Raw genomic sequence first — 110,259 nt, 5'->3', positions numbered from 1 at the left:
GATAATCAGTATAACAATCCAACAGTTTTTCCATGCATAGTAAAATAAGTAATTGTATGCCAAATGTGTGCCATATTTAGAGCATGATATGATAAAAATTGTCCAACAGATAAAAATGGAAGAGCAGTATTTTTCTGCATCAAATATGTCCTCCGAATATTAAATGGCCATTGTGTGAGACAGGGCAAATGAAATCCCTCTTTATTTATTTTATTATATAAACATATCATGCACCACAGCCTTTATTGTCCTGTATATGCACCAACCATCTCTCTCTCTCTCTCTCTCTCTCTCTCTCTCTCTCTCTCTCTCTCTCACTACAGGACAGCCTTCGCTCCAACAGCGTGTTCATTAGGAGAGATGTGACGAAAGCTATTTCCATAGAGACAGACCTACTTGCTTGCGAAGCTAGCCATGTCTCTACAAGGTAAAGTACAGCATATCTAGCATCAGTAAATGTGACAGAAACTAAATACCCTAAATCCCCCCTCCAACAATGAGCACAGCAAACAAATTAACTACAGTACAGTACATGATATAGATAGAATACATAGCTACACACACAATATTTCCTTTTCATGAAATCACAAAACAAATCTCAATCATCAGTGAATATTAATATATTAGCTTTTCCTGGAAAAGATTAAACAAGTTGCAAAAAAGATAGCACATACATGATGAATTACATGTTAACAATCTATCCACATTTCAGATGTTTCACATGTGGTATCTGTGTTATTATTTAAACTGAGGTTTGGCTGGATAAGAGAGGAAAAGGTCAAAAATATATGGCCACAGTTGTTGTCAGCTTTTCTCTCCGTGTCAATATTGCCACCAAGTGTCATAGTGTTATAGCCCCTCAAACCACTGTCATAACAGCCAGAGACAAAAAATCTTAATTATTTCTCCAGGGTGATCTATATTTATGAGTCACAAACATCCTGTTTAAACATTTAAAAAAATCTGTACATTTGCAAAACTCTTAACAAGGAATATAAAATGCATGATTATCTTCCACTATTTGTAAACAGAATAAATATTAGAACACCAAAACTTAAGCAATAATTTTTGTTAATAGTTTTTAAATATTCAAATCTATGTCTGATTTGGTCAAAAGTACAGTAAATGCACTGTCTGCCCCCTTATAAAGAATGACTCTTTCCACTTTCTGACAGATCATAAATTGTGATAATGTGATAAAGTGGCAGACCCAGGGGTGCCCCTCTGCTTTTTGTTCTGCATGAGTCACACACAGCTCCACAGGAAAGCTAAGATTGACACTAAACCATCCCCTCGCTATATTCCTGCAACAGCCACAGTGGGAAACACTAGTCGTCAGAAAGTACAAGCTATACAGTGCATAAGAGCAGAGAAAAATCAACCACTTGTTGACACAGAATTGCTCATTTGCCTAGCTTGCCATAATGGGCTGTACCATGCAGTCTATATTATTGCAACAATATTTTGAGTGGAAAAAAGTAAACAATTATACAACACAAAGATAAGGCATATGAACAACAGTAATCAGGACATACAAAGAACCAGAATGAAGGCAATACAACATCTGGCATCACCTGAAGCAACATCCACTTACCTTTCATTTGTGTGAACTGGAAGAAAGATGATGCTTTTTGTCTTGCGAAATCCCACTTCTTGTTTAAAAAAGGTTTTACCTTTCTCCCCGTCCCTGCTTTCCACAGCTTGTCTATGACGTAGAGAAAAAGCCAGCTGCCACAGGTGGCAGAAACTCTTAATGAAATGGCTGTGGCTTAAAGAGGAGCAAAGCAAAAAGGGAAGGAGAGGCAGCACTGGAGCAAATCAGTCAGAATAGCAACGTGTGGTCTAAAAAGTATCTCTCTCAGTCTGTCGCTTCCCTGTGGCTGGAGTTGGAGAAGCTCGCTGGCAGAAAGACAGTCCTGTGCAACAGATTAGCAACCCCCTTCTCACTGCATTGATATGATCAGCACCACCCACTCTCTCCCTCCCTGCAATCAATGACGAGGGACACCATTCATGTGTCCTTTTTGATAGCTAGGGGAGAGACTGAATGAAATGCAACACCAGGCAAGGAGAGAAAAAAGGGTGGAGGGAGGAAGGTGGGTGGGTGGAGGAACATAAAGCATGTCTCCTATATCATCAAATCTTCCCCCTCAACATCTTTATATGTCTGTCCCTGTGTCTATCGCATAGTCTCTGGCTGAATGGATGATCCTTAATGTTTTGATTCTAATGTGGGAGTTTGGCGGTATGTGTATTTTGTATCCACAATTACTCTGATCCATCTGTTTTCTTTGGAGGTTACCATGACAATCAATAACAGCTAGTGAGCTCCTTTCAGACATTTGGTTGACAAGCAGGGAAACCTGGTGTGGGAGGGGCAGTAGCTGAAATTCAGCATCCACCTCATAAAATTAACCTAGTGCCGATAAACCCTTGTCCCCCGCCTTCTCTTATCTTGCACACAAACCCACGGACTATTTACTCTTTTCTTCCATCTCTCTCTCTCTCTCTCTCTCTCTCTCTCTCTCTCTCTCTCTCTCTCTCTCTCTCTCTCTCTCTCTCTCTCTCTCTCTCTCTCTCTCTCTCTGTCTCTTTCTCTGTGTGTGTCTCAGATTCATTATTGTTGTCCAGTGCATAATTATTTTAAAAGAACTATAGCCTGTATGCGTGAGTTTTCAAACCATGTTGAATCGGGTGTGCAAAATGATTAAAATATATATATTTAAACAATATGACCAAGCATAACATTAAACATATATTTGAAAACATGCCGCACTGGCTATTTCGTTTAATCGAGCGTTGCAGTCAATAAAAGTTTGGTTGGAAACTTACTACCGACTTGCGGGCATTTATCAGCGATACTGGAATCAGCTGATGCGCATGAGCGCACGAGAGAGCGGCGCGCATCAATCCTGTTCAGGCGTCTGGCATCTGTGGCGTTGAGTAGTCTATTTAGCTAACTAAAAGTTGTGTAACTTGCCTGTGTCTATTTAACAACATTAGAATAACACATACACGATGGCTTCTGATTCTTGGGCGTTGGCAGTCGATGTTCAAGAATCTACGTCTAAGTCGGTGAGTTTTTTCGCTACGTTTGTTTGACCTGGTCAGTCCCCGGGGTCGATTGACGTGCATGGCGTAGAGGGGCATCAAATTAGCTGGTTAGCGAACGTTAGCCATGCTGGCCTGAAGAGGCGGAGGCTGGTCAGAAAGTTAGCTTAGCTAGCTAGCCAGTAAACTTCTAAACGGTCACCTCATGTCATTCAACTACCTTTGTGAATGATGTCATGCAGCTGGTCTACCTCAGCTCATAAAGTCATGTCAATCTCCGTGTTTCATGCTCGTCTTTCAAATAATTAAATGGTTGTCATTTCAATTCATTAGTCAATAATTTTTAATTGGCTGTTTTGTAGTTTAACTTTTCACACGCATTTAAAGGGAAAGAATGCTGATGAAGTATAATGGGTTGTATTTTTTACGGGGCCTACTGTAACCTTATTTCTCCATCAGTTCCGATTTGCAGATCGCATACTAACAGTGGACAGGGGTGATTCTGCATGTATCCATAGAAAAGAAATCAATGGTAACAGATTGTCACTACATTTCAAAACGCCTACAGCATGAATTGGTTCCGTGTTATTCGTTTTTAATGGCATGCTTCATTTTACTCAAGGTAGTCCTCAGAAAATTGAAAATGGTATCAAGGAACCAAAAGAAGAGGAAATGGGTGATTCTAAGACTAGACTAGAAAATAAAATACTACTTATGTAAACATATCAGGTGAAGTAAGCTTGCTATTTGGCTACTCAAGGTTTTCATCTTTATTCAACAGAGGATGACAAGGCAACTCAGTCTCTGTTGAACAAGCTTATCCACAGCAGTCTTGTGAACACCACCAATCAAGTGGAAGTTCTGCAGAGGGATCCAAACTCTCCTCTCTACTCTGTCAAGACCTTTGAAGAGCTGAGACTGTAAGTTCTGACATGGTGAATGTCCTGCTTCTGTACACTTGTCTTGTAAGCAAACACGAATCTGCAGTGATGTTTGTTGTATTGTATGCACATGGTACAGGAAACCAGAACTACTCAGGGGAATCTATGCCATGGGCTTTAACAGACCTTCCAGGATTCAGGAGAATGCGTTGCCTATGATGTTGGCTGAGCCGTAAGTTCTCCCTTCACTCAGCTCTGTATTAGAACCTTCATCTTGAAATGTAGGCTTCTTCCAGACCTGGCTTGCCCAATTCCATTAAGTGTTCCCTTAGTATTGAACACCACAGTGTAAAAATGCTGAATCACCTATATAGTTTAGGCACCACACAGCCCCCCCATGCTTCTCTATTCAGAGTGTATGTTCCTTGTGGTTCCAGACCTCAGAACCTGATCGCCCAGTCCCAGTCTGGCACAGGTAAAACGGCTGCCTTTGCTCTGGCCATGCTCAGCCGTGTCGACACAGCTCAGAAAGTGACTCAGGTGAGTAAACACCTTGTACCATGGCGTGGTGTGCACAGGCAACTTGTAGAGCTGCAATCCACTCATGCTGACTAGCTGTTTGTCGTCTGTATGTTGTATTATTGTTTGGAGCACCTGTAGTATATTATTTATATATATATATATATATATATATATATATATATATATATATATATATATATATATATATATATATATATATATATATATATATATATATATATATATATATATATATATATGGAGCCTGTACTTTCAATGAATACTGAAATACATTATTTGGTAAAAATAGCTTCATTTCTGCTTCTGTAGTGCCTTTGCATCTCTCCGACGTTTGAGCTTGCTGTGCAGACCGGTAAAGTGATAGAGCAAATGGGGAAATACTATCCTGAAGTGAAATTGGCGTATGCCATTCGAGGCAACCGAGGTAATTATATTTTGATTATAGCACTGGTCCCTGCTTCAAACACTCTCCTTCAAAGTTGAGGTATGAGGTGTCATGGTTAAGGGTGGTTATCTCAAATCATCAAGTGCTAGAAACGTAAGAACACTGGTACTTATTACAATAGGATCTATATTTTAACGTATATGCTCCATAATGCATAATTGGATCAATATGGTATCACAACATCCTTCTGATATGTTGTGGTTTCTACTTAGTGGAGCGGGGAACCAAGATCCAGGACCATATAGTCATCGGGACACCTGGCACCGTCCTGGACTGGTGCTCCAAGCTCAGGTTCATCGACCCCAAGAAGATCAAGATCCTTGTCCTGGACGAGGCCGATGTCATGATTGCCACTCAAGGCCACCAGGACCAGAGCATCCGGATCCAAAGGTGTCGTGTTTTCTGTCTTCTTTACCTTAGATGGCACTCAAGTGTGGTTGGCAGACATCTGCAGAAAGTTCTACAATTTGTTTTTTCTCTTCCTTGCCATCATTCTCAACAGTCTGCTGAGTACATAAGTGCTGTCTGTTTTCCCAAATGTGTTCTTTTCCCCTCCCATTTTAATCCACACTCAGAATGCTGCCAACGGATTGTCAGATGCTGCTGTTCTCGGCCACGTTCGAGGAGTCTGTTTGGAAGTTCTCTGAGAGGGTTATTCCTGACCCCAACATCATCAAGCTGAAGCGAGAGGAGGAGACCCTGGACACCATCAAGCAGTACTACATGGTCTGCAAGAGGAATCAAGACAAGTTCACTGCCATCTGCAATGTGTATGGAGCCATCACCATTGCCCAGGCCATGATCTTCTGCCATGTGAGTCCTCCAACACCTCCCAATGGATAAGCCTGCTTTCCTGAACTTGACTACAGCCTTGCAAGTCCTTGCCTGATGGTCATAGTTTGTTGACGTAGTTAATATTAGATATGGCTGTGTCAGATAGCGGCTTAAGCCTGATTTGGAATATCTAACTGATGTTTCTTCCTTGTCTCCAGACTCGCAAGACAGCTGCCTGGCTGGCTTCACAGCTGTGTAGAGAGGGCCACCAGGTGGCCCTGCTGAGTGGGGAGATGACTGTGGAACAGAGAGCAGATGTCATTCAGCGCTTCAGGGATGGGAAGGAGAAAGTCTTGGTGACCACTAATGTGTGTGCCAGAGGTAATTACTATACTTACAGTAGGCATTGGTAAAATGGGAGTTAGTTGTTGCATTTGATAACATAGCAGTAGTTAAGTTTCAAGGCCTTTCCTTTGTGTTGATAATGCAGGGATTGATGTTGAGCAAGTGTCCATCGTGATCAACTTTGACCTCCCTGTGGACAAAGACGGGAAAACCGACAACGAGACTTACCTTCACCGGATTGGTCGTACTGGGCGATTTGGCAAGAAGGGTCTTGCAGTCAACATGGTTGACAGTCAGTACAGCATGGAGGTTCTCAGAGAGATTGAGGAGCACTTCAGTAAGTAGTAATATTCTTACCATTCAGACAAGACACGTCTTAAAAAAATAAATTAAAAAAAGGCGCAAATGTTTTAATGTAAAACATTATTTTTTCACAGATAAGAAAATACTTAAACTTAATCCAGATGACCCTGATGACCTTATAAAACTGGAGGAAATCCATAACTGAAGAAGCTCCAAACATCATTCAATGCGTCTCTGCTGAAGTTGCCTCAAATGTGTGCTTTTGGACTTGAGTCACTTTAAGTAGTTGATAACTTAAATGTTATATCAGATTACTAAATATGTTAGTCAACCATGAGTCAGTTAAGCTTTCAGGGCAGTGGTTTCTACCAAATAGATTACACTCTTAGGATTTCAGTTGGAATGTTCTGTTTTCAATTAAGCGGTTGTACTTAACTTGACCGTAAGCCTTTGGAACATGCAATTGCCATTAAGTTGTCGGCAACAATTGAATCCAAGAGAGGACAGTTTAATTATTTGGGGAGTTTGCTTTGTGGATTTGCCTTAACACCCCTTTCCTATATATGATGGGTATAAAGTTTGGAAGGCATTGGTTTCCCCAGTATAAGTGTTATCTTCACTGGCAATTGCTCAATATCTTGTCACAAGAATGAATCAGTCAAGTTCTTAGACTGGAATCTCTGAAGTTGCTTAAATTGAGGCATTTCACGATCGCTCACAAAGATATCTAAATAGCCACCTTTCTTGGTGACTGTTTTTGTTTGATAAAAATCAGAACGTTTCCATCCCATGAATACTGTGAAGATAGAGCTGTTTCTCCATGTTTTGTAATTTATTTTACAGTTTAGGAGTTTCAATTCACACAAGTTTTATCAGCTTTGATTTATAAAGTCAAAGTGGAAATGTTATTGACATTTGTTAATTATCTTTATTTAACTAATAACTAGCACATATTTTACACTTTTACCAAGTACAATGTTAAAATTGACCTAAATTGTTTTGGAAATAACTATTACAGAATATTGAAATTTACCAAAATATCCAGAATTGTGTGATCTTGTGTACTTCAGTGAAGATATATTTAAGACTGTGCTTGTCATTAACTACTTAAAGATGGCTATGACAGGTTATTGACAGTAGCCCTTGATCTAAGTTGTTTTACTTTTGGCATTTTGCAGTTGTATGGTACCAGAAAGTACTTGTTACATAGTAATAAACATTACTAACATTGATTCACCTTGTCAGGTTTGGTTTATTATACAAACACCCTTGGTAGTAGATGACAGTTCAAGATTCATGGACTTGTTTTTTTACCTGTTCAATGAAAACAACTTGAGCCGATGTCTTCAGTAAAATCACAAGGCTTTAAAATATATATATACTGTATATATGATACATTTCAGAAAAACCTATAGTTCATATATGGGCATTACTTTGTAATCCATTAAGGTTCTGCATCTTGAGTGATGTACAACACAGACCTGTTCACTATGCCACACTGAGACAAAGTCAATTTCAGATCTGTGAAGGTCCGTCTGGGAACATCCATGGTCTCAATGAAACCATGCTCAAATCTCATCCCATATCTCGCCTCGGCACACGCTATCACTGTGAGCAGGGAGTCTGTGTGTAGAAAGTGGTGCTCAAACCTTTTTCCAAATGGTTCACGAATGGCAAGGAGCAAACTGGCAGGGGGGATACCTGAAGGGCTCTGTGTGTCAGTGGTCATGGTGTCCAGGCCTGGAGGCTTGGGCCAGACCTTGCATTGCACCTCTGCCACGTTCTTCATCTCTGGGTTGCTGCGGATCATGGTGTGGGTCCTCACAGACGGCCGTCCCTGAAGGATAAGGTTGTCAGACAGACTAAGTTTGGAGGTTTTTTCCTCCATGCCACGCTCTGACATGTCCTCTTTTGGCTTCTTCTCAATTGAGGGGAGGACTTTGTATTTGTTTAGAGAAAGAGAAGGAGCAGCAGGTACGTTTTGTAGAAGTTCTGCCACTTTTTCTGTACTCAACTGGCTTGTCTGCTTGTTGAATGAGTGAGGGAAGGAGCGGAGGACGCGCTCTGATCTATCATATTCCGTTGCAGGTGGCTTTGGCGTCACCGGTGGGTTTTGGAAGGTATCCATGTTTGGGTTGTGACTTATGGTTGGTCTACTACGTCCCTTAGAAGATTTTGGACGGGTCAAGTGCATTTTCCCCTCATAAATTAGCTACCAGTTATGTAGCTATGACTGTGGTTACTGTAGGTACTTGCTTGGTGTTATATCATCCCTTTAAATCCAAGAAAAAAATATTTGTGGCATATATGGTGATCTATATGGTGATGTGGTGGTCATGATCAGTCTCTTATTTCTGATCAAATACAATTAGCTAGCTAGACCTCTTCACACTCAGGGACCATGTTTCCTCTCACAAGATCAGCTCTAGTCTTGAGCTAACGTTACTGGTACTACTAGTACTCTACAGTACTGTAGGCACAGTACAATACTATTGTACAGTACAGTACAGTAGCTAGCTTAGCTAAACTAGCTTTTTACAATAGCCCATTGCGGATAAAGCGATTTAGGCAGCATTACTTACTTGACAAGTCTCTAAAATATAAAATCCAGCATGCATACAGTCTTGCATACCTTTCATATTTGTTGTTTTAAAAATACTTCTCCATTTCTCAAATCAGCTCCTATGCTCCATATGTATTTCAGCGTCTGTGAAGTTACAAACATAGACCCGTTACCGTGACAACCCAGACGATTGGGCCTCAAGCAGAAAGAGAGCCCCCTGGTGTACATGGAGCGAGGTGCATCAGGTTCATTCCCTAGAGCCTTTAACATTGTGAATTACTTTAAAATCCCGTTCTTTTATAATAAAACGTACATTATGACACCTAACAATAACTTAGAGTGAAAAAACACACACAATACTGTATACAAAGTTCACTTTATTAGACATACTGTCAACAGGACAGTGTCAATTACAGAATGTGATCATCATTAGACAGTTTCTCAGAATATACACTGGACATTAGACCATCTGTATGATTGAAATTATAAATAATATTGTAGTGTAGAACAGACAAACTGTAAATACATACTGGCAATACAATCTTTTGTGCCATTTTATGTTATTCTATAATCAGTGAAAAACATTTTTTTGACTAAGTTTGCCTAATAGTAAGGCTCATAATTAGTTACATAGTGTATTTACAGTCACACTTTATGGCATGACTTAATGTCTTATGCTTTGCCTAGGCTTGATTGTAGAGTCTAAAAATCAACACAAATCAAACTAATAGAAAGGGAGCAGTGGAATGTAGTTTGTCAGTCTATGGGGGCAATTTAGACCAATACAGCAGTATGATACGGTACAACTCTAGGGCAGGTCCAGCAAGTTTTGCTCGGTATAGAGCTCCTCTGTCACCAGATATACCTCAGAGATAAGTGGCAAGGCCTCCCCCAGCATGGCTACCACCTGCTCTGGGGTGCCAACATTCATCACTTCAAAGAAGGTGGGACGTCCAGGGAGTGCGCAAAATGCCATGCCGGCAGCCTTTCGTATGATCCAGGCATGATGCTGGGATAGAGACTCATTATAGGCCTCTGAGCACATGATGGAGGTCTTACTGTCATCTGTGCTGGTGCGTAGCCTCTCCAGGAAGAGCTCCAGCCAGCGCAGAGCACGGTGAAGCCTCAGCAAGGTTCGGCAGCCAGACTCGGGAAAGCTACTTCTCTTTGTCAAGTCCACAAGTTCATTCTCCACCTCATACTTCACCATGGACTGGATCGTGACATAATGTGCACCATGCTCACCGTTGAGAAGACTGACTAGGATTTCGATTTTGTTGACAGCATCCTTGGAGATGAACGTGAAGACACTCCCTAAACTGTTCATGAATCTGTGGATGAAAGACAAATTAATTGAATTGCTTTTGCAGGGACTATGACTCATGACAATGCACGATTAAATGCATCTTTAAAGATTTGACTAGCTCTGACATCCAGTAAAACGCGTTGTATCCCCATACTCGGGGCAGGTCAACCCTGTCAAAAATGTTTAGGCATAGCTAGCTGAACTGCGAATAATGGTAGGATTTGACAGCTGTCACCGTTGACACCATTTCGACAGCTTACCTTACAAGGCCACGCCACCCGGCCACATAATGTTCAAGGAAGACTTCTTTATCATCTGAAAGACATGCCGTGAACGTGTCAAGAACCTCTTTTAAACTGAATTTCTGATCTTCTTGTGTAATAGAATCTGCCATGTTTCCCGGAAGTAACGGAATTGTTGAAAAACAATGAGTTACTGCCAGATGTAGTGAATGAATGACATACGCTTGTTAATTGCTAAACGATTGTCGTGACACTCATAGTCTTTACAACGTATCTAGTCAGCTTAATATGACTACAATTAACCAAAAGTAAAAGCTTTGCAAGCTCTCCGTCCTGATACAACCGTGCATGCGCAAAACAAGTGTATGTACCATGTAGTTTCTTTATTTGGCAATGGGGGGGCAATACTGAGCGTGCTGTGGGTTTCTGAACCATTACACAGAAAGAGAAGAAGAAGTGTCTGGTTTGTTGTTGCACGATGAACATCATACGCACGGCATATAGCTAGCGAAATACTTAGCTAGACTTCTGCTTACAAAAAGTCTGCATTCATCTTCACCGCCTAGATTTGCATTTTTACCCTTGATAAGTAATAGCTCAGGATGCCTGAGATTAAAGTGACCCCTTTAGGTAAGTAACTAGGTAGATAACGTCGTTAGTTATTCCCAACGTTAGATTATCATGTAGTACATGGTATGCTAGTAGCTACAGTTGAGGACTAAAAGTTTGGATTGATGTTGGCCATTATAATTAGTCATAAAACGTTTAGACAGTGATTGAAAATAGATCAAGGGAATAACTATTAGACTGAATGTCTGTGTCCACCGGCTTGTTCATCTCTAATGCCCTGTAGGTGCTGGGCAAGATGTTGGTCGAAGCTGCATCCTTGTTTCCATTGGAGGCAAAAACATAATGCTGGACTGTGGGATGCACATGGGATTCAATGATGATGTACGTACATACATACTACGTTATTTGAGCAACTATCCATTATGGTCTGTCCTCTTATATGCACATTGGACATATACACAGTGAACAGTATGCTCATACAACACTTCTTTCCTTTAGAGGCGGTTTCCAGACTTCTCTTACATAACCCAAAACGGACGTCTGACAGAATTCCTGGACTGTGTGATCATCAGGTTTGTGATTATTGGCCATTTTTGGCCTTTCTACGGGCTATGTGATTATATATCATATATCATTATATACTTTCATTTCCTTAAGGTCAATTGTCACACTTAACAAATGAACCAAGCATTCCTCTGTTTCACTTTCCCCAGCCACTTCCACCTGGACCACTGCGGTGCTCTGCCTTACATGAGTGAGATGGTGGGCTATGATGGGCCCATCTACATGACCCACCCCACCAAGGCCATCTGCCCCATTCTGCTGGAGGACTTCAGGAAAATCACAGTGGACAAGAAGGGGGAGACCAACTTTTTCACATCTCAGATGATCAAGGACTGCATGAAGAAAGTGGTGCCTTTGAACCTTCATCAGACTGTCCAGGTCTATTATTACAATACTTTAATGTGAACACATGTCCTTCTCAAATATGGATTTAATACTATCTGCTTAACCATCTTTCTGATGTGAAAACAACACACTTACAGTGGTGTAGTAACTCACGCCAACAATGTATTTAATTCTGTTGGTTCTGTCACAGGTGGATGATGAGCTAGAGATCAAGGCCTACTATGCAGGGCATGTTCTTGGTGCTGCAATGGTGCTGATCAAAGTTGGGTCAGAGTCCGTGGTGTACACAGTAAGTATTCAACGTTGTTTAATTAAAATGCCCATTGAGATTGTTGGAATAATGGAAGATTTTTGTCATTGCAGGGTGATTATAATATGACACCTGACAGACATTTAGGGTAAGTGGAATTTATTCATTTAGTTTATACACATGGGATATAATTCTTTTTGTGAGTGGGATTCACTTTGTTCAGTTGATTTTGTTCAGCTATTCATTGTGTTGTTTGTATTCAGTATCCTGCCCTACACTAGGCCTATTCATTTTCTATGGATGCCTTTCTATGCTATGACCTAGGGCTGCCTGGATAGATAAGTGTCGTCCTGACCTGTTGATCTCGGAGTCCACCTATGCCACCACTATCCGCGACTCCAAGAGGTGCAGGGAGAGGGACTTCCTGAAGAAGGTGCATGAGACAGTAGAACGGGGAGGCAAGGTAAGGATCGCGCAGAGTTCTGTCCAGCCTGTGTGATGTTAGCCTGTTGTTTTCTTATGTTCTGATGGAGGACATATTCTCACAGGTCCTCATTCCTGTCTTTGCCCTCGGAAGAGCTCAGGAACTCTGTATCCTATTGGAGACATTCTGGTAAGGTTAAGACATAACTTAATCGCCAGACCTACATGTAAGACTATCACATAGTGGCAAGTGAAAGGAATGGCAAACTTTTCTTTTTCTTTCCAATCAGGGAGAGGATGAACCTGAAGGCCCCCATCTATTTCTCCACAGGGCTCACAGAGAAAGCCAATCACTACTACAAACTCTTCATCACCTGGACCAACCAGAAAATTCGCAAAACATTTGTTCAGAGAAACATGTTTGAGTTCAAGCACATCAAGGCCTTCGATCGCTCCTTCATTGACAACCCTGGACCTATGGTGCAAAGACACATTAGACTGATTAATAATCCATACAGGACCAATATGCAACACATTTTCACAACTGAAATATGTGCCTTTTTAGGTTGTGTTTGCCACCCCGGGAATGCTGCATGCGGGGCTGTCACTACAAATCTTCAAAAAATGGGCCAGCAATGAGAAGAATATGGTGAGTAAATGTCACACTGGCTTAGCACTTATTATTATATCTTTTTATTAAAACATGCTTTGTTAGAGTAAATACAATCCATTTTATCTTCTGCCAGGTAATCATGCCTGGGTATTGTGTGCAAGGCACAATTGGACACAAAATCTTGAATGGTCAGAGGAAACTGGAGATCGAGGGAAGAGCAATGGTAAAGCAGAAGAGACCAAAACATTCTGTCTAGCATTGATTCTGTTTTCTGTTGTAATGGCTACATGCACAGAAGCACAACTAGCCTCATACAACCTGCCTATGTGGCATATAAGACCCATATAAGGGAGCCTGTGAGGTGCGTCTGCTGACCCCTGGCCTCTCTGTGACCCCTGCAGCTGGATGTGAAGCTGCAGGTGGAGTACATGTCCTTCAGCGCCCACGCCGATGCTAAGGGTATAATGCAGCTGATCCGCATGGCGGAGCCTCGCAACATGCTGCTGGTGCACGGAGAGGCCGTCAAGATGGAGTTCCTCAAGGGCAAGATCGAGCAGGAGTTCAGTGAGTCAGACGAGCATTGTTAGCCTCGATTTCTCGATGGCTGAACGTGCCTAGCATATTAGGGGTTTGGGTGGTGCAGTACTTTAGTATAAGTCTCATCAGTCAGTGCGTGTGTGTGTATAAATGGCAGGTATTAACTGCTACATGCCAGCCAATGGAGAGACAGTCACAGTGACCACCAACCCCAGTGTGCCAGTGGACATCTCACTCAACCTGCTAAAGAGGGAAATGGCTCTTGGAGGTATGGCAGTCTATCTATCAGAGAGTGTAGGTGTGTGTGTGTACACTTGTCTATGTGTGATTTTGTCTGATTTTTTTCTCCCTTCTGAACATGTTATTTCTCATAGGGCCTTTGCCTGACCCTAAGAAGCCTCGTACTATGCATGGAACCCTAATCATGAAGGACAATGTAGGTTCTGTGTACTGTAACGCTAGTGTAACATGCATACAGAATAGGTTTTTAATATCTCGCACTGTTTACTGGAATGGATCGGAATGAACATAACTTAATAACTTGCCTCTCCTCCCTTATGCAGAGTCTGCGGCTGGTCTCTCCAGAGCAGGCTTTGAAAGAGCTGGGCCTTAATGAGCACCAGCTGCGCTTCACCTGCCGTGTTCAACTGCAGGACTCCCACAGCGACTCAGACACACTCCACAAGATCTACACACACCTCAAGAGGTCAGAAGACCCCGAATAGACCAACATACACTACCACACACCTCATGTAGAATCCATACTCTTTCAAGGGGGTTTTCCAAGACCTAGCCTGTTAAAAACCTTTAACCACAGCTATGAACCCACACTTCCCGTTCTGTATCTTTACACAGCGTTCTGAAAGGTTACACAGTCCAGCACCTTCCGGACAGTACAGTGATGGTGGAGTCTATAGTCATTAAGGTGTCATCCTCGGCTGAGGACCCCAACACCAAGGTCCTGCTGCTGTCCTGGAGCTATCAGGTGAGGCTGGGGGGAAGGGTGGGAGGTGAGGGGAAATGTGGTGTGCCTGTGTCATGTGACAAAATGTAAAGGTGGAATTTCAAATCAACCTTGGGTAAAATTACCTTGCACTGAAGCAACTAACCAACAAGGCAAAGGAGAACAATGCTAAATTGGTGCAATAATACCCCACAATTTAAACCAAGCAGCGGTGATACGCAGATTTTCTATACATGTGTGAGGTTGTTTCTTGTCGTGGTCAAGAGGTCACGGAGCAGGCCTTGGACAATACACATATAGATCAAGGAATGTGCTATGGTCAACTTAGGTTAAGTGCAAGATGCAGAGAATAGTACAAGCAATGATTGATTGCCGCATCACCTGTGTGTAGGTTCTTCTGTGCATCAAGTTGTGGAATGAGTACCGTTTAAGGAGATGTTGTGATTGTAACTATATTTGTACAGTCCAGCCATATATAAAGGACTTCTGAGAGACATGTTTTCTCACTCATGCCAACCACTCTGCCTGTTGTGGTGACGTGATCCGAGCAGCTCGACTTAATAAACAAAGTCAACTCTTTTCATTGTGGTGCTTTCCTTGGCCCCTCCTCTGACAGAAAATCATCTAACAAGCTGGTACTGATATGTCATTTCAGACAGTGGGTGTCTGCATCTGAAACCACAAGCTAAGAGTAGATAAAGCACACAGTGACATGGTTTCCTGAGATGTTTCATTTCAGAAAGTACAAATAATATTGTCCAGTTTTAGGGTGTATGAGGTTACTGGTGTATGTAAAATCTGGATCAATGAAACAAATTAATTAGGTGATGTTCAATGCAGCATGTGAAACAACCACACTTTAGTAAAGTCAACTGAATTGACTATTGAACTTTAATCAGATGCTTTTAGGTTAATATGAGTAACTTAAATAATTGCTATGTTCTCCAAATGACTCCTGTTCTGAATGTCTGTTTATAGGATGAAGATTTGGGGAGCTTCCTTTCCACTCTGTTGAAGAAAGGCCTCCCAATAGGACAGGGCTGAACCATCTGCTCACAGTCCTCAATTCAGCTCATTGTAAAGTTTTGTTTGTTGTATAAATCTGATTTCAATAAACCTTTCATAAAAAGCAGGCTGTATTTTATTCCCATCTCACTTTATTGACATTGTGTTTGTATTTATATAAAAATGCAAACACAAAAGACATGGTACAAGCAGAATTGTTCAAAATAGCTGCAGTATCAGAATCAGAAAGGGTTTTAATTGCCATCAACGTTTGCACAGACAAGGAATTTACTTTGGCAGGAAGGTGCATTCAACATATAGGAATCTTAAATCTTCAATATGTGATCTAACTCTACTAAAAGTACAAAGTCTAACTAATACTAAGGGGCTAAAGTATGTAAATATTTAGAATAAAAATATAAAATAGCCATATATACGATATAAAAATACAAATAGTACAAAATATACAAGTATATTTCAAGTACAAGTATATTTCCATTCATATGCATAAAAGGCATTCCTAAAGTATGAGGTTAGTACAGAGGTTAAGACTAGTCAAGAATTGACAGACTAGACTCACCCCACTCTCTTCTACCCTCCCACTCTAAATGTACAGACCCTGTACTTTCCCTCTAGCTTATATTGACATTGTAGAAATCCCTGTTCCTGGTCCACATCACCCTCATCTTTGGTCTCCATTTGCAGTGTCTGGTGGTGACATAGTAGAGCAGAGGATCCAGACAGGGATTGAGGCTTACCAGGGCCATGGACACCCGCCGTGCATGGTAGATGACGTTGCCGCTGGAGCAGTGCTGGATGACCCCCAGGCGGTGCAGCAGGTGCAGGAAGTGGACCACGTGATAGGGCAGGAAGCAGAGCAGGGTGATGGCCAGGATGGTATAGATGATCCTCTGGGCCTTCCGAGCCGTGTGACTCCGGATCAGGGAGATGCGCCGCACCACCAGAGGGTAGCACACCAGGATGACCACGGAGGGCAGCAGGGAGCCACAGACCAGGCAGGCGATGCTGAAGGGGCCCACTCTCCTGCCCCACTCATGCTCCGTGAAGTTCTCAAAGCAGCTACGCTGGCCAGCGTGGCCAGACTTGCTGTCCAGTGGACCATGAAAGATGAAGGCCAGTACGGCAACTCCAGACAGCACCCAGGTGACCACGCTCACGACAACTGCACAGCAGGAGTCTCGCATCCTCAGGTAGGAGTGAGGGTGGACTGTGGCTATGTAGCGGTCCACACAGATGCAGGACATGAAGAAGATGCTGATGTGTATGTTGGCGTGAAACAATATCCCCGTGACGCGACAGGCCATGTCTCCAAACTCCCAGTTGTTCTGGTGCAGGTGGTAGTGGATGCGGAACGGCAGGGTGCAAAGGATAGCGGTGTCGGCCAGAGCCAGATTGATGATGTACAAGTTGGTGGAGGTTCGAGGGGTGATCTTGAAGATGAACACATAGAGGGCCCCCAGGTTTCCTGGCAGGCCCAGAGCCACCACCAGACTGTACACCGCTGGGTAGAGGTGGGCTTGGTACTCTGATGACGGAGCACTGCAGTTGGTGGCATTAGTAATTGTTATCATCATTTTAGGATGATCCAGATGACTTAGAAGGGCCCGTCTCCTCTGTGGTTGATCCCCCCTGCTGTATGTACAAAAGTTGCTCATATTACACTCAAAATGATATTGGTTTGCCAAAGTCAAAACAATTGTAAACTATGTACCCAGTGACACTACAATTCTGCGACATTTCTGTATATCTTCCTGGAACTACGGTGTGTTAGAATCCATATTTTTTGGGACTGCCACATCTTGCCCATGTATCAAACTAAATGCAGTAAAAGCTATTTTTACAGTTTTACCTTCTACTTATTAATCAAAACCAATAAAATAATTCACTGCAACAAAGTATGACAATGCTGCTGACAATATTCACGAAAATGTACTTACAGGTTTGACTGAAAAGGTCCAATGTTATTGAAAGTACTACAAGATAGAGCTACCTCTTCACTCTGAATGTAGACTACAGTGTATGTCATGAGACATCCCAGGAAACCACATCACTGTTTGCTATCTGTACTCTTAGCTTGTGGTTTCAGATGCAGACACCCACTATCCTGTTTTTGTAGATTAAATGCCATATCAGTACCCGCTGCTTGGTTATTTTGTGGGGTATTATTGCACCCATTTAGCATTGTTCTTCTTTGCCTTGTCCTAGGTTAGCTGCATCAGGTGATGTTCAATGCAGAATGTGAAACAACAGCACTTTATGTAATCCAAACTGAAATATACAAATGATTTACTGTTCGTCATTGAGATTGTTTGGGGACAAATATTAACACTAGGGGGCGCCAAGTGCCAACTAATTTGTTCTCAGGTATTTCTCATGAACCAGGTCCACTGTAGTCAAACCACAGCCACTGGAGTTCCTGACACATTATCGTAATAAAGGCCATTTAACATAACACACCATACAACAATTTAAATCAGCTGTTCCTTTGTGAGATAATGATCTTTCATTCAGTCCTTGTAGACATGCAATCCTCTCTCTGTCTCTCTGTCTCTGTCTCTCTCTCTCTCTCTCTCTCTCTCTCTCTCTCTCTCTCTCTCTCTCTCTCTCTCTCTCTCTCTCTCTCTCTCTCTCTCTCATTACTATTCCAAAATGTTATCACACATGGAAACATCCACAGATTAATTCAAACATATTTTCTACTGTGACCTCGCAGGAACCTCAGAACATTGAACCTTCTCACCAGAGCAGATGGGAAATCCTCGCCACCAACACCCCCAGGGTGAACCCAGCCCAGCGAGGGCTTCAGCGGCCCTCACAGCCAGACCTCCTGGCTCACAACATACCTGGCCAAACAGAGAGGTGTGTGGTGCCTGAGCAGCCACAGCATCACGTCAGCTGAGGAGTCAGGAAGCTACCTCCTCCTACTCCAGAAGCCCCTCTTTCTACCCCTCCCTCTCTCTCCCTCCAGTCAGCCATTGCCTAGCAACGGCACTCACGGGTCCCCCGTTTCCAAGAGGAGCCTGCCTCCATCAGTATCAGACAAATTCACCACAGACAAAAGAGACTAGGGCCAACAGATCTTTTTGTAGCTGGTAGCTAGCATTTGATGTTAACCCCATCTGCTTTCTGTTGGTCTCAGAGCCCCATCTTTAGCTGCATTTAACATTTGAATAATTAATGACTTGTCAAGTGGTACCACACTCAATATTTACTACAAGATAAATGTAACTACCATAAGGACAATTTAAAGAAGTGAGGAGTTTTATGTTGTCTATACTGTAAAGCACACACCCGTGATTTCAACGAATTGTATTTGACATTAGAAACATATTTTTGCAATGACCTTTCCTCTCGGACTCTTTGAGATACCTTGGATTGACGTGACGGTTGAGTTCACATAATTGGTCCATGCTTGAGTTTATTGCGTGCATGCAAGTGTGTGTGTGTGTACTGTACACCACATGTTGGGATGCTGGGGGTGGGGACTTACAGTTAAGCAAGCCTCCAGCTCATCTTGCCCTACTTTTCCAAAAAACAAAGTGCACAGAACAACAGAGATGCACCTGGAAGCCACACCTCTTACATTGTTATAATGGGTCCAATGAACTATGGCATTTAAAACATACATTTAACACCTTCAATAGTCTTCACACTGAAAAACGTCTACCGTTAGTTACTTTGTTAACTCTTTCCTGAGTCATTGGCTTTATTTCTCAACCTAAATGTGCTTAACTCTTTAAGCAGTAAACATATCGATCCCATTCTCTTCATTTCTTTGTCTTTTCCTCTGTGAGCAAGAAAATATGCTTTCATTGTTGAAAGGAGATCAACTTTTGCAGTTGATTCCAGTTGACACAGTAAAATGTACTTTATTATGTATGTTTTAAGCTTCATTAAGTAAGAATTTACTTTGTAAATTATGTAAGGTTTTCATGCATTGACTAGACATAGGAATACTTCGTAATAAAAGCAACAATTGACTTTCAAAGAACTGTGTTCTAAGACCTTGTCTGAGCCCAATGGCGTTGGCTGTCAGAGTGAGTCTCCTTTAGCAATTAGGCTTACCCCAACACGATTATCACACAAATGAACCAAGTTCAGAACTTTTAATGACTCTTACTACGGCAGAGATAGAAGCCTGTCTGATGATGTTTTCCTTGAGGATTACCAAAACACTCAAATGTCTCTATGTTGAAATGTCAGAACAAATACGTATTCTTTTATGTGGAAAACCTGTATATGGAAATGTATGTTTGGAACAGATTACTTTGATATATAAAGCAGACTGTACATGTGTACTGACATTCTAAATTTGGCTTGCCAAAATGAATAACAGTGCAGCTAGCTAGGGCTTTCAAATGCCAAGGCAATTGGTCTGAAAAATTTAGAAGACTTATTTTAAAATAGCTACTGAATAACTAACCAGTGCTGTTAACATGTGTGCTGAGTGCCTTTGGCAGCTACTAAGAAAAACATCATAGGTCAAAACCATTCAGCTTGGCCTTTTTAAAACAGGGGCATTATGGCATGTATTGAGGTACATGTTGCATGTCAGCATTATTCTAGACATAGATGCAGTAGGAATTGCCAACATTCATATGGAGATACATTTGAGTTATCAGGCAATCACCTCTGGCGAGCTTTCCTAAATCATGGTGGGGAGAGAAAAACATCAACATCCATCTCTCATGTACACTTATGGATCAATGATCAATCATTTACTCCGTTTAAAATAAGAGGCCATATTCAGCATTATTTCCATCAAATCTTGCTGATTATTACATGTTACTTCCTGTAAGATCCATTGGTTAGATAGAAATAGTCTAGAATCAGAAATTAATGTTACATGTTAACTTTAACACTGACTTTTTACCATCATTCAACAGTCTAAAGCTACAGCTTCTCTAATGAACTGTGAGGGCAATAGTCATCAATGGCAAACTAATCATTTCCGTCAGTGTTTCTTAATGATCTTCCTCCATCAGACCTCAAGCATACTGTATCAGTGTTAGAAAAACGGAACCTCATTGGGACGACATGTTAGCGTAGGGAAGCAGAGGGAACACATGACATGCATAATACACAACATGCACATGTCTCTGCCTCTCTCTAGTAGTGGCTTGTCAAGCCTCGCACCTGCAGTCAGAAAGGATAATGTAACGTGCTGTGTGCTCAGCGGCATGGCTCAAGAGTGGAGCCTCCCTCGCTCCAGAAGACCACGAGGGGAAGAGAGGGATGGATAGTGGGGAGCAGAAGTAGGTCACATTCCCGGAGACCCACATCTCTCTGGATGATTCCATGCGGCAGCACTGCTTATGTCTGCCTTTAGAGGGCTTTTACCACGACCAAAATCCGAGTCGACAGCAGCACCACCCTCCTTCTCACATCGCAGAGACAGAGATTATCATCCCTACTCCCTGTGGATCCTGACATCCTGCAGATGCACTGTGTGAAACAAAAACAGCAGGGTATAAGGTCATGAGCAGTGCATTTTCACTGCAACATGACAGTTTTATAATAGAGACCTTTTACTAACCTAATGCCTCTTTGGTTACTCACATAATAAATGTTTAATTACCTGCATGGACCTTTACAGTGTGTTTATTGACAACAAGGGAATGTGAAAAGAGGAATTAGTGCATTGTAATACAGTACTGTACCTTACTTATACAGCCAGCAGTGTGGTTCTGTGTTCCCCATTATCTTCACCCACTAAGTTTCCTCAGAGTATCTTAGACATTGTCCATTTTTAGCTCAGCCTGCTGACTCAACAGCTCTCACAAGGACCAGGAAACGCTTTGATCTTAGGTGCAGAAATACAGGGAGAGGCAAGAGACTGAGAAATCTGTCTTGATTTTTGCATGTCTAATTTTAGCCCCTAAGGCAATGGAGGACATTTATGTAAGACTAGCGTTGGGAGGTGGGGGAGAGGATGCTGCTGTGAGAGAGACTAACAAACACTTGCTCCAGTCGAGAGAACCTCTCTTCCTGTCCACGAGGCGGGATTAGTATTTTGAAATGGTTTCAAAATACTAATATCTCTGCACATTGTGTTTTGCTTTTTAAATATGAAAGGGACTTGAACAGGAACATGAAACTGAAAGGGAGATGTTAACGAGGTGTGATGGAAAAGTTTAACATTTTGGAATTGTACTTTTTCTGAGCCCATAATGACCAAATTTCGACTCAGTGTATCCACAGTACATTTCAATCCCAGTTACTAGATTGGTGGTTAATAAAATAAAATGGCAGCGAGGCACTTTCACAAACACCCAGTGCCCTGTGCATCCCACACAGAAGGGGAGTTCTTCAGTGCTTCAGACTTTGTGCCCATGTGTCCACGACAAAGCTCGTCATCCACTCAAACATCTCACCCTCAGCAGAGAATGGGTGAGGTCATCCCTATTCAGGACCACAGCTCAAACCATGCAGGGATCAGAAGGAAGGAACAATGGAGTTGTTTAAAATCCTCCAGTGAAATCCCAGGCATTCTTCCTCCCTGGCTTTCACATTTCCTGTGAATTAATAATATGCTCTATTTTTGGATTCAGACCAAGGAAATATACGCATGAAAAATCTAATTTAAGATTTCGCAGCAGGAAGGGGACTTGGTGTATTTACTCATTGTTTTAATTCAATTAATCAATCCACCTGTGAATAGTTTTTTTTTTAAATAGTGGATATTTGTCCCTATGCTAAAAAATCCAATTGTATTCTATTTAGGAAGTTTATTCTGGCAGACTTCTGGAGTGTTGTTGATTTGCAGTATGTGTGAGCCACGTGAATGCAGCATAACAACTCATTTACATGTGTAAAACTGAGGAGAGATGGAAGAAATGATATAAGAGGAAATGAGTGATGATGACAAGAGGTAGAAGAGTAGAAGAGATATATTTTCTTCCAGGAAGAGCTTTGTAGTTTAACAGACCAGTTTTGAACCTTACAGATGTTTGCATATGCTGCATAAGTTAACACATTTAACTGCCAAAGCATAAATCTGTTAATATCATGTTTATCTGTGATAGTTTAGGGATTTATATTTAGCATCAAGATTTCACTTAAGATTGGCACAGAGGAGAAGAAGACTTCGCTTATGCGGTTGCAACTGTGAAGACAGAGTTGATCAAGTCAGAAAGCTACTGTAAAACATTATAAAATTAACTTTATGTAGGATAACAGCCCTACAGCCATCCCCAAACCACTCTCTGTAAAGGGTTATTGACTATTTCACCTGTCATGATGAAGCTATACTCATCTTTCATACACTAAAATAAAAAAATATTAACCAACAAAGAATGTTGATAATACTGCGACAGAAGTTGCATAGCCTGCTAAACAGCAGATGGCATTTATATATATATGAACTAAGCCAATGCAAAATGCCATGCCTTGTAAGCCTGTACTGTTCTGTGCGCACCACTACAAGTTGGTCGACACTCGCTCGCCAGCAGTCTGGCAGCTCAAGTGTTTAGTCTCTCTCATTGCTGAGTAGACTAGTGACTGCAAGGCGGGGAGAGGACCGCGGCTTATCGGAATACATATTTCCATTCTTCTATCGTTTATTTCGAGAAATGAAAGTTATACAGTAAGCTTGAAGACGTAACTAGCCCAAGATGACGGTGGATTTTGAAGAATGTGTCAAAGATTCACCCAGGTTCAGGTAAGAGAATGCTCTTTCTGTAGAGATTTTAGACTGCTGCTCATCCGCTTGTTGAACGTATGCAAATCGAACAACCTGAGAATGTTTAAATAGCCAATTGGCTTGTACAAACTGTACAAAATCGTATTTAACATGGCATTGGTATTATGTTTTGCATACGCATGTCTGTTTTGCATTTCCTACGAAAATAAGAATGTTTTCTTGCTAGGTATGCTGCTGCTATCTAAAATAGAAGACACATTTGTAATGATATTATACATAGACTTGGTTACAAAGTATTCTTTTTTTTTTGCTCATTGGGACGACCTTGGGTAGGCTCATTTAGCCTACTGATTTGGCACAGTAGTGATGATATACTGTATAGGCTGGATGAGTAACGGTTTGGCGCGAGGAAAAATATATATCCCTCTTGCTCTCACTAACACGTGTTGTTATGGAACATCATCTGAACATCATTAATCTACATTGAAAGACACATACATTGTCATCGGTGGTGTAGACACATAGTGGATGCTGATTTGACTTGTAGTGCAGACCCATGGTGTTGCATTCAGGGCACAGCAACGGGGCACTCTTTCAAGCCCCCTCATGACGTATGCATACCGTGTGTATCATGAGACCACTACAGTACCACTATCCGCAGTCTACATAAGGATGTCCTCGAGATTATCGTCTGATAGTGCAAATTGTACTGTAGGCTACTATTGACCATTTAGTGAGTGTAAAGTTGAATTGCATTCATAATGAAAATAGATAGCCTATAACCGCGTAATGGATGACTTAGGCTTGTATTGAGGAAGCTCTAGAGTCTACTCAGGACTATATTAGCCCATCGACCTGCTTCGTAGATGTCGGGTTCAAAGCAGACACTGATTGCAGGTGACAATGTGAATGTGGTGATGCATCACGTGGTCTAATGGCTAAATAGTCCTCAAGTAAGAGGTGTCACAACTGATTTGTGTTCGTATCATTATTTAATGTGCAGTTCTCAGGGAGTTTCTCCCTCACAAAGGAAGCTTCAAACAGCATCACTAAGCACCATCGAGTGGATCAGAGGGGAAATGAGTGGGTCCCACGCATGCACAGCTTCATGCTCTGGCTGTGGTGCACTCATAGCACCAGAGGTTAGATAAATAACACAGGCATTCCTCTCAAGCCACATCCCTTCCCCAGACCTGGCTCTGGCTCCCTGCCTCCCTCCATCCTCCCCCCTCTCTGCTGCCTATGTGGAACCCAGGGCCCGTCACTCTTTGTGGGGTATCCAAGCTCCCTGCCTGCCTGCTTGCATGCCTGGTTGGGTCTTTTTACATGTATGTGTGTGCACAGACGCAAAGCTCCCACAGATAGAATCTCTCCTCCAAATCAAAGACTTCCAGGCTTGGCAGCAGTACCTTAATGGGTGCCATGTGTGGCTGAGAGGCAGGTCTCAGTAAGTGCTGAGTGAAGGGTATTTACACAAACCTTCTCCCCATGTTTATGTGCTAAAGAGCAAGTCTAGTGACTAGTGGGATTGCATGGCCTGCAACGACCCACCTTCCAGGGATTTGTGGTCCTATCCCTCGATGGGTAATCCACTTCTCTGGTCTGAAGGGAACAAGAAGATGAAATTGTCTCCTCTGTCTGGCCATGGAATAAAAATAACTCTCTTCCTCACATGCAATGGTTGGCAAGAGACTTCTCATAAGCTAAAGAACATCAAACGCTCTGGTTGTTGTGTTCTCCTAAGACGGTTATTTTGAGGATTTTTCGAAAAATAATGAATGTCAGAAACTGAATTAAGACCTTATTTTCCAATGGAGACAAATGGAGTGTGATGTCATCTGAAATGACCTTACTCAGATTCCAAAAAGAGAGCGCTTAAAAGCATATTCTCTCAGCCACTCAAACCACTAACAGGGCATTGAGTCCATATTCAAATTGCTCCTTTTGTAGAGCTAAAAGCGTAGCCTAAGTGTTGCGTAAGAACCAACCCTGGAGGTGGATGATCGGAAGGAAGCAGGTCTAGAAAAGAGGGACTCGAGTCTTTTCACAGTTGATACTTTAAAAGGCTTCGCACTTCTCACACGTGTGAACACATGCAGGCCAAGATCCACAAGGTTGCACTCACACATATCACACTGCTCATTTCCAGCCAGCGCGTCAAGACACAGCACGACTCTGTGTTGCCACTAGCGTCACTACACTACATCCTCGGTTCTGCGTTAGAGCCCGACACTCCTGTTGTCCTGGAGATGCTGCTCAGGAGAAGGTGCTGGAGTGACCTCCTGACAGGCTGTAAAAAAGGCTTCAAATCTCAACTAATCTCAACTCTGTGTACCCGCTGTTTGGTCGCTATGGATACCGGTGTGCCAGCAGACAGATGTGATGTAGCGTACTGTAGCAGCCGTGGCACAGCAACACTCCACATCTGTTTCTGGGAAGAGGTCCGTAATGGTCACACAGCCACAGGAATGTGTGTGTATGTGTTTGTTGCAGCACAACATTGGGAACATGCTACGTTTGTGTTGTTTTAACTCCGCTGACATGTTAGTTTTAGGTCTCCCTCACATATGTTGTCAAGAGCCTTACTTTCACTTAGACAAACTTTAATTTCATCAGTACACAAAGTCATATGTATAGCAAGTCATTAAGAAAGCACCTAAATGAATGTATTAAGTTACTGCTGTGTTGAACAAAGATGAAAGGATAGTAATAGCATGTCTCAACATTTGAGTCTAATGAGAATGATCTGCTGACTGACTGACACTATTATTTGGTTTTATTTGGGTTGGGTGTTTGTACGCATTGACTGTTAATGAATGCTTCCTGTCTGTGTACTTGGGGCTGGGTGTTCATGAAGCTGACATCAGCCACTGGAGAGAATATCCCTGATTTTTCCTATCCTGTAGCCTCTGATGTCCTGTGGCCTGGACTGTGGTGATCCACTAGGGTCTCCCTCAACAGAATTCTAGTTTTGTCCATGAAGCACTGTGCTTCCTTCCAAATGAGGACTCTTTTCATTCAGACTGAATGGCTGGCGACAGTGAGCTGCAAGGGTCCTTCCTACCCCAAGTAAACAGGGCTGATGTGAGGCAGCCTTCATTATGGGCGACGGTCTTGTCAGTGACTCATGCCGAGTAGGCCTGGTGGAGGACAGCCTGTGACCTTTGACCCCCACGCTGTTTGTGCATCCCTGTCTTGTGTGAGGATGACTGGATGTGTGACCCAGAGTCAGATGACAGGGGAGCGTGCCACATTCCAGGATATGCCTGCTCCAGAGGAATGCTGGGTATGTGGCACAACGTCCTGCTCTGTGACAGATGACAACGCTACCCTCAGGTTACACTTTCTGCAATGTGGAAAATCCTGGAGACAATATCCTGGCTTTTCCCCATGCATTATTTTGAGTTTTGTCAAAACCTTGTGCACCCTATGTAATGCCCAAAATGGAATACATCATATTTGACCAGTAGAACAAATATGGGGGTGTTTATTTCTGTGTTTAATGTCCTCTGCTGTTTTCCAGCTGACTACTTTCATTGCTAAAAAAATATACAGTACAGTAGATACAGGAGGTAAATTCGAGTGGCAACTGCTTTTGTGTGCTTTTTTGGAATGTACAGGATGAGTAATTCCTTGTCTTCTTGTGGGTTTAGGTTGTGTCTCTGGTAATAAAGGAACTTACAGTATATTTATTCTCTGGCATTCATACTCCATGTGATCCTAGAGAGATTAGACCACTATATCAACAGAAGGACACTTGTTGACCATATAAACCCAGGATCTGGCCAATATTCCAGTCAGAATGCCAACAAGGTGTTTGTTTTAGGAGATGGATTACAGTCCAATGTGTTTTCTCACAACCGTAATCTCATTTGCAGGAATTGATAACAATCTTGATATGTCTCAGACTGGGAGATGAAACATGGAGGTACGAGAGCAGTCCCCTTTGTTCTGAGCAGGACCAAAGTTTGTCTGATCATGCGTCTGTTGTGTTATTTGTGAAGGCGCTTTTTTCCTCCTTCGCTGTCTCAGCTGCTCTGACCTGGGAGGCCTTCCTTGCTGCGTGGTCATGTTGCTTCTGCTCTAGTTCATACTGACCTCCTTCCATCTTGAATCTATGTCAGCTGCCCTTCTGTTCCGCCAACAGGGCTCCTCCCTGCGCGGTGACTTTGGCCAAGGCCGGGGGATGCCGTTATGCTAATTTAGGGAGTCATGGCTTCAACACCAAGATGGTCATCTACTGCATGACAGCACACACAGTGATGCCTGCAACTGGTAGTCATGTTCAATTGTTAGCCTAAAACCATGTTTTGGACGCTTGAAGTCTGAGACAATGAGCATGGCAGCCTATCTACGGCCTGTTTCTTGTCGCTGCCTGTGTAATCTCTGCATTAGACAGATTGCATCCTCAGCTCTGCTACCATCCCCCCCACCCTTGCACGTTGTTTCTGCTATTTTAATTTTCTTCCCTTCTGGATGTAATTGTTAATGTGAGGCTGGCCCACAGCATTTTCACCATCTTGTTTAAGGTGTCACTGAGCCTGTGCAACTCCAGGTAATGAAAGCGATAGGGATTAAGTCAGCAGTTTGACAGTGTGTCCTAATCAGGGATTAGCCCACATTTCTTGTCTTTTCAATCCCAGCATGGTGAGGTGACTCACCTGGAAACTGGTGACAACCCATCTAGTGTCACTCTTGGGGGGAAGGGTGTATCAATCTCAAATATATGTAGCAATATAGTACTGTTGGCTCCCTCACCATGTCAGAATACAAGACTGCTGGGCTCTCTTTCAGAAGGGAGTCATTGCCCGCTAAAGAAAAGTCTTTCATCTTCTTCAGAGGAGCTGAGATGAAGACCTTGTGCCAGCTGGGTGCCTCATATTTTGCTTACCAGAATCTCTGTCTCCCAAGCAATGTAGGGCAGCCTTTAGAAGATCTCTTCAGCTTGATTACTGCACTGTTTGAAGGATGTCCTTTGGAGCAGGTTTGTCTTCACAGCCGCGACAGGTCCAGGAGGAATGTGTAACGGTGGAGGGCCTTTGAAACAAGGTGTGCTTCTGTTTTTCTAGTTTAATACAGCAAAGCCTTCTGTTAGGGTTAATCATGGACATGGACAATATCATTTATAAAACCTAGGCTGAAGTTCCTCTTGGAGTCCCTACAAAAATCATAAAACGATTTTCCTATTCACTGAGGTATTGGTATCTTTTTCTATTATTTGCTGCTCATTAAATGGTGATTTTGTGCATCTTTAAGGAGGATGAGCTCTCCCTGGGTGTCTGGAGACCCAGGGATGATGTCATCTCAGGCCTTTGTGTTTCGTGAGGGGCACCGCATGAGTCCTGGCTGTCCCTCTCATTTCTGTGTGATGAATAGCAAGACGTTTCGCACACAGGGAGACAAAGGCGGTGGTGGCGAGCGCTGCATTCTGAACAGCCCGCTAATCTACCACTACAGGACATATCCTTCGAGGTGACAAAGAGACCTGGGAGTAGCGCCAGCACAAACACAGACCTGCTCGCCTCCCTCCGTTAGTCGACGCAGGAGGAGTGTGTGAACAGTGTATTAAGTTCCGGTAAATGTAATTACCTAACCGTATGACTGTCACTCTCCCTCTCTGTTCCGGACTCCCTTTTGAACTCAACCTCCCTGTGTTACCACAGGCCGCATGCAGTGTTTAAGTCTTTCAATCTGTTTCACGGATGCACACCCGGCCTTAAATGATGGATGAGAATGACAGGCATTGGTATTCTCCTCACACTACGGCCCTGTGTTCCTTGAAGCAGCGTTGACTGATGAGGAGCTGCAGGCAGCGGCAGCGCAGGACCCGCTCACAGCAGCGCAGATCAGGAGTTATTGAACAGAGGAACCTGGTTTTTCATCTCTGCTCTGTGTAGGCTCTGCTGGTTCTGCTGTACTCCTGCGCTCTTTGTCTTGCTGTCTGCTTCTTGACATTAGCTGTGAGTCAGCATTTGTTTTTCCCATCGGATTTAGTTTATCTTGCCCCAACATCTGATCTCAATTCAATGTAGATATCAGATATCTCTTACTGCTGGAGGAGAAAATCCACTTTTCTCTTCGTCTGTATCAAAAGGGCTCCAATTTCACCTTGACACGGACCCAGTCATGTGTTTCTTCATGGGAGAGCTGAGCTACAGCTAACTCATTCTTCTTAGTTCCAAACCAACTGGAGCTACATGATTGAAGTTCATACTGATGGTATGCATAACAAAATGAAATGAACGGGTGAGTTTGATAGCAAATAGATTTCCGGAGCATCAGGATTAGTGAGGAATACCTAGGAGCCCAGCCTCCACCCTTCATAACCTCTCACAGAGGGAGTTAAGCCTGCACTGCAACGTGACTGTCCAGGGACAGTCGAGCTGTTCAAATGGGCCATAATTCAGAGGTAATATAAATAGTCTGACTAATGCCCCTGGTGGATTAAGCATACTAGAGCCTAGTGATTTACTACAAGAGACTGTGATACAGGAGACTCTGTACAGGAGGCTACACTAAAGCAGAACGTCCAACAAAGAGAGATGACATCCATCCTGTGGGCCTGTGTGTCTCTGACCTTCACTGTTTCGCCTATGGTTTTCATGATGTCCTCGTCGATGAGTATTTTTCTGAGGCGTAATTACTTTAATACATTACTGTATTTTCCTCTTTACATGGTTACAGATATGATAAATGTCCATATGGTTTTCACATTAGCATCTTTGTATCATCCCTTATTTCACTGACCATATTTTACTAAAAGATAATTGGAAAAATGTCCAATTTCCTGCGGCTGACCCTCGCCTCCATGAGTCTAATATCTCCAGGGCTCATCCGTAGGGCTGTGTAGACCAGGCTGTGTGTGTGTGTGCCTGTGTGTGTGTGGCCAACAGGGTATAGAGCATGTGGGGCACAACCCTCTCCCGGGAGGGCAGGAAGAGACCAGGCGCTCTTGGCTTCTCTCTGCTTCTCTCTGGATGAGTAATGTGCCAGCTGATGTGAGGCCCACAGATAGAGGACTGCTGGAGCTGGGTGTGGTGACCTGTGCTATTAGGTCTAGTGTGTACGCCTCCAGTCTCCGCTGTGTCCTCTAGACACAAGAAACACCATTCTGTATCAGGTCACAGGGACAAGCTTGATTTACGAGACTGTACATGGGCTGGCTGGACGACTCGTGGGTGATTTCTGTAGATCTTGGCTTGATGCTTCATACATATAGCCCCTAAAGACCAGTCTGTTGGATGATTGTGTGTGACTGTGTGTGATTGTGTGTATTTGACTACATATATGCAGGTAATACATTGGGTTTAAAATAAGGGGGTTCTTTTCCAGGTGTGTCGACATGGCCCACCCACCAGCACGTCCCAATCTTCACTGCCATCCCCCTATGGAGCAGGAAAGGAGGGGCTTCCTATGGAAAGGCTCTGATTGCATGGTAGATCTATATCCCAGACTGCACAATAGGCCTGAGTGATAGGAGAATTGGGATTTGATGTGATACCTTGATATTGAATGTGAGACACAGACAGAGACAGGGAGCAGTAGAATTAGAGAGGCACTGATTCAGCTGGATCTACATTCCGGGTCCATGTACACAGGTTCTGGATCTGGTTGGGTTCTGAAATGCTGAATCACATGTGTAACCCAGACCAGCATCTGGTTGTGATTTGGCCCATCCCTCTTTCCCTCTCTCTCTCTCCCCCCTCTCTTTCTCTCTCACTCTTCTCCCTCCTTTCTGCCTTCCAGCGAGGCAAGCGGGGGCTGACTTCCCAGAGCAGTCAGGAAATGCGTCAACTCTCTGAAATATTAAAGAGGGCCCAGAGTAGAGGGCACCGGGGGAGACGGCCGGGCTGAGGCCCCAGACCTCCGACGCCTGGCCCCTCTTCTCCTTTGGGAATCACCACTCACTACAGGGTCCTCAATGTCTCCATTCTCTGTTAGCAGTTCATACATGTTCATGATACAGTGGTATGAAATGGCAGTAACATTCATTGTTACTTGACACTTGTCTGTTAAAAGCTCATGGTATTCGAGAAATACCCATAAAATATCAAAGAATTGTGGTCTTATTACTAGCCCAGCATCAGTGTACTCAATGCCTTTACATTGGTGTCCTCGTTGGTCGGTGTGGTTGTTTCCCCCCCCTGAATGAAGTCATTAACTGTTGTTTTCTAGCCTTTGTTGATGTTTGTGCTAGTAGTCTCCTGAGAGTCCTCGCTTCAGAGTGGAGGCCAATGAGCCATGACTGGAGTGGTTGTTAGTACAACATCTTTTCCTTCAGTCCTCCTCCTGGGAGCAGCTGGAATGTGTTTTAGTGTGTCATTTTTCGCTTTATTAACTGAAAAAACACCTATTCCATCCCTTATTTCATCCTAATGTAATCCACGTCAAAACAGCTGTTGTTGATTGTTGTGCTTCACTCCATTGGATCACTGCCATCCTCACGTGTGGCAGGTTTCTGACCGGTGTCTTTCAGGCATACATCCTGCAGATGTTTTGTGACGGGGGTCTGGTCACGGGAGGTTATCAGCTTCCAGGTCGTCTGGTCTGTCGGCTGACTAAGGCCAGCGGGTCACACAGGAGACGACCAGGATGAGGTCAGGGGTCAGGGTACAGAGCACAGGAAGCACCTGGTGGAAGGAGGGGAAAGGCTGACACTGCAAACCACCTCTGTTATCTCTAGGTCTCAATCTGGGAAAACATCCCCACTGACCCTATGGATCAGCGACCAGCAGAAACGGTCTGCGTGACATCTAACTGTTTATTTGACACATACAGCCCCGTTCCAATCCGAGCATTTTGACTGATTGCATTATCCGAAAGGCTCAGCAACAAATGGTTGACGGTAGCAAATGCTTTGCACTCTTCGAGTGAAGTCGGCTCTTTCTCTAAAACATAAGCTGTTTCTGAAAGCTCAACCTACAAAAAGTTCTCAGACAGGAAAGAGCTGAATGCTTCACACGTCTGGTATGTCTTTCTAGTTCAAGCCAAGCGGCATGTTTAGCCCACAAAAATGCCGGGAAGACTCCCAGCCCAGCTCTGGACAGTCATCGTGGCTGTTGAAGAGGGAATTTCACTCTGGGGAATTCAGCTTTTTCACTCAAATGTCAGAGAATGGAAGGGTGATGGAGCTGCTCTGGACTCATTCACCCAGCCCGTAAGCCATACTGCCAGCCTAATGAGCTGGTCAGAACAAGGCGGGCAGCCTGTGTCTGTGGACTTCATTGTCTCCCTCCCCACAATGGAACTCTGTTCCTATTCTCACAGCCAAGTCTTTACCGTTTGTATGCGTACGCTCATGCCTGTGTGTATGCTCCCTCATCTACCCTATGTCTTCATTGACATTTTTCCTTGTTGGAGTCATGTCAGACCACCTTGTGTTAATGTAAACCCTCTCCACCAGCCGAGACGCTTCATGTCCGGAGTCTTCTCTCCCTGCCAGATTTTCCCCTCCTTCTCACTGTACCATCAGCGTTTCTCGCTCAGCCCTCTGGAACTGGTCAATCTAACCCTCACATGCTCAGTGCTTCCGTGATCGATGGGACATCCAGTAAAAGGGCCGTGGCGTCGGAGCGGTGATGCTGGGAGAGTCTCTGGGACTGAATGTCACAGAGCATCATGAAGCAGCCCAGCGTGCTGAAAGGGTTAACCTCTGTCACACTTCCTCATACATGACAGCCTTTGTTAGGCAGCTCTGTTCCCTGTCTGAAGTGCCATTTCCCCATGGGCTCTGGTCTAATTGCCCGGCCCCTGCACAGACACAAGGGGGGTTAGGGCGCAGAGCTAGCTAGCTGCATAATACAGCCAGCTGGTTAGTCATGTCGCCTAATGACAGCCAACTACTAATAACCTCTTCTCGACGAGCATTGATTATACTTTAAAGAGGTCTTAGCTGACACATGTCTTCCACACTGGGGGTTTGAGATTACTCCAGGACAGTGGGGAGTTATTTTGGATGAAATGTAAATTCCAGTGATATTTCCATCTACTTCATGCCTAATATCCGAGACAACACACTTGTCTGTAACCATGGCAACTGGCCATGGCTAATGAGAACAGCAGGACGCCCTAATTGGTCATCTGGTTGGTAATATGCAGCAAGCTTTTCTGCCATTGGCCAAGAGGTATGGGAAGATATTCCATACACATGTTGAGGTTAGAAATTCAACCTCTACAGTATTCATTTTTCAATTACAGGCTGTTGCATCAGACACTTCCACATCTTCCTGGAGTCTCATCACATGATCTCTCTCACAGTCAGTCACGTTGGTTTCCTCCACACTGGAATATCCTTCCGAAAGTGTGAGTGAAAACAGGATAAACAAAGCCTCCAATGACCATATGACAGGTCAGTCCCACAGTCCTATGTGCTTTCCACAATGATTTCACCACTATCACACAATACAAGGTCATGGCTCCAGGGCTGGGGGCTCCTTGTGCTTGCTGGCTGGGGTCCCATTCATTGTGTGAGTCTCAGCCGTGTTCCACTCTGACTGCCAAAGAAAAACACAGTCAGCAGGAGGGTCAGGAGAGTGAGCAACACATGGCTGCTTTGGAACACAACATTATTATTGGCTAGGTTTTTATTAGTCAATGACCATTCACCATATTTCCCCCCTACTGTGATTTACATAGACGTGCCTGAGTGACGCATAGTGCGTGGGTCTCATTCTGTTCACAATGTACAGTTTCTGATCATCGACTGTACTGCATGCCTGTCCTGTATGCTGCCAAGTGCCAGGCGTAGCTTGTGAGTGTCGTGATTTATTGTCAGTTAATCTGTTAAATCCTGGATATCCCTCCACCCAAAAGCTCGTCTTGAGCCCCACAGATTCCTGGTGTCGAGTAGGAGAGAGAATGTTGACATTGACAGGTGGCTGACCGCTGAGGCTTCTGTGATTTACAACGCCTGATCCAGATCATTTACCTTCCCACAGGAAGTAACAGCATTACATGTAAACGTTGATGTTACACTGGAGGGACACGATTGATTCACCAAGCTACGCTACAAGAGATTGTCCCAATGGAGAAAATGTCAAACGTTTGTTAGACAAGCGCAAACGGAGGCAGTGAACTATCAATATGTCCTTCAGTACTATTCCTCTTTCATTTGCCTCCATGTTCTCCAAACCATGAGCTAGTTGGTGTTTTTTAGATCTTGGAGTCTGGAGGGGAGATGTTGCTCATGTGTCTGTAGAGAGCTCTCTCATGGCTCCCGTTCCTCCAGCATGCTGATGACTAACCTGCATGTGGCCCAAACAGAGATGACACACACAGGCTACCGGGCTCAAAGGATGTGAAGCTGTTGATATGATTCTGCCTACGTAGAGTCCAGGAAATAGACACACAGGCATCATGCAGTAGCCATTTCCTGCCATATTGTAATGAGGCTCAGGAAGGATGCTACAGGTCAGTGAGCCAATGGCCTGCTAGCACCCATCCCATTGACCCTTTCCCTGTCCTTCTGAGGCCTCCTTCAGAAGCTTAGCAAGAGCAGACGTCCTCCAGCCACACGGTTCCAAATATCAGCCGATTCCCAGATTAGAACTGGCCCTGTCCCGTTCTAAGGCTGAAAGCCTGCCTCTGTTAACTGTCAAATCCTCAGGGACTCTCTTCAGAATGTCCTTGCTATCAGGTTAGTAAAACAGTTTGAGAAAGAAACAAAGAGAAAACTATGATTTGTGTAGACCACCAAGGAGGGTTATGTGGTCTTTCGTAATCAATGTGACAAGAGAAAAGTTGTTTTGATATGGGTTGCCTGGGAAATTAAGTACTAAATAAAAGCAGTTGGCTATTGCATGTATTTATACATCTGTTATCTGTCATATTATTATCTATATCCTTAGAAAATATCTAGATTTTGGATTACGCTATCTCATCTTAATTTCAGTGAGACTACCTTTTCTTGGTTTTTTAAACACTGGGAAGAACAGATACTGAAAAGAGCGGGAAAACAGCCAAGCTGCAGCTTCTCTCAGCAGTTGCTGTAGTTCATGACAGTGGTCCCACTCACAAGCTCTTTTGGTATGTGGAGACTGCTGAACACACACACACACACACACATACACACAGGGTGACTGTGGCTTTTGGCAGGCTAACCCTGATCATTTTCCCAGTTTGTCCTCTGTGCAGCATGAGACTGTATGAATATGGAGAAGAGGGGCAGCTGCTCTCTCCTTGGGGGTTCGGTCACCCTAACAGGGTCACATGAGGGTCACACCCGGGTCACTGCATGGGTGACAGAGATATGGTGCATGTCACTAATTAGCCTATTAAACACTATTGATGAATTAGCTTGAGTTCCTTAGCGTTTGGTCAATAGAAGAGCAATCTGATTGACAGCTGGTTCTGGGGTTTTCTGTTATATTTTAGACATACTAGTGGTTCATTTTGTATATTGGTGTGTTTAGCACAGCCAGACCAGACCCAGGTTAAATAACTCCTACTTTAGACCTCCATAAATCTTTTGCAAAATGTGCACTGTCAACAAGTCATGTTCAAATTAGCTGCTGGACCAAACGTTCTTTTTCTGACTCTCCAGTACCGATCTTTTTGGTTTTAATGACCAGCTCTGGCAAGCGTATTAAAGGAATAGGGTTCACATGAGCCAGAGAGAAAGCTTGTTTGGTTTAAATGTCTCAGCTAAAGAATGTGTCTCTGTTCTCTTCTCCATGGGCATATTGAGAAGATGGGATGCATGTGGTCAGATTAAAGGGGAATGTTTAGCCAGGGCTGGAGTGACAGTGACTGCCTGGCTTCCCTCCCTGACTGTGAACCGTTGGCTGTTAGACACCGCCAGAACTATCGTCTCTCTCCCAGGGCAGAACTAAAACCATGTGCACGTGTTGTTCAAGGCCCAGCAAGATACTTGGCCAGTTCTAGTGATACAGTATTGCAGTTCCTTCATAACAGCAGGCAGAGCAGGCTGTTATGTTTTAAAAAAAGGAGGTGGGCCGGCGGATTCGTTTCCAACTTCTCAAAAGCAAACACCATTGGGCAAGGCTATGTCATGTGCTCTCTGATACCCAATGAATGGATAGCTTACAAGGCAGTTCAAAAGAACACAGAATAGTATTCTTTTCTCAAATAACTTGTCTTTCAGCCTCGACTCAGCACCAAGTAGTGTATTCTGTTCTTTCTAAGGAGTCCAGACACACAAAGCCTTGAGATGGCCCACTCTGATGTTGTAAGTGCTGGAGGTAGGGGATGGTAGTGAAGCATGGCAGTGCCACAGCAGGCCAGGGCAATGCAGAGGAGGGCGGGGGTGTAGTGGTGATAGGAAAGGAGTGGTGCAGAAAGCAGACAGGCTCAAGTTCAAGCCCAGCAGGCGGGCTGCCGTCGTTAGTGGAGACGGCAGCCCAGATATCTCCTGCTCCAGTAAAAAGCCAGCATGTTGATTTTGGAGAGGTCAGCGTTCAGTCAGGCGAGGAATAGACTCGATGAGCCAAAAAGAAAAAGCGAGCGAGAGACCCCCTATCTGCACTACACCCTCCTTATCCTCCTTCCACCCCTCTGAATCCAGACAGACAGAGCTCTGGATTAGGGAGGTTGTGAAGAGGACTCTTCATAAGGCTGCTACTCAGTGGACTGGGCTGGACTGATGATGTATCTGTGTTTAGAGCTCTCTGTCAGGTCAAAGTGAGCTCAGCTGGTCTCTGCATGCAAATAAGCTCCAAATCAGGTCCCACTGGGGGCCTATGGGAATTGTGTGTGGAGGAAAACACAGACACATGGTGTGTTTTCACATCTACTTACACGCGACTTTCAGTTTGGTGGAGAGACTGCTTGTTTGCTTTCGGACTGCAGGCTGTCAATCTCACAAGGTGGGCTACATCCTTCTGAGGCATCTGTCTCGATGCATGACAGTTACATAAGTCTAAATAAACGCACATACACAAACACACACACACATAGGCACTCACACATGACTATCTGGGGCATACAGGGAATGATAACTGAGGTTCTTTCCCAGTCTGGTACGGAGGCCAGGCAGACTGGTAGATGTAGGGATGGTCAAGGATGATGTCTCTGACTCCTGTCTGCCAGAAACTGAGATCATCAGGTCTGTGAAGTGACGGTGCCCTGAGGACTCCATCATGTAGGCTGCTGCATGACTACTGTTACTGAATCTGGCAGGTACACGTATGTACAATGTGGAACGGGAAAATGTGTTTGCCCCATAAGCAATATGGTAAAATATACATGTCATTTAAATGTTGACATTAAAAGGTTGCTGAACTGCCCCAGTTGTGATGTGTCTTGTAGTCTCCTTCTGCTACAGCCTGGGATGTGAATGAAGTGTGTGTGTGTGTTGAATGGATTGTGTGTTGAATGGGGTATGTGTTTGAAAAAGACGTTACAAGAGGTCATATCTCTGGACATAACTCTGAGCTCCTGTCAGAGCTGCTCATTCCTCTGCTTGTCTGGAAGGGGAGTGGAGGGAGGTAGGGAGGGAGGGAGGGAGGGAGGGAGGAGGGATGGAGGGAGGTGGAGAGGGAGGGAGGGAGGGAGGGAGGGAGGGAGGGAGGGAGGGAGGGAGGGAGGGAGGGAGGGAGGGAGGGAGGGAGGGAGGGAGGGAGGGAGGGAGGAGGGAGGGAGGGAGGGAGGTGGAGAGGGAGGGAGGGGCATCTGGCTGCCTCTTTTTTAGTACTGTTTCGGCCCCCAGCACTCAAGGCACCCATATCCCCAGGGACCCCAGTACCTCAATGTCCCAGTCCCCCAGTCCCTGTGAAGATGAGTTGGGTCTACTGGGTATACTAGAGAAGCCTGTCAATGTCACTTTAGTCTGATTTCTTTTCCGAGCCCCCCAGAGACTCTGGGGTTTAGATGGCATTCTGCATAACCACTTCAGAGTCATGGATGATAGGCAGGAAATGACTTACTAACCCAGATTTTCTTATCAAGATCCTGTTAAAATTGAAACAGTTGTTTAGATGTTAGGCTGTTGTTTTTTATCTGTCTCTCAGCATCATTGTCTGATGCCTGATTCAGACCAGATTGAATTTCTCAAACTCTGCTTGATGCAACAGGACCATGTGGCTATGGAAGGGAATAATAGGCTTGTTTTATTTTGTGCCAAATGAAAATAATTCCGATCTGAACATGGACAGAAATGTGGACCATATCAGAGCCATGCACATGGGATTGTATTGAAACTTGCAAAAAGTGTAAGACATACGTCATGCATGATATATCAGGCTACAGAATACAACTGTGGGTATTTTTTTATTTATTGTTTTTTGGGGGGGGAGGGGCTGCAGGTGTTTAATCCATCGCCTGGGAAACAGGATGAATTGAATGGTTGCCATTCAGCTGTTGGCTACTTGTGGATTTGGCTCACGAGGATAGCATGGGGGATGGTAGGGATGACATACTGTGCTAGCTGTGCAGGACTACAGGGAGACTGTAAACACATCTACAGTGATGTGACAGACCTCCTCAGTACGTGCTGTACAGCGCTACAGTGCTGACCACCTGAGACATCCTACTGATGGGATGAAAAGGGACCTTTGTCCTGACATGGCCCGAAAATGGAGCTTGTGAAAGGGGACATGTTGCATCCATGACAGTGTTCTGCTTGGCCTCCTGTGAGGCGGTAATCGAAGCATAAATGAGTCCTTATTGCCCCGGCACATGTCAGCCCTGTGAAGCCATTAGTGCAGATGTGTGTGTGGAACAACGTCTGGGGCCTGGGAGTGGAGTTTAGCGGAGCGTTAAGCCGAGCAGTGTTCACTGCGGGGCTTCATACTGGAGCTCCATGAAATAAGAAAGAGGCTGGCGAGTGATAGGACGAATGGGCTGAATGTGCTAAAGGTGACATGGTCTGGATTATTTCTATTGACACGAAACAAGATGCGAGGCCATGTAGGGGACCACTCAGCATCAAGTCCAGTCACGCACCAGTCATGGGATTATTATTTTAGACGAAGGAAGGGAATAACATTTTGTGAGCACATTAGAGCACGTTGCACCTCTTTAGAAGGAACAGTTTGAGCTGGATGTTGAGTAGATGACCTGGCATCGGTTGGGGCAGCGTGCAGTTTGCTGTGTGAGCCCAGGCAGTGGTCTACCAAGCGAGGGACTGAGCCAGATGCGATTGGGCAGGGCCGAGGCACTCAGAGGAGGGCTGCTAGGAATATCCAGGCGGGCAGGGCTGCTATCTGCTCAGTGGAGCTAGAGAGAATAGACCTTGCCTCTGGGACCCCTCCCCCACCAATAACCCATTCAGCCATGCACCACAGCCTCAATTAGGGCTCTAAAGCAATCAATATTCGAACAAAAATGCTGTCATCCTACCAGACAGACAGGAAGTGGGTTTGTCACAATGGGGTCCCTAGATGGGGCCAGCCCTTCCCCCTGCCTGGCCCCACCTTCTCTCCTCCACCCCCCCACCCCCACCCCCCCAAGCAGCCCATTCACACCACTGAATATAAGCCCACTCTTGTTGGATGACGAGTTTAGAGGAGATTAAAGATATTGAGCTGTGAAAGAGAGAAAGCCAGATTGGCATCAAACAGTGCGTTGATTACAAAGGATCATTTCAAGCCAGGAGTCAGTCACTGACCCAGCTGTTCTACCCTCTCCCATTAGTATTCTGGCTCTGTGGTAGAGCAGCGATGGCTCTCATTGGTCGACTCCCTCCCCACCGGGCCTCCATCCGTTTGGTTGTTGTGCCTCAGCTGGCGCTGGGTCTGAGGCTGACTGTCGGTTCACTGTCGGCTGTGTTTAGGGGTCACTACCTGGGTCTGGTCTGGCTGCCTCCTCAGCCCCCCACCTGCTCATCAGCCATGCAGACCACCAGCTCTGCATGGCCCCTCCCAACCCTCCGTCCTCTGGGGGCTCTCTGTTCAGCTGCCTCCTCGTCCCTCCAACACCCGGCCTGCATGCTGCCGACGGGCCAAGCTTACCAATGACATGGATGGGGGACAAGGGGAGAGCAGGCCATAGTTTGAAATGAGCCAGTGGCGTGCAAATGACGAGTTTCATCCAGAGTAAATAGGCCTGGCTTCATGGAAGCTCATCAACCTTATGTACAATGTGAAGATCTCGCATGGCCCACGGAGCAACACGCCTGCATGCACTAGAGCCCTCTACAGGAAAACCAGCCCATACAGCACTGGAACTAGTGTGTCTGCCACTGGAACTAGTCTGTTCAGTACTGCAACTAGTGCCCCTTCATGTCTACCCAGACTGCTACCATGTGAATCCAGTTAGAATTCCAAAGTGGCCAGGGTAGCGAGGAGACAGGGGTGCTGTGTGCGGAGTGGTTTGGCCCAGTAAACAGCCCCTCAGCTCCTCGGCTCTTCCTCTGGGGACGCTCAGTCAGCGTGTCAGTGGGCCAGGAGCTGCTGGAGCCAGCTGACTCAGCACGATCGGGGTGTTTATTATGTTCCTGCAGTGCTCCAGATCTGCAGTCTTCCATGACTGAAACAAACACTTCCAGACTCAAGCCTCCAGCTCGTAGCGTTACCCCTCGAATGTTCCCAAACTTGTTCGAAAGTCATGCAATGTTCATTTATTTTTTATCAGCCACCTAGATCAAGCCATTAACCCTGTAGGGCTGAGTCCCTGGAAGGGTAAGTGATGTGGATGACACTATGGGGGCGTTTGTGCGGTCGAAGGGTGTCTATTGCTGTTAGGTGACATCATCTATTTATGAGGTGTGAATGGCCGTCGCTCCATTGATTAGCCGACTCCTTACGTGGGGGTGGTTAACTATGGACTGGACAGCCTTGTTCTGGTGTTGTGTTGTTGTGGAGCGTGCCTGTGTGTGTAGGGGTTCGCGAACACAACAAGGACCATGGCCCACTTAGGGGGTTGGTTACCATGGTGACGGGCCCGGGGGCTCTGAGTGCATCCATTATGGGAGTCATGTGCAGTCAGACGGGGAGGGGGCTGGGGGCGGGTCAGGGCCCGGAGGGCGAGGCGGAAGGGGGAGCAGCTGTCCCCCAAGCCAGCCCCCATCCACTTGGAAGACACATCTGGAAGGCTCACAGCTGGAGGGCCTCCATCCATGCTAGGCGAGCTACCGCCTCTGCTGGGCTGGGTGCCTTGTGGAGGAAAGGGCTGCCACAAGTCCAACTAACTCAAACCCCCCTGGCCTATTCCAGATAACTTTTGGATGTAAATATTCTTTAGCCCAGCTTGACAATGTCTGTATAGTCACTAGATTGTTCAGATAGGGTATAGAGAGATCTTTTTTTTTACTAAGTGCTCATACTCAAGCAAGCAGCAGTCATGTGTGATTTAATTTTCAGCTGCTTTTCTGCTTTATGGTTTGATATTCTAATAGTTTAATTCAAAAGCAGACACCCTGTCAATGTGCCACAGCGTGCATTGCGTCTCAGATCTGGATTATCACATTTAAAAAGGGCCTGTTACAAAGTGACATCAGCTATGAAAACATTAGGATCTGCTTGCACAAGTAGTATCACTGGGTGTGGTTGGTGAACACGTACAAGGGAGATTACTAAGGTTAGGAAAGCACAGAGCCATGTGTCGGATGAGGTATCGATTGGCTACGAGTCCAGTCTACTTGAGTCTGAGCACTTTCAGATACTTCCTGTCCCTGGGAGCGGTTTTGCTCCGGTCGAATGGGGATATAGAGGGGGAAGGCTGAGGGGGAAGACAGGAAGAGGAGAGCAGCGGCTGTCGTTCTTCTCCCCTAGCCCGCTGGAGCACAGCCAAGCTCCCTGACCCACCCAAGGCCGGGGGATGGTGGGGAGGGAGGCAGAGTGGATGGGGAGGATGGGAGAACGAGGCAGGGAGAGGGAGGCTGGGAGGATGGGTGAAGGGGGCAGAGGGAATGAACGGCCCGGAAGGAGGTAGAGGGAAAGAGAGAGGCAGGCGTCGAGGCAGTGGGAGACCGGAAGCCAGCCTGGCAGCCACGTGTGGCCGATATATGACACCGATACTTTCATCACAGCGCGCCCCTCTGAGGCGCAATACGCTCTCATTCAGATGTCAGAACGTGTGCGTGTGCATGTATGAATGCGGCCTGCTCGTGCTAACACAGAGTTACACTGCACAGAGAGCTGGGAGGCAAGAACCAACGCCAACACAGATGCAGTGAGTCGTACAGGACCGTCCAGTCCCACAGAGCAGGATGGGGATGAGCAGCAGATAGAGGCAGTTCTCCATCTATCAGGGGGACGAGGTGTGACATCCCTCCCCCAGTCCCCCACCCACGGATTCCTACAACACCGAGGCACCACCCTGCAGCTGGATGCTGGGAGGGCCGTCTTTAGGGGTGAAGCCAGCACGGCCTGGGCAATGTAACTCGCACTCCCTCTGAGGGAGAGGCCGTGTGTGGAGGGGGGGGGGGGGCGTGTGTGGAGGGGTGGGTGGGGGGGGGGGGGGCGTGTGTGGAGGGGTGGGTGGGGGGGGGGGCGTGTGTGGAGGGGTGGGGGGGGGGGGGTGGCGTGTGTGGAGGGGTGGGGGGGAGGCTGTGTGTGGAGGGGTGGGGGGGGAGGGGGGGGGGGCGTGTGTGGAGGGGTGGGGGGGAGGCTGTGTGTGGAGGGGTGGGGGGGGGGGGGCGTGTGTGGAGGGGTGGGGGGGAGGCTGTGTGTGGAGGCGTGGGGGGGGGGGCGTGTGTGGAGGGGTGGGGGGGAGGCTGTGTGTGGAGGCGTGGGGGGGTGGGGGGGGGGGGCGTGTGTGGAGGGGTGGGGGGAGGCTGGGTGAGGATTTTGGCTGTGACTGAGCGCAACCCTCCTCACTTGCATGTCTGTCATGCAGTTTCAACTGGGCTGAGCGGCTCCTGTGAGGCGTCTGTTTGTCTGTCCGTCTCTGCTCCAACACGTCTGGGTTCACTTCCCCTCCCTGTCAGCCAGGCTGACACCGATCTGCTCTTTCCTCTCTCTAAGGGACTCGTGCAATCAGAAACATGTTGGAAGAATATACAGTGCAATCAACATCTTGAATATTGTAGCAGAAGCACGGACGTTGAAGTTATGTTACATGTTCATGAGTTGGTAGCCATTAAAGTAGAGTACATGTGATCCAATATTAACCAACATATTTAAATTTTTGTTTTCCAGGGCAAACATCGATGAAGTGGAGACCGAAGTTGTAGAAATTGAAGCAAAACTAGACAAGGTAAGATCATTCATTCAGAATGTACTACATATTTACAGAGGTCATGTGACATATGGCTTCCCATAAGAGATTAAGTACTCTTGTCATGGTGGTCCACATGACCGTAGACACTTAAAGGCTTTGTTTTGATAGAAAAAGTGTGAGGCTTCCATTAAAGTGACAGTCAGTTCATGTGGAATTCACTCTAAAGTATGTCCCATCTCCGACAACTGTACATAATGTAGATGATAAAGGTTGAGACAAGTGACCTGCAAGGTCAGATTAAAGGATCATTCTAGTTAGAGTAGACTTTACTGCCTAGAGTGCTTCCTTTATGGACAATCGGATGCTGTGCAGTCCTGGGGATTGGTCCCTGGTCACAGATTAAGCCTGGGTCTGGACTTAGAAGGACTTTCAGAGATGACTTTCAGAGCATGACCTTTAGTGAAGATCATTTGTATTCTGGGAATTTAGATAATCTGTGAGCAGGAAGGCAGCCTTAGTTGGTTCCTGCCTCCACAGTTCTACTGCTGACTTCCAACACTGCAGTGTCTAGTGTCAACACTGCCGGACCAATATGAATAAAACAGAAATGAGTGCTCTTAGAGTTTTCTTCATGTTTAGGCTTCTCAGGCTTGAGGAAATGTGACGTGGAGAGTGAGAAGGTGGGGGGGGAGGAACCGGCCTGACAACATTAGAGTAGCTTTCAGAGCATCCAGTTACCCCATAACGAGGAGGCCAGATGCCTGGCGGTAAGGCTCATGATGTCACAGGTCCATCTGTTCCCTCTGACCTTGAATTACAGGAAGTGTCAGGGAAGGTTAGGCTTCTCCTCAGATTCTGTCATCATGGCGGCCATCCTGGGTCCCTGAGCACATGAGCGGTGACCGTGAATCAGCCCTCACTACTTCTGGGATGCGTTGTCTACAGGAATGTTCATTTGAGTAAATGGAACCGCTATCGGGGTGCAGTAAATTGCCCATTGCCTGTTAAATGTATCTTTTTCCATGTGGAATAAACCAATTTGGGTTTATACGTATCCTATTTAGATATTTTGGGGAGTTTGGGACTTGTTTTCTGTTTCTTGTTTTTATATCCCCATAAGGCCATGAGGGAAGCTAATTCAGTTTCAGGGTTGGACGATTAGATTAGGAATGGAAGAGAATCAGAACAAGGAAGTGATTGAGTCACTGAGGTATCTTGTGTATTCCCTGTTGTGCTCTGATGCCTCATGCCCTCTACTTAGGTGACTCTGGGCTCTCTAACGTTAACCCTTCACCAGTACAGTAAGTGGAGCCAATTCACAGCAGCCCCACCTAAGAGCAGGAGAAGACCTAACTTCTATCTTCACAGGCTTGCAATAGCCGTTCAGTTTGAAACATACTGAAATGTCAGTTAGACATCAGTCAGACTCAACAGTACAGTAGCTCAACTCCTGGAAGCTCTCAATCTGTTTCCACTACATGAACATTACACACAGATGGGCAATATAGCAGCATGATCCCAACTGTCAGATCGCTAATCCCCTCTCCGTGTCCGGTCTGCCTGTCTTTCCTAGTGGGCAAACAGGTGGAACTCCCCTCTCAATGGCCATCTCAGCCCGCTCTCATTCCAACAGGAAGTAGACAGAAGGACAGGGTTGGTCACCAGTCAACAGCTGGGAGGAAACATAACTGCGTGCTTGAAAAATCAGTCTTTAGAAGGCTGAAAGACAGAGACAGGCTGCTCCTACAGTAGAAAACAGCAAGCGTAAACTCTTTCTCACGCACACACGGAGAAACCAAACACTGGTTAGACCTTCAGGGGGTTAAACCGTTCGACAGACATTTGTCATGTTCAAGTTGTTTCTTGTCTGTGTTTATGATTGTGGGTTTTCATTATGGTTTGTATAGTTTGGAGTCGCTCGTCTCACAGGGCATCCATGTTTTTGCAAGTCTTCATATTGAAGCCTGCACTGTCTGGGTTGAATTCCAGTTCTAGATCCCATCTGGCGTTTTGCAGTGTTGACACGTGTGTTTGCTTGCATGCTGTGTCACTAGGGAACACATGGACCCAACCTGAGAATGCACCCCGCCACACATGGGATACAAGTGGGATAATTGTAGGCTCGAAAACACACACATCTGTGTGACCGGTGCAATCAGCGTGTGGTCATTTGAAGTATGTGCAGAAATGGTGTAGGTAATGGTTTTAGTTGTCTCTGCAGTGAGGAAGCTGGATTGTGGGAGATTGAGAAGGAGAGGGGGAGACACGTGTTTCGACATCTGACATAGAACAGACTGCTGTTCTCCAGACTTGCATGGTTGCCGTAAAGAGAGAAAGTCACATGGATTGCATTGACGCTTATGTATGAACGTTTCATTTCAACCTTGTCCAATCTGAGGCGAGAAAAATAATTTCTTTCAACCGCTGTATTCAAGAGCAGAATCCATTTCTATGGTGACAGAGATGGAATTAGTTACACTCTAAATGTGTGTCTTATTTCCTGTTCCTACGCCCTACACACACATTTTCTTTCTGTACTCTTTCCCTCTATCTCCATCTTTCTCTCCCTTCCGTCTCTCTCTCTCTCTCTCTCTCTCTCTCTCTCTTTATATATATATATATATATATATATATATATATATATATATATATGTATATATCTCTGTCTTCCAGTTGGTGAAGCTATGCAGTGGGATGATCGAGGCAGGGAAGGCGTATGTCAGCGCCAACAAGCTCTTTGTGAACGGGATCCGGGACCTGTCCCAACAGTGCAAGAAGGATGAGATGATCTCGGTGAGGCTCAGCCCTTTCTGGGAACTGCTCCAAGTCCTCCTGGCTGGACGCTGTTCTTTTACACCCTCACAATCATCTCATTGATTTCCCATATATCTAGGTTCATCATCTATACAGTACATACCCTACTACTACAAGTACTAAACACGCAAATGTACTGTACCTGTAGGATTACTGTACCTACATATAAACGACAAACTTTTATATTCTTTGGTACTGTTCTGCTCTCTGACGGTAAGCCCTTGTGAGTTGTATAGGATAAGTAATATGTTTAGTCAGCTAGGACCAGGCCACCTCTCTCCTGGAGCCTGCAAGTCTTCTTCCCAGGGTCTGCCAGTAGAAGCAGAAGTAGACTCAATGCCGCCAATGTTCATTTCTATTAAAGATCCTCTTGGATGCAGTCACAAGGATAATTCAGAGAATCTTATTAAACTGGTGTTAGTATTTGTATTTTCCATTGTAAAAACTCTGAACCAAGCAATTCAGTTTCCCTCTCCCTTGGAGTACTGCATGGGAGTAACGCTTGAGTGAAATGAACCTAACAAAACGTCATGTTTACAGTATGAACTATACTTGCTTTCAATATTCATGTTGTAGCCCAGGCTGCCTTGGCAGCCACGGTAAAATAATCTCTCTATATCTGAGGTATAATCGGGTTAAGAACACTTTGAGGTAACACAATATGCTGAAGCTATTGTCTGTTGTTTTCTTTGCAGGAGTGCCTGGAAAAGTGTGGGGAGAGCCTCCAGGAAATTGTGAACTACCACATGGTAAGTCTGTCTGCTCCCCAGACTGTCCCCACGTGCTCCGCGTATAGCAGCAAACCCCTCAGAGGCCAGCACAATGAAAATCTGCCCATCTTGAAACCCTGACAGGGCCGGGCAGTTAGGCCTCGTCAGGGTCCTGTATTCTCTTTAACACAATGCGGAGGGTCACGCTGACCTGGCCTTAAATGATTCAGCATGCTGCAGAGTCTCCTCCACGAGACATTAGATCTGTCTGTCACAGTCAGGGTCTTCCCTGTGTCTGGGGTCTGCATGTGGCCACGTATCCCCAGCGAGAGCCTCAGAGTGAGCTTCTGCCAGTCAGAGCTGTGTGTTACTGGACGTCTGAGAGGAGATGAGGCTGCTTCGAGGGCCGGAGGAGGTTTCCACACTGTGCGGCAGCTGCTCCAGCCTCCCCCTGCCTTTCCACCAGCGTCTGCACACTGACCAGTCAACACGCAGGAATGTAGGCCTTCTGTGTTCGCACATTGTCATTATTATTCTGTTTTGGTCAGAGATGTCTGATTGTGTTCATTGAGTGGTGGTCATTTCATTCGACAAAGATGGAGCTGTCTGGTAGAGAATGCTATTTTACGGACCGTTTTTCCCCCCATTTTTTGTTCACGGATCTAACTCCAGCGAAACAAGTATAAATAGAATCCTTCGTTCCTAAATAAATAGATTTCTCTGTCCCTGCTGGCAAGGCTGTGATGCATCTGTCGTTAACCAGAAGCTGTGTCAGTTACTGCAGCGTGGTTTCCCTCTTCCCTGTCCAAGTCCAGACCCCCTGCCCTGGCCAGGCCCTTTCAAGTCTATTACTATGAACCCATTACATGTTTAATGGTGTTCCGGGCTCACATTCCTTCAGAGGCCTGAGACAAGACAGGGAGAGCAAATCACCGGCCTCTATTCTGCTGGGAAGAGAGGGCAGCGTTGCAAATGGAAGGTTAATGGCTGAGGTCACTTGGGCCACAGTGGATTAGAATAGATGAGTAGAAGAATGGCCTGGTTTGACCCTGGATAATTCAAGCATGCCTGGAAGTAGTGTTGCTACGGTGCAATGGTAGAAGTTAAAAGGTTGAGCCTAGCGTCACGTCAAAGTATTTCAGTAATGGCATGGATAGACCTGCAGATAATTGGACTATTTTGCCTGCAAAACTTTACATTCAAAGGGCAGGGAATCAGTACCTCTGTGGTCAGTACCCCTAGCCTGAGTCCCCCCCCACACACACACACACAACCCGAGCCCCCAGCCATCACCACCCCAGTGGTTCACTGGAGGAAAATGTCTGTGTGACCGGATGGTGATTACCATGGTTGAGTCTCAGTGATGTTCTTTGTTCTTCATGTGATGGAGAGATAGGGGAATCCCTCTTTTTTTCTGATCAGATCAGAGAAAAACGTTGCAATATCTGGCTCCCTTGTGAGAGTAATGTAGAAGTATGTGAGGCTTAAACATGATTAAGTCAACATCTTCTAAATCTTCAGCTTCTTCTCAGCAAAGATAGCTTTTTGAGTTGACCATGAGTCTCCATCCTTCAGTTCAGGACTCGATTGCTGCAAGAGATGACTGAATACACGTGGTTACAGCTGCAGCTTGGGGCAGAACCCACTGTATGTGTGCGTGTGTGTGTGTTTGAGGCCCCACAGCTGCCACAGCACACCACAGGCACCCCTCCAAACAACCAAAGAGCGGGACCGTGGACTGCCAGCTGCCCCTCTCACAGCCAGGCCTTGGTGCCCTCATAATGCATATCCACCACGCCAGGCAGAACAGGCTCCACACACACGGGCTGTTATGCCCACCCAAGCAAGCTCTAGAGTCTGAAGTCAGAGCCCTTGCCCTTACCTGTTATTAACTTGGATCCCTCCAAAATACATAGACTATGTTTGCCTATGTGTTTAAGATGCAAGCTGTAGATACCAGGCTAACCTCAGTGATGTTTTATTCTGAGCATGGAACATCTATCACATTTGATTTCCTTTCCTTTTTATATGAACAAAACAGCAGAACAAGGTCCTCTGTTGAACAGGCACTGTATTATTCAAGCGTGAAAGTCCATTTGAGTTCCAGATGAATAATGGATACATTTCTGTCTCTTTTCACATCCATTATTTTAGAAAAGAAAGAAGCAAAGTGAGTTGATTGGTTAAGGGGGGGGGGGGGTGTCTGGGTGCTTACAATGCATTTGCCAGTTCTTAATGTAATAAAATTTAATAAAACGTATAAAAAATATGATGTGGCCATGGTCATGCAGAGTAGTTGGGGGTGGGGGTGATGGTGGGGATCAGATTCTCTAGACCATGCTATCTAAGGTAATAGGATTTATTTACTTTTAGTTTCGACTCTGCCATTATAAAATTCCAGTTTGGAGTGCCAATTCCCAGTCTGCTGGCTGTAAAAGCTGTTAAAGCCTGAGGAAACTGTCAGGGAAAATGGCATTTACCATACTGGACAGTAGTGTTCCATGTGTAGAATATGGAATATTCTTAATGATAGCTGTAACACCATTTTAAGCATAGGAAGTAAAGTTTCATTGCTTATTTGATATACAAAACTCAAATCAGTATTGTTCCCAGCATATCTGAACCAAAGTTGCAAGAGACAGTGTAGTAAAGTTGCAGAGAAGTCAGTAACCCCATTTTGATACTGTTTCTTTTAGTCCCATTCCTATGGTCTGATATCAGACCAGATTTCCTCTGCTCCTTTCTGGGCCTCTTCCTTGTCCTCCACCATAGCTGTAGTCAAGGGAGGGGCAGTGCTCTCCCTGGTGTGCAGCCTGTCTCTGTACACAGGGAGCACCTGTGAGATCTTGGCCTAATGCAGACAGTTCATCTGCAGCCTCTGGGCTCTGCTTCTCCACAGTCACCACAGAACAGCTCAGGAATGCCACAGGCTGCAGTACCCTGGGGCCAGGAAACCCCTCACCACATTTCTGTCTCTACAAACACACACACACACACACACACTGAGAAACAAGAGGGTGTGTTTACTACAAATCTTTTAAGACTTAGTGGGTGACGCAAAGAGGCCAGTCACCTCAGACCTCCACCACAGCTCTCCAACTACACGTCAGCCTGCCTCCAGACGGTGTCCAGTCAGGACGGTCCTCTCACACCTCAGTGTTTATGACCAGAACCCTCAGGGCCTGTTGACCTCAGGGTTGTTCATTGTCTGCATGTGGGCGAGATTTCCTAAGTGGCACGTGTCTACAATTATCACTTCCTGTTTAGTAGCTTATTAAACTTCACCAAAACAACAATTCGACCACACACAGACGAACACGCAGCCAGACCTGGACGTTTTCCCGCTCCCGGCAGATTTACATTGACAAAGAGTGGTCTGCGTCGCCTCCCCACACGCTGCTCCAATGGAGACCAATCCCAGATGCCTTTTGGAGGCGGTTCACATCTAAAGCATTATACTCACTTGAAATACTGTTGTGTCTGTTCTTCCATTAGCATATTAATGGTTGGTTGGACCAGGCAGACTCTAGAGAGGAAAAGGAATGTCTTTGTTTGTTAATAAGGAGGAGTGGTGGGTCCTGACATGATGGGAGAAACACAAAGCCTCCAACAGGAAGTTCCTGCTCTATCTACCCTGTAGACACTCACTGCTTCGTTTGAACCCATAGAGCCATTTTATAATGCAATAAATTCACACAGCTTTCAGCTTTGGTATAACATTAGCGTACATTTGAGTTATTTTTGCTTTGTGGTGTTGCCATGTAGTTGTTTGTTGTTTTACTGTATTTACATTAGATTAAACGTGCACTGATATAATTTATATCTGTTTTTGTATTTCATTTGCCTTAATGATATGAGACAAGAAGGCCTATATCAGATGTACTTATATAGATTGACCCCCTATCCTCCACAAGCTTTAAGCCCATCTACTAGATCCTTAATGACACCCAGGGAATCATTAGATTCTTCATGAACAGGCCTTTTTGTAATCCCTGGGTATTACAAAATATCAAATGAGTTGCTTCGGTCACCCAACTTTAAAACATTGTCTCCCAAAATCAAATATGTCTTCTAATCTAAGCAGAATTCCATCCATCCCCCATCAATCAAGCCCCGACCAGAATAAAAATATGACATCCCAGCCCTGAACCTTCTACCTGCTCTTAGCTGATGGACACAGCTTTAAGAGTAAAGCCAGTGTAGGACTATTTGCCTGATTGCTGGGTCTGTGGTGTGTACTAGATGCAGGGGCTGCAGTATTGTGTCGTCACATTGTACCCAAAGCCTCCCTACCCCACCCTCCCCTCTCCCTTTCTCTAGCTCCCTCCCATCCTCCCTCTGAATCTCTCTCTCTTTCCCGCTTCCTACCTCCCTCCCTTGCTGCCCGAGTGACCTATTTAGCTACAGCCGCAGCGTGGCAGAAGCAATCAGAACTTGAACGAGAAAAAGAATGGTGGGGAGGGGGTGGGAGAATTTTGAATGACGTTGCGACAGCCTGGTGTTGTATGAGTATGTGTGCACACTTGTGGGTGTATTTGCTGATGTGTCTTTCATCTTGATATTCATCTTCCAGCATTTCAATGCGTGAAGGGATGATTTATATTTTTGGCATCCAATTCTCAAGACCATGAAACGATTGAGGTGCTTTATTGCCCTCTGTTGGTTGAACATGGACTCCACTACACTGTCTAGTGTTTTGGCAGTCTGGGGAAGTAAACCACATGACAATAAACCTCTCAGTGGACTTATATAGAAAGAATCAAACTTCCTCCATGAACAGGTATTCATTTCCTCTTTTAAAACTTTGCAGATACTATTCGATCAAGCTCAAAGGTCTGTCAAGCAACAGTTGCACAACTTTGTCAAAGAGTAAGTAGAAGCTTTCTCTCTGTGCTGCTATCAGTCATGAACATCTAACCATCCATTCCAACTTCCCAAAATATGTTCAATTCAATAAGCATTGTCATCATGAATTCCTGATGTTTCTCCAAATTCTCAGGGACGTGCGTAAATTCAAGGAGACCAAGAAGCACTTTGACCGTGTGCGTGAAGACATGGAGATCGCCCAGGTGAAGAACGCCCAGGCGCCCAGGAACAAGCCCCACGAGGTGGAGGAGGCCACCAGCACCCTCAGCATCACCCGCAAGTGCTTCCGTCACCTCGCCCTGGACTACGTCCTTCAGGTCAGCACACCCAAGCACGACATCACACATGATGTCAATATATACAAATGAGTAGTCCACACTTTGTCACAAGATACTGTCGTCAAGCCAAAATGAAAGATCTGTGGTGATGTAAACAGTGTATCTTTGCTGTGGTGCTCATGAAGGCAGGCCTTGAGGGCAGGCCCTGGCAGGCTGAGAGGGGTTGGCAGTCAGCCCTGTGCCTGTCACTGCATGGGCAGGGCCAGCATGGTCCTGTTTGGCCCACACAAGTCATGTTCTCTGCACAACAGATGACGATAAGTGCCTGTGGGAACATGGAGAGTGATTCAGTGTGCATCATGGCTGCCGGCACTCCTCCCTGCTCTAATTGCGGTCTGGTGCTCTTGGTTTTGGTAGAATATGGCTGAAGGCAGAATAGGTTGGTCTGGTCCAGAGAGCCATGTTTTGGGCAAATCCATCTGAAGATTTCAATTAGTTTTTGTTTAGGATGAACTTGGATTGGACCATCACGTGGATTTGAATATTTTCCTTCATTGCAGATGTCCTAATTTGTTTTGTAGATAAATAAAATAAATGCCGCTTATGCCAGACGTTTATTCCCAGACAACTGCTGAGATGCAGAAGTTGTATTGTATTTAGAGAATGCTTATCATGTAACAATACAGTGCTATCCAGTATCCACAAGAGGGAGAGCTATCCATGACTCATGGTATGAATTGCTGGTGTTTCTGTAACTGTAATCGTTAGAAGTGGAATTCTAATCGCAACTCTCTTTCCCTCCACTAGATCAATGTCCTGCAAGCCAAGAAGAAATTTGAAATCCTAGATGCTGTAAGTATCTTCCACTTCGTACCGATCACCCCAGAATGCAGCCGAGAGCAAGCGCCTTAGCGGCCCACATGACATGTGGCTCCATGTAAAGGCAGATCTAAATACTGCTCTCATCTATTATTAACGAGCAGGTGAGGAGAGTAAAAACACACGTGTCTGTTGCTCTTCCAGATGCTGTCTTTCATGCACGCCCAGCACTCCCTCTTTCAGCAGGGCTACAACCTACTGGATGAGATCGACCCCTACATGAAGAAGCTGGCTGCCGAGGTGAGACAGTGTACCAACCACATCGTCTCCCTTGTACTCTACATACAACCTGGACTGGTCTGGTCTGGTCTGGTCTGGTCTGGTCTGGCCTGTTCTGGCCTGTCCTGTTCTGGTCTAGTCTGGCCCTGCCTGGCCTGGTCTTGTCCTGCCTGGCCTGGATTGGCTCCAGGCGCCGATCCTGGCTTCTCCCTGGGTCTAGATTCTGATTGGAATTGAATGGGTTCTGATGAGAAATATTGATGCATGCAGTAGCATCACTAATGCTATTAATGTGTTTATGGAATATTTTGAACTCAGCCTTTTGGTCTGTCATTTGGTTTGAACCAGCAGTCTAAAGCCACTTGAATCCCATATGTACAGGCAGACAGATACTGAAACAGGGCTGGGCTCAATGCCTCATTATAAAACATTGACCCAAATAATGACGTACTCAGCCTATGCTAGTATGTGGTGCTGTCAGATAACCAACACAATCGTTCTGCCTATCAGGTGGTCTCCGCAATGGAATTATTTCGCTTCACAACCAATGTCCATGCATGTTCCCGGACTTGTACCTGATTGCCACTCCTTCTCCTTGGACTTATTGTGCTTGTAACCTGCTGTAACTCTAGTACTGCGTGTGTTTTCAGTTGGATCAGCTGGTGATTGATTCAGCCATGGAGAAGAGGGACATGGAGCACAAGCATGCTACCATACAGCAGAGGGTGAGTGGCCGCTGTGATTCAGCACACACACTCACTGATGACTCATTTGTGTGGTGCACCAGCACTATATGTGTGTGTGTGCGTGCATGTATGTGTGTGTGCATGCACATGTGTGTTTGTGCATGTGTGTGTGTGTGTGTGAGTTCAGCGTCAGTCTGCCACCTGGCCCAGTGTTCTGTTATGACTCGGATTAGAGGTTGACTGGGGAGCGTTTGATTAATCTCCCTCAGAAAGGCCACCCATTCATTTAAACTGTTAAATCAGGTGGAATTAAGTGTTTGGAGACATGATAATCCCAGTGTTGTCTACTGTAAATAACAATACCTAGCACTTTTTGCATCCATGCTGGCCAATCAGATCATCCAGTAAACTCTGATTGGAGTTTAGTAAAATGCTGACTATGGGCTATAGGATTAAGACCTCCCATTTGTATTGTAACAATCTTAATGAAATCAGTATGAAGTAATTAAAATGTGTATTAAAAGGCACATACAGTAAGATTCAGGCTTTGGAAACTAATTTGGGAAGTAAATTAGTGAATACACCAATGGTTGCTTATTGTAAAAGAATGATGTTATGTGGACCTCCTTATGGTCCTGCTGTCATATGAGACTGCAGGGTCCAGTGACCCGGTGAAGGGGTCCCCCGGCCCAGGATCAATGACCATCTGTTAGCCTGCAGACAGCCCGGCAGCCCAGGGTGTTGCTGGACAGCCCGGTCTCTGGTGAGGGACTGGAGTCTGGAGACAGACACAAGGAGGGGAGGGCTTGGACCGGGTCCTGACAGTTATTGATCTGTTTCTGCTGTGTGCACCAGATCTGTTTGATTCAAACACATTAAACAACCACGGTGTCAGTATGTCTGTCTCAAAAACCCTTCCAATGTGATGTATATATACAGTATATATATGGCTAATTGATCATAAAGGGGGCAAACAATCAAAAGGACGACCTACTTACGTCCCTGCTTATCCTAATGATCTGATTAGGATAATCAGAGGTGCAACGAGGCATAACGATGGTTGTATCATCCCTTCCTACTGAACAGTCGTGCATTTTGACCATGCGTCTCACATGTAGTAATAATGCTGTCTCCTCTGGTCCACTGTGTGTCTCCTCCTGTCCTCCCCGCTGTGCCCCTGGGCCGCTCGCCCTGCTGTGACCGCCTCTCTCAGACCCTCATGCAGGTGAGTACCTTCTCCGTTCCCCATGAAGAGCGTGTCGTGGTCTGCCTCTTTGGAAGGCAGCAGTGGAGATGCAGTATAGCTGTGCACAGTAGACTAGTACAACTGGAGCACATTAGAGAACCCCTTTGAAGTTTTCTCAAGCTGTAAAGAGCCAAACCCTGCAGGCCACACTACAGCACATACTCAATAATTTACACTCGGCAATCAGGACTTCAGAACTTGGTTTAAATGGCCAGGTAAAACCTCTTCTTTTTTTCTGCTGTGGGAGAGTTTTTATAGCTGTGATATAGGCGCTATTAGATAAGGATCTTCTTGATTCTCTCCCTGTACAGTTATTATCCAAAAGCTGCTTCAGCTTCCTGTGTCTGGATATTGTTGTCTTTATCTATTCCCATTGCATGTGGGTGGTTACGCTATCTTATTTTTTCTTCAGACTTGTCTGTTTTGACTGGGCTGAATGTTTTTGACTTGTTCTCAATAGTTTTTCCTGGATTATAAAAGTAACCGGGCCATTTTGCCTAAGGCTGAGAAATATGTAATCTTATTAGAAGAGTTGATATTACATTTTGTCTGAACGTCAGATCAGACTTGAGATTTGCTCTTGTTCAACAAAAAATACGAATGTATCCAAATAAATGATCGTTTTGACTAACATTGAACTAAACCCTTGGAGGCCACAGTATAAATGCCCTGAAGGTACGCTGTCCCTCCTCTCTGAGAATGTGGGTTACAGAGGTGTTTGTTTTTCCTCGTCACATTTGAACATGGGCAATAACCCTCGTGTAAACCTCACCGGGACAGCGGGAGAGGCACCCAGACGCAGCGCAGGCAGCGCTGGGAGGAAGGCTCTCCCAGAGACTGCTGGCTGGTGCACTGAGCAGAAAACTGCGACACGTCAAGCCTGAGAGAGCTCTTATGCATTTTTAGCTTTAATGGATAACTTCTGTCCTAGGCAGGTTTTCCTGTGTTTCCACCATCTCTCTGACTCGACATCACATTCACACTCTTCTGCTTTGCCAGCTACATTTTGTTTTTGAATTCCTTTCCTGGGGTGTAAGATTCAGATGTCTGAAGCGGCTACGTACGCTATGATATATTTAGGTTAGGGGTATGCTTATATATTCTTCAAAGCATAATCTTCCTGAATCTTCTATTTTTTTCCACCTTTTTAAGGAACAGAGGTTGAGTCTTCAAATGAGTATTATTGTAATTCAACCAAACACATCAGCAGCTGGTTGCAGAACTGCCATACAAAAGACGGCTCTAGTTTGTCACTTTGAGATGACGACGCAATTATATGAATGGCAGTGTTGGAGTGTTCTCTTACACCAGTGCTGCCAGGGACTAATGGTGGACACGGTTGCATGGTAACCGATTCTCATGGCGACAGAGCAGGCAACTGCTAAGTGGATCAAGTGGGCAGAGGATTAGAGTAGGCAGAGCGGCTGGAGGGGGGGTAGGGGAGGTTTGGTTTTGACAAGGCTCCAGGCTTTTCGGTGAAACAGACGACACCTCAGGCCCGGTGAGGGACAGGAGAGTCCTGCTCACAATAGCAGCGTGTGTCACAGCAGACCGGCTCATCAGAGCCACCAACTGCCCTGGAGGGGAGACAGAAGGCTGCCATATTCTGTCCCCTGTCTGCAGGTGAACACGTTCCATCTGCTCTGATCTCCTCAGTTCACTGAGACATCAGACACCTTAAGTGGAACTTTGGATGTAGCCGGTCAAAGACTTCATCTTTGTAACTCCAAAATACTCTGCTACCTTTTGTGCGTATGCTGTACATGAACTGCTCTGTTGAATGGTTCCATAAACATAAAAAGTAACTTTGATAGAACAAAGAAACATTCTTTTAAAATTAAAGTTTGGAGAAAATACTGACAGTGTATTCATTTTCCATGGTACATTCAGGTACATAGCGAGGCCACCGGTTATATTGGAAAGTAGAAATAAAGATGTCACCTTGTTTGCTCATGGTCCATCTACTTAGATCTAAGCAGGTCTGTCTGTTACACTGCACACTGAATAATTCACTCCCAGTCATTTTCCATCTGTATGATGCAGAACCCTAAATAATGGATGCCCTTTTGTTGTTGGGTTGAGAGATTGCTTGGTAGGCTATCACAGCTGAGCTCTCCTGGAGCTATGTGCAGCCACTCCACAGACAGCAGGCGTTAGACCTGTCCAGGTGAGACTTCCCCACCGCTTCGTAATCACAACTGCATGCGATGGGTTAAGTGTCTGCCAGTGCAGTTGAGGCATTCCTGTAGCATGGCTGCTGGGGTTGTTAATTGCCTCTCTTTGTCAGAGTGGAGAGCTAGTAAGTGTTCATCAGCACTTTGGTGACGTCTGATTGATGAACTGGGCTGCCTGCCTGATAGACTGTGGTGTCAACAGGAGCGCGAAGCCCCCCCTCTTCTGAAAGGGGTGTGTGGTTGGGGAGGCGCGTCAGGAGGCGTGGAGCCGTGGTGGACTGTGGAGCCGCTAGCCAGCCTCAGTGTGAGTCTCTCAGGGTCAAGAGCAGCTACTGTAGAGGCCGCTCTCCCTCAGCAAGCAGCCTCCGATACATTGGCAGCTGTATGGTAATTAGCTCTAATCTAAAGCTGCGGAGGGCAGGAAGGAAGCAGGCAGGTGGCTATTGTGGACGAGCCACATGTCTGCTTAGGAATTACACCCGGCTCCGCGGTGACACTGAGCGCGCAGGCTGCTGCCCCCGACAGCGATCAGAGATCACACAGGACTGGCTCAACTCTCCCACGGCTGCTCTCCAGAGCTCTTTCTTCTGGGAATCGTGTTTCCTTTTTTTGAAAGTACAAATTAGCTGGTGGTGTTTGGTTTGGTTTGTGTTCCTCCATGCTGTTGGAATACACCAAGCGCTTGAAAATGAAGATTTTTGGGAGGCTGGACCGTACTCTGGTGGGTTGAGCTGGGTTTCTGAATACTTTCATGTTTGGTTTGCAGTTCCTAGTTTGTTAGCTTATCAATTGTAGTTATAAACTGTCTTGATGTCTAGTGCTGTTGTCTTAAGTGAAAGGAGTATTTGGGTATAAGATAGGAAGCCTTTCAAGGCACCGATAAAATCACAACTTGTGTTAAGTCGATGAAAAAGTATACAACCAAAATTTATAAGCAACCAATCGGCACCTCATATTTGTCTGACAAATACAAACAGACTTGTGCAGTTTCCATAGAGTGTACAGAGTGTACAGAGTGTATGAATGCATGTCAAAAGGAGAGAGCAGGAGAAGAGAGGGTTATTCTATTATCCAAACCTGGAGAGAATAGTGGATCTGTTCTCTGGGCTGCTTCTATACATGTACTGAATCCTGCTGTGAAAATCAGAGATCAGAGATTGGCCTACCTGATAAGATGGAACCGTGCAAAACTGCTCTAATATATTTAAAAGGTCACTTTTGTTTGATGCTGAAACTCAGTTTACGCTAAATCAATGTTCTGTACCCGATGGTACTGTACACTAGTTCATATTAAGCTCCCCTAACGGAATGTTTTTCCACAAGATCTGTGAGAAATCTAATTCATTGTTCCAAAGCATTATTTTCCTAAACAGTTGCATTAACCCTGTATCTTATAACAACTGACTGTCATTATCCATTTGTCATGACAAAGTGTTGGACATAATATATTGAAAATAAACTGTAAAAAAAACTGAATGGGTAATTTAACTTGAGTCAGGTGCTTATATAATCATTTGCGTCACTGTCAGCGTATCTTACTGAACTTCCAGAAGGGCGACATGAATCACCAAGTATCTGTAGGGCAGCTTCCCTGTCACACATGCGTGTGCCGTTGTGCCATGTGAACTTATTTACATGAACGCACTCTTCATGATTGTTTATGTAACACTACCAGTCTTCAGAGAGTACTCCAGTCCCAGCTCTGTGAGATGTGTGCCCCGGCTGACTGGGAGACACACGCGCTGCCCCTCGTCTCACTCTGCCAGGCAAACACGGAAACACGGAGCAACAACAGGGTTTGACGTGTGTCTCGTTCCTTCCTCCTCTTCCTCTCTCTGTCTCCCTCCATCTCTCTCCTCCTCCTCCTCTCTCTGTCTCCCTCCATCTCTGTCCTCTTCTTCCTCTCTCTGTCTCCCTCCATCTCTCTCCTCCTCCTCTTCCTCTCTCTGTCTCCCTCCATCTCTCTCCTCTCTCCTCCTCCTCCTCTCTCTGTCTCCCTCCATCTCTCCTCCTCCTCCTCCTCTCTCTGTCTCCCTCCATCTCTCTCCTCCTCCTCTCTCTGTCTCCCTCCATCTCTCTCCTCCTTCTCTCTCTGTCGCCCTCTATCTCTCTCCTCTTCCTCTCTGGCTGACAGGACTTCTCCTACGACGACTCCAAGGTGGAGTTCAACGTGGACGCGCCCAATGGTGTGGTGATGGAGGGTTACCTGTTCAAGAGGGCCAGCAATGCCTTCAAGACCTGGAACAGGTACAGCATTCAAACTACTAACCCTCCACCAGCCACACTTACACAATGCCACAGTATGAGCATGTACTCTCCAAGAAACACCTCTAAACAATATTCGGAGGTATAGCTTCTGTCAGCGTGTATGTGTGTGAAAGCCTAGTACTAGAGATTTACACTACAGTAGGCTACCTCTGGAGTCAATCCATTAAAATCTCAAGCTCTCTCCCTCCATGGGCAATTCTACTCCTGACTTCACTGAGGCATTCAGACAGTCGAATTAGCCCATCTCTGCCTCTCAGGCAGTGCAGTCCTATGTAGAGGTTAGATGGAAGCCTGCTATATATTCCTCTCACGTGTCTAGATAGTGCAGCGCAGGGGAAAGCCCATCTCAAAGGACCCTTTTACTCCTTAATGCCAGTGGCTGAAGGGACATTCTTTTAACTCGCCGGTGGAAGGATATCCATCTAATGCTCATGATTTATTCATTGGATGTCCTTCCAGGAGGTGGTTCTCCATACAGAACAGTCAACTGGTCTATCAGAAGAAGCTGAAGGCAAGTCCCACACAGCACCACTACATCACAGCAGCAGTCCCGGGAGGGTTTGAAGGGGTTAAGTGCCATTTTAATGGGAGGTTGGGGAGGGGAAGGGAGCATCGTCTCTGCTTTTATAGTTTATCTAACTGTTTGCTGTAATCCCTCATACGCTCTGCGCTGCATTAGCATCCCCAGAGAACACACTGTGACGATAACCTCAGTGAGGAATATCGATGTGCTCACTTTACTCTCGTATCGATCCCACGTTTGGATATTTGGCGTGCCTGGACATGGGTCATATGTGGTCGCTGACATGCTGAGTGGTGTGTTGCCTGCAGGACTCTCTGACGGTGGTGGTGGAGGACCTGCGTCTGTGTTCAGTCAAGCCCTGTGAGGACATCGAGAGGAGGTTCTGTTTCGAGGTTGTCTCCCCCACCAAGTAAGACCCCTCCCCTCAACACCCTCGTACATCATCCACTTCCTGTGGAAGCTACAGTGACACACCTATGGGATTTTCCCATGTGTCTAATACATTTTCCTAATGGTTAAAAAACAACCTGCACGCAGTAGTAGAGGATTAAAGCATGTGTGTGTGTGTGTGTGTGTGTGTCCTACAGGAGCTGTATGCTGCAGGCGGAGTCTGAGAAGCTGAGGTCATCCTGGATCCAGGCTGTGCAGGCCAGCATCGCCTCAGCGTACAGGGAGAGCCCAGACACCTACTACATCGAGGTGGGTCCATCTACTGTACCTACTGTATACAGAACATGACTGGGAGATAATCATGTCCTCTCCCCCTTTAAACTCTAAACAATAGCATTTGACCTCTGATGGATGTTAGAAATCTCAATGTACACACGGGTGTGTAAAGTGGGTTTGTTCACGAGTGCGTGCGTGTGCTTCCAGCGCCTCGACAGGACAGCCTCCCCGTCCACCAGCAGTATCGACTCGGCCAGCGAGCCTCGGGAGCGCAGCGTCCGGGGGGAGAGCGTCCTGCAGCGCATCCAGTGTCTCCCCGGCAACGAGCAGTGCTGCGACTGCGGCCAGGCGGAGCCTCGCTGGGCCTCCATCAACCTGGGCGTCCTGCTCTGCATCGAGTGCTCCGGCATACACAGGTAGGGCACGCCCTCCACAGCTGAGCACTGATGCTGGGGAGCCTGGGTCCAGCCTCAAGGCCTAGGTCCAGTCCACCTGAGGAGGAGGGGTAGTGACAAGCTACGCAATGACGACTGGCACAGTTGTTGTGACTTTAAAAAGGAAATGGGAACAAAGAATTGAGAAGTCGCAGAGAGATAGGCCTACGTCTTTGGACATGGTTGTGTAAGGTTGTTTTAAATGGTAGTTTGCTTGGTCATGGTCACCAAGACGACTCCAGACCACGGTTCTGACCATGTGCTGCGTGGGCTTTGGCTGTGAAGACAGTGGATGGTGCCAACAGGCCTTATAGCGCCTGCCCTGAACGTCACGTTGTGTCACCCGGCCTCGCCCAGGGGATTACTGGGGACTAGGCTGCTTATTGGATCAGGCTGGCTTTGATTGGGAGAGCTCATTTAGTTCTGGTGGAAGACAGTGAGACAAGGAGAGTCACTGTGTACAGAACACAGTCAATGGACATGGTGTGTGTGATCCACTACAGAGCAACTATTTGCGACTTGCTAAGAGGATATCTTTACGATCTGAGGATGATGTTTGGGGCTTTTCATTCATATAAGCTGTCTCTTTGTGCCAAACTGTCCACTGCAGACACAGTTGATGAAGTCGACGAGTGTGTAGGTGTTTGAGTGATGTTTCAAGTTGTTTGATACAGTGTGGTGCCTCTGATATTCCTATACATGCCAATGGGCTGCTTACATCACAGCTGAATCATAATGGCTGCTCTTGAGCACTTGATGGGAAAGTTCTCCTCAGTTTTTCTTGTTGGTGTTTACTTCAGGGCTGCTATTGTCATGGCTTATGTAAGGACCTCCCCCTCAGTCGGGCGCATCTGTTGCATAGTCAGGCTGTCGTCCTGTCCTTCCTCTCAGAGTGAGATTAGAAGAGGCCTCCCATTAGGAAGGAGGGGGATGCAGAGACACACTGACACACACCCTCTTTTTTTGGCATGCCACCGTTGCCTGGATACTGGACGGTTTTGTGGATGGAACTCTGATTTGCATGACAGTGAGGGCGGCTACATTGAGCCTCGTTTCCCAGGAGAGAACGCCCTTGAGATTTGTTGCCTCCACAGATACTCATCATATGACACCGTGTTTGTCCCTTTAACCTGCAGATGTTCCACCTGGCCTGACAGTAGTATGCAGTTGTTTTGTGTAGGACTGTCTTGAACCAAGACTTGAACACAATATATATATTAAAAGTATTCCTTCCTTACCTCATGCCTGCGATGTGCCTCTGTTCCAGGAGTCTGGGGGTTCACTGTTCCAAGGTGCGTTCTCTCACGCTGGACTCTTGGGAACCTGAGCTGCTAAAGGTTTGTCTAAATGTTTGTCATCTTTGTCTCAGGTTTATGTGACAATGTGTCAATGAAATAAACATACTTATTATTAAGCTATGACCTTTCGAAGTCTACCATTTCACCCAGACTGGAGTTGTTTGACAGCCTTTTAAAATGGCATGTTTCTGTCTACCTGCCTTCAGTTGATGTGCGAGCTTGGAAACAGTGTCATCAACCACATCTATGAGGGGTCCTACCAGGAGCAGGGCCTGAAAAAGCCTGGGCCCTCCAGCTCCAGGTGAGAGCTCAGGACCTGGACAGCCCTCCGGGGAGAGTCACACACTACTGCCATGTTGGGAGGAAAAAGCTCACGGTCATTCCAGACTGACTCAAACCCATGTCTCCCATGATGCTTGGCAGGCAGGAGAAGGAGGCGTGGATCAAGGCCAAGTACGTTGAGAAGAAGTTCCTGAAGAAGCTGGGCGTCACAGAGATCCTGGTGAACGGCGAGAGGAAGTCGGAGCGGCGCTGGAGCGTGAAGAAGTGCCGGAGACACAACAGCGCCACCACAGTGCCCAAGACGAGGAGGAGATACCGGCACGAACCGGGCAGTGCCTCGCCTGCCACCCTCTCCTCAGGTACCTCAACTCTCGTCCTCACGCCAGAGAGCTAACTAAGCTAATAGTACCATAACTAACCCTGTGAATGGATTCATGTTAGTGCGCCGTTCCACCTGTTTCTTTTTCGTGCTCACTGTGTGTGTGTGTGTGTGTGTGTTCCTACAGCGGCTGCTGCCCTAGAGAGGAAGTTCCGTCGAGACTCTTTGTTCTGTCCGGACGAGCTGGACTCTCTCTTCTCCTACTTCGACACAGGATCTGGACCTCGTAGTAAGTTACCCAGCTCTCTAATGGAACACCACCCCCACACCCACCCCCACACACACTCTAGGATGAGCTGTTTCTAGGCAGTGGGAGCGGTGACTAACGTGTCCGTGTGTGCGGGGCGGGTGCTGGTCCTGCAGGTCTGAGCAGTGACAGCGGCCTGGGAGGCAGCACAGACGGCAGCACCGACATCCTGGTGTTCGGCTCCGTGGTGAACAGTGTCACCGAGGAGGGTGAGAACCACACGCTAACATATATAACACACACACCTGTGGACTACAGTCGAAATAGCAACGCCTGAAGTTCAGCCAGGGGGTGGAAATTGCAGTCCTTCAAAAAAGAGTGACGTGTATCGCAGACAGCAGTATACGTACAGGATTCATCCTTGTCCTATCCCTGACTGAATCCTCCGGGAATGTGGCCTGCCTCTACAGAGTGTGAGGTGTCAGAGGACTCCAGTGGGGAGGCGGAGCTGGAGGCGGAGCCGGAGACGTCCGACCCCGAGGACGTGCGGGAGCTGCATCCTGGCGCTCTGCTGTACAAAGCGTCGAAGGCGCGGAACCTGCCCATCATGGCGGAGGCGCTGGCCCACGGGGCCGACGTCAACTCCGTCAACGAGGAGGACGAGGGCAAGACGCCGCTCATCCAGGCGGTGATAGGGGTGAGTCAGGGGCGAGGGGGCAGCGTGAACGCCATTTGAACAGAGGGAGGAGGTGGTGAACACGTGTGTGAGCGTGTGTCTGTGCCCGTGCAGGGCTCGCTGATCGCCTGCGAGTTCCTGCTCCAGAACGCTGCCGACGTCAACCAAAGAGACTTGAGGGGCAGGGGACCACTGCACCACGCCACGTATCTGGGACACACAGGGTGAGGGGCGCAACATTCCTCCTCTTACCCTCCATCTCCCGCCCCCCTCCCCTCCTCCCCTCCTCCCTCTGCCTTTCACCCCCTGCACTACTCCTCCCCCTGTCACTCTCCCCCTGCCCTCCTCCCCTCTACCCCCACCTCCCACTGCCCTCCTCCCCTCTACCCCCACCTCCCCTTGCCCTCCTCCCCTCTACCCCCACCTCCCCCTGCCCTCCTCCGAGTCTCCCTTTCTCCCCTACTCCCCTTTTCGGTGGCTGTCAATGTGCTCACCAGAACGAAACAAAGTAGAAATGTTCTATCTGCATAGCTATCCAAGCTGATGCACTGGGCCGTTGTGCTCTCTACTGACCCCTCCCTGCTGTCTCTGGGCGTTCTCCAGGCAGGTGTGTCTGTTCCTGAAGAGAGGAGCCACTCAAAATGACGGGGATGAGGATGGCCAGGACCCCCTGAGCATCGCTGTGCAGGCCGCCAACGCTGACATCGTCACCCTGTACGTGCCTCCCAAACACACTGGACACTGACAGACAGTGGCTCACTACTCTGATACTGCCGAATGTGTCTGACATCTCACCTGGCGGCTCCAGCTAACATTCCACCCCCCTTCTCTGCTCCTCCCCCCCCCCCTAACCCCCCTAAGGTTGCGTCTGGCCAGGATGAATGAGGAGATGAGAGAGTCGGAGGGACCCTTCGGCCAGCCAGGTCAATACCCCACCAGCAGCCCCACAGAACAGCAGTATAAGAAATGCATACAGGAGTTTATCTGTCTCAATATAGCCGAGTATTAGGCAGTCTGACCAGCAAGCCTGACAAGGCTCTCTCCCCTCCTGTGAAGTGGAGGGGAGACCCCCTGTAGACTGGGGGGCAGAAGCCCATACAGGTCTGTTGGGAATGTCGTGGAGGAAGGTATCCTTTATGAATACTTTTCTCGGCCAGATTCCTCATAGACTGTCACCCCAAGCTTTACGTTTCTCCTCTAAGAAACAGGATTATTCCAAACAGTATTCCTCTACCTGTCACTCAAAATAACGTATCAGTAAACATTTTTCAGGCCATGGCCACACTAACATGCTGATAGCTCTTTACTCAGACTCAACACCAGGAGAAACTTTCAATATTATCTTAACAATGATGTCATAATCTGCACTTGTTGACTTTGACGAGCAATAGCCAAACTGTATTTTTATCTATGTGCATGAACACAGGGTAAAGTCTTTGTTTTTCACAATGTGATAGGCCATGCCACAAGTCTCTGTCTGGGAAGGTAACTGATCCTGGTGGTACTGCAGGGTTTGGCCTCTCAGCTCATGGTGCATTGCCTCTGGCCAGTCATTAGGGACCCGTTTGTAAACAGACTCTATAGGTCTGAGCACAGATTCAATTCTACCTTCAGTATTAAGTCGCATCACTCTTAGCAAACCTGTGCATGTAAGCGTACCAACTCAGCTGCCACAGGGTCTTTATTTTCTACCTTCATTCTAAAGGCCTGTTAGTTGTTGTCATTCTATCTGTCAGTGCAGTTCTCACAAGTTGAGTTCTGCTTAAGCTATGTTGTTGTGGCATGATGTGGTTTTTTAGAATGTTATTTGGTGAAGGGGTGACCATTGGAATCTGTTTTGGCATTTAGAGGAGGTAACAGAAGCAGAAGGAATTCCTTCGGATTTACAGGATATGATATATGGGTTATATATCATTACTGTGTTTTCTTCTAGGTTAAGACCATTTTAAAGTATGCTTTATGCAGACTCAACAGCATTACGCACTTTTCCTACCAGCAAGTCTTCTTTTATTTTATTTTTTTAACTATTTTCTTTTTACTTTTTGGTGATTTAATTCAATAGTATAACTTTCAAATTCCCAGAGCAATAGTGCAATGATTATTTCAATACAAACACTAAGTATTTTTTGTATTATGTTTTAACAATACAATGGCAAATGGTATTTTTTTAATCATTACCTTCAAACCAACCGTAACTCGACAATTTGACAATAGAACTTCTGGGATTTATATACAAACAAGCATTGAAAGATGGACAGATTTGATGAAAGTATTTTATATTCCATGTATTACGTACAGTATTTGTAGATGTTGAAATGTTTGTTGGTTCATGGTAATCTGATGTATCATGGATTTATTAGATTTGTCCTTGGTTTATCGGTCAAGTAGTGCATGGGTTGCTGTTGCCCAGGACTTACTGTTGATATTGTTTACTTCATAACTATGTATGTAAATATTCAATATACATGATGTTAAATTAGTTAATAATCGTGTTACATGTGCCGCCAAATCCTGAGATCTGTTCATAGACAGACTTTCCTAAAGCTGACTGTGGCCTGGTGTCAGACACTGTTTAGACATTCCCACTGACTCCAATTCCCATTGTTATGTGAGGAGTGTGGAGGGGGCCTGGTCCAAGCAAACATGCTCGCCCTGCCTTTGCCCCCACACCCCCCCCACACCCCACTGTCCCCCACCCTGTGTGAGCATGGCTAGTGTACACATGGTGTGTGTACACAGTCTGAGGATGACCTCAACCTTCTAGTCCCAGCTATTGTAAGCTGGGGCACCACATTCTATAAAATGATGTTTTAGACCCTGGCTTGGCTACCCTTGAATCTGGTGAATATTAACTCAAAGGCTAGATTTAAGAAAGGTTAGCTCCTTCTTTTGATAATGAACAGACTCCCCTATGACATAACTGCATGTGGGATGCCAAACTCAAATTTGTCTCAATGAGGTTCAAGGCCTTCAGTGAGTTGTTCTAACAGAGGGATGTCTGTTGTTTGAGCTGAGGCCTATTTCAAGCCAAAAACCACAGGAATTAGTAGGTTGTGTTGTTTGTGAGAAGTGGGTAACCTGTATAACAGAGAAAACAGGTTGAGGTGTTTTTTAGCACACATACGAATTACCCCTGACAAACACGAGTGGACAATCCTTGAACATTTAAACGTTTTAGGATAGGACATGTAGACTACTCAGATGTGTCTCCTCCCTGTTCCTGTTGGTCAGTGAACCATTCAAGCACTTTCTAATACGCCAGTCGAAATGACACAGAAGTACAATCAGTTGGGTGGACAGAAAGTAACCAATCATAGCTGATGTGGGAAATATGATGTGACCAAACCATGCTAAAGAGGATTCAGATGTAGCCACAGAGGGATTGTTTAGTACAGTACTAATACAGTGTCTATGAAACAGTTCATTGAGCAACTAGACAACTGCTGTAAATATACTAACCCTTCAACTGCTTGCTTCTAACATGCAACTTTAAACTTTCCTGTACATGTCCTTTTTGTTTCTGACTGTAATCTGTCTATTTCTGTCAATATTGTCAAAGGAATTGAGTCTTAATAATCTTGTGCACTAATGCTACCTTTGTTCCCTTTGATCCACTTTTTATTTCCTTACCTTCTCAAAACAATACTGAATAAACAGAATATGTCATGAAACCCCTAATTTCTCTCTCTGCTTCTTGCTTCATTTCTTCTCTTCACCACAGTGTTTTTATTCATACAACTAACTATCTAAAACAACTAACAACTTGAGATTTGCTAACTGTGAATCCACCCCCTAGTATATTTGTTTTCATGTTATACATTTTTTATTGGTTGTAAATTTGTTCAGCATATTTAGTAGACAAGTCCTCAGTTTTGTGTGTGTTCACAGTACAGCTACAAGGTGTAGGTTCAACTTCACACAGTAGTCTATAAAGAACGATAGAGTTCATATGAAAGTCAGAACTAAGAACTAAGAATAAATCCATATTTGTGTCACATTCCTAGAGGAACACAACACTGTTGGTGCTGTGGAGAACTGCCCATAGATCATAGTATAGGCACACAGGACTAGACTGTTCCTTTTTTAAATGAGTTCAGCCTGAGTTTTCTAGAGACACAAAGAGCTTCAACTGCCCCAGTTGTGTCCACAGTTGCCATAGTCACCAGCTTGAGAATTTGGGAAACAGAAGGAGAGGGAGGAGCCATGTTGCCTTAGTCTGTTTTCTTCCACTGGTGGGGGAATGTTTTTTGAGTGTGGCTGTTCAATTTAAAACATCAGATGCTCTTGAGACAGAATAGGTTTAATTTATTATCTAGTATTGTTATGTTTTTAGATGTTGCACTTTCTGTATATGATACACACATACACACAGTGAATGAAAGTATAGCCCATTCTTAACATGAATGGTTCTGAACCACTGTTACAGGATCATCAGTGCAAATCAATACAAATATCCAAAGAATCTTTTCCATGCAAATGTTGATGTAAGAACCCTTTTGCATGTCCATTCCGTCCAGGAGACGCCACCTATCTGGATATCTTCCGGGAGTTCTCTCACATGGCGTCCCACAACCCAGAGAAGCTGAAGCGCAGAAGCGTGCATTTCCGACACTCCTTCAGGTAGTCCACTGACAGCTGCTGAAGTCTGAGATGTCACGCTTGAAAAGTGCAACAGTCACTTTCCATACAAAACTAGAGATCAGATTCTTTGAATCTTAAATGTGAACCACTACACCATTCTGTCAAATTGACCAATCTTGGTGGCTGGCAGTGCCACCATGTCAAACTCTAAATTCCACTCCTCCTTACCAATGCTAAAACAACATGTGCCACTATGCACTGTGATACAATTCTATAATGGATCCATGTTGAATAAAAGAGATACTGTACCACTACATCACCACTCGCTATGGATCTAAAACATTGCTTTCCTCATCAGATGCTAAACTCTCATACAGAAATTGTAGAATTCAAAACTTTCAGAAACCGAGACTCATTACTTCATGATCATCTGAATGTTTAGTTTGAGAATGTATGATCATGTGAGCATTTCGTTTGATAATGTACGCATGCTGTTTGTTGTAAACTTAAAACACCCATATGCTGTTAGTAGAGGAAGAACGTATATTTTGATATCATGTTTGTAATGTTTATTACTCTGAGAGGATTTGCTGGCATTGTCCTCTACTGTTCTTCAATTCAAAGGTTCTAGTTGAATATACCAACGTTAACTTTTTATAGTTTAAAAGCACTTAACCATTTTGCTTATTCTTTGTGATTTATGTCTTTGAATCCAAAATGTTTGCCTTTCTCATTATGTGCTCAGAACAGCTTGATTATTTGGTTCATATTTACGGCTTATTAGGTATTGCCTCATACACCATATCACATAGATTCAAAATGTCAGATTGTATCCATATGTATGTTTAATGCATGCTTTGTTCCATTCATATTCCAAACATAAACTTGAATTAAACAGTGAGGCCTCTACACAAAAGCCTGCTTGCAGCTCACTTGAGGCCCCATGGACAGAACGAATGGGGATTGTAATGGATGAAATGACATCATCGCCATGTTGCCATAGAAATGTGGTAGTGACCTCAGTATTATTTTTCCTGTGTTTCTTTGAATGATTTAAAAGATAATATGTGTTGTTGACTATGCTGGTCTAGTCGGATATTGTGTTTAAAGGTAATCTGAATGTCATGATATGCAGCGCCACTATGAATTCCAATGCATCAAAATGCTAATATATCTTGAAGGATTGGATGGAAATGAAGAGATGTTTGCCTCATGTGGGTAAAAATAAAATAGGTCTTTGTTAAATAGTGTCTCAGTGATTTCTTAAGCCAACCAAATCAAACCGGATTTGCTCAGAATGGTACAAGGAGGACCTCTAGTGTTGATAAATGATCGGTACATGTTCTAGGGACAACCCTCCAACCCTCCAGTAAAACAGCCAACAAGGGTGGACATGAACTGAACATGGAGTTCAGACTTTTTAGAAGGTAGGATTTAGGAGATGGAATCGTAGAGAGGCAGCTTCAAGTACTGGAACCAGTGCTTAAGTTGTCGTGGAAGGATCTGAAGGACATTTTCAGTGAGGAACATCAAAGCATCCTGCATGGCCGGTCGGAGAAGCTGATTGGACGGGAGAGAGATCACGAGTAGGCAAAACTTCTCCTGCCAAACATGGGGAGGTACATCTCAAATACATCTCAAATACATATCACTTATATCCTTACACAGCCATAGGCATTCAATCAATGAAATCAATATTCAGTTTGAAAGTCTTTTAAAACATAATTTCTTCATTTCATATCCATGTCAACATTTGTCATCTGTTGTAATAAAATATGTCAGGGCCTCATTGTTAATACCTTTGCATAGGGTAATTTTTTGTGTGAGAAGTTGTAGAATTGGCCGATCTTTTGCAGGATGGTCCTGTATTCCACGTTATTTTCATCTACTAGTTCTGATGTATCCCTCTTAAGGATTTCACACCTTAAATGAAACACAAAGAATAACAGCGCAAATATTTCATTTTCTGTATTACATTTCTATAAGAGAAGGTATAAATACAATCTACCTTTAATCATGGTATAAGATAAATGTATCTTATAGGGGCTCACCAAAACACTGTTGTGGATTTTGGTTCCCTGAGCTCATGTTTCAGTGAGGAAAGTAGTATAGACAGCCTGGTCGCTTTTCTAGGCAACATTAAGACATTGAACATTGTCCTCATCCTCTCCTCTCTGTGCCTGGACAAAGAATAACTTTCTGGCTGTGTTCAACTCACATAATTAACAGACAAAGACTATGCATATGTGTGTGGATGTTGTGTTAATAAGTGGGAAAACAAACATTTTTTTGTCGTAGATGTCTGTCTCCATCTGGTTGTTCTTTGATCTCTGCACATCCAAGAACTCGGTCCTGACCCGCTCCAACATGTCATATTTATTCTTCGCTCTGTAAATGTTAAAACACCTCATATCAGTAGCTATACACAACTGCATCACAGACAATTTGATGGTATTGATGCTCACATTTGGGGATTCTTCTCATATGCAACTGTGGAAGTAGATATAATAACAGATATACATTAATATTTATTTGTCTTGCTAATTTACATGATAGTGAAACTATATTTGTTATTGTTAATTTGACAGACAATTACTGTGTACTTACAGGTCTCATCCAGAATCAAGTTCAGCCATGTAGGTAGGTCTCCTGTCTCAGTCTCTAACTCCTTCAGACCTGCCTTCTTTCTTAGACCAAACGGGACAAGCTTACACCTGTTACAATTACACAACAAGGGTTTCTATAAACAACAAATAATTTTTTGGTTTTTCTATAAACCAAACAACACTCTCCATAACTTACCCACCAAACTTTGCAGAGGGTGACTTCAGATCTGGGGGAAACATAGTATAAAGATCAGAATGTTTGGCAAACTTTATGTTTCCAACTCTAACTCAAATTGGCCACCTTGGTCTTGAGGATTGATAAATGACTCCCAAGTGTCATGGTTGATGTTGTAGTAATCCTCAGGTGAAGCCTGTAAAGTTAGACACCTGAGAAACGGCAAAGTATAAATCTCTAATTCAAAAGAGTAAATAATGATGGCCCAAACAGACAAGTTCAACGTGTTTGGGGTATTGACACATTTGTTCACAATATGTAACAGTTTACCTTGGCGAGTTCTTCAAAATTATGTTTGTTGTTTCTGTGTCTTTCATTATGATGTTCACATACCCACATGTGAGAGGCACCTAAATGATAAACAAACTATCATTAACATTCTGCACATTTACTGATGTGAGAAAACGGTCAAAAATGTAATCATTCATGGTTGAGAAAACCTTACCATGGTCTTGAGGTCTTTATTCCTCATGTTTGTTAATCCACAAAGTAGTTTGTAGATCCACTGAAGCTTCTCTATTGTAAGATCTTGTCTCGTGAACTTAAGCCTCCTGTGAAATGTGCAATTCACCTCAAATTGAAAGGAACCTTTTGAAGACACTCCTTAATCCCTTCTCTTTCTTTTAATATGACAAACAAACCTTAATGTTTCTTCCTCCTCGAGATCTAGAGCATGGTGTTGCATAGACATGGTACATCCTGCTATGTCAGCTACAGTGCAGTAGATGGAACACATGAGGGCAGAATTGCTGAATTGGCAATAACATGACAGCATGTCATAGTCTTAGCATGATGTTGTGATGTATGTGAAATTGGTATACTGAGGTAACCTGCAGTCGTCTTGTCACTGTGAGCTCCATTGGTGGTTGTCTCCGTCAGTAGAGAAGGTGGAACCTTTCAAATGAATGCAGTCAGATCAGATTGGACCATCCATCGAATGATTGATGTCATTCAACACAATTCAGTAGTAGGCCTACCTGCTCCCTCAAGCACAACGCTAGGGGCCGGCCTGTGTTCAAAGAGTTTTGAATGGAGGACATCTCCTTCAGATACTGTTTCATATGTAGAAATCCATTTCCAGTCTGGTTGGCTGGTAGGCTTCTGCTATTTTCTTTCTCTGCAAAAAATATAACATTAAATCTAAATCCTGCATACAGTTGCCCAATCCCACAATTTTCCATCATAAGTGTTTAGTAGCAGTCAGGTGGCTGAGTGGTTAGGGAATCGGGCTAGTAATCCGAAGGTTGCTGGTTCGATTCCCCGGCCGTGAAAAATGATGGTGTGTCCTTGGACAAGGCACTTCACCCTACTTGCCTCGAGGGAATGTCCCTTTACTTACTTTAAATCGCTCTGGATAAGAGCGTCTGCTCAATGACTAAATGTCTAAATGTAGTCTACCTAGCAGTAAAACTTTCATGGTTTGCTTGTACATTTAAGTGGAATCAGAGTAACCTACCTCTAATATTCTGTGTTTTATCTGTTTTATGGTTAACAGGAATTATTGTTGACATTGTCAGCATTTCATTCAGTCTCCAAGGCCAACAATGGAATGCGCCTCTAATTAATCTGCACGATACCCACGTTCCATCTCAAATCCTCTCAACCCAGTACTGTACAGGTTTCAAATGCGCAAAACTGTTCACTACGGTAATACATCAACAGTAAGGAAGCTGCTGCAACTATGACAGTGTTAGTGATGTAAAGAGTGGATGTCCACCCTTTTTTGCAAACAGCTGATATTGTTTTACTAACTTTTCAAGTGATAAAGCAATGGACTTTGTAGTGATGTTTCAATAGCAGATGTAGTTGGTTTCGGAAGAAAGCGAGGTGTCGCTTTGCATCCAACACAATCCAACAACACAGCAAAAGCACAGGTAAAAACAACCAGGCCTGGTTTAGGTTAGGCAGAACGAATGTCCGATTTTAGTTGTTAGCTACGGTAGCTAGCTACCCAGCTTGCTGAAATGCTGTGGCGAACTACTGTATTTGGCTTTCAAATAAATGTAGCTAGCTAGCCGTGCAAAAGAGTACATTTGTAATTTGTGTGATGGATCGATGGATGACGAATATTTCTCCATATAACACATAACAAGCTAGCAAGCTAGACTAGAGTAGTCCTGGTTGCTTGCAAGTAAATGCTAGTAGCTAGCTAGCTAGCTAGCAAGCAATTTCATCCGGGCACGAACGTTTTGCGTAACTTAGTTGTATGTATCTTGCTAACTTGTGTGGCTAGCCTTCCGCACTGTTTTGCAGTGAAACGTCTCGCATTATTGGGACGATTGAGAGATCATGGGACTATCACTTATAAGGAGAATTGATCATTTCAATGTTGTACCTAGGTATGGCTTCCCAGATCCAGGTCTACTCCTCTCCCTCGGTGACCTCCAGTGCTTACACCCGCTCCAAGAAACTAAAGGTAGAGACAGCGTGGGATGTTAGCAACCAGTCGGGTGAAAACGGTTACTACCATCAGAGCTCGAGTCAGGCTACAGCATCCTCCCCCTCTGCCTCCAATTGTAACCCCACTCATAGCTCCTCCAACCAAGGGTTCCCACCAGCTGGAGGCTCCAGGGAGCAGACAGTCGTACGGGCAGCAGACAGCACTGGCAGTGTTCCTGGACCCCCTTCCTCGTCCTCCTCATCCTCCAGCCGCCGTGTCAAGGATGCTGCATCCTCCTCTCAGCCCACTGACCTCCACCACAAACAGTACAGTCACAAGCGCAAGAGTGAGGAGGTGGACAGCAGTGATAGTGTCCAGATCCTGGAGGAGCTCTCTGCCCCTGTGGTGACCAACCGTACAGCCGGGGCTGGGGGCAACACCACAGCCCAGTCCATCGCACACTCCACCTCCACCACCAAGAGCAGCAACTCCCACAGTGAGGGAGACTACCAGCTGGTGCAGCATGAGATCCTGTGCTCCGTGTCAAACAGCTACGAGGTGCTCGAGTTCCTGGGGCGGGGCACTTTTGGTCAGGTTGCAAAGTGCTGGAAGCGTGGAACCAATGAGATTGTGGCCATCAAAATCCTGAAGAACCACCCCTCATATGCCCGCCAGGGTCAAATTGAGGTAAGGCGTTGAAAAGCATCAATATTATTGAGATAGTATTTGCAAAAGCATATTAATACCTTTCTCTGTTCTCTGTCCAGGTTAGTATCCTTAGCAGACTGAGCACTGAGAATGCAGATGAGTTCAATTTTGTGCGCTCCTATGAGTGCTTCCAGCACAAGAACCACACCTGCCTGGTGTTTGAGATGCTGGAGCAGAACCTGTACGACTTCCTGAAGCACAGCAAGTTCAGCCCGCTGCTCCTCAAGTCCATCCGGCCCGTCCTGCAGCAGGTGTCCACGGCCCTGATGAAGCTGAAGAGCCTGGGCCTGATCCACGCTGACCTGAAGCCGGAGAACATCATGCTGGTGGACCCCCTCAGGCAGCCCTACAGGGTCAAGGTCATTGACTTTGGCTCAGCCAGCCATGTCTCCAAGGCTGTCTGCTCTACCTACCTGCAGTCCAGATACTACCGGTGGGTCTGGTACAGCCTGTATCATACATGACAACACAGTGACCACCAGATGTCAGATATGTAGAATGAATAGTTCTTACATGAAAAATTCACACATTTATTTAGTAAAATGTAGTATTTTTTGTTGTTGTTAAGATATCCCATTGTTGTAACCGCGTGTAATGGTTGTAATGTGTTTGTAGGGCGCCAGAGATCATTCTGGGCCTTCCCTTCTGTGAGGCTATAGACATGTGGTCCCTGGGCTGTGTCATTGCTGAGCTGTTCTTGGGATGGCCCCTGTATCCTGGCGCCTCAGAGTATGACCAGGTCAGCAGCTCTTCTCACAAACTCTGAGACTATGGATGCTACCCACCGTTGGCATTTACTTGTCTACTTCATGTGAAAAGTGTGTATATTTCTCTCTAATAGTATTTATGCTGGTGTTTTGTCCTGTGCTGCACAGATCCGCTACATTTCCCAGACGCAGGGTCTGCCAGCGGAGTACATCCTGAGCGCTGGCACCAAGACCAGCCGCTTCTTCAACAGAGGCCCTGATTCCAGCTACCCTCTCTGGAGGCTGAAGGTACAGTACATCGTCAGCTAGAAAAGAAAACGACACCTCCTCAATACTCCATTATCAGCGCCCACTACTCTTCCTCTATGTAGACGCCGGCAGAGCACGAGGCAGAGATGGGGATCAAGTCGAAAGAGGCCCGGAAATACATCTTCAACTGTCTGGATGACATGATGCAGGTGAGGTCACCACAGATGTAAATCCTCCCCCTCCTCCTAGCGTTGGTGTCAGAACACTGGAACCATGGCTCATAGGAATTCACCTGTCGTCGCTGCTGTGCTGCAGGTGAACATGACCAGCCTGGATGGGACCGACGTTCTGGCCGAGAAGGCCGACAGACGGGAGTTCATAGACCTGCTGAAGAAGATGCTCACCCTGGACGCCGACAAGAGGATCACCCCCATGAAAACGCTGAACCACCCCTTTGTCACTATGACCCATCTGCTCCACTTCCCCCACAGCTCCCAGTAAGCAGGGGACAGTCAGCAGGGATCTGTGGTAGAGGTCTCAGATGGATTGTTTCTACATTGGGGTGAACTGTAGTCGTCGGTGGGGCTGGGATCGGCCTTGTCCTGGTTTGCCGGCCTTCTTTAACCTGCTGTCCTCTTCCCCAGTGTGAAGTCCTGCTTCCAGCACATGGACATCTGCAAGCGCAGGTGCAGCACGTTTGAGAATGGGAAGAATTTGTTTGCCAGCAACAGCACGCCCAGTGCAGCCACAAACCTCACGGTCACCTTCAGCAGCCAGCTGAACCAGCACAACCAGGTAGACAAGGATTCTTCTTGATGATTGAAGCCGTAAAAAGCCAGATATACTTAAGATCTTGGCCCCAAATATTTGAACAGCTATGTTTCTGTCGCTGAAAACATGGTGGTTTCAGGCATCAGTATTCACATATCAAGCTCCCACCTGGAAGGAATCCCATTGCGTCCCATGCTAACGTGTATGTGGTCCCTGTCAGATGGCGTCCACAGGTGGCCAGTCCCTCTCCCTGAGCAGCAACGTCCCTCTGCTGAACTACCAGCCTGGGTTGTACCAGCAGGCTACCATCAACATCCCGGGCCTGGCCCAGCAGAGCGTGCCCATGCAGACCCGACCCACCCAGCTGTGCCCCCAGGCGGAGCCCTTCCAGCAGACCCTCATCGTCTGCCCTTCCACCATCCAGGGTGAGGGTTGACACGACAACAGTACCCGCTAAAATGCAGTTTCAACTGAACGTTTCTTGTCGCTGAACATGGTGTTTTTGTGTTCTCGCAGGTCTCCAAGCGTCTAATAAGCACTCTGGTTACCCAGTGAGGATGGATAACTCTGTCCCGCAGAATCAGTCTACCCAGCCTCTGCACATCCAGCCAGGCATGCTGACACAGGTAGGACTTAGACACCCTGTGTACCCTGGGCCCATCTGTGTGTGTGTGTGTGTGTGCTGTAGATCTCGACACGTCTGTCATACATAAAGAAGCTTTGCTGTTTTTTTGTTTTATTACAATGTCTCAGCTGGTGCCGTCACTGCACGTGTTTGAATTGAGATCATTTTAATGAATGATCTTCATAAAGATTTTTGAGCTCGACACTTTGTTGTTTTTAGGGTGTCTTTCACCAGAGAATAATAAAGGAATAACCACTCTAGGATTAATCCAGTTCTTACCTTCTCTCTTTTCTTTGGGGATGAGTGGATTCCCGTAAAGGGACGTAGTGTACCATCCTCCCCTGTTTACCTATTTAGTTACCTAACTCGTCCACCCATCCCTACGTCCTCATCCACCTCCTCCTACCAGGCCTCCTTCAACCCCCTGATGGTAGCCAGCCTGCACGCTCCCGTGGCGGGGATGCCCCCCCTGTGTCCGTTGCCCCTGGCTCTGGGCTGTGGGGCCGGGAGGCCTGGCCCTCTGGATCAGAGTACCACTATGCTGGTAAAGCGTCCACACGATGACCCTGCTAGCCCTCATCCAGCTGTCTCCCTCCCCCTTCTTCCACACACACATCTTCTGGGGGTGTGCAGAGGAGCATGGGGCGCATGTGCTGCTTACCGAGTCTGTGCTTTTGCTTGAAGCTTCCTCGTGTTTCCCCCCCCCCTCCCCCTCAGATAAGAGACCCTTTGCTTTGATCCAGATATGTCTGGAGTTTTGCCAAACAAAATGAGAAAAGCAGTATTTCTTATTTATATATATATCTTTTTTAGCAGGGTTTTCCCAAAGTGTGACCCATCTCCAATTGGACAGTTTTGGCTACAAAAACCATGACTACTTGTTTTGGAATCATGCAACAAGAGGAATACCTCTATTAATGTCACATGTCGTTTTCCCTTAAATCCTTTCTGTCATTTTCAGGTTGGATTCTGGTGACCTGTGTTTAACATGTCCCCTATGTGGCTCTTCTCTAGTCTTCAGGACTGAGGCTCCCTAGGGCATGACTGCTAGGCATTGGTGTTTTTCCAGCCTGTAGTGGCCTAATGTATATTGGTTGATGTTATTTTGATACATTTGTGGTTAAGGAGATATCATCCAGGACACTGGTGGCACCACTGCTACCTGTACATGCTATCAAGCCATAGCTAACCAATAGTTTGAACTTTTCTGTCCAGCATTTCTGTGTATGTGAATGTAAGATGTACTTCTTGGTGCATTTTCCTCATTGACTGAGAGGGGGCATGCTGGTGGTCTGTGTGTTCCATGTATGACAGAAACAGATATGAAGACAACCGTGTCTGTCTACAAACTGCATGTGCTCGTTCTGACTCCTGTTCTGGTGGTCCTGGCAGAAACCACCTCCAATCTGCAATCTCCTCATACTCTGAACACTGCCCTCTTATCTCCCTTGTAGCAGCTGGGTTTCCATGTATGAGAGACAAAATGTAATGTGTGTGTGTGTGTGTGCGCAGCAGGGATGGCCGGCAGGCACCCAGCAGATCCTCATCCCCTCCACGTGGCAGCAGATGCCAGGCATGTCCATCCACAACCCTGGTCAGCAGGTGGTCCCTGGCTCGCCCATGGGAGTTCCCCATTCGGACGGCTCAGGCCAGCAGGGCTCCAACTGGAGGTGAGTGCTGCCCTGACAAAGGGATGGGACTTCACCCATTCCGTACTCGTGGCCTATACCGTCGGAGCATAAAAACGGAAATCTAACCAGCACTGTAGCCGGCCAACTCTTTTTTCCGCCAGGGGTCGTCACGGCGGCCAGTATGATGGGGTGAACCAGCAGGACGCTGCAGCGGGGCGCCACCCTGCTCCAGCCGCCTCTCAGACCCACGCTCCAGCCGCAGCGCACCCCAGGGCCCAGCAGGGGAAGAGGTCCAAGCTCCGCCATGCTGACAGCAGAGTCAGGTAACACTGAGCACATGCACACATTTGTGATGTGTTTGGCTTCTTCTTTTCTTTTTTTTCTTTTTTTTTTTCACATGGTCTGTTCACCTAACATTAGTGGTTGTTCAAAAGTCTGTTTAGTTGACCATTGGAGGATGTTGTGCTCCCTGGCAGGCCTGTGTCAACCGTCCAGTCGGCTTCCTCTCTGGTCCAAACCTCCATGGCCTTCGTTGGAGACCAGTCTCAGCCAATCGTCATCTCCGACACGCCCAGCCCTGCGGTCAGCATCATCACCATCCACAGTGACACAGAGGACGAAGATGAGAGGAAGTTCCCTCCTACCTGGTGAGTTCACGTGTGAATCCAAAAGTGCTCGACGGGACGAGGGTGTGTTGGTGTCGTGGGTTGGATTCAGGCCCGAAGCAGCCCCACTCGAGACATGCAGATGTCGACTCGCTAGCTCTGTCTCTCCTCCTCAGTTCTGGAGCGAGTCAGAGGACCAACGTGATCAGCTGTGTGACCGTGCACGACTCCCAGGACTCTGACTCGTCTAACAGCACTCCGCTGAGTCCCAAGAGGCTTACTAACTTGGAGGAGACCCCCTCCAAGGCCCTGGCCGTCTCCACGCCCTCGGTCAAGAGCCAGCCAGGGGAGGCCACTGCTCACAAGGCCTCGGGGGCCTCAGGTGAGCATGGACACAGTCTAGATCTGCAACGAAAACATCCATGATGTACATTCTAGAAGATTCCACCTCGGGCATGGTGGGTCCACACTTACAAACTGATGACATAATGTGCATCTCCCTGACACGGAACTCACTTTGTTGTTGCTATTCAGAACCTGCATCTGGGAAGTCCAAGAAAGGCTCGGGTGAGCAGCCCATCTGGTCAGGAGCCTCCAGCAGTGAGCGGCATCAACGAGCCGCATCAATCAGATCCCAGCCGCTCAACCTGAGTCAGGTAGTTTTTGATTAATTATTGGAGGTGTAGTTTACAAAAGGACTGCTGCTTACTTCTGTAGAAGTAAACTAGAAGTAAAAGTAGTCCTCTGTAATGGTAAAAGGCAGGTCAAATGGCTATTATTATGTGCCGTGTTTCTCTAATATAGGTCCAGCAATCTGTGATGTCATCGTCACATGACCAATCGGTGGGAAGCAGCGGCACCTTGCGCAGACAGCCAACGTACCCTCCATCAGTTTCCTCCCACTCATCCTACCGGCTCCATGAGGCCTCTCTCTTCAGTTCCACCCCTAACCTGTACGCATACCCAGCCTCCGCCGCCCTCGCCTCGGTCTCCCAGGCCGTGGACCAGATGAACGGAGGAGGGGCCTCATCCCGCCACACCAGGTCCAGCCAGGCCTACTCCTCTCTGGGTCTGCTCCAGAAGAACAGCAGCCTGGGCCTGGTGGGCCACGCTCCAGGACAGTTCAATCATCACCAACAGCAGCAGCAGCTGGCAGGCCAGCCTTACCCCCGCTCCAATGCTGCTTACCAACGCAAGCTCAGCCAATACCCCTACCTGTGAGGACTGCTGCTTGGCAGAGGATCGGTTGGAGCTAGCTTAGCCTCACTAGAAGACCAAACGGAGACCAACACTATGGAACACCACAGCACAAACTCATTACAGGGACTTAAATGCTTGTTCTTTTAAGAACACATTTTTTATTGTTTGAGATTAATCAGCATTGTTTTGGGTCATTCTAGCTTCTTTGTTGATAATTAGTTGATTTTTAGTATATTTAATTTTAAAATAATTAATATTACCTTTGGCAGTACACTTAGTATGTTATTTGAGTATTAAGCCAGATCTCTTTAAATAGGTGACACATAGTCAAGATGTGTACTAATGACTATCACTAATGTTGTTCGTATCATGTACTGTACCACAACTAATCAAGCCGTGTTTCCTACTGTATTTATACTTTTATTTTAATCTTATGTTAATGTGTCAGTGTTACATTTAATGGATTGACACACTGTGAGCAAATGTTGTTTGTTATTAATGTTATTTATGAGAATTTATGTTATGTCATATAAATTAAATTAGTAAAATGTGCAGAATTTGGCTTTGACTTGGACAGTACATCGCAAATATATTTTTTGCAGCCTTGATCACTTCTTAATTTTGCCTTTTTTTAATTGGACCTCATAACCTTCATTTACAATTTGTGTGTAGTATATTTAACATATTGAAAACATTGTAACATTTTATTACATATTAAGTTGTGGCATTCAAAGGAAAACAATGCACCGTTACTTATATTTCTTATCTTATGTGAGGTGTTTGGATGCATGTGTCTAATGAGGACGGCCTTTCAGGGTGGTTTTCTGAAGACTGGCGATGAAATGTTTGATCAGTATTACTGGGAAGAAAGTCTGTGTCTATTATTTGTTGCACAGAACAAAAGACTGTTTGGAAATATTAAGGATCTTGTCATGTAGAGTGATGTTGTATGTGAATTTGTCAGTGTACCCAGTAGAGCTCTGATTTGGTAGCTCACTGTACCTTAACAGTAAACCCCAGTACACATAGATCCTCTTCAAATGGTGATATTCACTCATTCTTGAATTGACTTGTGTTGAATCTAATGAAAGTGATTCATGAGTATGTGAATTGATGTTAGATATCTGTATTTCAGAAAAAGTTATGGATTTGGTGAAATTATGATTATTCCTACATAACTATCATAACTATATTGAAGTGAAGTGCTTCAGTGCTACGCAATGAACTCGTATACGCAATAAACAGATTCTTAAAGTGATTCAATGTTCTTGAAATCTCTTTTAATTTGAAGAAAAAGGTACATGTTATCTTTGAAAGTGTGAAAAGTGTAGAAAATCATAGTCTGTACTTCATTGATACAAAACAGTGTCATGGACAAGGACAACTTCAAGGTGTGTGATGCTTCATCGGTGCCCGGCGGCTGGCTGGTCCAGTCGGCTCACCTCCTCCCAGATGGAGATCAGATCAACCAGGAAGCTCTGGATCTGTCAGGAACCAGGACAACCAAACCATAGAGACATGCTAGCTTATCTAGCAGGATGATAGATTTCCAAAATTATAAGGTATACAAAAATAGTACTACACACTAGAAAGACACTGGACAAACTGGACAGACAATAACCAAGTAGGAAGAGTATAGCTTGCTACACATTATGTTATCAGGAATTACATATCCTCGGTGTGGATCCGGTGTTCGTCCATGGCCACTTTACCATCCAATAAGGGCATACTTTTCTGTACACATTAAACTGTACCTTATCCAGCTGTTTGAGTGTGTCGTCTGGGGCTACAGGTGTTTCACCACTGTCTTTGCTCCTCTTGCACACACTCTGGTAAAGGTTCAGGGTAGCCATCTTGATTGTACCCAACAGCAGCGTCTTCTTGGCAGCTGTGTTCTGTATGTGGGTCCATCTTGATTCCTATCCATAAAGAAGTAGGCACTGTTTGATTAGTTTGGCCAAGATTTCAGTCAACCAGAAGAAAGCAGATACTGTAGATCAAGTATCTAAACGATCAGTAAACTATCTCTCCATGGAACATTCGATCTGTTAACATGGGTTAATTGGGACTGTGATTCTCACCCAGATCATGCCGTCAGCGCGAGCCTTGTCCAGCTGGCTCTGAAGCTGGGCTAGAGTGTTGTTGTAGTGCAGCAGGGTGTCGTGGCTCTGCTCCATGTAGCGGGCTAGCTGGCTCCTCGAGTTCTCTGTGCTGTCCTGGTTCTGCTGGGTGGTGTGGACCAGGTCCTCTCGGGTCAGCGTCAGAGTGTCGTAGCGAGACATCACCTGCCGAACCTCCTGAAACTACGAAGGCAAACGAGAATCTACCAGGTGTGGAATTGGTAAAGGTTGTGGCATATGGGTCAATAACACACCCTCACATGTTCAACACACCCGTTTCCTAATTCCTTCATATTTTTCCAGGTCAAAGTCAGTTAACCAAAATTGTCTTGGCCCTACCCTAAGTGACCCACCTGCTCACTGGCTTGTACCACTTTTTGTAGATATTGGGGGTAGATGGCATTTTTCTTGACTCGTTTCTCCAGACTATCTCGCACTTCAACAAGAGCTTTCACATCCATCTGGAGGGCCCTCAGGTCCGCCTGCTTCTGATTGGTCAGCTCTCTCTCCCGTCCCGCCTTCTTCACAGCTCGACAGCGCTTCACCTCATTGTCCTTTTCAGAGGGTGATGTCCCAGGAGGATGAGATAATAGAGATGGTAGTGTTCTTACATAACCTTGTATTAACTGGCTTTCGGCTAGAATGGTTGTACTGGTCCCAATACCTTCAGAAAGTTGTCAAATTTTTGCAGATATTCCTTCATCTGGTCCTCCTTCTCTCTGAGCTCCTTCTTGCGGACTTTGAGGGCTCTAATGGTAGACTCAAAGTCCTGCAAAACCAGAAAAAAATGCTACATCAATGGATATGGGTGGAGAACATAACAACATCACAGTTAAGATATGCTAGTTTTGTTATTTCCTGTGGTGTAAGCAGGGATTGCATAGATGAGTATGGTATGACCTCTTTTTGCATATTCATGGCATTGTGGACTATCTTGGCCTCCCGTGTCTTCTGCAGCAAACGGGAAGAAGGTGCCAGTATTTCACCTCCAAAAGACTTGGACTTCCTGTCAAAACACAAAATGGTAACCATATACATCCGTTACAGTTATAGGCATTGTGCTTCTGGAAAGAAAAGCAGTAATACAGAGCATTCAAAAACTATAATTACACCAGCTGGTCGCGAAGGTTCTCCCCAAAATAACTTTTAAAATATTCGGACAAATTTACAGACATGTTGATGAGCTGTATTATAAAATAAAGATAACAAAAATATTATTCTGTATAGCCTTCTACAAAAATGGCCATAGAATGGCATTGCTAGAATTTTGACTTATAAAATAATAATGGTCTCATAGCAACCATAGTTTAACTAATTAGAACTGAGTAAATGCTGAAAATAAATAAACTTGACACAGGAGGACAGAGCTTTTTAGTCCACTTGGAGTACAATATATAAAGCTTTGTTAGATTCTGCAGATTAAGCTTTAATGTGGTGACAAAACATTTCCACAGGTTATTACGCTGCAACATTTGAGGAATGCTTATTACACAACTGTCCAAGCACAGCAAACAGAAGTACTTATATGGCAGGAATTGATTGGGAACAGAAATTAACCGAAAAACATCTTATGAATTCACCAATAATAGTAAAATGCACAATGTGTCATCACCTGGATGTCTAAATAAATTATATATTACTCCATTTTAAGTAAAAAGAAAGATAATTGCATACCACATAATTTACAACTAAAGTTGTTGTCTGCCAGTAGGCATCATCTTAATGTTTGAATGTCACTGATAATATTCACTCTCATTCATCAGTTTCCATTGAGCTCATCACAAATGACGATTTGCATTAATAGCATTCGTAAATTTTGAAAGAATGATAAAATAAGCTATTCAACAAAACGTGTTTATTTTTGGAATTGAAAACAATGCAGTACTGATTTAGCTTAATTGTGTATATTCTTCAATGCACGGTCCAAAATATATTAGGTGTCCTTAAATATTTAAATTGGACTAGCAAATGCATTTTGCAGAAAGGTGAAACCCCCTTACTGGATGTGATTCTCCCCTACATGATGATGCGCTGGACTATCCTCGGTAGACACTAAGAGCAGGACGGATAAGAGAACCAGAACATCCGTAAGGCCATGCCACAGCAACTTTACAATAACACAAAAGGGAAATAATTCCCAAAGAATGAGGCTTTAGAGTGGTTTCAAAAGAATTGTGCTTCGGTTGTATACTCTGTGTGTATGCCTGTAATTGCATCACTTTTTGTTTCATTTCAGCAGCATACATTTTGTGACCCCATTTGACCCACATTAAAAGTTGAGAAGATAAATTCGATACACTAAGGTATGTACATTGCTTTTTTTTGCTTTTTTTTTGCAGTTACACAAACGTCACTGGATGTTTTCACTGAGTTTCTACAACACAAAAAAATAGCTGTGCAAGTCATATCCATGAGCTACTGCATTAGTGGGGGAAATAATTGTATCTGTTTCCAATTCCTCATATACATACAGTTCACAATATATTAACACAAATGAATTATGAAGGTGACGCAGTGTCTTGAATGCACCAAATTCCCAACAGACCATTATCCGTAAGAGGCAATCCGACTGCAGACAAAAGGCAGACCATGGCAATGGTTAACTGACAGTCTGGAGATGAGAAACGTTTTATCCTTAGAGTCAGTGGAGGGGGAGGCATGGGGAACAAGGCTTTAGAAACACAGAATTGCACACTAGCACATCCCAACACTTGAGATTTTCCATTCAGTAAGACAGGCGAGTCTTGGGAGGAATTCCCCCTGCCTGTCAGTTGGACAAGGGGACAGGGAAGGGGATTCTATAGGATCTTTTGTCTTCAGAACTCCTCGTGTACATTGCGGGCATAGTCCATGAGCTTGCTGCCAGTGAAGTATTCACTGTATTTGAGGATCTCATCCAGCTCCAGGTTGTGATTCTGGTTCTCATCAGCCACAGCAATCATCTGCTTGGCCTCATTCAGCGCATTGAACTCGTTCATGGGGTCCATGTACTCCTGAACAATAGGAAGAACAACAAGGACGAACATAAGAAGAGGAAAGACAGGACGTATGAGTGCAACCAGTAACAGACAGAAAAAACTAAGTTATCTGAAATTCTAATATACACAAAACCCCTTGTCACATTAGATCCCAAATGTAGTCATTGTTCACATACATAAGTGCCCATTTTATTAATTATTCGAGCGTCAACCTATTCTTGGAGACAGTAATACCTCAAGTTCCTCCATGGTAACGATGCCGTCATGATTAGCATCGATGACGTCTTCAAACTCCTTCTTCCTCTCCTTGACCCAGTCATCATCAATGTCCTGAGCCTGCTGGTTCTCCACAGTGCCCATGGGCAAAGAGATGAACTCTGACAGTGTCAGCTGCTTATTACCATCCTGGTCTGCCAGAACAAGACAACACACACCTTTCATTCAGACAGCATTACCTACTACTTCTACCTTATTCATTTACCCAAGCAAATCCACGGAATATAGGGCATGAAGAGACTTTGAACTCATAAGAAAGAGTAGGCATTACCCAGGTCTCGTACAATCTCTTTGACCATGTATTTGAGCATGCCTCGGCTGTGCTCGGGGTGCAGGAAGGACAGGAACTCGTCCTCGTTGAGCAGCTGGTCTGCTGGTGGGTTGTCAGCCTGGAACCAGCGATCCTTCAGGCTCTCCAGAACCTCCTGAGCTGCACACACACACATGACATCACTTTTGTACATTTGATTCATGTAACAGCCTTGGATCCAAAGCGGTAAACAAAAGAATGCACAGCAGATGATCAAGGATCAGAAGTGGGTCGTTCTAAAAGGAAGGTGGTTAGAGCCAAGCAAAGATTGGATTTTTTTTACCGGACACTGTGCAACAATACCGTCATCTCAACTACAATATCACATCCTTTTGATTATCCAAACACCGATAGCTAATACTGTGTTCTGGACTGCCTTAGGCCAGTCTATTCACAATAGTACGAAAAACTATCATCTGGACAGACTAATACATTACTATTTATATAAATCTTATATAATATACAGGCTATGAACAAAAATAAGATGTGTGTTGTGAACTTACTTTCCTCATCCACCTTCAGATCTTCGTTATTCTTAATTTTTTCTGCCATTTCCTTTTCGTTAAATCCTTTGCTGGCCAAGAATTTGACCCGGTATTCGTCCCACGTCACATGACCTGCCGTTGAAGAAAAAAAAGGAAAATGCACAACAACTTAACAACTGGGCTTTGGCAACCCACAGCTGTTGTGTGGTCCAATCCAGGCTGGGCCTGAGGAGCTGAGTGTTGGTAACGAGGCTAACTCAGCAGAGCCATATGGATGGTCATGTGATGGGTGATTCCCTCACCGTCTCCATCTGGGTCGACAGCACGGAAGCTCAACTTGTTCTCCCTCACAGCCTCCTGGAAGTGCTCCTCTGTCTTCTCCATGATCCAGCGCTGCATCTCCTTGGCGCTGACACTGTTGTCTTTGTTAAAGTCCACCCTGGGGGTGAGAGGAGCAGCTTGTTCAAACGAGCTGGATCAATACTTTCAAATCGATACTTAAAAAGCCTTCTGGGTTGGAGGGCTGGAATACATCAGAGCCAGTCATGTCAGGTTGTGAGTGGTTGTAAGCTGGGTGTGTGTGGGGTCAGTGTGCCCTGACCACACAGGGATTCTTTGTGCTATGCACACAAACCTACTTTTCATACCCAACTTACTTTGCCCAATGCAACTTGACACAGATGCATGTTGTCTAGGTAGACTAGAGGATCAGAGCCAACATTATGGACCATGTGTTCCTCACTACAAATCAAACCCCAAGCTTGCCTTCCTTCCACTTAAGCTTTGAGTCCCCCAGCATGGGTTAAACTGGGAAAGTGTTTACAGCAGTAGGTTGTTGTGGACGATCCATTACTAACACACATTTAGTCATTTAATTTAGTCATTTTTTCACATCCAATATGCCTCCACTGTGGCTTTAAATGGTACAACATCAATAACGAATTATTTAACTGATGTATCTGCAAGGAGAAACTAGTCTTACTTAGTGAAGATATCCATCAGCTTCATCCTGTTCTTCCTCGGCTCAGAGTCCTCCTCGAACTCCTCCATCTCTTTTCCAAGGAACACTTCCTGGTGGAAGTCCTTGTTCAGGTGGCCGTCCATCTCTAGCTTAACTCCATTCAGATGGTCTGGGGGCAGAATCTCGTTGTCGTCTTTGATGGTGGGGTTCTTGTCTTTCAATGCTGATATATTGACTGCTGGTCGTGCATTGACATCCATGGTATGGAGCAGGGTAACAAGGGCGATGGACACAGCCAAAAGCTGCCTGCACCAAGCTCTCCGCCACACAGACATCGCCACTGCTTTCCTTAACGGGCGGAAGTACGTTTGGTCATTCAAAACAACCAACTCACAGTTACACGTCACATAAGTAGGCTAACCCAGCTATGCTAGCTAGCTAGATAGGGTTGTATCTAATCTATTTAGCCTAGCCATCTCCAGTCTAGGAATTAGCTGCATATCACTGAAGAAAACGACCGAATTTATAAGTGATTGTATGTAGCCTACTTTGCTTTACTCTACTAGCTTGTCTAGCTATGGGGGTATTACTCTACTGCAGCTGTGTCAGTCTCGGCTAATGTTGTTGGTCAAATCACAGGAACTGAACTGTTTAGCGAACAAAACAGACCACTCGAAAATAAATGGTAACCTACCTGCTAACTTTACACTCCAACGACAAAAACCCTGAACACAGCACTAAATAGTTCCAATAAAAAATAAATAAAGGCTATGTTGCTAGCATTAGCCTAACAGACTGAACCAGAAACGCAAACTGTCGTTTGCAGTGTTACTAGTTCCTGTACACGTGGCTTCCCAATGTTCCTGTACGGATACACCTACCTGCCAAGTGTAATGAGCGTAAACACAGCAGGTAATATTTTTCGGTGTAAAGTTCTGTTTCAGAAAATGACAAGATACACAAACTGTGCTGCAACGGTGCCAATCAGACCGATGCGATGGAGGCTACGTGGTACTGTCAGGAAATAAAATGAGCTTGTCCGAACACCATGTTGGTGAGGTCGCCCGGCATCAATACAATACATGTTATTCTTTACCTCTGGGTGGCACTATATACTTATTTTACCGAGCTCGAAATCAATACCATAATCAGGTGTATTTGTTCACGTATCTATAAAAAGTGAGGCAATTGAAGAGAGCCGTGGCAGTCCTAGTAGTAGATTTGGGGGTTTTGTGATTGTGGTCGTTTAAACATTGTTGATACGTTTATTTATGTGCTGCAATTTGATCAAGGATGATAATATTTCAGACACGAACAAATTATTGTAGGCTAGAAGTAGATTGTATTTCAACACACAACGTCAGTAGGTTTATACGTAAACCCATCTCCTCCCTAACACATGCAACAGTCAGAATTCAGTCTTTGGCAATTTGTCAAACAAGAGGTTATACAAGACAATGCGTAGGCTATACGGTCCGTTTTCATACATTCGTTGTCGTATTTAGTTTGGATCTTAAAACACAAGGCAACTTAGGAGACAGTCACACACACTCACACGGAGAAAGATAGAGACCAATACACACTGTAACTTGTCTTCCAAGGATCCCTAGCTTTCTGAGCATTTCATCTATGAGATAAAACAGAGCTGAACAAACCAGTGGGTTTGCCAGTTCACTGTTGAAAAATATAGGCAAGGGTAGGGAGAAGATGGAGTGGGGGAGAGAGAAAGAGGGAGGGAGAGAGGGTGATGATAAAACTCCAGTCAGAGCCCTCCTGTAAGCTCAGTCACAGAGAGGGAGTTTACAGAGACGCACAGGGAGAGTGAGTGTAACGGAGCAAGCAGGGACCTACCACACATTCACATACAAACAGGGCTCTCTGAGATGAAAATGCGCACTTTCTTATACTTGATGAATGAAAACCAGTGAGACGTGTACTACTGGTTCAATTGGCCAGAAGCCGGAGAAGTTTGAATTTTTTTTTTACTTCTTCGTTTCTTTCTGGAGCTGGGAACACGTTTACCCTGTAGCGAGAACTGAAGACAGAAGGTCAAAGACTGAGAAAAGTGGACCATCTCCAACTGTTCCTGGACTTTTCCTCTCTCTCCACTCTAGTGGGCAACGTATGTGAGGAGCGACAGATTGAATGCTGAATGGCATGTCCCACCTCTCCCAACAACTGCACGGTACTATGAGGAAGACCAGTCGCCCAGAGTAACATCAAGAGAGAGGTGGGATAGAGAGGATTACTATCCATCTCTATCATTGGGCTCCCTCCCTCCCACCCACCCCCAGCTTCGACCGCCCCTCCTCTCCAACTCTCCCGTTGCCCCTTGTGCCCCCCCACCCCTCACCCCCCAACAGAGCAGAAAGCGTGAAAAATCTCACTAATGGGTTTATTTGCTGTCAGATCTGCGCTGATCTGTCATTCCTTGGGACCATTCCACTTGACATTTCATAGCTGAGTAAGCCGCCTGGCTTCCCGACTAGAGTTAGTGGTGCCCCAGCAACACCCTGCTTGCTCAGAGCTCATCAGGACCAGAGCAGCAACAGCAGCAGCAGTCAGTCAGTCAGTCTGACAGTCCCCCCCCAGACCCTCAAGAGACCCTCAGAGCTGCAGCCCTCCAGTCTCCTTTACCCCTACTGAGATCTCTGCATTAGAGCAGGCGTCAGGCAGCAGCCTCTGTCTGTCTGACAGAACACAATCCTCCTTAGAGGATTCAGATCTTTCCGCACGGATCCTCGTGTTGATTCTGTGGCGAGGGAAGATGTGGTGTGGGCCTCTGGCAGTGGTGGCTGCAGTGTTGTGGACTCAGTGTGTCCTGCTGGAAGGGGTGGATGCCAAGAAGGAGAGGAAGAGGCCAAAGGAGACCAGCCCACAGCACACTGAGACTTTCAATGCTACTCTCTCCAACAGTGAAGAAGTTGGTGGAAGCACCAAGGTAAGGTTGGAATACATCATAGTCTCTATGACTTGTATCTCTTTGCAACTGACCTGGTGCAAAATGATCCTTTGAATGCATATGGGTGTTATCTTTAGGGAAGTAGAGTTATTTTGTATTTCATATACAATGAGTGTACTGCATTTTGTTAAACCTTATGAAGAGTATTCTGGCCCTGTTCATGAAAGTACATGTGCCATAGTTTTATATCAAACCAAAGTGTCTAATATCTCATCCAAACATATGTTACTCATCTGAACTACAGTAGTGAAATATTTTTTGACATTGTCACATGGGTTTTATACAAGATACTGCAGTACGAGTAGAAGATGTGTTCTAGGTGAAAACCCAATGTAGGACAGGTGTGCCCTAACGGGTCAAGCCTCAGACAGTGAAACAGTCTCAGATGTGTGAAAGACTAAATGGATGGCTTCCTGAGGAATGTCAGGAATGTGCACATCTAAAGACTGATCAAGGCATCAATTAGTCCTCACAATGTGTGTCTGCCACCAATTTTCCAGACTATCATGAAGGAGTATTAGTGAATCAAGACACATGCGGGTAATCTAAATGGAGACAATTGTAATTTCCCAAAACTTGGTACAGAATATGTATCAAACTGTGCAGCTGTAGTTTGTGAGATTTGGCAGGTTAAGGAAAAATGTAATTGTTGATATTTGAAAAAAAGAATGCACACAGTATGTTTTCAAGTCAAATTAGGTTTCAACAAAGTTTCCTTTTTGAAAACAACACTTGATCTTTGACATTGCTGTTTATTGGTATATTGCTGGTGTTTCATATTTGTATGGGTTTCCATGGGATATTTGTTTTGCTTTCAGCCCACCCGTTGTGTTGGCATTCTCAAATGACTCTTTCTGCCCCATCCCCACTACACCAAACCTCCCTCCCTGACTCCTTCAGGTTGTCTTTGGAGGTCAGTTCTCTTGGCAGCATCTCCAAAAAAAGTTTGCCAACCATTAGGTGATCTCTATATTCTTAAAAACACATGAGCTCTGCAGCTCGTTGTGGCATGGCAGTGTTTATTTGTCTTGATTCACCCTGTAAAAGCAGCGGCTATGAAGGATGACCTTGTGTCAACCCTCAGGCTGCTGCAGATTGCACCCCGTTGGGACTTGACTCCTCTCTCCCATCCCAAGAGGGGGTGTCTTTGCCTCCACGAGCCTCCTGCAGTTTCCCCCTCAGCTCGACAGGCCTACTGCCATGATGTAATTCCTGGGAAAGTTAGGTGGGTAGATATTTAAAGACCTTTGGCTATACTTTTCCCAGCCCATTGATTCTGTCATTCACAGGCCGGTCTGACTCCGCTGTGTCTGGGACATCCGATAGGGGCGGTGCGGCCCCGAAAACTGGGGCAGCATGCCGTGTAAGCCCCTCACAAAGCCCCATAGAAAGGGTCCTGAAAGAGGACACCTCGACAAGGATTAGCCCCCTGTGCCCCCCTCACTTACATTCTTTTCATCTCGTCTCCCACAATCTTAGGGTAATGACATAATCACTCCTAAGACCCAATGTTATGCCAGATAGTGTCTCTGCCAAACACTGTCACCTCTGATGAGGACTTGGCTTTTAAGCTCAAATCTTAAAGGTTAAGAAGGGCCTGTTCAAGGCTGGAAAATGTATACAGTACGTAGCATAGCCCCGCTCTGTCTGGAATTTAGTGAGACTACACACCGTGCATGCTGTATGTAATGTTTTGCTTAATGGTGCCAACTAAAGTTCATTTTCCCAATTTTCTCACCTCACACATCTGTACCTATGATGTCTTGTACAAAACAACAATTTATTATTGGAGTTGTCTTGGCAGGGTATAAAACAAGCATTTTCAAGGAAACCAAGGGTTTATACATTTACATGTTTTTTCTTTTGCCCAGTGGAAACTTGCGATGGCATTCATTTTCTATCTGGCATATCCCCAGTGTGGACTGTTGGCAGGGTGCAGCAGACTACATTCCACAAGAGATTTTCCATTTGAAATTGATCACAATAGTGAGGTGTGGAGTGGTGCACTGAGTGAAGTTTTGGGATTCGTGATTAAATATTTTCAGTTTTACTGGAAAGGTGTGGGGTTTAATTATAGACCAGCCCCAAAACATGCAACTGATAAAAATGTAAGTATGCAAAATGTGTTTTATTTCCTTCCTTTCTGAGAGGGAGATATAGTGAGAGATTTCAGCAGAGGTCTCTATGATGGCAGTAATTGAGGCAGTTAGGTCAAACATCACGCCTAGCCTGTTGAGTAATGGCTAAGGTCTGCCCTAAGGGAGGGTTTGTGTTTCCCTTCCCCTCATCCACAATGATGATTAATGCAGGGGTATATAGGACCTTTTTGATCTGGCGCCCCTACCACAGGGGAATGGGTCGATCCCACAGGATACAGCCTCACTGCCACAGACACATCTCTCTCAGAGGCTAAAGGTGTACCCAGTCTAGCCTCCCCACCAAGTCCAAACCCCCATACTCATTCAGAGACTGAAACACAACATAGAGAGTGTGTTTTGGAGACCCATGTTGTCTCCTTTAATGGTGTGAACGTCGAAATGGGCCATGCTTATTTAACACCACATGATTAATCACTGAACTCATTGAAATCTGAACAATAATAAACGATCGTTTGTCATTACATCAGAAATCTGCAAGTAAAATAAACTGTCAGGAGGATATTCCTTTGCGCTTCGTTAAATGTGCCAGAAAATACATCTCCTTTTTACACATCAGGCATAGTGGCCTGTTTCATTTGTATTTCTTTTCATTTTAATAACTTTTGATTGATGCCAGATTTATAGAAATCCCTTAATCTTGCCTGATGCGTATCATGTGCTGGTCATGTTCCTTCACCTTTGATTCACATTGGAGTCTTAATAACCACAATCATTTACCACTACAGCAGAGATTCCCAGCACTAGTAATGCATAGCATATCTGATAGAAACGTATCTAAATATTACTAGATAATGTGTGGTAATAATACATTTTTATGTTTGTATTTTGCCATGCTATTCCATACAGACTCACCTAAATGAACAAGTGTTACCTCATAAACCTGGTGCTACTCAACAAGAAACATTTGAAGTCTCTGTACCGTTGTGGCAGTGCGTAGAACCACAAATGAAGCACTTAAAAAGAGGAACAACTAATGAGTATGTCTACCAGGAGAATTCCACCCCTCATGGGAACCACAGGGTGCAAATCAACCATAGCTTTGAGCCTTATGTGAAACTGGAACCGCAGGCCTGTTTAACAGCCTGGTTTACCTACCACAGATACAAAGGAGGACCCAACTCAACAATTTCTAGGCTATAATTTGTACACAAACAGGTGTCGCAAGTCAATCAGACTTTCTTTCAGCTTATTTACTTTATTTTGAGAGGAGGGGAGGGTTATTTTCTTGCAGATTTCATGAATACATTTTTATTGTGTTTCTTTCTTCATCTGTTTTCACTTTCAGGAACCGTCAGAAATGCACAAATCCATCTTTGTAAATACTATATATGAAGCATGCTTGTACATCTAAACAAGGCTGTATATGTAGGAATACATAATGCACATATTACAACATACACATACAGTATATACATATATTGTCATACTATTTCATATTACACACTAGACAACACTACCTCTAAAAATTGCATTTTGTTTATATGGTTTCCTGCTGAGATTAGACATCAACAAGTGAGTGAAGGCAGACCGATTCAGTGCTGGTGGAACCCATCGCATGTCTACTCATATTTAGCTGTGGGGTGATAAATCCTGAAGGCAATATGCATCTGTGAAGTGCATCCGTGGGGAACGAAGCCTGGATTCATGACAATGGGGATGCAGGCAGGCTGGCAGACCGAGCAGGTCCTCCCCGGCTCAGGCAGGGAGCAGAAGCGTGGGGAACCCTGCCATCTGAGGAGAGAGCGAGGGAGAGGCTCGGCCCGGCCCTGCCCTGCTCTAGAGCTCAGCTACCCATGCATGGATGACTGCACAGGGAATACGGCGATGTAAAAACAAGGGATTAGGGAGGGCTCTCTATCATCCTGTCCCATGGTAAACCCTCACCTGTGAACATCACATGCCGTCGAATGTTGGTAGAAGCAACAATATTTCACTGTTGCATAACAGAATAAGAAATAGATAGTCAGATCTGGGATTTCAGAGAGGGCCTTTTTTCTGGTCTAAAGAATTCCGAGGCTGCCTGTGTTTTCAGCATCCACTACTGCCCCTGAAACGTGTTTCAGTGGTGTCTGTGTTTTTGATTGCTTGGTGCCCCAGGGAGATATTTTCTCTTCTATTGGCTGAAATCAACCTTCTTTTCCCAAACTATATAACCAAGGCAATGCAATAGGAATGATTCCTTCCAATTTAAGCCTTTGGATTCAGGAAATGATGCATGTACCAACATTTAAATCCCTCTACTACATATTTACAACATTACAAACAATGTTTGATAATCAGATGTCTAAGTTGTAGGTCAGTGTTACATCATTGCATGATAATGTAAAGGTGTATCACTGTTTCAAAATCTTTTGTATACTGCATACCATCACTGAGACGACCAGTGTATCGTCTCGTGTTGAGTTTTGTGAGTCGCGCATAGTTTAACACCTTGAGAATGTGACACATTTTCCTAGTCAACTGCACGGCGTTGTGCACTCACACATGTTGACAGACACGGCTGTGGCGCGGCACTCAACTACAGACTTGATCAAAGACAGGAGCTGATGTTCCTCATCAGCCCCCAGACTGATACCTCGACCTGCCCTCTGCTCACTTTGTTCCTCAGTCCTATGTGCTGAGACGGAGGTATGCGAGTGGAGACATAGTTTACTTTGTGCCACCCTCAATAACACTCAACGACAGATTAAACTTCTCTGACAGGTTTTCGGTGTCATCATGCGATATGGTTTTCACATCTGCATGTATGGATTCTGATGCCGCCCTTTGAAGAACACACTAGAGGTCGTCTCACCTGCATACAATGAATCCTAATTTTTTTCGTCTTGAATGTATTGCAATGGTCAGTTTCTGTTTCATGTCTACTTGAGTGCTGTAGAAAGATACATTTCTTCACAGTGCAAAAACATAGCCCCTAACCACCCTGGCTATTATATAATTAGTCTTATTTCGTTGCTCAAGAAATGGCAATAATTACTGTACCTTGTTCGACCACCAAACTTCCTTGAACATAGAAAATCCTTTAGGGCACAGTTTTAATAATTTAATTACAATGGCATGTACTAACAATACAAGGGGATACAAGGGGAGGATTTCCTGGCAATGAAATGCTGACTTTTTTTATTATTATTCAGGGAATAGCTGAAGTATATAATTATAAGTCGCATGTGTGGGCTGACTTGTGTTGCTTGACATCTGAAAAACAGACAATGATGTATGACATCAACAGAAGAGATGTGTAGTTCTTTGAGTTCTTAGGATTAGCAGCCAAAGTATAGAAGCCTTTGTGTCTCACTGGCTGTCAGTGTTAGAGGGGTATTACTTGAATCATGTAGGATTGTCAGAGATAGGTTCTTTGTGAGAATACTTACATATCTGTTTGATGGATATTCGCACTTTTCAACTCTTAAAGAGCATCCTATAGGTATCATAGCTAAATATGAACAGCAGCCAAATCTTTGTTGATTTGAAACATAACAAAATTCTGATAGAATTCCAGCATTTTGTGGCATCAAGCGAAGACAAAAGTGTAACCAATTAGCTGGCTAAGGCTCTGTTATGGAAAAGATGTGGAGGATTATGGATTATGCAGTAACAGTATCTTCGTCTTGACAAAGTCTGTCTCCCTTTTATCTGTTGCCAAGCCTCAAAAGCACCACAACAACACAGACATCCAACATGCAGGAGGAACTGTGTTACTCAAGTTGTTTATTTTGTCTGCTGTCAGACAAAGAGAGAGTGGGAGCGAGAGAAAAGGGAGGTAGAGTAGGGAGGGGGCAGCGAGAACAAGAAGAGAGAAAATAAAAAATATGAAAACTTTTTTATTCCAGGCCTATTGAAAGACAAACAAGGAGTGAGTCTGTTGCTGTTGAACAAGAGGCAGGTCTTTTTGTGAAGAAAGGGCCATGTTAGTTTTGCAGATAAATGATCCACGTCCTTTTGCCAAATCTAAACAAATTCCATTTCAGACAGCTCACCTCCGTTGCTTTTCCTTATCTGTCTTTCTATCTCAACCACAGTCACTTGATGTTTGGGGAAGGACTTGGGGAAGATTCAAGTCATTTGTGGTTATTGGAACCTTTTCCCCCCAAATGAAACAATGCCAGTGTGAATTTAGTTTGAAAGTTTAGCTACATTCAAACATGACAGGGTTGTTTCACTTTGATCATGTAAGTCTGTCAAGAGATATTGTATTGTATCAACACGATACATTATACCTTTACGAATAACTTAGATTTGAAAGTAACACAAATTTCAGAATATGGATACATATAATTCCCAAAAGATCCTCTAGAAAGTCTGAAAGTGTTGGTATGTTTTTTTTTTTACAATGCTGTCGAACTAATTGAGCTCTAAAACATGGCATCCAACCCACAAATGCTTTTTGAAGAGACTGCTCATGGAAACTTTCATCTGTTGAAAAAGTCACTTGAGAAGGTTTGTTTATTTTCTTCCAAGTCTATTTGGACACATAAGAATTGACGTGGCACCTGAGTGAATTATCTGGAGAGAGGAAAAATAAGCAGAAAGTCTTGTGGAGAGAAAAAGTAAATGAACAAGGTTTTCTAAAGCACAAAAAAATCTATTCTGTCTGGGACGTCAGTAGACAGTGAAGGCGAGAGAAAGAGAGTTTGACCTGACTGGATTTCTGGCACCGTTTCATAATATCTTTAGGCAAGACTTTCCAATGATGGTTTGTAAGCAGAAATTATGAGTCATAGTTAGGTAGGTACAATACTTTGCATTGTACGCCAGTTGGCCAAATCATTCAAGTCTAAAATATCTGATGAATATTGCAATTAGCAATCTTCTCAAAGAGCCATTGATCTTGAAGGGGTGAGACACAGAGTGCATATAAATCCTGCTTCATTGCAATTAGGATGTGTCTTCTACATATGTTCATCACTCCACACTCATCTAGCACTATCCCATAGTGGGGCTTACATAGTCCTTTCAACTTGTTACTTCAGCAACACACCCTGTAAACTTGTTACTTGGATCTAAAGTTCTAGGATTGTTTCTGTCATCTTTGCGGATCCAGGTACCTGACAACCAAAGGGTTGACCCACTGGGATCATGGATGGACTTTGTCAAACGACCCGTCGGCAACTTTCCTGGGAAGTGTCGCAAGAAACGACCCCTGGTAAATACCGCAGCCGTCTTCATCTGATCCAAAACACTTTTTTGGACTCACAGCTTATAGTTTTATGATCATGAACTGAAGTCTGGTTATCTCATATGACTTAGGTGAAGGGCTCTGCACCAGTTTCTATATTTGTTTAATAGACAGTAAAAAGACAGGTTCCATTCTGTGGACTGTTTCATGTCCTGCATTGTGTCCATCCCCTCTCTGCCAGCCTGGGCCTCCTGGTCCCCCTGGCCCTCCAGGGCCCCAGGGCCCTCCTGGCTCCCCTGGGGCAGAGGTCACCCAGGAAGTCCTGCTGCAGGAGTTCAAAGAGATGATCAAAGGTAAGATGAAGTCAGTAGCTTTTCTGCTAGAATGCTGATGGTAAACTCCTGCACATGAAACAAAATGGAGGACTTACATGCTTTATGTACAGGACGAAGGTGATGTAATGGGATTGCTTTTGACAATTTTCTAGAAGGTATGTCATACCCTTAATCTAGGTAATCTCTACAAAGTTAATTGAAGGTGTTCTGTAGCTACAGTTTATGTTGGTGTACTGTAATTGCTGTAATTATAAGAAAATGTTCCCAAGTTTACACCTAGCCAAACTTATTTTTGTAGTAATTTATTTTAGAGTACCTACCCTACCCACTGTTTTAACCTAGTCACTAACCACAGTAACAGAATGCCTTAGATTTACCAATGCAGTTTGGTTTTGTATTGAGGAACGTATAGCATATCGTGCTGCCCTACCCCTTGGGAAAGAGACCATGTTTTTAAAACGGTGGCAGTTAAGTGACTGTGCATGTACCTGTGTGTTTAACCCAGAGGCTACAGAGAGGAGAGCAGCCGTGGACCGACAGACCAGTCCCAGCCAGCTGCCCACAGCCTTCCTGGCCCTGGAAGGGCTGGCTTCTTACAGGAGGATAGAAGAGGCCTTCCACTGCAAGCTGAAGGGACCTGTGGTTGTTGACAAAAAGACCCTGCTGGAGCTGCAGAACTTCCAGACAGTACGTTTACTAGCAACGGTGGAAACATTTACGAGTGGTTATTTTAGATTTCCCTCTCTGTGTGTCCCTCAGTGTTCTTGTTATGTATCTGCCTTGTTTCTGCTGATTCACCTCTTCCTTTAGCTGTCTTTGCAAAATGATTCTGGCTGTATCCACTCTGTTTATAAGAATGAAGGAATTATGAGGGGATCATCCCATCACGGTCACTGGCACAAGCATAGCAGCCCCACGCAGTCTCAAACAGGCTGTATGGTCAAAAATATCTACATTTTCATTGCTCCACATCACTTGTTGGCAGCATACAAAAGGCACTCTGTCTGTGACTTGGAATAGGGTCTAGAGAGGACAAAAATAGACACTGTTTGAACCAGCATGCTGTAGTGGAAGAACTACTATGCCCTGGGACAGTCTGTCAAGGCAAAATGCATTATGGGTACACTTAGACATGCACCAGGAATATTGTTATTACTCTGTTATAAGATGTTATTAATATGCTGTTACCAGCATAATTATTTAACACGCACAATTTAAGTTTTAATTGCATTTTCCAAGAAGTTTTAATATGTTTAATGTTTATTTAAGTTGTTAGTTCTACAAATATAAGATGGGTAACCTGGTTATATTTCAACAAACTCTGAGTATAACTATCTAGAACTGTAGGAATGACTATACAGTTGCTCAGTGGTATACAAATTGACTTCATGTTAAGAGATCCCAAGTTCAAATACCCCATATGTTGCTTTGGATAAAAATATCAGGTCAATTATACATTTATATAAATTCCCTCTGTTCCTCCAGCCACCTGCTAAAGGAGCCTTCCTGAGAGGCAGGGGCATGGACCAGTCCACTGGACGATTCACTGCTCCAGTCACAGGCATCTATCAGTTTTCTGCAAACGTTCATATTGGTGAGTAACACTTCCTAGCTCACACTGGCAACATCAAATTGTGGACCTTTTGATCATTGATGGATCCTCTTGTTTTCTCCATGCAGACCACAACGAGGTGAAGAGGAGCAAAAGCCAACTCAGAGCCAGGGACAATATCCGAGTGTTGATCTGTATTGAGTCACTGTGCCACCGGTACACGTGAGTATGCCCTTAGTGTGCTGAGTAGAATGACTTTGAAGATTAACAAAGCCTTCAATGTCTAGTCCTTCATTCCAATTCACCATATACTGGTGCACTTTGACACCTTGGCATACAAAAAACATGTGGTTCTGGTTTGTTCTGGCTTGTGTAACATGTAAAATGCATCTTATCGAACAAAACAGAATGAGGATTGTTTCAATTACAAGAACTGATTCATTGCACTATCCACCAGATCAGGTCCTAGTTAGTTAATTATGTTTCTCATTAGTTTGCGGTTGAGGTTCTCTATAACAGTCTGTCTTTCAATCCATGTTGTTTGCAGTTTAACTGTGTTTAATGCCAGCGTTACTTTTGCAAGTATTTATGATCTGTTAAACATGTTGTCTGTTATACTTTGTGTGGAACCAGTTAGGCATTTCCTGTGTAAAAGTGTGGCAGGTCTTTAAAGGAAACTGTTGACACCCTGTTCTGGTCCCTGTCGCCTCAGTAATCTTTATAGACTCACCTTTGACCCTTCAGACACCATGCTGCTCCCTGCTCGACGGGACATAGAACATAAATGCCCTTTTTGGGATGTGTGAGGCATATAATGAATGTCAATCTCACACAGGATGTAAATAACGGGCGGAAAAGCAATCAAAATCTGCTTTCTGTGTCTGTGCATACCATATTGTGATAGCATATGTTGCTGACATAAAGACATTAACTGCTCCCAAACACTAGAATGTATGTAGAGCACCAAAATATCCCTCTGAAACATAGTATTATGAAAGAGCCACATAAATAATACCATTATGATGGGTTGCCTAACCCAAAAGTGAGCTCAGTTTTTGCTTTCCCAGCTAAAGCTCCACTCAGTCTGGTACTCCCACACATGAAAATGTGGAGAATGTAAAATGAGGCTCATTGCAATGGCAGTTAGAGTGAAGACAAACATGATTGATTCGCCCCCAAAATGCAGCATTTCATTTAAACAGGAGCCAATGCTTTCAGTTTGGCCTGTGAGATGAACCCTAACCCTACAGCAATATAACTACAGTCTACAGACTTCATGGCAGATCATTCTGTCCTCAAACCAGAAAAACACTCTCAGAATGAAGACTTTGCACATTAATCTACCATAACATATTTAACATGCAAGTAAATACATTTTATTGCACAGCTGACATTGATTTTCCATTGTTTTTGTATTGGATCAAATGTAGGTCATTGGAAATGATTGTTGGATTAGAAAGCAACAGCAAGATATTTACAGTCTATGTGCAAGGATTGCTTGAACTTCAGGTAAGTTTCAGTAAATTAAGAAATATTATCTGAAAGTTTACTTTAATTCATAATTTAAGTTATGCTGTGCAACAATATGCCGTCCTTTGCAATGCCACTGCACAAGACTGTGTGCTCTGCTATATTTAAAAGGTTATTGTGTTTCTGTAGGCGGGACAGTACACCTCAATATTTGTGGACAATGCAGCTGGGGCATCAATTACAATACAGAATGGCTCTGACTTCATGGGCATGCTGCTGGGCGTATAGCCTCACCTCTCTCCAGTGGCCACAAGGACTCCGGCAACAGATGCTGTTTGGGCCTGCTGTATCTCAGTGGACTACTAACTGACGTTCTCACTGTTAACATGAGAGATTGGAAAGATGGCTGCTGACACAAGACTTGGGCAATGTGGCCTCTGAACTTCTGGCAAATGGAGGAAGGACAGTTATGAAAGTTTGAGGACTGAGATTCTGTATATTCCTAACTGCAGTATCATTGGCCAAAAGAGTTTCACTTTAGGACAGAACAATCTGATGGACAAGACAGTGGATTTCATTTTCTTCCTCAAACACCATGAACCATGACAAGCTATGGTTGTTCTGCATCACATGTCCAGTTATGATGCTTTGTTATCTGTTCCCTATACAGACTTTGCACTGATCATCACATAGATGGATGTGCAGTGTAGCGGAATAGTGTAACTGTGTATTTATCTGTTTGGATTGGAACCCAAATTCATTGTATACACCAGTTATTGCATATAAAGAGTTTATCATTTCATCAATCTCTAGTCATTAATTATAGTACGTAGACTATGTGACTACACTGGATAATACAAATATGCTCAGTGGATATTGTATGGGCCATCAGAGGCATCTCTGTTATGACATTTATTGCAACATGTTATTTCTGTTTTATTGCATTTAGAAAATGAGTATAGCCTACAGTTTTCAAGTGTACAGCTATGGAAGGTACGTGAGGTGACTGAATAAAATGAACGTAGGACACTCGAACAAGCTCAGTACTAAACACTGGCTATGCTAAGTGGATCCATCAACACACACCATGATAAGTATTGTGGTACATTTCTAATATTGGTTTCTTTTAGCACAGTCAATGAAGTACTCTGTAAATTATGATTAAATATTCTCTAGTAATACTTAACTAAAAGTTGTTAAATTGAATGTTTTTGGTATTTATGTTTCTGTGTATCCAAATATTTAATGAAAAACGATTGAACTTAGCCTATACCTCGTCTGAACCTAAATATAAATGAGAAAGAGTATTAAGACCATATGAATTCCAATTAAATGTCATATCTCATTCTGATTATATTTTTTCATTAGGTCTTTTGATATTGTACTATAATCAAAATTAAACTATTTTAAATAAAGGGTCCTATATCTGTTGTCACTCAGTATATGCCTTTAGTTGCAATAAGTATATATATATATATATTCCCATATTTCTTTAGCAGAAATGACAAAAAATACCTAAAATTCCTTCACTCTGGCAGGTTGCCAAAGGAAAAATAGTTGCTTACTAACCTATGCACCAAAGAATAGTTGGTTTTAGACACAACTTTTATGTTTGCATATAATTTATTGTCATGTCCAATCTGTTTTCAAATGAAACAGTTACATACAAAGCACATATAAATACATTAAAGAATGATTACATGCGAGCCATATAATGCAGTGATAATACTTTTTTATTTGTCCTGGGTGGTCTTTGTATCACAAGGCACTGATAAGAAGCTTTTAGCCTCCATTGCACAAATGCCTGTCTAGGCACCTGTAGGAGCTTGTTAACATCAATGCTTGATTGGCTTGATGAAGGCCCTGCTCATGAACGCATTGCTGAGACACAAAGTGCCACACATTGTACCCAGGGTAAGTTGGTCCCAGTATTTACTGTCCACGTGGTGACTGCGCCCTAGCTCATGGCATTACTGGAACTGACTGATCCATGTCATGACAAGGCACAGAGCATGAACTCAAGTTTTCTTCAAATGTAATACAAATCTTAAATGTGCTATTAAGCAAAGGCCTGTGTCTCAAGGCCAATGGCTGAAATACCATGCTTAAGGTCACTCTTCATCCATCAGTCCCACTGCACAGTCAAACAACTAGCTAAAACCTAGTGTCAACACAAATGTGTTAGACAGATGACAGAAAGGTAATGTTCTACATCATGTCTTCCTTGCTCTAGAACAAAGTGCATGAGACATACTTTGAGGGTTTTGATTGTCTTATGTGCAAAAAAGTGTTTAATGACAGCTATGTGAGCATGTCGCGACTCATTCACTGCCCTGGCGTTGTATGCGCAGGGCTTGCCAAAGCGGTTGCGAAACCGCCCTGCTCCATGACTCCCTGACAGGAATTTCCCATTGCCCCATTATCAGCATCAGACGAGCTGAGTGATCGCAATTACATCTGCCCAAATGCTAAGAGCAACTGTTTTTTCTCCCTTTCCTCCAGAGAAGTGAACTTCTATGAATGGCCCCATTGTGAACGTGTGAGTTCTGTCTTCCCTGAGTTGTTTAAACCGGCATAGTTGGGCTGCATAGCTTTAATGAGGATTTAATGAGCAGATTCCTCCTCCCTGGTGACTGGCCCATAGCGTGATGGCCACAGCAGAACCTCATCTGGACAGACCGTCAGGACTCAACGGGATCCCAAAATGACAAAGTAGTGAACTGAGTCACACTGCCAACACTACATGATTAAAGCTGTTGTCGGATGACATTATAGTTTGCTAACAACCTTTAAACCATCTGTCATCATATTATTGGTGATGATCAATTCAACAAGCTGTACATGAGTGGAACAGAGGCTTTTTGACCTTGGCTTGATGAAAGCAACGACTTTCCGCCAACAGTTTCAACATGGTCTTCATCACATGCAATCACACAATACCCGAAAGGGATGAGCTGAATTTCAGTTTAACAATGTGAAGGACGTGTCATTTGGAGGGACTCCATCCCAGAACTCCATCCCCATGCTCCCTGTGTTTCTCCCCCCTTTGTCAGCATTTCCAAACATGGCTACCTGCGGAGAGCAGCCTAGACAGAGAGACTCTCTCTGACGCCCAGCTCCTGTATATTATGTTTTGAGCATGCTTTGCATTTTTTCATGGCAACCTAAGTTACTCCAAACAACTCCACGGAGTCCAGGTCCTTCTGATACCAAGCCTGACCGCCCTAAACAAAACGGTTGCCAGGATACCACTCCAACCGTTTGTCTTGTCGTTTCAGGAAAATGGAATGTGTTCCAGACAAAAGCAATGGAGAAACATGCTGTACTGATCCACTAGTCTTTATTCCTTTCACTTTCTTTGATATTTTTCTTCCTTCTTTTTATTGTCACAGACAGCGTGGTTCCTAGATTATGTTACAATGAGCAGCTCAGTGAATATTTGGAAGGAGCAATGTACACATACTGTGATCAACAATTGATTTTCCTATAAATTCTGCTCAGCAAACGCATCGACATAAGGGCAGTTCCTCAGACCTGGAGACTCCTGGGAAACTTCAAGAACCCACCAGGAGTCTGAGACATTTTTCTGCAAACAGCACCTCTCTGTCTGTCTGCATGTGTCAGTCAGTTAGCAGACAAGTCATAGGAGGGCTTTTGATGGTGCTGGTGTAGTTCATAGAAACCTAACCTTGCTGTGGATGAAGACGGGTGGCAAAATATCAACCAACACACAACCACACGTTCATTAGTTCATCTGTCTCTGCTGAGTTTTCTCAGGCTTAATTGTCTGGTTCAGTCGAAAAACGAAATTTCACTCCTTTTAAAACGTTGTGGTCTCTCTAAAATCTTAAAAAGCATTTACAGCCTGCACAGTCGTCACTGCCTAGTCTGTGCATCGTGTCCCATCTTCATTTTAATAATCCTTTTCACATCTCTCTTCCAAGACAAGCATAGTTTTGAAGCAGACAGCAATTCAAGAGTAATTTTCTATAATTTGACTCTCAAATTGCACATCTGTCAGACGTATTTACTGTTTCATTTATTCACACAAGGGTCCTTAATTGTGCTGTTCCATCATGTCTTGTTTCTGTCCTCCTATAAACTCAAGCCTCTTTAACTGTGGCCACAGACATGCCAAAGCTGTGTGAGGACACAGGACCATCCCATCTTACAAAAGTACACAACAAACCAGTCTCCCAACTCCCAGCTCCAGTATACCAGGGCCAGGACCAGGACCAGGGCCAAGGACTGGGACTGGGACTGAGACAGGGAAAAGGACAGGGACTCCTAGATCTAAATTGGAGACTCTAGGGTATAGGAACACAAGAGTGTCTTTCAGAACGCTCCCCTAATTACCAAATGTAGTCTGACATGGATCTGTCATTGGCACTAATTGTTTGTCCTGATGCCCACCTCCCTGGGGAGTCCTTGCATCGGACAGCAGGTTCACTCCGGGAGCCCACGGAGGCCCAAACTGGAGCCATCTGGGAGATTGATATCGTGTTAATGGCTCCCCAGGCTCCAAGACACATAGCAGCAAAACCATAAGAGGCAGAGGAATGTCAAGCTCGCTGAATCAATGTCACAATTAGAGTCATTTGCACAAAGACTTGAGACATTCAAACCTATTGTGTCCATTCTGAACTTGGCTTGTCTGACTATTTACACAATCCCATCACTGTGTTTGTGCATGTTCGACACGTGCCTGTTGTGCGTGCACAGTCATAAACATGCATGAGCAATGTCACTCGACCGTATGATAGGATAGTTCTGTGTTATGGATGTAGGCTGGGAGACACCCTCCTCCCCTTCTTATTGTTAAAGACTTGAGTCGCTGGATGAAGTTTTTGCGTTGTTTCTCACACCTCATTGTGCAACTTCCTGTTGCATTGGTAGTCAAATGTTGTTGATAAGTAAGGGTGAGAAGCGGCCATATTGGTTGTTCTTCCAGATAAGTGTTAGGTATGAGGGATGAGAGGGATTGTTCTCAAGCTTAGACTTCTCCTCTAGCTGTTACTTCTTGCTCACTTCTGCTCCTCCTTGGTCTTTTCTTTTTCTCACTTTCTCTCTCCTATTTACAATAATCATAGAGTAGGTGAGATGTCATTATGTGACATGTTTGCCTTGTAATGGATTTGATTAATTTGCAATGTTATTAATGATCAATATCACTTAACTCTACTTTGACCATTCTTACTGTAATTTAAACCATAGAGTCAAATAACTGCAATTGCAACATATTTGGTATTAATACACTGTCCAGTTTATAAAACCCCTTACTAACAAAGGGGTAGTTCCCTTCTCCTTAGTGGAAGCTATTGTTCCAAAAGGACTGTCTCCACACATCACTTGAGGAGTGGCCTCAACAGTTGAAGAAGAAGGTGAACTGAGGAAGACTCAGAAATAAGCATTCAAATCTTTATTTCTGGAAACAGCTTTAAGTGGTCATTACAGAGTCATATGGAAGGCGTATAGTCATTGCAGTGCCAAAGACCAACTGTCTGACTGTCCAGTGAAAAAGGGGATAGATTATTCAGATCTCTACCAATACAGCCCTCCATGGGCCTCACTCAACTGTGGGTCGGCAGGCACCAGCCAGCTAACTCTTTCTGTAGCGCCACTAAGCTTGGTTATTACGAAAAACATGTCAAGCATCCAGCATAAGATGTGCCTCTTCACAAGACTGATGACTAGACACAGAATAGCACTAATGGCACTAATAAGGCCAAATCTCCTCCATTATCTTCTCCCTGAGCGATAAGACAGGTTGAGGGGGACGGTGCTGGTGAGGGGGGGAGGCAGGATACAGGGCTGGTGAGGGGGGGGAGGCAGGAGTCAGGGCTGGTGAGGGGGGGGAGGCAGGAGTCAGGGCTGGTGAGGGGGGGGAGGCAGGAGTCAGGGCTGGTGAGGGGGGGAGGAAGGAGTCAGGGCTGGTGAGGAGGGGGAGGCAGGAGTCACGGCTGGTGAGGGGGGGAGGAAGGAGTCAGGGCTGGCTGTGGGAGCAGGGTAGGGGTGTGGGGTTTAGGTCTCCTGGGAGTAGGGGGGAGTGTGGATGGAGATGTTCTGGTCTGGACTCCAGGTTGGGATGAGCCGGCAGACTCTAGGTTAATCCGGGGCCATAAAGACAACAAATACACAGAACAGACATGCTGGTAACTCTGTAACTCACTCTGTGTGATCGTTAATCAAATGACCTGATACTTTAGATTGTATTTGACCTCACTTGATAATAAAAACAACTTGTGGAGGAACTGAGAATCTAAAAGGAAAGACATAGGAATGAGTGAAAACTACCTAGGAGATGTTACCACCTCTGCTTGCAGTGTCCAATGTCAACAAGCCAAACACATCTTCTCACTCTCCTGAGGGTTCTGGAATGTGGTGAGGACTTGACTAGACTTTTGTAGCGGGGTGTGGCTACCACCGCCTGCCTAGTCTGTGTTCTTTGCTTGCACACCCGTGTGTTAACATCGCCTCCTAGCATAAGATCACGGGTGAAAACGCCGCTGGCCTCAATTAGTGCGATCCCTTTTCCAGGAAAATCATGACTTTACTGTTATTTCTACCTCTCCTTTATGTCTGTTTAGTTTTCCTTTCATGACGAGGCTTTAGAATCCCCAGGTAACTTGTAGTTGTACCCAACTTAGTGTCTCCATTTATTCCTACATAATTTTGCTTGTGGAAATGTGTACAGGAGGAAATGCTGTCATGCTGTGTTAGTTCGCACTGTGCACTTCTCACATGCCAACCGTCCAATGACGTTGGGTCATCAGATGTTGCCAGGAAGGGGGAATGTAGCAGAACCACCAAGCCAGAATCCATTGTGCCAGCTCATCTAGTTCCCACCTCAGAGGGCCCACCTCCATTCAGCAAGAATGGGGGGGGGCATCCCACATCACACCATGTGGCCTCCTATCAACCTGACAGTGAGCTTCAAAGGGGTCCTGTGGTGCTCCCAAATCAACACTCATCAACCCACACCTCCTCCGTTGCCAGTAGGGGACAGCCAGGCAATGGATTACCCCAAAACAAATACAAATATTTATCAAGGACCACTCTGCGACTTGGTCACTGTAAGAATGCTAGGAAGTGATGTGTGACGATGTGTGTTTTTACTATCATTTTGTGCTGATTTAAATTGATGTTTTAATCAAACTTCCCTTTCAGTTAAGCTAGAGGTCAATCACTGGTATCCATCAGATGGTAAAATAATTATAATTAGTCCATCCTTAACCCATAACATACCTTCTATTCATCATTTATTTGTTGCTATTTCAATAAATCCTATGTGTGTAATTTTTCCATCAGTGTTACAATTTGCTCTACTCTTAAAGAATGAATCCCTACATAATCCTTATTATTACACATTATGTACCTATTTCCTTGATTTGCCATAAGGTAGCATCAAGGTCGTGCCCCGTTAACTGATACTATTAACAAAAGCCACACCACACGTTTGTACAGCCACCATGCCACCTTCTTCACCAGACACTCCTCCCTCCCTCCCTCCCTCGCTCGCCCAACCCCTCACCCGCCATCACTCACTCCTCTCCTTGTTACCGCGTTAATAAACTGCAAACCGCAAACCCTGGCAACACCCTGCCTCGTTAAAATCTGCGAGGTGGTGACGGCCCTCCTTCCCAGGCGGCGGAGAGAAGTCTCTTCCCCAGGGACGCCCCAACACCGCTGGCCTGAGGAGCAGTCCAGCGTCCTGGTCCACATGGGCAATCAGCAAGAGTGTTTCAGCCATGGAATCAAAGCTGTCAGGAGATTGTATACATCCCAGTGAAAACGGACCCGGTCTCATAAACGTCCAGCTCCACTGTCCCATTTGTTCCGAGGTGAGATCTAATACATCACACCTGCCTTCTCATGACAGTCTTGATCTTGCGGGGGCTTTTAGGAGAAACACGCGTGAGTGTTATTTGAAATGCCCATGGAAACCTTTATGTGGGGTTTAAATGTCTGCAAAAGCTCTTTAGTCTGGTTCTAATGAGGAGACTGTGTGGGATGAGTCTTCCAGAGTGACGAGGACTGCTGTATTCTCATCACACCTAGATAATCCTCAGAACATTTTCAAAATCCTAGGGATGTGTGTTTTAACAGTAAAGGTTCACTTTCACCCACTATTAGGAGGTAACACATAGATGTATTTATATGAAAAAGAGTGCCTAGAAGATCTTTTGGCACGTCGATAAAACCATTTTAAAAAAGTCCAATATTTGTGGACATAACTCTTCTAGCTTGAGACAGGTTTACAGTCTCGTGCTGGCAGAATGAATTCCTGAAATAAACTTTCCAGACCCTGGGAGTGAAAACAACTCCCTTTCTTTTGTGAGGGAGACTGGCCTGGACCCGATATTCATCAGTAGGGATAACCTCTGACCTGGGAATCATATGACGCTGAGTGCTGGAGATCCTGCTGCAGCCAGACAGTCTGACTGGGACGCCATCTCTCCCCAACACTCTCTCTCTCTCTCTCTCTCTCTCTCTCTCTCTCTCTCTCTCTCTCTCTCTCTCTCTCTCTCTCTCTCTCTCTCTCTCTCTCTCTCTCTCTCTCTCTTTCTCTCCTCAGCTCACCTCCTCCCCTTCCATCTCTCCCACCCTCTTTCTCTCTCTAACTCTTTCTGTCTCTCTTTGTCTCTCTCTTGGCCTCTCTATCTCTCTCTCTCTGTCTATTTCTATCTCTCTTTCTCTCAGTCTCTCTCTCTCTAATGCTATCTATTTCTCTGCTGTCACTTGGTCCATGGATTTGAAATACTCCCTTTTAGCACCAACGTTATTTATCACGCTGAAGCAGCCTCACCAACTGGGATGACCTGTCTCTATCTCTACCCCGCCTTCCTCCACCCCCCCAGCCCTCCCCTCTTTCCAGACCCTGAGATGCCATCTCCCAGTCAGACAAGACAGTGGGTTCTCAGCGCCCCAAACAATTACCATTAGGTAGGCTATGACAGAGCTTTTCCACACCATGCAACGGCCTGAAACAGCTGCTGACAAGTCTTGCTGCCCCCGCCCCGTCTGTCAGAGTCTGCTGGGATGCTCTTGTTGTGACACTGGCTTTCAGATAAGAGACTCCCAGGACATAACTAGCACAATACCCAGGCATCTCACGCTCCAGACAACCACATGCTCCACACATGTGGCCCGGGAGCCAGCGATCCGACAGCGGTGGCTAGGTGCACTGTGGCTGTAGCTCAGCACTAC

At 44.9% G+C, this 110,259-nt stretch overlaps 11 protein-coding genes across 17 annotated transcripts; 5 read left to right on the top strand and 6 right to left on the bottom strand.

Moving 5' to 3' along the window:
• Positions 1-2,900: 2,900 nt before the first annotated feature.
• ddx19a (DEAD-box helicase 19a) lies at positions 2,901-7,532 on the top strand. The gene is made up of 12 exons (XM_067239578.1): positions 2,901-3,075; positions 3,511-3,583; positions 3,674-3,727; positions 3,833-3,971; positions 4,072-4,164; positions 4,370-4,472; positions 4,785-4,899; positions 5,133-5,310; positions 5,496-5,733; positions 5,913-6,075; positions 6,185-6,376; positions 6,477-7,532. The coding sequence occupies exons 1-12, from the start codon at positions 3,019-3,021 to the stop codon at positions 6,545-6,547; spliced, it is 1,476 nt and encodes a 491-aa protein (XP_067095679.1). The 5' UTR covers positions 2,901-3,018; the 3' UTR covers positions 6,548-7,532.
• A 254-nt stretch (positions 7,533-7,786) lies between these two features.
• ubxn10 (UBX domain protein 10) lies at positions 7,787-8,536 on the bottom strand. Its single transcript, XM_067239006.1, has one exon. It carries the CDS (start codon positions 8,534-8,536, stop codon positions 7,787-7,789), a length of 750 nt encoding a protein of 249 aa, XP_067095107.1.
• A 736-nt stretch (positions 8,537-9,272) lies between these two features.
• cptp (ceramide-1-phosphate transfer protein) lies at positions 9,273-10,808 on the bottom strand. The gene is made up of 2 exons (XM_067240468.1): positions 10,472-10,808; positions 9,273-10,236 (listed from the first exon to the last, which is right to left on the bottom strand). The coding sequence occupies exons 1-2, from the start codon at positions 10,603-10,605 to the stop codon at positions 9,714-9,716; spliced, it is 657 nt and encodes a 218-aa protein (XP_067096569.1). The 5' UTR covers positions 10,606-10,808; the 3' UTR covers positions 9,273-9,713.
• Positions 10,809-10,938: 130 nt separating this feature from the next.
• ints11 (integrator complex subunit 11) lies at positions 10,939-15,848 on the top strand. The gene is made up of 17 exons (XM_067239735.1): positions 10,939-11,083; positions 11,307-11,404; positions 11,522-11,595; positions 11,737-11,965; positions 12,123-12,221; positions 12,296-12,330; positions 12,507-12,645; positions 12,731-12,795; positions 12,896-13,085; positions 13,171-13,254; positions 13,352-13,441; positions 13,620-13,782; positions 13,913-14,023; positions 14,130-14,191; positions 14,319-14,461; positions 14,611-14,740; positions 15,698-15,848. Exons 1-17 carry the CDS (start codon positions 11,056-11,058, stop codon positions 15,761-15,763), a joined length of 1,806 nt encoding a protein of 601 aa, XP_067095836.1. The 5' UTR covers positions 10,939-11,055; the 3' UTR covers positions 15,764-15,848.
• A 6-nt stretch (positions 15,849-15,854) lies between these two features.
• LOC136945734 (lysophosphatidic acid receptor 6) lies at positions 15,855-17,771 on the bottom strand. The gene is made up of 2 exons (XM_067239737.1): positions 17,683-17,771; positions 15,855-17,377 (listed from the first exon to the last, which is right to left on the bottom strand). Exons 1-2 carry the CDS (start codon positions 17,769-17,771, stop codon positions 16,357-16,359), a joined length of 1,110 nt encoding a protein of 369 aa, XP_067095838.1. The 3' UTR covers positions 15,855-16,356.
• Positions 17,772-23,266: 5,495 nt separating this feature from the next.
• On the top strand, positions 23,267-65,056 carry acap3a (ArfGAP with coiled-coil, ankyrin repeat and PH domains 3a). The gene is made up of 24 exons (XM_067239047.1): positions 23,267-23,405; positions 43,424-43,481; positions 46,119-46,238; positions 46,955-47,008; positions 51,780-51,838; positions 51,969-52,152; positions 52,921-52,965; positions 53,137-53,232; positions 53,862-53,936; positions 55,111-55,122; positions 59,452-59,564; positions 60,045-60,096; positions 60,417-60,517; positions 60,696-60,807; positions 60,982-61,190; positions 62,476-62,545; positions 62,713-62,807; positions 62,930-63,147; positions 63,295-63,396; positions 63,531-63,623; positions 63,825-64,051; positions 64,145-64,254; positions 64,634-64,744; positions 64,892-65,056. The coding sequence occupies exons 1-24, from the start codon at positions 23,359-23,361 to the stop codon at positions 65,037-65,039; spliced, it is 2,511 nt and encodes an 836-aa protein (XP_067095148.1). The 5' UTR covers positions 23,267-23,358; the 3' UTR covers positions 65,040-65,056.
• A 3,776-nt stretch (positions 65,057-68,832) lies between these two features.
• On the bottom strand, positions 68,833-72,290 carry LOC136945288 (uncharacterized). The gene is made up of 12 exons (XM_067239046.1): positions 72,283-72,290; positions 72,094-72,151; positions 71,898-72,003; positions 71,723-71,802; positions 71,519-71,604; positions 71,414-71,444; positions 71,219-71,325; positions 71,077-71,101; positions 70,895-70,999; positions 70,663-70,791; positions 70,411-70,534; positions 68,833-70,213 (listed from the first exon to the last, which is right to left on the bottom strand). The coding sequence occupies exons 2-12, from the start codon at positions 72,141-72,143 to the stop codon at positions 70,046-70,048; spliced, it is 1,011 nt and encodes a 336-aa protein (XP_067095147.1). The 5' UTR covers positions 72,144-72,151; positions 72,283-72,290; the 3' UTR covers positions 68,833-70,045.
• Positions 72,291-73,163: 873 nt separating this feature from the next.
• On the top strand, positions 73,164-81,575 carry hipk1a (homeodomain interacting protein kinase 1a). Of its 6 annotated transcripts, none has more exons than XM_067239039.1 (17): positions 73,164-73,326; positions 73,792-74,519; positions 74,600-74,973; positions 75,156-75,279; positions 75,416-75,535; positions 75,619-75,705; positions 75,812-75,993; positions 76,141-76,291; positions 76,488-76,692; positions 76,784-76,893; positions 77,302-77,436; positions 78,408-78,562; positions 78,661-78,846; positions 79,000-79,170; positions 79,305-79,510; positions 79,663-79,784; positions 79,933-81,575. In XM_067239039.1, exons 2-17 carry the CDS (start codon positions 73,794-73,796, stop codon positions 80,347-80,349), a joined length of 3,471 nt encoding a protein of 1,156 aa, XP_067095140.1. In that variant the 5' UTR covers positions 73,164-73,326; positions 73,792-73,793; the 3' UTR covers positions 80,350-81,575. The 6 variants fall into 6 exon arrangements, with proteins under 6 accessions (XP_067095140.1, XP_067095141.1, XP_067095139.1 ...); XM_067239040.1 differs by having other exon boundaries at positions 78,405-78,562; positions 78,685-78,846; XM_067239038.1 differs by having other exon boundaries at positions 78,405-78,562.
• Positions 81,576-81,631: 56 nt separating this feature from the next.
• LOC136945286 (coiled-coil domain-containing protein 42-like) lies at positions 81,632-83,366 on the bottom strand. Its single transcript, XM_067239037.1, has 6 exons — positions 83,349-83,366; positions 83,113-83,217; positions 82,802-83,002; positions 82,410-82,631; positions 82,083-82,247; positions 81,632-81,812 (listed from the first exon to the last, which is right to left on the bottom strand). The coding sequence occupies exons 1-6, from the start codon at positions 83,364-83,366 to the stop codon at positions 81,732-81,734; spliced, it is 792 nt and encodes a 263-aa protein (XP_067095138.1). The 3' UTR covers positions 81,632-81,731.
• A 922-nt stretch (positions 83,367-84,288) lies between these two features.
• On the bottom strand, positions 84,289-88,466 carry sdf4 (stromal cell derived factor 4). 2 transcript variants are annotated; one of them, XM_067240863.1, is made up of 7 exons: positions 88,340-88,466; positions 87,480-87,806; positions 86,800-86,936; positions 86,516-86,629; positions 85,974-86,132; positions 85,661-85,836; positions 84,289-85,441 (listed from the first exon to the last, which is right to left on the bottom strand). In XM_067240863.1, the coding sequence occupies exons 2-7, from the start codon at positions 87,791-87,793 to the stop codon at positions 85,265-85,267; spliced, it is 1,077 nt and encodes a 358-aa protein (XP_067096964.1). In that variant the 5' UTR covers positions 87,794-87,806; positions 88,340-88,466; the 3' UTR covers positions 84,289-85,264. The 2 variants fall into 2 exon arrangements, with proteins under 2 accessions (XP_067096964.1, XP_067096963.1); XM_067240862.1 differs by lacking the exon at positions 88,340-88,466 and adding an exon at positions 88,153-88,301.
• An 834-nt stretch (positions 88,467-89,300) lies between these two features.
• On the top strand, positions 89,301-102,463 carry c1qtnf12 (C1q and TNF related 12). Its single transcript, XM_067240224.1, has 8 exons — positions 89,301-90,399; positions 97,621-97,722; positions 97,937-98,048; positions 98,536-98,717; positions 99,516-99,624; positions 99,711-99,804; positions 101,013-101,091; positions 101,242-102,463. Exons 1-8 carry the CDS (start codon positions 90,226-90,228, stop codon positions 101,338-101,340), a joined length of 951 nt encoding a protein of 316 aa, XP_067096325.1. The 5' UTR covers positions 89,301-90,225; the 3' UTR covers positions 101,341-102,463.
• Positions 102,464-110,259: the final 7,796 nt, after the last annotated feature.

Source organism: Osmerus mordax, chromosome 7, assembly GCF_038355195.1.
Source record: "Osmerus mordax isolate fOsmMor3 chromosome 7, fOsmMor3.pri, whole genome shotgun sequence".
In the NCBI taxonomy this organism is placed as follows: Eukaryota; Metazoa; Chordata; class Actinopteri; order Osmeriformes; family Osmeridae; genus Osmerus; species Osmerus mordax.
Note: the sequence above shows the minus strand (reverse complement) of the source record. Positions and strands in the feature narration are given on the sequence as shown.

What these genes read in the sequence shown, in the direction of transcription:
- acap3a (XM_067239047.1), top strand. Translation starts at nt 23,359, where the DNA reads ATGACGGTGGATTTTGAAGAATGTGTCAAAGATTCACCCAGGTTCAG. An exon ending in AAATTGTGAACTACCACATG is followed by an intron (nt 47,009 to 51,779) that starts GTAAGTCTGTCT and finishes AAAACTTTGCAG; the next exon opens with ATACTATTCGATCAAGCTCA. An exon ending in TCTATCAGAAGAAGCTGAAG is followed by an intron (nt 60,097 to 60,416) that starts GCAAGTCCCACA and finishes TGTTGCCTGCAG; the next exon opens with GACTCTCTGACGGTGGTGGT.
- LOC136945734 (XM_067239737.1), bottom strand. Translation starts at nt 17,771, where the DNA reads ATGACATACACTGTAGTCTACATTCAGAGTGAAGAGGTAGCTCTATCT. An exon ending in GGACCTTTTCAGTCAAACCT is followed by an intron (nt 17,378 to 17,682) that starts GTAAGTACATTT and finishes TTGTACATACAG; the next exon opens with CAGGGGGGATCAACCACAGA.
- LOC136945286 (XM_067239037.1), bottom strand. An exon ending in GCGCTGACGGCATGATCTGG is followed by an intron (nt 82,248 to 82,409) that starts GTGAGAATCACA and finishes CTTTATGGATAG; the next exon opens with GAATCAAGATGGACCCACAT. An exon ending in CACTCAAACAGCTGGATAAG is followed by an intron (nt 81,813 to 82,082) that starts GTACAGTTTAAT and finishes GGTTCCTGACAG; the next exon opens with ATCCAGAGCTTCCTGGTTGA.
- ints11 (XM_067239735.1), top strand. Translation starts at nt 11,056, where the DNA reads ATGCCTGAGATTAAAGTGACCCCTTTAG. An exon ending in CTGGACTGTGTGATCATCAG is followed by an intron (nt 11,596 to 11,736) that starts GTTTGTGATTAT and finishes CACTTTCCCCAG; the next exon opens with CCACTTCCACCTGGACCACT. An exon ending in CAGAGTCCGTGGTGTACACA is followed by an intron (nt 12,222 to 12,295) that starts GTAAGTATTCAA and finishes TTGTCATTGCAG; the next exon opens with GGTGATTATAATATGACACC.
- cptp (XM_067240468.1), bottom strand. Translation starts at nt 10,605, where the DNA reads ATGGCAGATTCTATTACACAAGAAGATCAGAAATTCAGTTTAAAAGAG. An exon ending in GGGTGGCGTGGCCTTGTAAG is followed by an intron (nt 10,237 to 10,471) that starts GTAAGCTGTCGA and finishes TTTCATCCACAG; the next exon opens with ATTCATGAACAGTTTAGGGA.
- ddx19a (XM_067239578.1), top strand. Translation starts at nt 3,019, where the DNA reads ATGGCTTCTGATTCTTGGGCGTTGGCAGTCGATGTTCAAGAATCTACG. An exon ending in ACCAAAAGAAGAGGAAATGG is followed by an intron (nt 3,728 to 3,832) that starts GTGATTCTAAGA and finishes TTTATTCAACAG; the next exon opens with AGGATGACAAGGCAACTCAG. An exon ending in AGGCCATGATCTTCTGCCAT is followed by an intron (nt 5,734 to 5,912) that starts GTGAGTCCTCCA and finishes CCTTGTCTCCAG; the next exon opens with ACTCGCAAGACAGCTGCCTG.
- c1qtnf12 (XM_067240224.1), top strand. Translation starts at nt 90,226, where the DNA reads ATGTGGTGTGGGCCTCTGGCAGTGGTGGCTGCAGTGTTGTGGACTCAG. An exon ending in GTTCAAAGAGATGATCAAAG is followed by an intron (nt 98,049 to 98,535) that starts GTAAGATGAAGT and finishes TGTTTAACCCAG; the next exon opens with AGGCTACAGAGAGGAGAGCA. An exon ending in TCACTGTGCCACCGGTACAC is followed by an intron (nt 99,805 to 101,012) that starts GTGAGTATGCCC and finishes GATCAAATGTAG; the next exon opens with GTCATTGGAAATGATTGTTG.
- ubxn10 (XM_067239006.1), bottom strand. Translation starts at nt 8,536, where the DNA reads ATGCACTTGACCCGTCCAAAATCTTCTAAGGGACGTAGTAGACCAACC.
- LOC136945288 (XM_067239046.1), bottom strand. Translation starts at nt 72,143, where the DNA reads ATGTCTATGCAACACCATGCTCTAGATCTCGAGGAGGAAGAAACATTA. An exon ending in ATTTTGAAGAACTCGCCAAG is followed by an intron (nt 71,605 to 71,722) that starts GTAAACTGTTAC and finishes GCCGTTTCTCAG; the next exon opens with GTGTCTAACTTTACAGGCTT. An exon ending in GACATCTACGACAAAAAAAT is followed by an intron (nt 70,792 to 70,894) that starts GTTTGTTTTCCC and finishes TTCTTTGTCCAG; the next exon opens with GCACAGAGAGGAGAGGATGA.
- hipk1a (XM_067239038.1), top strand. Translation starts at nt 73,794, where the DNA reads ATGGCTTCCCAGATCCAGGTCTACTCCTCTCCCTCGGTGACCTCCAGT. An exon ending in CCCGCCAGGGTCAAATTGAG is followed by an intron (nt 74,520 to 74,599) that starts GTAAGGCGTTGA and finishes TTCTCTGTCCAG; the next exon opens with GTTAGTATCCTTAGCAGACT. An exon ending in CAAGGCCTCGGGGGCCTCAG is followed by an intron (nt 79,511 to 79,662) that starts GTGAGCATGGAC and finishes GTTGCTATTCAG; the next exon opens with AACCTGCATCTGGGAAGTCC.
- sdf4 (XM_067240863.1), bottom strand. Translation starts at nt 87,793, where the DNA reads ATGTCTGTGTGGCGGAGAGCTTGGTGCAGGCAGCTTTTGGCTGTGTCC. An exon ending in AGAGATTGTACGAGACCTGG is followed by an intron (nt 85,837 to 85,973) that starts GTAATGCCTACT and finishes TTGTTCTGGCAG; the next exon opens with ACCAGGATGGTAATAAGCAG. An exon ending in TTACCATGGAGGAACTTGAG is followed by an intron (nt 85,442 to 85,660) that starts GTATTACTGTCT and finishes CCTATTGTTCAG; the next exon opens with GAGTACATGGACCCCATGAA.